Below are 144,179 nucleotides of genomic sequence, written 5' to 3' on the forward strand. Positions count from 1 at the left end.
TGTGACGTCCGCAACGACGAAACACAACAATCAACAACGAACAAAATGCAAAAAAAAGATGGATAGATCGTCTGCCATGTAAGCAGGAGATCCCGGGTTCGAGTCCCGGTCGGGGCACGCATTTTCAACTGTCCCCGTTGACTTATATCAACGCCTGTATGCAGCTAGGGGTATTCATTTCATTGTAAATAATTTGCTGACACCGACCTACATACATCATCACGAAAAAATAAGGGAAATCAGAGCTCGTACGGAAAGATATAGGTGTTCGTTCTTTCCGTGCGCTATACGAGATTGGAATAATAGAGAATTCTGAAGTTTGTTCGCTGAGCCGGTCGATGTGGCCGTGCGGATCTTGGCGCTTCAGTCTGGAACCGCGTGATCGCTACGGTCGCAGGTTCGAATCCTGCCTGGGGGCATGGATGTGTGTGATGTCCTTAGGTTAGTTAGGTTTAAGTAAATCTAAGTTCTTTGGGACTGATGACCATAGATGTTAAGTCCCATAGTGCTCAGAGCCATTTGAACCATTTTTGAAAATGTGCATCGCATCCTGGAGATTAAGAACCACCTGCGTTCGGAGACTTTGAAATGGGATTGTTTTCTGTGTGATCGTACTTCTTTGCCGAAATACCGCCTAAGCCGGGCTTTCTTGAATGAATACAAAATTTTGCGATATCGTATGAAATTTCTGATTTTATGATATAGTACAGTCCCCAAAAAATTAATTTTTATTCGGGAAACGGATAGCTTCCAAGTTAATACGCAAGCTCAATCGTTGTGAAACGCATATATTTCCATGAAACTTGTTATTATAAATCAAGAGTATTTATTTTTTGACACGTTAAAGGACAATTCTCACCACTGACACGGATTAATCATATGAGAGTGGATTACGCTTGGTATCAGTAAAGGACCGGGTTGTGATAACACAGAAGGGTAGTTTATATACTGTTAAAGTAGAAGACTGCAAGAGCATTTCACAAAAGAGGGGTCAGAATGACTATAGCGTACACAAGTCGAATTTACGAATGTGGTAACACTATCAGAACTGAATGGTCTGTTGATACACATAGTAAAGCAACAGCACGGACTTGCGTAAACTGCTACAAGTCTAGATGGCAAGCTCGGAACGAGTGAAGACTGAATAAAGGTAGTGGGAACAGTTCATACATACACCCAGACACAAACAGCCATGGTTACTACGGATGGTAAACCACTACTCATTAAATCACTAGAGTATAGACAGTGACAAACCCGGACATGTTACTGACCAGATGTCATATCGGCAAAAGCACATTTAAGCCTATAAGTAAAAAATGACAAAGAATTATGTATCCACGCCGGCGGCCGTTCCACTCGGACTTTCATGTATTACAAAACGCGTCACCATGTTATTTCATAGGGGGAAAGTGGGGGACACTTGGCATCGACTGACCTCCAATACTATGTTCAACATAAAGAGAAACACTTAATTGGTGTGGGTTCAAAGAGGGGGCTCCGAAGGGTTCGTACTTGCCCCCCTCCCCCTCCCCCAAAAATAACTCAAATGAAATTACACACGATCTAGTTGCCTTGTTGTGAAATTGTTCTTATTCGCAGTTGAACGGTATGTAAGATGTGCCGGCGTTTATAGTCGTTGTGCCGTGCGCTATTGTGATAACCGCTGGTTATCGGTAAGTTTGTAACAAGAAAGAAGCAGAAAAGCGTTTTTGATTCACACATCAGCGTTGCAGTAAGTTAAAAACATGTACGCACTATTATAATAGCTTAAGTATCCATCTATAGCAGTTTAATGCTATCACTGGAGTTTTTATTTGGAGACAGGTATAACATTATGGCTAAATATTTCAGTATTTCAAGAGGCAGCTGAGGACTAAATAACATTAGAAATAAAATTAAATTAAAATCAGTGAATCAAAATAGTCTTGCCTTTGCGCCCAAAAACGCGTTGATCAACAAAACCATTACCAAAACGGCGATGGTTGTATTTCTTTAAAAAAATTACCTAATTTCTATCATTATAGAGCTCGAATTGCAAAACATCGCCCAATGTGGTCAAGTGCTATAAGGTCAAAATATGCAACCACGCATGGAAAGACTGCGGTGATATTTTATTATTAGGCTATGAAAAGAATAATACCATAGTTTGAGAAATGTAAATAACATACACAAAAAACATGGATTTGCATGGAGATCCTGGCTTTAATAATAATTATAACCAAAGTAAGTTTTGTTGCAGGTTACACTGTAATTGTGTTAATTTTTGTATCTTGTCTGCATTCGTCTATCATCCATGAATTTTAAGTACAATTTCTGCAATTCAGATAAGTAAATGAAAAATTCAACAACTGACTGTATAACGAAAAATCCAGGAGGAAAAAAGATTTCCCAAGATATATGAATAATCATCTGTTGTCAAAGTACCTACACAGATAAAGAAACAAGCTGAAAGAGATAACCATCCAAGCGACCTCTGCTGAAGCGTATTATAGAAGAGCAGTACTGTTGCCAGTATTAGGTAGACTCATTTAAAATCTGGAGAAGAAATTTAATTGAAATAAGGATTTGTTACCTCCAGTAGCCTGTTTGAAGCTACAAGCTCCACGATATTTCCACTTCGTGTGATCTGCCGAACTAGTTGCTCATGACAATTTTCGGAAAACGTGTTCAAAACTACTTCACAAGACTGTCTGTCTGTACCCCCTGCAATGAATACTTAAACATCCCAGCCTGTACTCGGTAGGTTAAACTCACCACCAAGTAGTATTGCTTGATCTGGATATTTATGCACAACCGACCATGGATTTTCTTTGAATGGCTCTAGAAGTAATGGCAGAGTCGAGTGGTGAGCTATAAATGAATTTTCTATTCAATGAAGAGTGCAGTAAAGTAAATGAAGTCAGGGACTTCACTAATATGAACTGAAAGGAAAGCTTTTCTTTTATTACTGGTTGAAAATATGTCATTAACTTAAAAACTAGGTGAAAAATATCTTAAATATAAATGTCGTGTGACTAGGGCCTCCCGTCGGGTAGACCGTTCGCCGGCTGCAAGTCTTTCGATGTGACGCCACTTCGCGTCGATGGGGATGAAATGATGATGATAAGGACAACACATTACCCATTCCCTGAGCGGAGAAAAATCTCCGACCCAATCGGGAATCGAACCCGGGCCCTTAGAATTGACATTCTGTCACGCTGACCACTTTTTTTTCCTCTCATTTTGTTCGGTGCATTTGTTCGGCGCGGATGTCCCAGGACACCGGTCCCAGTTCAGTATTGAGCCGTTGACTCAGTTTTTTTTATTATTATTTTTTATTACAGACGGCAGCTAACCCACTGACCGAACACGCTGAGCTACCGTGCCGGCACCACTCAGCTACCGGGGGCGGGCTGAAGAATACCTGAAAGTAGCATTTACAAGATTCCGTGGTGTCGCACTATGTTCCACTTCCAGTTTGGATTCCCTCTGACCCAGTACCAGCCTGCTAGGATATTTACTACACCAGCCCGCCCTGATTTGACGAGTGGGGAATAATAGATTGAAAAATAACTAACACTGCTCGACATGTACCGAACAGAAATCCTAGACACGTAAGGTCTTAGCTTTATTATCCACGGTTACTATCAGAGTACTTTACCCTTAACAGCCTCAATAGTCAAACGATCTCATACATTTATCAGTCAAGATCCATGAAATTCGTCACAGTACACTGATATGACAGAAAGCATGGGATAGCGCTTTGCGTATATACATATGGCGGAAGTATCATGTACAACAGACATAAAAGAGCAGTGCTATTGCGGAGCTGTCATTTGTACTAAGGTGATTCACGTGAAAAGGTTGCCGACGTGATTAGTGTCGCACGACGGGAATTACCAGAGTCTGAACGCGGAATGGAATTGGAGCTAGACGTATGGGACACTCCAATTTACAAATCGTTAGAAATTACAACATTCCGAGGTCAAGAGTGTGCTGAGAATAGCAAATCTGAGGCATTTCCTCTCATCACGGGCAACGCAGTGGCCGACGGCCTTCACTTGACGAGGGAAAGCAGCTGCATTTTCATAGAGTTGTCAGTGCTAACAGATAAGCAACACGGCGTGAAATAACAGCAGAAATCAATGTGAGACTCACGACGAATGTATCCGTTAGGACAGTGCAGGCCCGTGCCGACACTACACACTGATGGGTTGCAGCGTTCAGAAGTGCTGGATCTGTCATGAAAAAGAGACCTACTGGTCTTCCTCGCTCTGTCCAAACCCCAGAAAACGTAGAGAAGAAACGGCAGTTCTTGCTAGTCCGAAATGATCTGTTAGGCGACATGCTGTATCGCGGGGTATGTGACATCGTTCACTTCATATAGTGTCCCTTTTGAAATATTCATGCCGTTATATTTGTAGTAAATAATAAAAGGACTCTGAATAATATTATATGGACATAAACGACAAATTAATTATGAAAATGTATGAGATTAGCTTCAAAGAAAGACTATATCGATTGCAATGTAATTAAAGGACGTTATTTATATTAGATGAGATCGTAGTGCATAACGTTCTCTAAACTAACATTATTACCTATGTCATTATATATAAGAGAAGAAAAATATTTAAAATCACTTCGAGTCAGATCATTTCCTCTGCTGTATGTAAGGTACGCTTACTATTGTAAAGCGGTAGCTTTTCTTCTATTTGTTCTCGTACGTAGAGAATAATTCAAGTGTGTATTCTGTGCTTAGTGAAAATATATTTACAAAAAAGTGAGTGCATTGTGTTACTTAAAGAACTCATGCAAACAATTCTTCCTGTATTAATAATTGCAAGAAGTTATTTAGCATTTTTCAGCTTCTGCGAATCGAGCAGCGGTGATCTTTGACTGGCAACAATTGGCCGCCATTACGCGTCGTACTTTCTTTTGTGTAACATATCACCATAGCCGGAGCAGGAAAAATCATTTCACGTTATTCAATTAACTAAAGTGCAAAGCTTCACTAATTTTATTTCGTCAAAAAATGCATACTTTCAAAGATACGATTTATTCTAGGTCAGTGAACTTAGCCTGCATTACATTTCGCCGTAAGGCTGGTTCAAATGGCTCTGAGCACTATGAGACTTAACTTCTAATGTCATCAGTCCCCCTAGAAGTTAGAACTACTTAAACCTAACTAACCTAAGGACATCACACACATCCATGCCAGAGGCAGGATTCGAACCTGCGGCCGTAGGGGTCGCGCGGTTCCAAACTGTAGCGCCTAGAAACGCTCGGCCACCCCGGCTGGCTTCGCCAAAGCATTTGAAATAATTTGTAGGGAGCCTGGCGCTCATTTGAAAAGTAATTTAATATTTAGCTTTGGCCACCTACAAATCAATACATATATATTTATTATATTATCCCTTTCTTGTGTTTCACTTAATAGTACTAATAATTAATAACCACAGAAAGGACGGAAAAATATATTCATAGCATCTCAGGTGATGATGATTTACAAAATAATAATTCTCCCACAGCAAAGTGAAACGGATTTTGTACAGCTCAGAGAATGTTGTGGAATAATAGACACTATTCTCAGAGAAGATGCAGATGTACAAGTATTCATGAGTCATTAAGCCCATTGTCGTCTGGATGGTTACGTTAATACACAAAACTGTCGGTACTGGGTGTCGGGGTATCTTCATGAATTACAGCAAAAACATCTCCACAATTCAAAAGTAACAGTGTGGTGTGGTATCTCCAAGATAGAAATTATTCGACGTTACTTTTTTGAAGAGGGAGGAACTGCAGTTGCTGTGACGTCAGTGCGCTACATCGAAATGATAAACAACTTTCTTCGTACGGAACTTGAAAGGCATCTAGTGAACATGAGAGAAATGTATTCCGACAGGATTGTGCCACAGCTCACATGGCGAGAACATCTGTGGAAGTTATCAGTTCAATAAACTTTACCAACAGCCGTATACTTTAGGTTAGTTTATTTTATTTTATTTCGAACGCACCCAGTTTCGGCAATTCAATCTGCCATCTTCAGGCCCCATAAGCTTTTCTCCAATCAACGAGCTTATCGTATAGCGCCATAAAACTGGGTACCGTGAATCCCAATCGTTGTGCAACTGATTCATACGAAAGTTGCACTGCGTAGTTATTCACACACATATATATTATGCTGTCCATATATACAGTGTGAGGCACGTAAGATGTTACTCCACTTTCATTTCGTTAACCGTTACGGATATCGAAACGAGTTGTTCGACAAATACTACAGTACAACGAAAAACTTGCCAAAGTTGCAAATTTCACTTTTTTCACTCGATAGCTAGTTTCGCGCCAGGACTCAGTTTTAAATAATAGTAACATAGTCAAAAATGGTATTTCCGAAAGTACTAGAATCGTATCAAAAATGTGCAAACGAACTGTTACAGAGCACACAGATAAAAAAAAGTTAAATTTGCAATTCCGGCTGTTTTTTCGTTGTACTGATTAACAGAAATTGCTCACCCACAGCTATTCCATCATGCTGGAAGTTCGTAAATTTTAAAGCGTCGAGGGACATGTATGTTTTTGTTTGGTTAATGTTTTTAACGCTGGTATCAACTGAAATATTGAAGTAAGTACGTTTTTTAAATGGAGCCGTATACTTTTCATAACCGCACTCGATAGCTCTTGAAAAGGCTATTACAATTTTACAGCGTTTGTTAATGTTGTCGTTGAAAGCTATCGTAAATATTGGAGAAATGTCCTAGAATGTGAGAGCACGGTGGCCGGAAACGGCGTTTGCAGTGCAAACACTGACAAGCCGGCGTCTCGGACCAGGCTGCGTAGCTTTATTCCGTAAGGCAGGCCAGAGCTACGAGAATGAAGCTTTATTTCCCCTTCAACCAACTCATGATCTACACACAGGTTCACATACGTATGTTGTGAGCGGATATACGACATAGGCTAGAATCTAACGTATTACAGAGGCTTAGGAAAACTATTTCACGTGTATGTATCCTCCCAGATTTACGTGAGCTGAGACAGCAAGATCGCCTGTCCATTCTTCAAAAATAGAGAGATCATACACGCTGCAAAAAGCAACGACTGTCTCAAATACCTAAATGTTAGAAACAAGATTTGATCTCTCTTTTACGTGGCTGTGTGCTTCTTAGAGGTAAAATACCTGCTGTCGGAAAGCTGTCTCTGCCTACGCTGCTCTAAATTATATCATATGCGATACATTCATTGAACTAAACATTTTACTAAAAATACATTGGTGTCCACCTGTACACCGCAAAATAAATATTCTACATAACGAAACGTCGTTTCGTGCTGAATATAATCTCGTTATGACAGTGTTACCAGCTACGTGCAGTACATGCACTCGACTTATTTGACATTGCAGTGCAATTTCGTACACATCTAAATGAAGTAAACACTTTACTAACAACAATTTGGCAACCACCCAAATCAAATAACATAAATTTTGTCTTGTTGTTGTTGTTGTGGTCTTCAGTCCTGAGACTGGTTTGATGCAGCTCTCCATGCTACTCTATCCTGTGCAAGCTTCTTCATCTCCCAGTACCTACTGCAACCTACATCCTTCTGAATCTGCTTAGTGTATTCATCTCTTGGTCTCCCTCTACGATTTTTACCCTCCACGCTGCCCTCCAATGCTAAATTTGTGATCCCTTGATGCCCCAAAACATGTCCTACCAACCGATCCCTTCTTCTAGTCAAATTGTGCCACAAACTTCTCTTCTCCCCAATCCTATTCAATACCTCCTCATTAGCTACGTGATCTACCCACCTTATCTTCAGCATTCTTCTGTAGCACCACATTTCGAAAGCTTCTATTCTCTTCTTGTCCAAACTGCTTATCGTCCATGTTTCACTTCCATACATGGCTACACTCCATACAAATACTTTCAGAAATGACTTCCTGACACTTAAATCTATACTCGATGTTAACAAATTTCTCTTCTTCAGAAACGATTTCCTTGCCATTGCCAGTCTACATTTTATATCCCCTCTACTTCCACCATCATCAGTTATTTTACTCCCTAAATAGCAAAACTCCTTTACTACTTTAACTGTCTCATTTCCTAATCTAATCCCCTCAGCATCACCCGATTTGTCTTCCAGTACAATAACTCTATCCTTTATTTAAGCATACGTTCAAGTTGTTGACTATTGACTGAAAGGAACATCTGCAATCACCATTAGAAAGGTTCAAATGGCTCTGAGCACTATGGGACTTAACATCTGTGGTCATTAGTCCCCTAGCACTTAGAACTACTTAAACCTAACTAACCTAAGGACATCACACACATCCATGCCCGAGGCAGGATTCGAACCTGCGACCATTAGAAAGAACGCTGAACAGATGTAATTACTGTGGATAATATGGTAAAGCATACAATGGCGATTCGACAATACATATCCTCTGGCGTAGTTGGGGCTTCATCATAGACTGCATGGTTGAGTGCTCCTCGTAGTAAAATATTGAAAGGAGTCAGATCGGGGGACCTGACAGGCCATTTGAGAACAGAATTTTGTCTTATCTAACAACCAGGAAATTTCCCTTTCAGTATTTGAGCTGCAAAACGGTAGAGTAAGCTGGACAACCGTCGTGTTGCAGCCACGTACACTGTCTAATATCCAGTGGTACCTGTTCTAGAAGAACTGGCAGAATGTTCGTCAGAGCCGGCCGAAGTGGCCGAGCGGTTCTAGGCGCCACAGTCTGGAACCGCGCGACCGCTACGGTCGCAGGTTCGAATCCTGCCTCGGGCATGGATGTGTGTGATGTCCTTAGGTTAGTTAGGTTTAAGTAGTTCTAAGTTCTAGGGGACTGATGACCTCAGAAGTTAAGTCCCATAGTGCTCAGAGCCATATTTTTGTTCGTCAGAAATTATGCGTACTAATGTCCATTTAGAACGCCATATAAGATGCCGCACCCTATGTTTACGCTCCACGGCTGTTCATGTTGCTAGTGTTGATTTTTGGCTGCCCAGTACTGCATGTTATGCAAATTTTCATTAGCGTGGTTAGTGAAAATTGCTTCATCGGTAAAGACGACGCGTTGCCAAAACGTTGGGTCGTCTCTTAGTTTCTGAAGGGCAAAGAAACAAAATTTTGTACGACGCTCGAAATCACTGTCGTCGAGGGCCTGATGTAATAACAAATGATAGGGATGGAAATTCTTTCGATGCAGAATGCGAATGGCACTCGTCTGGCTGATTCCACATTCCTTGCAACATGTCTTACTACTGAACGAGTTCAATACCTTCGTGACCAGAACAACTTCTTCGTGTTCGCTGTCAATTTCAGTCTTCTCTCTTGGACCTCTTTTTGGCTGTCCGCTGTAGCGTCTTAATAATGCGTTCAGTTGCCTGATGCATAGGAGATTGGCGATCCGGTTAGATAACCCTAAATCAATGTGTTGTTTGTTGTGACGTAGCAAGACAGCCACGCCACGGAAGTAGCCGAAAGGCACGCGTTTAGCTCACGCAGGCAAGAGATAGGTCTGTAACAGGATACGTAATGAATGCTATAAGGAAAAGTAAGTACGCACAAACAGTTTGTAAATATTGCTGAAACAATGCAGGGGCGGAGGCACACCCGAATGGCAGTCTTTTGAATCGGTACAAACCATGATGCGTGTTAACCACCAAGACGCGCTGGGATTCTTCGTCCACTGGTATTTGCAAGTACGCATCTGCGAGGTCCAACTTAGAAAAGTATTTACCCGGGCACAGTTTATCAAAAACATCTTCCGGGCGGGGTAATGGAAAAGTTGCAATCACTAGTTGTGGATTCACAGTGGCCTTGAAGTCCACACAAAGTCTCAATTTTCCGGAAGGTTTTCCGGATGTCTTCCACGACGTCATCTGCCACCATCCTTGTGGTACATCGCTCTTGATGAGACAAGTGAGACTCTTTAGATACAAGCTATGTAAGGCTAATGGCGCCTTGCTAGGTCGTAGCCATTGACTTAGCTGAAGGCTATTCTAATTATCTGCTCTGCAAATGAGCGAGGCTTCGTCAGTGTGCATCGCTAGCTACGTCGTCCGTACAACTGGGGCGAGTGCTAGTACGTCTCTCTAGACCTGCCGTGTGGTGGCGCTCGGTCTGCTATCACTGAAAGTGGCGACACGCGGGTCCGACATATACTAATGGACCGCGGCCGATTTAAGGCTACCACCTAGCAAGTGTGGTGTCTGGCGGTGACACCACATTGTTTATACGGCATTTCTCTCACGTTCACCACATAAAAGTAGTATATCCAACATCACCTGTTCATGTCTGCACGCAACGAATGCTGAAGCAAAAATAAGCGGCCTGCAATGCAGACACGTAAATAGGCAAATATGTTGAAATTCTTACACAACGTAGCAAGGGAGCTTTGCTTGGCGGTGTTTGCACCGCTAATTACGATTCCTTCTACCGTACTCTCAAATTTTAGGAAATTTCTCGAATTTTTGAAGACAGGTTTCAACGCCATCGTTAACAAACGCTACATCACTGCAACTGTCTTCTCAAGAGCTATCACCTAAAAATACATACTTGCTTCAATACCTCCGTTCATACCAACGCTGAAAACATTAACCAAACATAAATAAACGTTCCGCTCGAGACTCTAACATTTGCCGAAAGCCGTGTTTCTACATGTGTAACCGTGCTTCCTTCGTTCCATTTTCTGCTTATATTTTACGAGGGATTATACGTAAGTAATCGGTTGTTTTTTTTCAAACATACTACCGGGTAACTTTACTAAAAGATTCGTTAACTTCACCTAATATCACATTTATAAATGGCACATGTATTATTTGAACATTTCACATGCAGTACATTTGGTTTTCCCACATTGCCTATAAACTTTAAACAAATCAGTCTATTCGGATAGAATTTGAAACTGTTCAGTCTATCTGAACCCACTAAGTTGGTAACTCTTCTGCTTGTCCGAAGCCAATAATGCGTGTCCACTTGTTCAACGCAGTTGTTCGATCACGCCCACCTGGTGCGGTGTGTGTAAGGTGCTTGCCTGCAGCCTCGTACATCTTTCATTAATAATGGTAAATTTCCTTAGAGACATGGGAAAATCGTGAGCACGTGTACCGAACACACTACTTTGTAGCAAGAGAGTATATGACAGTTATTTTGACTTGTCTCTCAGGCGGCGGGCTATTTTCAAATGATGACAACACCATTACTGCAAAACAAAACAGATTTTGTTGTAATCTCTTATCGATGTCTATTTTCTTGACTGCAAAACCTGAAAGTTATTGCAAGTAACATTATCTCACTTGTTAATGCAAGTCGCAGTATATGACCAAAAATACATAGTACATTTACAACAGAGAAAGAATGGTTTCTTGTAGAAAAAAAATGCTCAGTTTTAAATGTGTCAAGCACAGTTTTTTTATACTTGTTGAGATTTCTTATGCTAAACCCGGTAATTTTATTGTCAATATTGAAATTGACAACGCTTTTAAAAGTCTTTACTTGAAGCCAACGAAGCAGAACATTTAAAAATGTTAAACGCTGATTTCGAAACACTAGTTTCAGTTTAGTGTTTTCTCTGATCTACGGTACAACATACACGCTTAAGAAATTCCGCGCTCGTACTCTAGTAAAAACTTACCCTTCTGTTGATTTTTCGTTTTGTCATGGTAACTTCCGTTCTGGCAGTCCCTTCCTGGAGATCCAAATAGCGGACTATGCAGACATATATTGCTAAGGCATAGTCCATGATGATAGTTTTGCCGCTAAAGGCCGAATTTCCTGTGACTAAACATTATGTTTCTTTAAGGTAGTGATTTGTACTATCTTTTGTGCATCGGCTTGCCACTGATCACTAGTACCCTTCCACGTTTAGGGGCACTTTCCCATCCCTTAGACAAAATGGTGCCCTGAACCTCTGTCTGCTTCTCCGCCCTTTTTTGACAATGCCTTTGGTAGAACGAGGACGACTTCTTTCATTTGAAATTTAACGAGCGGCTGGGATCGAAACCAGACCAGGACCTTTCTATTCGCAAAGCACCCCCTTAGACCAGATTCTTATTATTTACTTGTGTACCACCATGTTTAGAGATGAAATTGTTTGCGAAATATTTATTGCGGGACTGAACAACACTACACTGCCCTCAAATTACCCTTAACAGCAGCGAGGAGTTGGAAGAGTGAGTTGTGCATGAGCAGTGTCGGAAATCACTTTAGTAGGAGGTCAATGGATTATATAAAAGATATGATACTGAGTTACCAGAATCAGGGTTGAAAGGAGATAATGATGGTGTTAATGGTTATATGTGTTACTACTTACTGGTGTTCTATTATTTCTTTGCTGTAAATGGTAAAATAATGGCCTGTCTACGCTCCTCTCCTTATACTGTCAGTGTTTCTTAAAATATCAACAATAGACCAAAGAAGTTTATTCTTGCACGTATTAAATGGATCTTGATCTTGATTTACTGTATGTGGAGGACTATGGATAGCGCTAATTAACATTTAATGTGGCTTCTACTATGATCACTAACCACATTTTAAATTGAGAAAAACATACTTCCTTCTCTCATCAACAAATCTCGAGGTGTGAATAAAATATCTCAGCTCTAAACTGTCCAGAATATTAATCAGAAATGCATCACACCGCCCATTCGGCGTTCGAAGAATTCTACTTCTATTCCAAACTATAAGTAACTGGAACCTTAATGCTATTTAACTCTTATGGCGATAGGATGTAACGCGGGGCGTAGATTTCAGAATTCAACTATAACATTTATTTTATACAGTGTTCATTAAGAAACACAAGTACAACTCAGTACAAATACACTGAAGGGCCAAAGAAACTGATATAAGCATGCGTATACGTAAACAGACAGAACACGGTGCTGAGGTCGGCAACGCTTATATAAGACGACAAGTGTCTGGGGCAGTTGCTACATCGGTAACTGCTTTTACAATGGCAGATTATCAAGATTTAAGTGAGTTTGAATGTGGTCCTATAGTCGGCGCACGAGCGATGGGACACAGCATCTCCGAGGTAGAGATGAAGTGGGGAATTTCCCGTAAGACCATTTCACGAGTGTACTGTCACTTTCAGGAATCCGGTAAAACATCAAATCTCCGACATCGCTGCGGCCGAAAAAAGATCCTGCAAGAACGGGACCAACGATGACTGAAGAGAATCGTTCAACGTGGCAGAAGAGAAATCCTTCCGCAAGTTGCTGCAGGTTTTAATGCTGGACCACCAACGAGGGTCAGCGTGCGAACCATTCAACGAAACATCACCGATATGGGCTTTCGGAGCTGAAGACCCAGTCGTGTACCCTTGATGACTGCACCACAGAAAGTTTTACGCCTCGCCTGGGCCGTCAACACCGACATTGGACTGTTGATGACTGGAAACATGTTGCCTTGTCGGACGAGTCTCGTTTCAAATTGTATCGAGCGGATGGACTTGTACGCGTTCGGAGACAGCCTCATGAATTCATTGACCTTGCGTGACAACAGGGGACTGTTCAAGCTGGTGGAGGCTCTGTAATGCTGTGGGGCGTGTGCAGTTGGAGTGATATGGGATCCCTGATATGTCTACATATGATTCTGACGGGTGACACGTACGTAAGCATCCTGTCTGATCACCTGAATCCATTCGTGTCCATTGTGCATTCCGATGGACTTGGGCAATTCCAGCAGCACAATGCAACACTCCACAAGTCCAGAATTACTACAGAGTGGCCCCAGAAAGATTCTTCTGAGTTTAAATACTTTCGCTGGCTACCAAACTCTCCAGACATGAACATTACGGAAATTATCTGGGATTCCTTGCGACGTGCTGCTCGGAAGATATCTCCACCTCCTCGTACTCTTACGGATTTATGGACAGCCCTGCAGGATTCATGATGTCATTTCTCTCCTGCACTACTTCAGGCATTAGTCTAGTTTATGCCACGTCGTGTTGCGGCACTTCTGCGTTCTCGTGGGAGCCCCACACTATAATAGGCAGGCGTACCAGTTTCTTTGTCTTTCAGTGCAGTATGGACTTCAACTGCGTGTGTCTGTATACGGAGTTGGTTTACTCGAACTACGTCCATAAAACGGCCGACTGTCGTACAAATAATATCTACCTGCCGTTTGCACTGAGTAACTGAACATATTAGATAAAAGATCGGCACTCTCTTTTACAGCGTAGTGCCAGAGGTGAAACAAGCCACCTGCTCGATACTGTTTGTGACTTCCTACGCTAACAGTTTCGCATGGAGCTGCGTCATTTTACGAGGGTCACTCCAAAAGAAATGCACACTATTTTTTTAATCCATCTTTTATTCTACATGTTTGAAAGTTTTACAGTGTGTAGATACATTCTTTAGGAACAATATTTTCATTTCTCCATATAATTTCTGTCCCTCTCAACTGCCTTATGCCATCTTGGAACCAGCGCCTGCAGACCCGCACGGTAAAATTCTGGACCAACCTGTTGGAGCCACTGTTTGACAGCTTGCAGAAGGGAGTCATCATCTTCAAACCTTTTTCCACGAAGAGAGTCTTTCAGTTTCCCAAAGAGATGATAGTCACATGGAGCCAGGTCAGGACTGTAAGGCGGGTGTTTCAGTGTTGTCTATCCGAGTTTTGTGATCGCTTCAATGGTTTTTTGACTGACATGTGGCCGTGTATTGTCGAGCAACAGCAAAATATCCTGGTTTTGCCTATGTGGTCGAACACGACTCTGTTGAGCCTGAAGATTGTTCAGTGTCGTCACATACGCATCAGAATTTATGGTAGTTCCACTTGGCATGATGTCCACAAGCAAGAATCCTTCGGAATCGAAAAACACCGTAGCCATTACTTCTCCAGCAGAAGGTGTGGTTTTGAATATTTTTTTTCCTTGGGTGAATTTCCATGATACCACTCCTTTGATTGCCTCTTCGTCTCTGATGAAAAATGATGGAGCCATGTTTCATCACCTGTCACAATTCTTCCAAGAAATTCATCTCCACCATTCTCGTACTGTTCCTGCTTTAACGCCAACACTTTCAGCATTCTGCAAACACTTCCTTCCCCTATCCCAACGTAGCGTGACAATTCGTTCACTGTGATGCGTCTGTCAGCAGTCACCAATTCGTTAACTCTCTGCACATTGTCTGGAGTGTGTGCAGTACGAGGCCTGCCGCTGCGAGGACAGTCCTCAATATTGCCGTGCCCGCTTTCATCGCGTAACCTGCTTGCCCACCGACTAACTGTACTGCGATCGACAGCAGCATCTCCATACACCTTTTTCAACCTGTTGTGGATGTTTCCCACTGTCTCGTTTTCACAGCACAGGAATTCTATGACAGCACGTTGCTTCTGACGAACGTCAAGTGTAGCAGCCATCTTGAAGACATGCTGTGACGGCACCACTCAAGGGAACAGGTTGAACTAAGTTTGAAAACAAGAGAGAAGGATTGTATCTACACACTGTAAAACTTTCACACATGTGGAATAAAAACTGTATTTTCACAAAAATAGTGTGTATTTCTTTTGGAGTGACCCTCGTACGTTGACTGCTGCCTGCAATATGCCGCTCCTGGCTCGCTACTCAAACTGCCTTGTCTCTGCCGATGGTATGTCGCCAAAAGTACGTTGCCAAAACGTAAGCACTCGCTCACGGACGGCCCCGGACCCTATAGTCCTAACTTGAGAGTGCACAGAATGGAAAAGCACCACTGGCTTTCGCATTCACTATTAATTACACACATAATGTACAGATTGCAGTGTTCCACAGGAAACGAATCACTTGTATCAAGATAACAGTAATCCACAATAGGCCCACAGCTCTGGCTCTGAGTACTATGGGACTTAACATCTATGGTCATCAGTCCCCTAGAACTTAGAACTACTTAAACCTAACTAACCTAAGGACATCACACAACATCCAGCCATCACGAGGCAGAGAAAATCCCTGACCCCGCCGGGAATCGAACCCGGGAACCCGGGCGTGGGAAGCGAGAACGCTACCGCACGACCACGAGATGCGGGCAGGCCCACAGCATTTCGAGTACTGCAGAGGAGCACTTTTCTCAAACATGTCGCTTCCACTACTCACTAGTGCGTCTCCCCCACACGTAGAATTCTCAGACGCGTCTCCTTACGCCGCCCGCTTGACAACTACAGAGAAAATCTACGTATTCTTCTTTCTACACGATATTTCGGCACCACCTCGGTTCATGTACCAATAGCGGTATTAACGCGTTTTATTCCAGCCAGTGAGGACATTTCCTTCTGACACAACTTCTCAGCAAGTGCACGCGTCTCTCCCCAAATCCAGTCAAACCAAAATATTACTAAGCGAATATGAAAGACGGCTAGCAGAAAGCCTGACGTCTTTCAAAGGGACCGACAGTCGTACATTATAGCAGCCTAAAGAAATGAATGACTCACTTCGACGTCGAATCATAGCACTTGTTGCGTGAGATGTGCGTTGGTACCTAGCCGACTGTAACTCTTCTACAAACTGGGTGGTAAATGGATCTTTTTCTTGTAAATGAAAACCTAACGTTAGTGACGCATATTTTATTCCAGGTGATCCCTTCCCAAACTTCTTCGATTTTTATACTGTTGTTTGTAATGGAAAACTGATCGTATGGAAACAGTTGTTGTTTGCTGAACGCATCAATGGAGTATTACCTTTTGCCACTAAAAAGGCAGCGCGCAGTACAGTCATAGTTTTCCCGGGGGCCGCGGAGTCTCAGGCGCCTTGCCACGGTTCGCGCGGCTCCCCTCGTCGGAGGTTCCAGACCTGCCTCGGGCACGGGTGTGTGTGTTGTACATAGCGTATGTTAGTTTAAGTTAGATTAAGTAGTGTGAAAGCCTAGGCACCGATGACCTCAACAGTTTGGTCTCATAGGAACTTACCACAAATGTCCACAAAAATTTCTTCTCAGGGTATCTGCGAGCCTTAGATTGCAGGAAATTGTCATAGCCTGGTGCTGTCATCTATAACACCCTCTACGATGCTGATCTAAAGATGTTACATGTTGTCACGATAGCTATTGTGTTCGAATTATGTCGCTGTAACGTACACCAGTTCGTCGGGAAACCGGCCGTGCTGATAACTATTCTTGTCGTAAAGTGAGAATGCGCGCATAATCTAAGATTGAAATAGCGCTCCGTCGCATATTAACAAATTTAATAGGCTAGAGGTTCAGTTCTGTGCGACAAAAGCTGTGCAGTTATATCGGCATGTTGGCCGAGCAGCGATTTCTCTGCGGAACTTAATGCATCCTGCGTAATTTTTCTTTTTTCTTTTCTTTTTTTTTCCTGGGAAATTAAAAACTCATGGTAAGAAGAGAAATGATTCAAAAAGAAAGAAAAGATTTCAGTTGTTTGTTATAAGAAGGCTGCAATATAAATGTAACTGGGTAGAGGAAGGTTCCAAGTTTTGACACGGCGGCGCTGTTGGTAGCACATGGCAATACGCTACAACAGAAATTATTTTGCGTGTTGGAAATTGCGCGAAATCAATACATTGCTCACGAGCAACGTGCATTTTGCTGTCGATTTAGCGAGAAACCACCTCTGCACAAGCAGATTTATGACTGGCATACAAAATTCTTGAAAGATGGTTGCATATACAAAGCGAAAAACACTGGTCGGCGACGCTCGTCTAAGTAAAACGTCGATCGTATCCGAGATGCGTTCACACGGACCCCTCGGAAGTCCACGGAACTGATAGGTCAGGAACTTCAGCGGTGTAACGTGTTCTGAAACAACGCCTGCATATGGTGCTTTACGAGTTTCATTTACTGCAGCGATTGCGTCCCGGGGACCATAACGGGAACTACCAATTTTGCATTTCATTTCTCCGTAATATGGCAGATGACAGTTTTTCCGAACGACTCATCTTTTCAGAGGAATTGACGTTTTACTTGTGCCGTTTCTGTTCGCGAACTTTAGGGACCTTTCTTTTTTGCGGCGAAACTGTGAAAGGAGTATCATACCTGAACAGGCTGCAAAACTGTTGCTTCCTCAACTTCACAAGGATTCCTATTATTTCATTTTTATGTATGACCGCGTCCCCGCCTCACTTTACCCCTGAGGTGCGGCTTTATGTTAACAGCACCACCCTGAACATTGTTGCTTTTGGTCTCCCAGGACGCCAGACCTCATACCTTGCATTTTTTTCTGCGGTGGTACCTATGGCAACTACTCTTCAATAGCTGAGAAATCGATTGTGGAAACTGCCGATTCGGTAAACAGGGCCTGTTGATTGGTGTTTGGAATGAAATGGACTACCGTTACGATGCTTCTCGAGAAACGAATGGGGCTAATGTTGAGTGTATGGTATAGTGTCTATGAAAGCATAAAACTCTGAACCTTTCTCTAGCCATTTACATTACCAATGAGTTTCTATCTTTCACAATTTGTCGGTGATAAACAATTGAAATCTGTTCTTGCTCTCTCAGTCACCCTGAATAATGACTCATATTTGATGATTGATTCAGCTTTTGAGATAGCTAAAAAACAAAAGTACTGAAGTCTACGTAGTTTCTTCATTCCATAAATGAATAAATAACAAATGAACTATCTTAAGATGCAATATGACCACTGCTCTTTGCAAGCTATACTACTGGCCATTAAAATGGCTACACCAAGAAGAAATGCAGATGATAAACGGGTATTCATTGGACAAATATATTACATTTTCACGCAATGTGGGTGCATAGAACCTGAGAAATCAGTACCCAGAACAACCACATCTGGCCGTAATAACAGCCTTCATACGCCTGGGAATTGAGTTAAGCAGAGCTTGGATGGCGTGTACAGGTACAGCTGCCCATGCAACATCAACACGATACCACAGTTCATCAAGAGTAGTGACTGGAGTATTGTGACGAACCAGTTGCTCGGCCACCATTGACCAGACGTTTTCAGTTGGTGAGAGATCTGGAGAATGTGCTGGCCAGGGCAACAGTCGAACATTTTCTGTATTCATAAAGGCCCGTACAGGACCTGCAACATGCGGTCGTGCATTATCCTGCTGAAATGTAGGGTTTCGCAGCGATCGAATGAAGGGTAGAGGCACGTGTCGTAACACAGCTGAAATGTAACGTCCACTGTTCAAAGTGCCGTCAATGCGAACAAGATGTGACCGAGACGTCTAACCAATGACACCCCCTACAATCACGCCGGGTGATGCGCCAGTATGGCGATGACGAATACATGCTTCCAATAGGCGTTCACCGTGATGTCGCCAAACACAGATGCGACCATCATGAAGCTGTAAACAGAACCTGGATTCATCCGAAAAAATGACGTTTTGCCATTCGTGCACCCAGGTTCATCGTTGAGTACACCATCGCAGGCGCTCCTGTCTGTGATGCAGCCTCAAGGATAACCGCAGCCATGGTCTCCGAGCTGATAGTCCATGCTGCTGCAAACGTCGTCGAACTGTTCGTGCAGATGGTTGTTGTCTTGCAAACGTCCCCATTGTTGACTCATGGATCGAGACGCGGCTGCACGATACGTTACAGCCATACGGATAAGTTGCCTGTCATCTCGACTGGAAGTGATACGAGGCCGTTAGGATCCAGCACGGCGTTCCCTATTACCCTCCTGAACCCACCGATTCCGTATTCTGCTAACAGTCATTGGATCTCGACCAATGCGAGCAGCAATGTCGCGATACGATAAATCGCTATCGCGGTAGGCTACAATCCGACCTTTATCAAAGTCGGAAACGTGATGGTACGCATTTCTCCTCCTTACACGAGGCATCACAACAACGTTTCACCAGGCAACGCCTGTCAACTGCTGTTTGTGTATGAGAAATCGGTTGGAAACTTTTCTCATGTCAGCACGTTGTAGGTGTCGCCACGGCGCCCACCTTGTGTGAATGCTCTGAAAAGCTAATGGTTTGCATATCACAGCATCTTCTTCCTGTCACTTAAATTTCGCGTCTGTAGCACGTCATCTTCGTGGTGTAGCAGTTTTAATGGCCATTAGTGTATTTTGCTTCCCATGTAAACCGACCTTATCGTCGGCATGTGACAGGGAATTTGAGGCTACGTCATTGTTCAAATAGAATTCAGTTAATAGTTTATTCTTTCACAGACTCTTTAAAATCTCGATGTGGAGGTGGGATAAGCAGGGCTAATAGGCTGCTCGCGTTTCATATAGGCTGTACTTATGAGGAACGCTAACTTCGAGCTTCGTAGTGTTTATGTAAAGACACGTTTCTATTTTACATTAAAACAAACATCGTATTAGGCTATTGTAAAAGCTTGAAGCTTCGCCAGCTGTTCACACAAATATACAAAACGTTCCCTTAGTTTCATAAACACTACGTCAACTGCAAATATTAGAAGAAAATAAATATTTTACTCGCTTAAAATTCATAAAAAGACAGCGTCAGTTCAACATGTTTTCCATGTGCGCATGACTTGTACTAAGGAAGCAAAGTATCTGTGATCACGGAACACAAAAATCTGAATTAATAATATACATTGTATCTTACTGTTCGTAGACCAACATCCATGAATATACATTATTCATTTTCTGAAAAGCGGTGACATATCGAAAAAGCAGGATGATGATAAACAGAGAAGTAACAATTATTTATTGATCTTCAGTTAAATGTTAACATAAAGCAGAGTTATTTTTTAAGGAAGAACATACATAATGTGGTGCATATACGTATAATTCTCCTGATACAGCATTCGTTTACTCAATGCTTGACACTGTATTTTCACTGTTCGGTATTTTTCAAGTTAATCCGTTTACTAGTAGCTCATAAACGACGGTGTAGCAGCTCTCACTGATATTTTATGTATATACTTAATGTGGCGTTTCGGCAGAAATTCGCAATTTCGTTTTTGCAACGTGAACTTGTGGTCAGCCTGAACAAATAACTTCTCATAATGTCTTTCATGTGATGCCCAGTGTCGACGAAAAGCTTTTTTTGCCCTGACCAACGATATTATTTTTAAAGCGGAATTTTACGTGACCATCAATAGAGCGGTCCCAAATTAACGGGGACAGTAAAACACGGTGTACCTCAGCAGCGACTCTGTAGCGGAGGTGCACTTGGCGGCAGCAGTCAGCGCGAGCCATAGTGGTGCCGTTGCGACTGGATTACTGGGTATTCTCCGCGTTTTACTGTTAATACATATCGATCAACAGATATCGCACGAGACTAGTTTTTGGATCGCTCTATTGATGAACACTTAAAATTCAGCTACAAAAGTAATTTTATTTGTAACGGGAAACAAAATGGCGCTTTCCGTCGACGCTGGGATTCGCATGAAGGACGTGATGTCCAGTATTTATTTGGGCTGACTCCAGCTACATATTGCAAAAAAAATACGCAATTTTAAATAGCGTTCTTTTCAAACCTGAGCTTCTCTTGCTGCAGTGAATATTACAGGAATGAAACTAGAAAACTTTGCCGACTGTTGCCCATATTTCTGTAGGTTAAAACCCCATCGTTTCCAAGGCTCATATTAAATGAGACATTGCTGTACATGGCAGTATAATGCCTCGGTGGCGGCGGATACACTAACCAGAAACCAGAGGGCAGCGTATATACAGGGTGGTCCATTGATCGTGACCGGGCCAAATATCTCACGATATAAGCGTCAAACGAAAAACTACAAAGAGTGAAACTTGTCTAGCTTGAAGGGGGAAACCAGATGGCGCTATGGTTGACTCGCTAGATGGCGCTCCCATAGGTCAAACGGATATCAACTGCATCTTTTTAAACTGGGACCCACATTTTTTATTACATATTCGTCTAGTACGTAAAGAAATATGAATGTTTTAGTTGGACCACTTTTTTCGCTTTGTGATAGATGGCGCTGTAAGAATCACAAACATATGGCTCACAATTTTAAATGAACTCTTGGTAATAGGTAGGTTTTTTAAATTAAAATACATTTTATTTCGGTTGTTCCAGTGTGATACATGTACCTTTGTAAACTTATAATTTCTGAGAACGCATGCTGTTACAACGTGATTACTTGTAAATGCAACATTAATGCAATAAATGTCAAAATGATGTCCGTCAACCTCAATGCAATTGGCAGTACGTGTAACGACATTCCTCTCAACAGCGAGTAGTTCGCCTTCCGTAGTGTTCGCACATGCATTGACAATGCGCTGACGCATATTGTCAGGCGTTGTCGGTGGATCACGATATCAAACATCCTTCAACTTACCCCACAGAAAGAAATCAGAGCACGTCAGATCCGGTGAACGTGTGGGCCATGGTATGGTGCTTCGACAACCAATCCACCTGTCATTAAATATGCTATTCAGTACCGCTTCAACCGCACGCGAGCTATCTGCCGGACATCCATCATGTTGGAAGTACATCGTCATTCAGTCATGCAGTGAAATATCTTGTAGTAACATCGGCAGAACATTACGTAGGAAATCAGCATACATTGCACCATTTAGATTGCCATCGATAAAATGGAGACCAATTATCCTTCCTCCCATAATGCCGCACCATACATTAACCCGCCAAGGCCACTGTTGTTCCACTTGTCACAGCCATTGTGGACTTTCCGTTACCTACAATAGCCATACATCAACACGATATCGACCTTTTCTGCAATTGCTAAACGGTCCATTTTAACACGAGTAATGTATCACGAAGCAAATACCGTACGCACTGGCGGAATGTTACGTGACACCACGTACTTATACGTTTGTGACTATTACACCGCCATTTATCACAAAGCGAAAAAAGTGGTCCAACTAAAACATTCATATTTCTTTACGTACTACACGAATGTGTAATAAAAACTGGGGTTTCCTATTTTTATAAAAAGCAGTTAAAATCCGTTTGACTTATGGCAACGCCACAAACGGATCAACCATAGCGCCATCTGGTTTCCCCTTTCAAGCTAGACGAGTTTCGTTCTTTGTAGTTTTTTCGTTTGATGGTTATTTCGTGATATATTTTGCCCGGTTACTATCAATGGACCACACCCACACACACACACACACACACATATAGGGTGCGTCACCTAACATTACCGCTGGATATATTTCGTAAACCACATCAAATACTGACGAATCGATTCCACAGACCGAACTTGAAGAGAGGGGCTAGTGTAATTGGTTAATACAAACCATTAAAAAATGCACGGAAGTATGTTTTTTAACACAAACCTACGTTTTTTTAAATGGAACCCCGTTAGTTTTGTTAGCACATCTGAACATATAAACAAATTCGTAATCAGTGCCGTTTGTTACTTTGTAAAATGTTAATTACATCCGGAGATATTGTAACCTAAAGTTGACGCTTGAGTACCACTCCTCCGCTGTTCGATCGTGTGTATCGGAGAGCACCGAATTACATAGGGATCCAAAGGGAACGGTGATGGACCTTAGGTACAGAAGAAACTGGATCAGCACATTACGTCCACATGCTAACACCTTTTTATTGGTCTTTTTCACTGATGCACATGTACTTTACCATGAGGGGTGAGGTACACGTACACACGTGGTTTCCGTTTTCAATTACGGAGTGGAATAGAGTGAGTCCCGACATGTCAGGCCAATAGATGTTCAATGTGGTGGCCATCATTTGCTGCACACAATTGCAATCTCTGGCGTAATGAATGTCGTACACGCTGCAGTACATCTGGTGTAATATTGCCGCAGGCTGCCACAATACGTTCATATCCTCTGGGGTTGTAGGCACATCACGGTACACATTCTCCTTGAACGTACCCTACAGAAAGAAGTCCAGAGGTGTAAGATCAGGAGAACGGGCTGGCCAATTTATGCGTCCTCCACGTCCTATGAAACGCCCGTCGAACATCCTGTCAAGGGTCAGCCTAGTGTTAATTGCGGAATGTGCAGGTGCACCATCATGCTGATACCACATACGTCGACGCGTTTCCAGTGGGACATTTTCGAGCAACGTTGGCACATCATTCTGTAGAAACGCGATGTATGTTGCAGCTGTTTGGGCCCCTGCAAAGAAGTGAGGACCAATGAGGTGGTCGCCAATGATTCCGCACCATACATTTACAGTCCACGGTCGCTGTCGCTCTGCCTGTCTGAGCCAGCGAGGATTGTCCACGGACCAGTAACGCATGTTCCGTAGATTCACTGCCCCTGGTTTGTGAAACCCGCTTCACCGGTAAACAGGTAGAACTGCAAAGCATTCTCTGTTAATGCCCATTGACAGAATTGCACTCGATGATTAAAGTCATCACCATGTTATTGCTGATGTAGAGACACATGAAACGGGTGAAAGCGGTGACGATGCAGTATGCGCATGACACTACTTTGACTCACAAGGGGAGGCCGCCAATTGTGAAATTCAGATTCGATTCATACTGCGCATAATAAAAGCTCATGGCCACAGGTGTAATGTGGCAAAGCACCAAGATGCACTTCTCAGCCGTTGTCGAGAAAATCGACAGTTAAAAGAAACCGTTGCGGTGAAATACTCTCTACGAATAATAATTTTCTACAGCGTCGTGGCGTCGTGGCGCAGCGGTAGGCGCCCGGGTTCCTAGTCCGAAGGTCGCCGGATCGAATCTCGCACCATGCAACTTTCTTTTATTATTAGTTTTTGTAATTCATATATATATATATATATATATATATATATATATATATATATATATATATATATAAACTATTAATGAATTTCTTATGCATGTTGGTGAAGGCGGATCGCTCTCCAATTGTACCGCCTCCATTTTTCCGTTTAACAGGGTGTACCAAAGCTCTCACGTCCGCACTGGTTTGCGACGATGTTATAAGTTGCGCTAGGGACCGCATCTACCTTCTTTCGAAGTTAGCAGGCAACTACGCTGTTACGCGGCGGCTCGTTTCGGCCCATTCAACATCTGTCCTTCAAGTGTAACGAGCGAGTATCGGAGTTTATATTTCATACCTGCCACAGCAAATTTCTGTTCGTGGGATCTCTATTCTAATTCGAACGTTTGACTTACGCTATGCTTATTCGTTTCGGAATATCGTTTCTACGTCTTCCGTTAACTATACGCGGTTAACACTATGGTTAACATAATGAAGACAATTAATAACATTTGTGAAATACAACTTTGTTTGCGGAAAACATAATGATGTTCGAAGTCGCCAGTTTTTCCATGACAAACGACATTCAACAACTTATTATATGCATAATTGTTGCAACTGATTGCCGGGAATATATATATATATATATATATATATATATATATGTGTGTGTGTGTGTGTGTGTGTGTGTGTGTGTGTGTGTGTATACACACACATTTGAATTACAAAAAACAAATACTAAAAAAAAAGTTGCATGGCGCGAGATTCGATCCGGCGACCTTCGGATTAGGAACCCGAGCGCTTACCGGTGCACCATAATGCTGTAGAAAATGATAGAAAATCATAGAGAGTATTTCACCGCAACGGTTTCTTTTACCTGTCGATTTTCTCGACAACGGCTGAGAAGTACATCTTAGTGCTTTGCCACATTACACCTCTGGCCATGAGCTTTTATTATGCGCAGTACTAATCGAATCTGAATTTCACAATTGGCGGCCTCACCTTGTCAGTACACCGGCTCTCGCAATGTCCCGTGTACTCATGTGTGGGTTCATGGCAACAGCAGTTAACACACCAACTGCACCCGCTTCTCCTGTGACGGGCCTGTTACGGACCCGTTTGCGTGCTACGACCATACCTGTTGCATACAGTTGGCGGTAGATGTTTTGCAATGTGCGGCACGATGGATGCTCTCTGTCCGGATACCGTTCTGCATACACCCTGCAGGCTTCAGCTGCATTTCGTCGACACTCGCCATAGATGAGTATCATCTCCGCCTTGTCAGAGTTCGAATACACCATGGTCACAGTTCCTGCAACACTACACTATCACAGACGCCTGGTAACACGGTGTACTACAGTTGGTCTGCGTGCGGAGACGAATGCAGAATAACAATTAGCAGCGAGCGCTACGTGCGGACACTGCGACAGCTAAACCAAACCACAACAGTGCGCTATAGCCACACTCGTAAACACGGTCGTCATCGTAAATATGTCCCTGAAGATGCTGCTCGCCGACCGTGGCCCGTGTTTGTTACAACACGCAACTGAACGTCGGAGGTTTCAAGTGTCAACTTTAGGTTACAATATCTCCGGATGTAATTAACATTTTAAATGCAACAAACGGCATTGATTACGTATTTGTTTATGTGTTCAAATGTGCTAACAAAACTAACGTGGTTCCATTTAAAAAAACCTAGGTTTGTGTTAAAAAACATACTTCCGTGCATTTTTGTATGGTTTGTATTAAACAATTACACTAGCCCTCTCCTTACGTTCGATCTGTGGAATCGGTTCGTCAGTTTTTGATGTGGTTTACGAAATATATCCAGCAGTAACGTTAGGTGACTTACCCTATATATATATATATATATATATATATATATATATATATATATATATATATATATTTTACAGAATTTGGCCTATTATAGGCCGCTTAGAACCTAAGACAAGGGTACAATCTTTTTCTTTTTGTCTTCCCATAATTTCTTCATGCATCGGCTTTTCATTCGGCATCACCCTTCTTGGTTGTGAATTCTGATGTTGGACAGGAAATTTTGCAGTCTTGATCAGCAGCCTGAAACTTTCCCTGTTGTAAGACGTTTACCCTGTTGTTTTCTGCGACGTTAAGTTTTCTCAGGTCCTTTCTTGTCTCTTACAGCCATACCGTGGTGTTTTTTAATTTGGAAATGAAGCTAAAAATTTTCTTAGCGAGCCTATTGTCATTCATTCTGCACATAGGCTCGCAAAATTTTAATCTCCTCGTTCTTATTGGGTCTGTGGTTGTCCCTATGTTTCTATATAGATCTTCATTTCTCCTTTTCGAGCAGCTGTTAACGTTGCTCTTTCGTGGCCCTAAAATTTTTCTATATTTCTCTTTCTTTCTTTCCCAGTTCTCCTTGTTGACCTCTGTTATTCAGCGTTAGGCATTCGATTCCGTTAAGTGCTTCCGGTTTAATTACTGTGGCATTGTGTTTAATTTTTGCCTGGAATGATACTGATCTTTTATTATACCGGTTTTGGGTGAGTTGGTACGCTAATTCCATTTTCTTCGACCTTTCCATACTTGTGATATTATCTAACCCATTTGACTGTATCCATTTTCCCAAATACTTGAACTTACCAACTCTTGATGTTCCGTGTTGCGTTTGCACAGATTTTTCTCCGTTGTGTTAATGTTCAACGTATGCGGTTTTTTCATATGATATTAGTAATCTGGTTTTAGCTGCAGTTTTGTGAAGTGTTTCAAATGGTTCAAATGGCTCTGAGCACTATGGGACTCAACTTCTGAGGTCATTAGTCCCCTAGAACTTAGAACTAGTTAAACCTAACTAACCTAAGGACATCACACACATCCACGCCCGAGGCAGGATTCGAACCTGCCACCGTAGCGGTCTCGCGGTTCCAGACTGCAGCGCCTAGAACCGCACGGCCACTTCGGCCGGCTGTGAAGTGTTTCCATCATTATTTTTGCATCTGTCTTGTCCTCGAAAATTACTGCAATAGCGTCAGCAAAAACGAGACAATTTATCTCAGATCTTCATCTTCCTTGTCCTAGATGAATTCCATCAATGTTTTTCTCTTGTAGTTCTTTATCCCACTTTCTGATGACCTTGTCTAAGATCAGATTGGAGAGAATCGGTGACAGCCCATCGCCATGCCGAACACCTGTGCTAATTGTGAAGGATTCAAAACTTTCTCCAAGAAATTTAATTTTTGAAGTTGTGTCTGTGAATGTCTGTTTGACTAATTGTCAGCTGGTTTTGTCGATACCTGCTTCTTCCAGAGTTAGGAATACTGTATGTCTGTCAACAGAATCGTATGCTTATTTGAAATCAATGAATGTAACGACTGTGTTAAGATTCCGCATTGTTCTGATCCTGAGAATAGTTTGCAAGTTAAAAATGTGTTCTGAGTACCATCTATTTTTTTCAGAACGCATGCTTGCTATTGGCCAGTTGTGTGTTCTGCTTCATCTTCTATCTTATTCAGTAGAGCCTTGGACACAATTTTGTAGGTAACTGGAAGTAGAGATATCTCTCGGTAGTTGTTGGTGTTTGTCTTGTCACCATTCTCGATGTAGCGAATGGGTTACGGCTTGTTTCCAGTTGTCCGTTTCTCTCTTTTTCTGCCAGCAATCTTCAACAACCTCATAAATGGTTTCAGCTGCCCGTTTCCCTCCCAGTTTCCACATCTCAGCTAATATGTCGTCTTCACCTGGCACTCTGTTGTTTTTCAGCTGGCCAATGTATTGTTCAGTTTGATGCAGTGATGGTGGCTCTGAAGGTGGGTTTTCCTTTTGAGGCTGTTGTGTTGGTTCCTCGCAGTTTAGAGGATTTTTGAAGTATTTTTCTAGTAACTCACAGTTGTCTTTTTCGTTGATAACCAGTTTGCCTGCTGAATCTCTGAAGTGTAGGATTTGCGGCTTGCAACCTACTATTTCTTCTTTCGAAAACCTTGTAAAAGTCCCTAGCGTTTTTCTGTCATATTTCCGTTTCTCTGTTCGAATAATTTTTGATGTCTCTTTCCTGATCTCAGTGAATGTGTTGCAGTTTTGTTTCCTTTTTTGCAGGAGTTCCATTTCTTCTATGCAATTAGTCACTTATCTTATTCCGCTATCTATGTTTCCTTGTCCTTAGTGGTTGTTGTAGTTCTTTCATCGTTTCTATCATTGCTTCTCTGATTTCATCCCAGTTTCTCATCTTCTTTGCGTGAAGCTTTTTAACGAATTTATTCCTGTTCTCTGACGAAAATTTTGTGTCAATTCTACGAACTTTTTAATTTTGGGGTTTGGTCTTGTAAGTTGAAATTTGGCTTTGATTTCTGTTAAAAAGTGGTCCGAATTTATGCCTAGTCCTCTACTGACCTTTACATTCATGATTTTTCTATGGTTTTTGTTGAGCTATTGCTACATGATCCACTTGATATGAGCCTAAATGTGTTTTACAAGAAGACCAAATTTTCTTTCTCCTTGGCAAAATTTCTGAAAACGGTTAACATTATTTTTTAGTCAAATTGTCTGCAGAAGTTGATAACCCTTTCACCATTCTTATTGGTTCGTTTGTGTGCAGGAAAATTTCCTATTATTGTCTTGCATTTATCGTCTCTGCCGATCTTTGCGTTGAAGTCTCCTACAAATATTTTTACGTGGTGTCTTCGTATTTTTGATGTCTCATTTTCTAGTGTCTCCCAAAATTGTTCGAATTTGCTGGATTTTTGTTGTTGTCATTGCTGGTAGGTGCATGTGTATTTGTGATGGCATAGCTCTTATTTGCTGATCTAAACGTGAGAAGTGTTATTCGGTTTGATGGGGACCCAAAATTCTTTTGGAAATCTGTTAGATTCCGTTTAACAATGAAAGCTGTTCCAAGCATAGTGTCTTTCTGTCTGTTCTTTATGGCCGGTTTCACTTTATAGGTCCTGCAGCGCTCTGATTAAAATGTGATCTCAGCACGTATCTGATTTCCTGAAGTGGTTATATGAGTATGTTGCATATGTTTAATACATCCGCCAATTGTTTAAATTTCCCCGCCTTTATTAAGGTGTTGATGTTCAATGTACCTTGCAGACGTTTCTTCTTAGGCCGTATGCGAGTTCAAGGAAGCTTCGACTCTTCCATTCATGATGTTCTAGGCTCTCCAGTATCAGACGGCCTAGTTGCATCACAATTTCCAGCGATGACGGATTGTTTAGCTCCTGGATTAGTTTTCCGTTTGTTAGCGCCTTTGTGGGATGTTACGTCTGTAATCGAATCGCCTGATGGATGATAAGAGCTACCCAAAATGGGAGCAGACGACTTTCGTTGCCGACTACTTTGGTAACAAACGCCACTGATTTTTACAGCCGCCATCAAACTTGTAGAGAGACACTGACCCTGTGGCCACTTGTTGCGTGTCAGACGCGACGTGGACATTTGTTCCGCTAGGTGGGGTGCCTCTTCCACTAGACCCGCCTTACTGAGTCCGTCCTCTCCGCCTTTAGTACCGTTAAGGTGTCACCGTCAAGAGAAAATGACTTGTCCGCCTTCTTTGTCATTGAGATTAATATCTCATTCGCCTCAAAAGCCGTTAATCTTCTTCATCTGAACTCCCTCATTGCTGACTAACTGGTTTCCTCTCTCCTTTATCAGAACCTCCGTCATGCCAAGGCTTAGACCTTGTGACCTTGTGGCGATATATATATATATATATATATATATATATATATATATATATCCAAGGGCGCCACTGTCTTCAGGTCCGGCCGTGGATCGACACTCTGCCTCTTGAATGCAAAATGGAACGAGACGTTATCTGCAGAGTTCGAATTCCTTGCTGATCAGTTGTTAATTAATATTTCCGTGTCGGTGATGTCTCAAGTTGATCGTCTGTGGCTCCGTGGTGGTTCCTATCGTGTAAGGCCCGTCTTGTCTTTACACAGGGTGGTCCATTGATACTGACCAGCCCAAATGTCTCCCGAAATAAGTATCAAACGAAAAAACTACGAAGAACGAAACCCGTCTAACTTGAAGGGGGAAGCCAAACGGCGCTATGGTTGGCCCGCTAGATGGCGCTGCCATAGGTCAAACGGATATCAACTGCGTTTTTTTTAAATAGGAACCCCCATTTTTATTACATATTCGTGTAGTACGAAAAGAAATACGAATGTTTTAATTGGACCACTTTTTTCGCTTTGTGATAGATGGCGCTGTAATAGTCACAGCAGTAAAAGTACGTGGTATCACGTAACATTCCGCCAGTGCGGACGGTATTTGCTTCGTGATACGTTACTCGTGTTAAAATGGACCGTTTACCAATTGCGGAAAAGGTCGATATCGTGTTGATGTATGGCTATTGTGATCAAAATTCCCAAACGGCGTGTGCTATGTATGCTGCTCGGTATCCTGATCGACATCATCCAAGTGTCCAAAGCGATCTCCTGATAGTTACGTTATTTAAGGAAACAGTAAGTGTTCAGCCACATGTGAAACGTCAACCACGACCTGCAACAAATGATGATGCCCAAGTAAGTGTTTTAGCTGCTGTCGCGGCTAATCCGCACGTCAGTAGCAGACAAATTGCGCGAGAATCGGGAATCTCAAAAACATCAGTGTTGAGAATGCTACATCAACATCGATTGCACCCGTATCATATTTCTATGCACCAGGAATTGCATGGCGACGACTTTGAACGTCGTGTGCAGTTCTGCACTGGGCACAAGAGAAATTACCGGACGATGACAGATTTTTTGCACGCGTTCTGTTTAGCGTCGAAGCGTCATTCACCAACAGCGGTAACGTAAACCGGCATAATATGCACTATTGGGCAACGGAAAATCCACTATGGCTGGGAAAAGTGGAACAACAGTGACCTTGGCGGGTTAATGTATGGTGCGGCATTGTTGGAGGAAGGATAATTGGTCCCCATTTTATCGATGGCAGTCTAAATGGTGCAGTGTATGCTACAAGATGTTTCACTGCATGACAGAATGGCGATGTACTTCCAACATGATGGATGTCCGGCATATAGCTCGCGTGCGGTTGAAGTGGTATTGAGTAGCATATTTAATGACAGGTGGATTGGTTGTCGAAGCACCATACCACGACCTGCACGTTCACCGCATCTGACGTGCTTTGATTTCTATCTGTGGGGAAAGTTGAAGGATATTTGCTATCGTGATCCACCGACAACGCCTGACAATATGCGTCAGCGCATTGTCAATGCATGTGCGAACATTACGGAAGGCGAACTACTCGCTGTTGAGAGGAATGTCGTTACACGTACTGCCAAATGCATTGAGGTTGACGGACATCGTTTTGACATTTATTGCATTAATGTGGTATTTACAGGTAATCATGCTGTAACAGCACGCGTTCTCAGAAACGATAAGTTCACAAAGGTACAGTATCACACTGGAACAACCGAAATAAAATGTTCAAACGTGCCTACGTTCTGTATTTTAATTTAAAAAACCTACACGTTACGAAGTGTTCGTCTAAACTTGTGAGCCATATGTTTGTGACTATAACAGCACCATCTATCACAAAGCGAAAAAAGTGGTCCAACTAAAACACTCATATTTCTTTACGTAGTAGACGAATATGTAATAAAAATGGGGGTTCCTATTTAAGAAAACGCAGTTGATATCCGTTTGACCTATGGCAGCGCCATCTAGCAGGCCAACCATACAACCATCTGGTTTCCCCCTTCAAGCTAGACTAGTTTCGTCTTTTTAGTTTTCTCGTTTGCCGCTTATTTGGTCGTGCGGTAGCGTTCTCGCTTCCCACGCGCGGGTTCCCGGGTTCAATTCCCGGCGGGGTCAGGGATTTTCTCTGCCTCGTGATGGCTGGGTGTTGCGTGCAGTCCTTAGGTTAGTTAGGTTTCAGTAGTTCTAAGTTCTAGGGGACTGATGACCGTAGATGTTAAGTCCCATAGTGCTCAGAGCCATTTGAACCAATTTTTGAACGCTTATTTCGTGAAAATATGCTTGTGTCAGAGTTTCATTACCGATAGAAAATTTACATGGCAGAAAATTAAAAGCCTTCTTAATGTATAACTAAGGCCCACTTCCAGTGTTATTACACCGTATACTTGAGCAATACAGCCGGCGGCCAGTGGTAACAGCAAAAGTACTGTTTGCTTTCTTCCTCCACCATCTAAGGCAAAGACATCGGCTCTCCTGTTTAACCACATGGAAAACGACGTCCAGAAATGACAGCAGTGGAAGGAACGTTCATAGATACGAATAGACTCAACTGGTCCTTAATTTGAAACCGACTATTATTACATGATTTTATTTGTTAGATAATAAAATCAACAACATTTCTTTTTGATTTTGATCTCGTACACATTTTCTAATGAATCGCAAAAAAGCTTTACAGTAATAATGTAACCCGTGAGTTGATCAGTACCAATGAAACTGGTCGTAGGGAAGGACACAGTTTAAGATATAAAAAAGAGTGACAAAGTAACTCGCGCGGTTTAGCAATGGGAGCAGTTCCAGCACGATGGTTCTAGACGTTATATTGTGGTTGCCCGTATGTGTTGGCGATTGGCGGATGTAGAAAGATGTGACTTGCTACTTACATACTAAGATCGAACCATTCCTTATGTCTCGGTTAGACTCCAGTTATGTATATGTTCCTACATACGATAATTTCGACTCGTATTACTTTCTGGTAAAAGATACATAGTTCATTAGGCTACACTTTTGGTTCTGTTTTATGAATTTCTTAGGTTTGTACAACTATGGAATTGTCGTAGTGAAAGACATAATTGATCTTTCGTGAGCACTAACTATATTAATCAATCAACGTTATATATTATACATGTGGATTAACAAAACATTTTCTGCTACTTGATATTGCTCTAATGGTAGAATTCTCGCAGCCGTTTGATGTGTAAAATACAAATAAATTTGTGTTGGGTTCTTCAGTATTTTATTCTTGTACGGGCAATCGATTTATGTATTGGATTGGACATACTTAAACTTCACGATATCTGATCGTCTGTTAGATTTCGCGACGTCAATGGCAAGATATGTACAAGTCTAGTAATTTAATCAGTGTTGGAAGCAACATCTGCAACACGCTGTTCAGTACAATCATCTATGCATGGGACAGAAGCAGAGGCAACCATAGGCAGTTATTGAATGCGTCGTCTTGAGAACGGAATATGGGATCATGCACCGGATACGCAAACGCCGAATCCGTAATGACAGTATCATTAACAGTTGGACTTCCTCCATTACATTGAAGGCTGCAGATTTATGCACATATGTCGCTCCTGTATGTTTTATAATGTAATCCACTTACCTTCAAATGGACTGTTCTCTAGGCCTTTTCTTATCTTTTTAAACCAATATAGAACTTCCTCGGTTCACCATCGAATCATTCGCCTGGCTACTTACTCTGGCACTTCCACTTCCTTTTTCTTGAACAGGATGATTGGAAAAACGTTTACAAACTGGCTTGGTGCATCGGGCATGGAACAAGGACGAGGAATCACGTAGGAACTGTGGGTTACAAACGCCACGAATGGGCGTTACGGTCACGAGAGGACGTTGCCATATGAACACGGTTACGGCTGTAGAAAAATGACTAAAGTAAAAATTTTTGTGGCAAATCTGTCAGGATTTCACGTATTTCTCTTTACAGTGAAAGAAATGAACTTATGAGGGAAAGGGTATTTAAGCCACCCAGTCCTTGTGAAACAAGTTGGAATTTTCATTTACGTGCTTTGCAAATCATTATTCTTTACTACACATACCTGAAAGCAGCATTTAATAATATGATAGACAGTGAAGGGTGGTGGGATTGATAATTCTTTGTATCAAGCAATTGGGTTAAATAGCATACTGGATGACCAAACGTTTCTTTTTCTACTGCACCTGTACAATTCGATTTTATAGCGTACTGTATCTTGTTTGACATCTTGCAACGTAAAACTGTGGACATAAGACGCTGTAAGTTCGAAATTGATAACTTTGTTAGGGCTGTTGAAAGGCTAAGATGAGAGGAAATTATTCTGAAATACATAGTGGTAAGAGGCTCATAAATTCAGCAGGAGTATCTGAAATTAATTTTAACGAAACAGAAGTAAGTATTCAGAAATTAAGAGGGCTAGCATTCAAAATAATTGACACATTAGTATGGTAGTAAACATGGAAACAAGATTCCAAAACTTTCGCGAAACAGATTTTACAGAATTTGTAAATGAGAAAAAGCTCTCAGGTTATAGCAGGCCAAACAATATTCCGATTCGTGAAGTTAAAAAACTACTTAAAATGTGTCATTTCTTTGACAGTGAAAAACTGGAAGAAGAACTTACGATTATTTGCATCAGTGAGGATGGACGTCTACAGCCTCGGGACTTCCTCAGATTCATTATAAACAGTGGAACCTCCTTAAATCCACTAAAAACAATGGGTTAAACAGACGTGTTCTGTGGATGTGTGAAATTACTGTAGTTCGTGTCTTGCGAAAGAAGCATGAATACCTTGAAACGCTTCAAAACATATTTTCACAACACAGTGACAGACTGTCAAACTTAGCAATTCTGACTATAGAAAAGGCAACTGTCAAATCTTCAACCAAAATACGTTATCCATGTTTACACGCAGAAAAGGACAGGAGGATAGAACTAATTTATAAAAGGATGTAACAGTTATCTACTATATGTTACTTTTTATTAGTGTGTAACTATTTAATGGTTTTATAGATTTATTTGTAACAATTTCTGTAGTAGTTTCAGTCTTAACAGACGTATGTAACTAAGTTTCCGAGCGGAAAGGTTTGTCGGTCCCTGGCACGAATCCGCCCGACGGATTAGTGTCGAGGTCCGCTGTGGCGGCCATCCTGTGGATGGTTTTTAAAAAGGTTTTCCATCTGCCTCGGCGAATGTGGGCTGGTTCCCCTTATTCCACCTCAGTTACACTATGTCGGCGATTGCTGCGCACACACTGTATCAACGTACGCGTACACCATAATTACTCCACCACGCAAATACTCGTCTGTTATAAGACGACTGAACCGAACAATAACCCTGAGTTTAAGGGGCGGCGGTGGGGTGGGTGGACTGCTGTGGCCTGTTATGGGATTGTGAACCACTGAGGGCTATGTCGGTACAAAGCCTCTCCGTCGTTTCTAGGTTCCCGGTTTAATACACTATACACACAATGTAACTAAGTTACTTTTGCAGTGTTTCACTTTACAAGCTTTTGATTTAACGTTTTTTCTTTTTTCGAACTCTGTAATTCTCAGCCTGCCCTAGGAAAAATTCCACGCTTCTCCACTGCTCTCCAGTGCTCGCTGAGCAACCATCAGTTCTTGATTCGTTCTCGCATTAGAAGACCGTATCTCAGCCGTAAGTCAAAATACAAACTGTAGATTTTTCTGTCCGGAAGATTAGCTATTGAAACACTATATAGTTTACCAGTCGAGCTCCAGAAATTTTTCCTATTTTTTTCTCTTATATCCATCCAGTCAACAGCACCAGATGTAAAATCTTATTAACATTACTTTTGCTGTCACACAAGTCGTTGTCTACAACTGATGTATATAAAAAGCTCATGTACGTACGTTTTATTTCTTAAGTTGAGGTTACGCATTATTTTAGTGTTATTATTATTTATTTTTTCTTTAGAAGAGTCATACTTCATAATCACCAAGAGCTGCATATGAAATAAAGTTTCATAAATTACCGCTGTCGATTAACCTATCATTATAAAGTAGCGTAATATTATTTACATCAGTGTGAGGGCAACATTCTTGTTGTGAGTAATTATTATTCAGACTCCTAATATCAACACTACATTTGCGTCATCTACGTTCTACAACAAACCAAATGAGAACTTCCAGTCATTGTCTCAGTAATACAGGACCCATCAAAAACTAGGTGCCATGGGCCGCTATTCATCACGAGTATAGCTTGCTGTGCCGTCAAAAATACACTGCCTGATAAGAGAAGTGGGGCATATAGAAGACATAGTTGGAAGTCAATGTAACGTTGTTCACGTACGCACCGTGTTAATGATTAGAGTTGCATTTTTGTAAGACCACAGCGCAATCGTATTGTTCGTGTTTAGTGTTGTTACCAGGTCTTGTAAGGGGTGTAACGGTGTGGACAGCGTCAGATGTTGGGTGATCACTGTGAAAGACACGGAGTGTCTGAGACAGCGTTATCAGTATATGGCAGAATTTGGAAGGGCTCTCACTCTAGGTTTCCATTTGGCTCGCTGGTCCAGTCGTGCAACATCTCGATTTTTAGGGCATTCGGATGTGACAGCGGCCCGTGGTCCGATGTTGTGCTGCACGGGGAGGTGAGGGCTGACAAACTGGTGGCCAAGTTTCTGGTCGATCACGTGTGATCCCCACAAGTGACGATCGCCGTACTGTGCACCATGCCTACAGTATGCTCCTCACTTCCACCCCTGTCATCCGAGAATAAGTTAAAAAAAATGTTCAAATTTGTGTGAAACCTTATGGGACTTAACTGCTAAGGCCATCAGTCCCTAAGCTTACGCATTACTTAAGGACAAACACACACACCCATGCCCGAGGGAGAACTCGAACCTCCGCTGGGACCAGTAGCACAGGCCATGACTACAGCGCCGTAGACCGCTCGGCCAGTCCCGCGCGGCTCGAAAATAAGTAATAGATTTCTTACAGTATTATATGTCACCCCGCACCATAAGTCAGCAAGCAGCAGCCGGACTATGGAGTTACTGTCCTTTTTTAACCAGACGGTTGCGTTTGGAGTGGTGCAGTGACCGCGAAAGCATGGACCGCTGATGAATCACACTGCATTGCGTTCAGCGATGAATAGCGCTTCTGTGCTGTCCCGGATGACAATCGTTGGCGAGTATTGCGTCGCCCTGTGAAGAGGTTCAATTATCGTAGTGCTTTGAAGAGACACAGCGGTTTTACTCCTGACGTTATGGTGTGGAGGGCCATTGGGTATGACTTCAGTTAGCGGATAGTAGTGACTGAGGGAACTCTGACAGAACAACCGTAAGCCACGGACATGGTGCGACAGTGTTAACAAGCCAGTTTTCAACATAACAATTTTTGTTCACGAGTATTGCGTCGCCCTGTGAAGAGGTTCAATTATTGTAGTATTTTGAAGAGACACAGCGGTTTTACTCCTGACGTTATGGTGTGGAGGGCTATTGGGTATGACTTCAGTTAGCGGATAGTAGTGACTGAGGGAACTCTGACAGAGCAACCGTAAGCCACGGACGTAGTGCGACAGTGTTAAGATGCTAGTTTTCAACATAACAATTTTTGTTCACTTACAGTACATGTCACTATATCTGTATGTGAGCCGTGGCTGGCTCGCATCATGCCTTGTTTTCTAACATTGGTTGCAGTCCAGTGGTGTCCTATTTCTTCTTCAGTTACCGCCATAACGTTGCTGTCTTCTCTTCGTGAGTGGCACCGGCAGCGTCTATCGATACTAGTACTGCTGTACTATCTTTGGTGTGGCGGATATATTTCTGGATGCGCTGTGTGTAGCAGTCGGTCGGTTATGGAGGAGCAGCAGGAAGTCTCCATGGCGCGCAGTCAGGCTGGAGCCGCTGGCCGCGCGCACGCTATGTTGCAGTTGTGAGGCGCTTCTTGCGAGGGTTACGAAGTTCGTCGCCCACCGATCCTGAACACCAGAGTTGAATGCTCACTTAATCTACTATCAAGCCTCAACTGCTATCACATCTCGTCGTTTGATCCTGGTTGTCGCTTTCTGGGGGATTCCCGCGAGCAACAACGTGTGTGTATTGAAGTCGGTTAGAGTTGCAGCCGTTTTCCTGTGTGGTGTTTAACTTAATTTCATTCATTCCTTCATTAATGAAGTGTACCAGTGGTATCTTCTGCCTTGTGGCGTTGGCGTAATTTTCGGCAGTGTATTTTCCTTGTCATGTTAATGCTGTCCAGCACGACGCGTAGTTCGGCAGCTCAGGTGTGTTTGTAGTTTTGGGCGTTTATTCTGACTTGGCTGGATTGGGCACCAGTATCCAGAGCGTTGCGCTATTGACGCCTTGTTGTCGTTTTGCCAGTCGGGTGTATCAGAACTAATCTTGTTGGTTGGCTCATCGGCTTGTTTCGGTTGGGTTGCCTTCCGATTAAGAGGTTGTCGGTCTGGCTGCCTGTCTCACCTAAACTTGCGTTAGTGTTACTTTCCCAGGCCAACCCTTGGAACCTTCTGACCGCCGCTCCTTTGTTTTGCATAGTGATTTCCTTCTTAGTCTTAAGTACTAAGTGTGGCCTTCAGCCGAGTTTTAGTTTATTAAAATTGCAAGGCTTTTTTTAGGCCTTGAGCCGTAAAAAAAAATTAAAATTAAAAATTCCTTGTGTCTAGGCCTTAAGCCGTAAATTTGTTTCAGGTTGGTATGTGGCCTTCAGACGAGTTTTCAACCTTTTCAAATTAAAAGTTAAAAAAGTTTGTCTAGGCCTAAAGCTGTAAGAAATATTTTCTAGTTTGTATGTGGCCTTCAGCCGAGTTTTTCAGCTTAAATTAAAAATTGGAAATTTCTTTGTCTCGGCTTTAAGCAGTGAGATTGTTTGGGTTTCGTAGGTGGCCTTCAGCCGAATTTTATGTGAAACATTTTAGAATCAAGCCCTTAGGCTATTTTAGTTGAAATTTAGAAGCTCTTCCCTTTAGGCTTTTAGCCGTAAACGTGTTTTCTGTATGGTGTGTGGCCTTCTGCCGAGTTTTGATCTCTCTTAAATTAAAAATTCAAAATCCTTGTCTTGCCCTTAAGTCACAAGAGTGTTATTCTTTAGTGTGAGGCCTTCAGCCAAGTTTAGCCGAAATATTTTAAGATAAGGCCTTCAGCCTTTTAAAATTGAAAGTTCTTCTCCTAGGCCTTAAGCAGTTAAATTGTTTTCTTGATATGCGGCCTTCAGCCGAGTTTTCAGCCTGTTTAAACATTGAAAATCTTTGTCTCGTCCTTAAGCCGTAACACTGTTCTTGACTAATGTGCGGCCTTCAGCCGAGTTCTATGGGAAAAATTTAAGTTAAGGCTTTTAGCCTATTTATATTGAAGATAAAAAATTCCTTTCTTAAGAAGTGAAACCTCCAGAAGAACTTTTGTATCTCAATTCCTAGCTTAGGCCTTGTGCCTTGGATTATCGATTTGGCCTTCAGCCGATCTAAATTAAATCAAAGGAGGTCTTTCGTTAAAACCTTGAGAGTTTTTGACTCTTGCATGTGTGATTGTGTGTTTTAACAAATAAAGTTTATATTTTGATTGCAGTTTAGAGTAACTTATTTTGGCCCCTTCCCACAAATATAACCTCATCCACTCTGCCCTGCTAGCAAATGGTTCAAATGGCTCTGAGCACTATGGGACTCAACTGCTGTGGTCTTAAGTCCCCTAGAACTTAGAACTACTTAAACCTAACTAACCTAAGGACATCACACACATCCATGCCCGAGGCAGGATTCGAACCTGCGACCGTAGCGGTCGTGCGGTTCCAGACTGTAGCGCCTTTAACCGCTCGGCCACTCCGGCCGGCGCCCTGCTAGCCCAGGGATTTCAGTATGATGCTGAAACACGCCCGTGACCAGGAAGATCCCCAGATCTGTTCCTCACAGAACATGCGTGGGACCAGGTTGATGTCAACTGCTTCTCAGTTTGAGTATCCAGCATATGAAGCACCAGTTACAACGGTTGTGGGCCAGCTTTTCTCAGGAGAGGATACAACGGCTTTATGGCGCTTTTCCGAACGAACCAGTGCATACGAGGTGCGGCTAGAAAAAAACCGGACTAATGCTGGAAAAAACATTTATTTACAATTATTTACAATTTCATGATAACTCCTTCAATGTACTCTCCTCCTCGGTCTCTACACCGCTCCATACGAATTTTCCACTGTTCATAGCAATGCTGCAGATAATTTTCGGTAAGTCCATACATTACTTCCGTCGCTTTTTCTTTTACTGCTTCAACAGTCTCAAATCTAGTTCCTTTCAAAGCTGACTTGACTTTAGGGAAAAGAAAAAAGTCACAGGGGGCCAAATCAGGTGAGGAGGGTGGATGATCTAAGATGGGAATGTTGTGTTTTGCCAAAAACGTCTTCACTGACAACGCACTGTGAGCTGGGGCATTGTCTTGGTGAAGGATCCATGACTTTTTTCTCCACAAATCGTTCCGTTTTCTCCGTACTCGCTCACATAGGGTAGCCAGGACGCTAATGTAGTAATGCTGATTCACTGTTTGTCCCTCTGGTACCTAATCAATGTGCACAATCCCTTTGATGTCAAAAAAAACAACCATCATTGCCTTGAATTTCGATTTTGACATTCGTGCTTTTTTTTGTCGTGGAGAACCAGGAGTTTTCCAATGCATCGATTGGCGTTTAGTTTCGGAATCGTAAGAAAAAAACCACGATTCATCGCAAGTAATAACATTTTGTAAGAAGGTGGGATCACTTTCAATGTTTTCCAGGATGTCAGAACAAATCATTCTTCGGCGTTCCTTCTGTTCAATTGTGAGACACTTTGGAACCATTTTTGAACACACTTTGTTCATGTTGAAACTTTCATGAAGAATCTGCCTAACACTTTCCTTGTCAACTCCTGTTAACTCAGACACTGCTCTGATTGTTAAACGGCGATCTTGTCGAACAAGTTTACCGACTTTTTCAATGTTTGCATCAGTTTTTGCTGACAATGGTCTGCCAGTGCGAGTGTCATCACTGGTGTCTTCGCGGCCATCTTTAAATCGTTTAAACCACTCAAACACTTGTGTTCGCGATAAACAATCATCGCCGTACACTTGTTGTAACATTACAAACGTTTCACTTGCAGATTTTCCTAGTTTGAAACAAAATTTGATGTTAACACGCTGTTCTTTCTGTACACTCAACATTTTCCGACGCACAGACAAAACGTCAACTACTTAAAACAGACGCCACGGGCAGACTGAGTGCAGGAGGCAGATGAAACTCGGGCAGTAGGCGGAGCGAGAGTCACGTGACAGGCCACGCGACTTTCAGCCTTATTGCATTCGTTTTATTGTTTCACCAGTACTAGTCCGGTTTTTTTCTAGCCACACCTCGTACATCCAGACCGAGGAAGTGCGACCTCATACCGCTAAGTGGACCCATACTGCCACATTCTTTGCAAATTTGACTCGATTCTGTAATCACTGCAACTGCATGCATACCGTCTCAATCAGTGAAAATTCATTTGGTTTCCTCCTTCCTTTCTGGGCGTTTCATTTTTGTTGTCAGGAAGTGGAAAATAAAAAGCCATCCTGCACCACAGACTGCCGTGTCCAGTAAAAGCAATTAATATAGCAACAATAAAAAGCATTAGAGTTATTAAATAATCTTTGTAATTTGTCATTGTCACCAACACCATTCCTAAGAATTACAATTACTCGCTAAAGAAGTTGGTGAGTGTTTTTCCAAAGCAGGTTTGGCTGACGCATATTTGCGGCTTTTACCTTTCGGCCTACATCGTTACAAACGCGTAACGTTCAGTGTTCCCAGTGCACTGGCGGTGTTTACTTGATATCTAGAACAGTCATCAGCGTCCTGCATAGGTTACCAAGAGACACAAGCACATCACGAATCTAAGAACGCTGTTCACCAAATTAGCACAGACAGGACTAAAGCGCAATTTACGGAAGCGTAAATTCTTCATGGTCACGTGTTTAGACCATATTCTATCTAAAAAGGGGGTAAAGCCAAAGCAACAGTACGTGGCTGCAGTTGTTTACCTGCCTAAACTACGAGATATTGAAGAGCTACAATGTTTTTAGGCAAAATATATTACTATTCCAAATTTTATACCCCAGGTCACAGAAATTACGTACCCATTAAATCGTCTGAAAAGAAGACACCATTCGTATAGATTACAGAACATTCGAATAGACTACAGAAAATGACAGAGCATTCACACTGAATAATGCATTGATCACAGCGCTTGATAAGTTTCACACAGAGGAAACAACGCTTGCTAGCAAACGTCGTGTCGAGTGGACTCGTTTTGGGCGACAGTTAATGTGACATGCCAAAAGAACAAATGGCATTCACTTCCAAACCCTCAACACCAATATCACTTAACTATCCACAAAGTAAAAATGAGACGCCGCCCAGGGACTGTATAGCTGAGACATTCCATATTTTCTTATATGGGGATAAGTGTCGCTTGGCCACTGTTCATAAATTAGTTTTCACTTTATCGGTCCCAAATCAAAACTTCCTGTGAAAACAGCTCAGGGTCTCCACAGATGGGCCGAGTTTATATGTGTGCATCTCTATGAATTACACCACGACGAATTTCAGTTGTTTAGTGAAATAAATTGATTAAAAGAGTGTACACGTCTCACAGCCCAGGAACACCTTCCCCCAAATAACAGTTTCCACTGCAGTAAGATTCGTTAACCTGGGAAGTAGCTTAGTGAATTAAAAAGATAAATAAGTAGGTTAAAGTTAGATATAGTACAGGATTATTAGCATAATAGCCTATCAAATAGGGGTAATGTAGGAGTAGGAACACAATGAAGGAAAAATTGGGGTGACGATAAGCAATTAGGAACTAGATAGTGGACGTATTATTGTAGCTAAGGTAGATACAAAGCCAACATCAGTCACGGAATGCTGAAAGACTGTGGGACGAAAGATAACACCATGTTTATTACGAGAGTCGAAAATTTAATTGTGATTTGTGACTCGAATTAGAAATTATGGAAAGGAACAGAAAAGCAAACAGTAGGAGTACATGAAACGAAGGAAAGGAAGGCATGGAGAAGGCCATTTGACGTCAATACAGTGATTTCTAAACCAAATTACCCATAGATAACACACTGGATAATGAATTTAATTGACCAAACGAGAAAACACAAAAATTCAGCTAGTGCATCTGGCAGAAAGGGAAGAGGAAGTAAATGAAGAATTGCTGGGAGAATTTTACTGAGCCCAGAGAGACATAAGTCGAAATAAGGCATCAGGAAAAGAGGAAAATCGGTCAAGTTTGTTGAGATACCTGTGGGATACAACCATTAAAAAATCATTCCACCTGATATGCCAGATGTGGTTTTTTAATCAGTCTTTTGGCTGATTACAAGCAGCCCTCCACGAATTCCTCTTCTGTGCCTACCTCTTCATCTAAAAAGGACAACTTTTTCACCAAACGTCCTCAGTTATTTACTGGATATATTCAAATCTCTGCATTCCTTCATAGTTTTTACTCTCTACAGCTCCCTTCCGTACCACAGCTGTTATTCTCTGCAGTCGAAACGCATGTCACTTCATACTGTCCCTTCTTCTTATGAGAGTGTTCCATATGTTCATTTATTCGCCGATTCTATTCCTTACCTTATCTATCCACCTAACATCCTCGAGTAACACAATATCACAAATGCTATGATCGTCTTGTCTTCCGGATTCCCCACAGCCTGTAATTCATTACCACACATCCATTCCAAACATACATTCTCAGTAATTTCTCCCTCAATTAAGGCCTGTGTTTGATACTAACAGACTTCTTTTGGGCAGGAACGCCCTCTTTGACTGTGCTAGTCTGCTTATTATGTCCTCATTGCTGTGTCCTGCCTAGGTAGCAGGATTCCTTAACTTCTCCTATTTCTTGTTCACCAGTTCTGATGTTAAGATTCTCGCTATTCTTATTTCTGCTACTTCTCATTACTTTCTTCTTTCTTCCATTTACTCTCGGTCCAAATTCTGTACTCATATGACCGTTCCATGCAACACAACCTGTAACTCTTCCTCATTCTCACTGAGAATAACAATATCATTCATGTCACTGATACGCTTTCATCTTGAATTTTAATCGCGCTCGTATACTTTCCTTTTATTTCCGTCATTGGTTTTCGACGTATAGTTTGAGTAATAGGAGCGAAAGACAGAACCGCGTCCTAACCTTTTTTTTTTTTTTTTTTTTTTTTTTTTTAAACGCACATTCTGAGAAATTTCTTTCTCAAATTAAGGCCTATGTTTCATAGTAGTAGACTTCTCTTGTCCAGGAATGTCCTTCATGCCGTCGTGAGTCCGCTTTTGATGTCCTCCTTGCTCCGTCCGTCATTGGTTATTTTGTTGCTTAGGGAGCAGAATACCTTAACTTCACCATCAATCCTGATGTTAAATTCCTCGCTGTTCACATTTCTGCTACTTCTCATTACGTTGGTCTTTCTTCGATCTACTCTTAACCCATATTCTGTGCTCACTAGACTGCTCATTCCGTTCAACAGATTTTGTAATTCTTCTTCACTTTCACTCAGGATACCAATGTTATCAGCGAATCGTATCACTGACATCCTTTCACCTTGTATTTTAATCCTACTTCTGAATCTTTCTTTGATTTCCATCATTGCTTTTTCTATATACTGATTAAATACTAGAGGTGAAAGGCTACATCTCTGTCTTACACACCTTTTATTCCGAGTTCTTCGTTCTTGGACTCCACTTTTATTATGCCCTAATTGATCTTGTGCATATTCTACACTACCCGTCTCTCCCTATAGCTTACGCCATTTTTTCTTAGAATTTCGAATATCTTGCACCACTTTACATTGTCGAATACTTTTTCCAAGATGTCAGATCCTATGAAAGTGTCTTTATTTTTCTTTAGTCTGGCTTCCATTATCAATCGCAACGTTAGAATTGCCTCTCTGATGCCTTTACCTTTTCCAAAGTCAAATCGTTCGTCATCTGTCACATCCTCAATTTTCTTTTCCATTCTTTTGTATATAATTGTTGTCAGCAACTTGGATGCATGAGCTGTTAAGCTGATTGTGGGATAATCCTCGCACTTGTCAGCTCCTGCAGTCTTCGGAATTGTATGGAAGGTATTTTTTCGATAGTCAGTTGGTATGTCACCAGATTCATACTTTCTACATACCAACGTGTATAGTTGTTTTGTTGCCACTTCCCCCAATGATTGTAGAAATTCTGATGGCGTATTATCTATCCCTTCTGCCTTCTTTGATATTAAGTCCTCCAAAGCTCTTTTAAATTTTGATTCTATCACATCAAACAAATGTTCCTCTTCATAGGGGCCTTCAATGTACTCTTTCCACCTATAATCTTCCTCCTCTGCATTTTACAATAGAATTCCCGTTGCACACATTGTACCTTGTTGGTTTTTCTCTAGAGTTTACATCTTGCACCAGTTTACGTTGTCGAACGCTTTTTCCAGGTATCTTATCTTCAGCCTTGCTTACTCTCTAGCACCTTTACCTTTCCTGAAGTCCTGAAGTCAAATTGATCGTGATCTGACACATTCTCAGTTTTCTTTTCCATTCTTCTGTGTACAATTCTTGTCAGCAGCTGTTAAACTGATTTTGCAGTACTTCTAGCACTTGTCTGCTCTTGCTATCTTAGTAATGATATTTTTCCGAAAGTCCGATGGGCTGTCGCCAGTCTCATAAATTCTACACCCCAACGTGAATACTCGTTCTACATCTACATTGATACTCCGCAAGCCACCCAACGGTGTGTGGCGGAGGGCACTTTACGTGCCACTGTCATTACCTCCCTTTCCTGTTCCAGTCGCGTATGGTTCGCGGGAAGAACGACTGTCTGAAAGCCTCCGTGCGCGCTCTAATCTCTCTAATTTTACATTCGTGATCTCCTCGGGAGGTATAAGTAGGGGGAAGCAATATATTCGATACCTCATCCAGAAACGCACCCTCTCGAAACCTGGACAGCAAGCTACACCGCGATGCAGAGCGCCTCTCTTGCAGAGTCTGCCACTTGAGTTTATTAAACATCTCCGTAACGCTATCACGGTTACCAAATAACCCGGTGACGAAACGCGCCGCTCTTCTTTGGATCTTTTCTATCTCCTCCGTCAACCCGACCTGGTACGGATCCCACACTGATGAGCAATACTCAAGTATAGGTCGAACGAGTGTTTTGTAAGCCACCTCCTTTGTTGATGGACTACATTTTCTAAGCACTCTCCCAATGAATCTCAACCTGGTACCCGCCTTACCAACAATTAATTTTATATGATCATTCCACTTCAAATCGTTCCGTACGCATACTCCCAGATATTTTACAGAAGTAACTGCTACCAGTGTTTGTTCCGCTATCATATAATCATACAATAAAGGATCCTTCTTTCTATGTATTCGCAATACATTACATTTGTCTATGTTAAGGGTCAGTTGCCACTCCCTGCACCAAGTGCCTATCCGCTGCAGATCTTCCTGTATTTCGCTACAATTTTCTAATGCAGCTACTTCTCTGTATACTACAGCATCATCCGCGAAAAGCCGCATGGAACTTCCGACTCTATCTACTAAGTCATTTATATATATTGTGAAAAGCAATGGTCCCATAACACTCCCCTGTGGCACGCCAGAGGTTACTTTAACGTCTGTAGACGTCTCTCCATTGATAACAACATGCTGTGTTCTGTTTGCTAAAAACTCTTCAATCCAGCCACACAACTGGTCTGATATTCCGTAGGCTCTTACTTTGCTTATCAGGCGACAGTGCGGAACTGTATCGAACGCCTTCCGGAAGTCAAGAAAAATAGCATCTACCTGGGAGCCTGAATCTAATATTTTCTGGGTCTCATGAACAAATAAGGCGAGTTGGGTCTCACACGATCGCTGTTTCCGGAATCCATGTTGATTCCTACATAGTAGATTCTGGGTTTCCAGAAATGACATGATACGCGAGCAAAAAACATGTTCTAAAATTCTACAAGAGATCGACGTAAGAGATATAGGTCTATAGTTTTGCGCATCTGCTCGACAACCCTTCTTGAAGACTGGGACTATCTGTGCTCTTTTCCAATCATTTGGAACCCTCCGTTCCTCTAGAGACTTGCGGTACACGACTGTTAGAAGGGGGGCAAGTTGCCACTTCTCTAATGATGCTAGAAATTCCATCGGAATGTTAACCATCCCTTTTGTCTCATTTTATCTTTATTCGTCCGAAGCTCTGATTCTAATTCCGGAGCCCATATCTCATCCCAGTCGACTCCTGTTTCTTTCTCTCTCATTTCATCAGACAATTCCTCCCCTCATAGGGGCCTGCAGTGTACTCTTTCCACCTATCCCCTCTCTCCTCTGCATTTAACTGTGGAATTCGCACTACACTCTAAATGTTAACGCCCTTGCTCTTAGTTACGCCGAAGGTTTTCTTGAATTGTCTATAGGCTGAGTCGGTCTTTCCAACAGTCATTTAAAATTTTTAAGACTTTCGTGGCCCCTTGTTGAAAAAACTGCCCCATGGCTTCTGTCTCGGGTTCTTCGGCCGACGTTTCTCTGACAACTTTCCTGACGTTTTGCCAGCACGAGGCCCGACATACTATGTGGGTTCCTCTTGTCCTTTTCCGAACTGAGACACTTTTTGATCTTCGCCGGCCGGTGTGGCCGAGTGGTTCTAGGCACTACAGTCTGGAACCGCGTAACTGTTACGGGCAGAATCCTGCCTCGGGCATGCATGTGTGTGATGTCCTTAGGTTAGTTAGGTTTAAGTAGTTCAAAGCTCTAGGGGACTTATGACCTCATAAATTAAGTCCCATAGTGCTCAAAGTCATTTGAATCATTTTTTTATCTTCTTTGTTGGTTTGTAAATAGTCTGCACGCTGAGTTTTCACAATATACTGCCGATTCTGTTCGTCAATATAACAGATCAAACACTCGGAGAAGTGACACATCAGAGAAAGGAATGTTGGATACGGCCTTTCTGCCACACATTCCCAGAGTGACGGACAGGATCTACCTATACTGTGCAAACACAGCATGAAGACTGTTTACAAACCGAGAAAGAAGATCAAAGAGTAGGTCTGATCGGCAAAGAAAAAAAGGGATTCACATGCAATGTCGGGAATGTACCGCATACCATACACATGCGGGAAAGTGTATCTCAGAAAATCAGCGACATTGCAGGTTGGGCCAGGTGGAATAAATCAGCAGTGGCAGAGCACGCGCTGTGTGAGACCATGTAACCTCCCAACAAATAAATTCCTAAACCTCCCAACAGTAAAAAATATAATTAGTTATATTGTTCACATTCAGTGTAACCTCCCAACAGATAAATTCCGTAACCTACTAATAATACAATGTGACTAATCTCTCAATAAAAACTTGTGGCTCACTTATAACCTTACAATAACTGACTGTGAATTTACACTGGTTAATTTTGGACGTCAGCAGTGCTGCGTCATGGCCCTGAAAGATCATTCTGAATAAAAAAGAGAAAAATTCTTACCTCAATGAAGTCGTCGGATAACGCATATATATCTGCTCTTACAATAATTTTTTTTTGTCGCACAGCCCAGTGCAATGCTGGCCGATAGATTTGTCATTTTTAAAAGGAGCAACTGGTTTTTCTTTGCAATAAACGGGATGACCAAGGATTGGAGAAATTAGTAAATTCTTTAAATTGAAATGAATGATTGTCAAAAGTTACTTTTTATGAGAAAGATTATTATTAAGAGATTTTTTTAAACATGTACTTGGGAATTGATATAACAATACTACATATGCGCGAGGCTGCTTTTACCATATCCTACAACGCTCAGGCTCCGCCATCGCTCCACCACGACCGGCCCAGCCAACACGATACACCAGACTGCTCGCTAGCAACTACTTACTGCTACTGCTACACAGTTCCTACTGCAGTCAACACTGCTCTTTGGTCTCAGATTCTCTTATGGCTTACATATCGTAGGCAGCGCGTGAGCAATCCATCGAAATTACATCTGCTCGAGTGCGCTAGCAACAAATTCCTTAATCATGGGCCTCTTACAACCACATGGTAAAATTCGCCGACACGGTAGTTCTAGTTGTAGAGAACGGATCCTGGATTCCCGTGCTGCAACGAATGCAGGTAGCATGAGAAAACCCCACCGTAGATGACCGCGGAGAAGCCGTTGAACGTTGTCGGGCGAGGTAGGCATAGTCAGCGGCCGCGAGCTCCGCTCGAGTCCACCACCATCAAAGGTGGAGCTCTGACAATGCCAGTGACTCATGCTGACAAATCGTCAGAAAGTCACCAGTCAAACGTCGACTGAAGAACCCAAAACAGAAGCCAACAGGCAGTTTGTCAACAGTCATTTTTTTCTGATTTCTTCATGCATCCATTACGCCTTAGTTTCCTTGCACTTCTATTTTTATAATTCCTAAGGGACTTCTGTATTCCTCAATCTCACTGAATTGTTTCTTCGGTCAACTGAACTTCGCAGGTACCTTCTTTCCAAATTCTGCGATTACCCTTGTTAGAGATGCCCATTTCTCTTCATTAGCGCAGTGTCTATATCCTCAACCTCATGGATATCTCTTCATTCCTTGGTACTTCCGTATTCCACTTCTCTGAACGTCGATTCTTCCTGACTAGTCTCTTAAACTGTAGCCTGCTCTTCATCAATACTAAATTGTGACCTCAGTCTATATCTGCTCCTGGGTACACATTATAATCCAATATCTGAATTCGGAATCTCTGCCTGACTATGATATAATGTAACTGGAATTTTCAGTGTCTCCCGGCATTTTTTTTTTTCGAGTAAACCGCCTCCTCTTGCGATTCTTGAATATTGCATTCCCTATGACTAACAGAAATTTATTGATGAACTCGTCTCTCATTCCTAGTACAAAGCCCACATTGTCCCGTAATTCTTTCTTCTGCTTCTTCTCCTGCAACCGCATTCCAATCCTCCATGATTATTAGATTTTCATCTCCCTTTGCGGGCTGAATTATCAGTTCATTATCTTCATATGCTTTCTCTATCTCTTCATCTTCTGCTTGCGACGTCGGCGTGTAACGTGCTTCACAGATCGTTATTTACATAGCAGCTCGACAGACGATTGGCTGGGATCACGGCCCTGAAATTCGTGTCTTTATGCTACTGTGTGACCAGAGATCTGGTGCGGAGCGCGGGGTAGCTGCGCGGACTAGGGCGGCTGGTCACGGCTAGCGCGACTCCCCCCGTCGGAGGTTCGAGTCCTCCCTCATGCATAGGTGTGTGTGTTATCCTTAACGTAAGTTAGATTAAGTAGTGTGTAAGATTAGGGACCGATGACCTCATATTAGTTTGGTCCCGTAGGATCTTATCACAAATTTCAAAAAAAAAAAAAAAAAGACAATCCTGCTTTCAACTGAATGCAGTTAGCCACTGCTCATTCTGAGAAAACGCTGACGAAGGCTTGAGAATTTTCTTTTGAATCTTCCCAGTAACATTTTCGCTGGCACTTGACAGCCCACAACCCACTGTGGTGGCCTCTTCTTAAAATGATTTGGAGTTTGTATTACCGTTAGGTTAAGGGAGCTATTACCGCGACATAAACAGTGCAACACTTTCCCATATTTGTGCTATTTTCTTTGGCTAGCTAGCCTTAAGTACAAAGGGACGCGACTAACGTTACCATCGGCCAACGGTGAGTGGCATGTCAGAGAAATAACTGGATGCGACGTCGATACGTAGGAAAGATAATATTCATTCTCTACCAGTTTTTCTGTGTTGCAACGTCTCTCTCACGGATACCTGAAATTCGCTTCAATTCCATTAAGAGGGCGATTACGTCGAGAGTGGTGTAATCGTCAAATGAAGTTGACACTAATATTTTGAAACAGTGTGTGGGAAGAACAATTCATTGTTGTACTTTAACACCAAAATTGGCACATGGATCGTAAGATGCGCTGGTTTTTAAAGCAGCAGCGTAAAAAACCTTGACAGATTTGCATTTCTTCCAGCTGTCGAGGAGTGAACCGTATGTTCGGATTTCTGAGAAGCAGGTAAGTAATGACGGGTACACGGTGAGAGTGAAAAACATGGCGGCCGGTGTGGCCGTGCGGCTCTGGACGCTTCAGTCTGGAACCGCGTGACCGCTACGGTCGCGGGTTCGAATCCTGCCTCGGGCATGGATGTGTGTGATGTCCTTAGGTTTGAGTAGTTCTAAGTTCTAGGGGACTGATGACCACATATGTTAAGTCCCATAGTGCTCAGAGCCATTTGAACCATTTTTTTTTTTTTTAAACATGTTGCATAACAAACATGTTGTGTTTGGCATCTATTTAAATTTTGTTTATCTTCCGTGAACAATACATTTATTTAATCTACAGCGAGCTTATTGATAACGATCTAATTTTGTACTCTGCTTTCATTTTAACTGACACATCGGTGTTTTGTTTATCTAGCTGTGTTAACAGCTTGATGTCAAATGATCTGCAGCTCGCATGGAAACGTAGAGATACGGCCCGCGAAATATACGAAAAAACTGCCGTTGTATCTGTCAGTCACAAAGCTCCAGCCGTCGCTTCTGTAAAACAGCAAAACGACCTATAATCCTATATTATCATTATAGGGCTATAAAATGTATACCGTGTAATTATTTTCACGTGTGATGAACTGCGAATAACACTGAGAAACGCCGTATACTACGACGAAATCCTTGCCAAATATTTGTAATCTGTTAAAAAATTTCTATCAGAGATTAAGTAGTTTGTGGTATGAAATGCAGCTGGATGTATACTGCTGCTACAGAACGAATTTCAGAAACTCAGTATCTGCGTTCAGTTACGCAAAATTAAACGACTTCAGATACCAGTTGTTATGAAATAATAAACAAGTTCAAAATGAAAATAAACAGATTGGATATCGATACGAAAAGCACCATTTATTCTCTCTTAAACCGTAGGGTGGGAAGGCAATGTAGGCTCTACTGAAGGTTCTTATTTAATGAAAGCAGATGACTATAACCGTGCTTGCCGTATATCTGGAGACTAATATTCTGCAACAAGCACATTTTGAGAAGAATTTGTAAAATTCATTCTCGGTCTACCAATCTTATTGTTCCCTCTTCATCATCGAACGGATTGTATGTTATCCGCCTTTCCCTACAGCTTACTCAAATACTCCACTTTACTTAGAATTTCTACCATCTGGCACCATTTAACATTGTCAAACTAGTTCTCCAGATCGACAAATGCTGTGAATGTGTGTTGATTACTTTTAAGTGTTGATTCCCTTATCAAGTGCAAAGTCAGTACTGCCTATCTCGTGCCTTTATCTTTCCTGAAGCCAAACTAAGCGTCATCTAACAGATCGTCAATTTTCGTTTCCATTGTTTTGTATGTTATCCGTGTCAGTAGCTTGAATGCGTGAACTATTAAGCTGATTACGCCATAGTCCTAGCACTTTTCCGCCTTATCTATCTTCAGAATTATGCGGATGATATTTCCCTAAATTTATCATCATACGACACCAGTCTCACAGATTTTACACACCATCATGAATAGTCTTTTGGTTGCCACTTCCTTTGGTGATTTAAAAAAATCGCCGAAGGAATGTTATCTAACCTCCTGCTTTATTAGATCGAATCTCTGCCAGGACTCTATTATACTCTGACTAACACCGGATATCCTATGTCTTCAACGTCAACTTCTACTTGTTCTGGTACCATGTCTTCAGACAAGGCCTCCCCCTCCTAGAGGATTTTAAGTGCTCTCTTGATTTAGCTGCTCTTTCCTCTGCACTTTACAATGGCCCGCACTTCCTCTTGCTTCCAACGAAAGTTCTTTTGACTTTCCTGCATTCTAAATCACCCCCTATGATTATCAGATTTTCATATAATGTGTATACTAAGTTAACCATTCAACATCCTCATAAACTTTCTTCATCTTCTGCTTGTGGCATTTCCATTCATACCCAAAGTACCGTTATCAGCCTTGGTTTGCTGACGAATCTCATGAGGAAAAGCCTATCACTGACCGGTTCACAGTCGCTTACTATTTGTCCTGTTTTCCTATACATGACGTTACCTACTCCAGTTACATCATTTTCTACTGCTGCTGATATTACCTTATATTTGTGTAACCAGAAATCCTAACATTCCCACTTCACTAAACCTCACTACATTTGGTTTGAAATTTTACACTTCCGTTCTCAGCTTTTATGTCTTTTCCAAAATGAATACGTTCAAACTTAACTTCCGACATTCCATGTCGCAACTTGTAGACTGTTATCCCGCCATTGGTAATTCCATCTTTTTCTCATGGTCACCATCCTCTTGACAGTCACCTTCCGGAGATCCGAACAGGAGACAAATCCGGAATGTTTCGCCAATAAAGAGTTAATTATGACAGTTTTCCAGCTACATGCACACTTTTTGTGTCTTTAATGCAGTAGTTTCCATTGTCTTTTGCACCGTCATGCCACTGATCATTGCTGTTTCTTCCGCCTTTTAGGTGCAGTTTCCCAGCCCAAAGGCAAGGGAGTGCCCTAAACGTGTCCCTTCCTCCGCCCTCTTTACTAGGCCGTTTGCAGAACGAAACAAGAGTGACTACTTATGCCGGAAGCCTTCGGCCGCCATTGCGAATGATTGTGATTCAAAGTCTAAACAGTGGCTCTATTCGAAACCAGGCCGTTTTGATTATTAGTCAAAGGCGTCACCTGTAGACAATGGGTTCTTATTACAAATTTAGGCAGGTGTAATAGAGAAAGTAAATGAAAAACGTGGAAAAATAACGTATATTTAAAGCTGGATAAAAATGTAATTTCTACGGGAACCTGGAGTGAAGCTATACCTATCAACGTCCCCATCAACAACGCATTTAGTTCATGCAGCCATGTTTTGTCTCATTTTTACATTATAATCCAGGTTCTGCATCTGGCGTCAGTCTCTTTGTTTCTCCGTACCAGATTCATCCAACAATTCCATAATTTCTTCAGATATTTTCCCACTGTTGCGTTCATTGACATTAATTACACATTATGTTGTGAATGCCTGTCTAACTATAACTTTTCTTTGTAACAGTCTTTTATATGCGTCTTTCTTAGCTGGGTAACATTCTGAAATTATTCTCTCTATCATTAATTTTCAGTTAATTTATGCAAACCGTTTTTAACATTTTTCTATAACCTAACATTTACGATGGCTTTGGTGTCTTTGAGATTTTCGCATGCCCATAGTCCTCTTCTGTACTAATCGTGTAATAAACCATTGTAGCTGCTGTAGCTGTTGTGTATTTCAATATTATTTATGTCACGTAGAATAAATTTTCAGATCACTTTTATAAAGTCGATTGGATGGTGAATAATGGGAAATTTAGATCCTGGATCTACTAACTGAAATCAAGAAAGTTTTATTGTTTAGAGGGATATATCTGTTTAACGCATAAAATCATGATACTTATCAGTTTCTTGTTATTTCACTAACTGATCGCTGGGGATCACGATAAGCTTGCAAGCTGCGGGCCTCTGTGCAGAAACGCTACCTGGGTGAGGATGTTGTTCTGAAGTGGACTTCATGCCAATGTCTGTAAAGGTATTTACGTGGAGCTAGTTTCACTGGCACACTTCTGCTTATTTGCTTGATTCCTGGGTCGACTTTCACATACCACAGTGCCGTTGTTTCCTGATTTAGAATAAAAATTGAAGATTTATCTGGTCCACCGGGTGTCGTCCATCAGAGTTATAGATCATAGAAAAGGGCGCTATATTTGCGAATTACATGTGTGGTCTCCATTCTGCAAAATATGATTTGTTTAAGATATCTTGAGTAGTAACTGTGTTAGTAGTCTGCACCAATTATGTCGCGTAAGAGCTACCTTTTTGTGTTGTAACCCGGTAAGTAAATGTTTTTTCGGATAAGACGCATATCGATGGATATGCTTCATGGCATATTGTGGAATCGCATTGAAGAATACCATTTGTAACATTAATTGAGTTTCTCGTCGGGGCTCGGCAGAACTTGATACCAACATTAAATATGAAACTTTTCGTAATATTTCGCAAATTATATTTAATATTACCAAATGCATTTGCATCTGTTTTTTCTAAGGCTATATCTAATCTAGTTGTTCAGCTACTTCCATCAAGAAGTGAAAGGGCATTTTGCAGTTTTAAAAAATGGCTCTGAGCACTATGGGACTTAACTTCTAAGGTCATCAGTCCCCTAGAACTTAGAACTACTTAAACCTCACCAACCTAATAACATCACACACATCCATGCCCGAGGCAGGATTCGAACCTGCGACCGTAGCGGCCGCGCGGTTCCAGACTGTAGCGCCTTTAACGGCTTGCCCACCACGGCCGGCTTTTTGCAGTTTGAAAATCCTTTGTCATCATAACTGTAACTCCATTACAGTAATTTGAAAAGGGGAGATGTTTTTGGTATCTTACTTCAATCTCATGTAATTTTTGCAATATAAATTGAAAAGCAGTTGTTAACTAAAGGGGAAATTCACGAAAAATTTATTTTATTTTTCTATCATCTTAACTGCTTGTGCGAATCTTTTCATTTCAGCGTGGCTACTGAAATCAACACCCTTTGTAGTATAAATCGCTTATGCATATTCCAGTCTTTATGAGTGTTTATGGTCTTTCTCCTTTTCCAGGCCGGCCGCGGTTGTCGTGCGGTTCTAGGCACTGCAGTGCGGAACCGCGGGACTGCTACGGTCGCAGGATCGAATCCTGCCTCGGACATGGATGTGTGTGATGTCCTTAGGTTAGTTAAGTTTAAGTAGTTTTAAGTTCTAAGGGACTGATGACCTAAGATGTTCAGTCCCATAGTGCTCAGAGCCATTTGAACCATTTTGAAACCTTTTCCGGCACCTAATCACCTATTCATGTATGTGGAGGAAGAAGTTTCACTGAAGTGTCGCTTCTTATGGTAAGGACGTTCCATCTTGCCTACACTACGCTACTTAGAACGAAATTTTCTCTATTCAGCGGAGAGTGCATTGTTACGAAACTTCCTGGCAGATTAGAACTATGTGCCGGACAGAGACTCAAAATCTGGCCCTTTGCCTTTTGTGGGCAGGTGCTCTACCGACTGATCTAGCCAAGCACGACTCACGACGCATTCTCACAGCTGTACGTCCGCCAGGCGGTAGCTAAGCCATGTCTCCGCGATGTCCTTTCTTCGAGAAGTGTTAGTCTTGCAAGTTCCGCAGGAGAGCTTCTGCGAAGTCCTGAAGGAGGAGACGAGGTACAGGGGAAAATAAAGTTGTGAGGATGTGATTTGATACTCAGTTGGTAGAGGAACTGCCCGCGAGAGGCAAAGATACCGAGTTCGAATCTCGGTCCGGTACCCAGTTCTAATCTGCCAGGAAGTCACTACACTATCTGGTCCCAAATATGGGGAAACGTCTATGCAGTGCTGCATCGACATCTAGACGCCATGAATAGCGGCGGACCCGGCAGTATAAAAGGAGACGAGGAGTATTGTGTTGTCAGTAGAGAGGCTGTATCAGCAGAACTGGTCGGTCAGGATAGCTCCGTGACTTCGAACGTCGACTAGTCGATGTCACCTGAGTAACAACTCTTCTGAAGGTGCCCATATCGACTGTTGTTGATATGACTGTGAACTGGAAACGCAAAGGAAGAATCACAGTTAAGACCAGACCAGACAGACCCGTTGTACTGGTGGGCTGGAACCCGCGACCACCATGGAGGGTAGCTGTAAAAATTCACATGAAACCGGCCGAAGGAACCACCCGCGAGTTACAAGGTGCTACTTGAAGTCCAAATTGCGAAACGATTGTGCTTAGGGCGTTAAAGAAGAATGGAATACAATGGACGAGGAGCTCCTCATACGGCACCCATTAGGCACATTTCTGTAGTCATGGCTAAACGAAGGTTGAGGTGATCTGAAGACCGACGCCACTGGACAATGGATGACTGGATGCGAGTGATCTGTGTTGATGAAACACGTTATACACTGTGGCAACCCGATGGAAGGGTTACGGTTTGGGGAATGTCTACAGAACTTTATCTGACATCATTTATAGTGCAAGCAGAGAATTACATAGAACGTGATATTATGGTATAGGAATGTTATTCCTGGTTAGGAAAAACAATCTACAGCATTTTGTATCGAATACACGTATAGTAAAGGAACAATGCGAAGGCGTTGACGATTTATAATAGCATGATAATAAACCCTGCGATAAAGCAGCGTTAGTGAGACAATTGTTTGTGGACAATAACATTCCTGAAATTAATTGAGCTGCTCAGTGGACCGAAGTGAACAGAGCACTTTTGAGATGAGAACATGGACTTCGCTCCAGATCAAGGCTTCAGACCTTCTCTGCTTTCGACACTTTGAGAATGGATGGACTGCCACTCCTCCAGTGACATTCAGACACCTCATCGCAAGCGTCCCAGCAGAGTTCAAGCCGACATAATGGCGAATGGTTGACGAAGCGCACATTAATGTCCACTAGCAGGTGACCTCTTACTTTTGACCACATAATTAATGTGTTCTTTTGAATACTTACCTGGCGCTTAGTTTTTAACATTATTCGATAGCACACGTTTCAAATGCTTCGAACTACTTCTTTTCCGGGTACCGCCCGCATTTCATATCCTTTCACTCTTATAGTTGAGGCCTACACTTTCAGAAGTATCTTCCTTAGTTCCATATCAATACACTACTTACGATCTTCTCTTGATGAAAGCTATCCGCCGCAACTTTTCTTCTGCGACAGGAGAATTCTTTCAGTCCTCCCACTGGTACGACTTCTCCAGTTTTGTGTAAAAAAGAAGTTATTCTCTTACATTGTAGGGTATCTTGATTTGTTTTTTTCAACGTGCCATCCATTACAAAGCACAATTTTGAATACACCACTTACGATCTTCTCTTGATGAAAGCTATCCGCCGCAACTTTTCTTCTGAGACAGGAGAATTCCTTCAGTCCTTCCACTGGTACGACTTCCCCAGTTTTGTGCAAAAAAGAAGTTATTCTCTTACATTGTAGGGTATCTTGATTTGTTTTTTTCAACGTGCCATCCATTACAAAGCACAATTTTGGAATTTCTTCTCTGATACGTTTCCCCTCCCGGAAACGCAACTGATCCTCCTCTAGTATGTCTTCAACTTTTCTTTCTATTATTTTGCGTATTATCCTGACTGGCGGTTTAGAAGCATGTCTTGTGAGATTATTCTCACAATGATTTTCGCATTTATCGCCGTGTGCCATCTTTATAAATGTGAGGGTATTGCATTTCTCTAAATCTGATGGTAAATCACTTGTTTCACAGATTACTCACCCAAACTCAGATTTCTGCATCTTACTTTGCCGCAGATTGGTCACTGCAATTCGCTTTGGGGGTGTGGCGGTGGGGCCTGTGGTCCCGTACCACCCTCTGACGGTGATGGTGCTGCGTGGGTCGGGCAGGGGGGTTTTGCCTAGCGTGGGCGGGTGGAGGTGTGGCGGTGGGGCTTGTGGTCCCATGCGCCAGAGCAGGGGTGATGGGTTGTCCCCTTTCATCGAACTCCAGTACATTACTTATACCTTCACAGTACTGCTCCCACCTGCGAGAACCTTTTAACTGCATTTAGTAGAAAAAAGAGAGAGAGATTAGGATGTAGCATTCACGACTACGTAATTAAATTTGAGCACAAGCTTGGACTGGGGAAGAGTGGGAACCTCTCGGCAGTCACCTTAAACGAAAGCTACAGAAAACTTGGTATGCCGGGGGACCTGAATACAAGTCGCCGTGCTCTCGAATAAGATCGTAGTGTCTTACCGATGCACCACTTCGCTCAACTGTATATAAGAGACGTTTTACATCTGCACCTTTCATGCTTGGAGAAATGTTTGTCATTTATCTTTATACGTCGCGCTTTCAAATTCCTGTGTGTTCTCGGTCAGAAGTTAACTGACCCCTACAAGGCTGCACGGTACTATAGTATGTAGCTAGACTAATTATGTCATAAAGACGTGACGAAGCAACGGAACTTCCATATGTTGCCAAAGGTTACGCCGATGTATGTAATGGAACGTTACTGGTCATGCTCATTGCATTAGATGGTAGATAGTTTATTTTTTTCGAGTGTCCCTTTTCATGAAAACACGCGAAATTATACCCGCTATTCCCCTCAAAACTGTTGTTATACGTTCTCATTCAGCTGCTTTATTGATAGACTCTCAATTGCACGCAGTAGGTAGACGTATGGTGAAAGAGATTTCTTTCACGAAAAATACTCTTTTTTGTAAGGCTGTGTTCGGCAACGACAGGCTTATCGAAAACGCGGTAGTTAATGTGGTGTTTCAATAGTTTTGTGGGGTAAGTTAATATTTGCTTTAAATTTTCAAAAAATTATGTATTACTGTGATGAAGGAGAGATGCTGTATGTTTGATGAGATCTGAGTTGCATAGGGTAACAAACGGTGCGTATCTTCTACTACGATCCTTGGGGACATCATTTTGCTTCTGATGAAGACGTTGAGAGGACTGTGAGACTGTGGTTGCGGAAACAGAGTGTGGACTTCAGAACCACGCCCGGGTTCCCGGGTTCGATTCCCGGCGGGGTCAGGGATTTTCTCTGCCTCGTGATGGCTGGGTGTTGTGTGCTGTCCTTAGGTTAGTTAGGTTTAAGTAGTTCTAAGTTCTAGGGGACTTATGACCACAGCAGTTGAGTCCCATAGTGCTCAGAGCCATTTGAACCATTTCGAACGGCTTCAGAAAACTTGTTCATCCTTGGCAGAAATTTATCCAGTTGGCTGGTGATTATATGGAAAAGAGAATATTGGTAGTTAAAGATCACATTCCAAGGATTATTTCTGCGATTGATTTATTAAAATATTCCTATCCAAACTCAATTAACGATAGTGGAGGCATTACTTTTCATTCAACCCTCTTTCTACTCGATCACAACAACAATAAGCGTGTTTGAAGGTGGCGATATTCAGCCGCCAAGTAATTGTTAAAATTCATGGTGAAACCTTCATATGTCATTTGTTTGGCACAATTCGCTACTAGTTTCGGTCAATGAACGTTATGAAGCTTAGCTGGCATAAACGATATGAAAGTTATGCCAGAAGAATTGTCTCGAATATGTATTCGGTGAAGAAGGCTGGTGAGTGATCCGTGATGAAAACTCACGTAAATTATGGAACTTATATACTTTGTATTTGTGTTCATTTTGTGGAATGAGAGTGTCGAGGGACTGTCTATATTTGTCCATAATATTTACCTTTATTTCATATGCTGATTGACCGAGCGAGGTGGCGCAGTGGTTAGACACTGGACTCGCATTCGGGAGGACGACGGTTCAATCACGCGTCCGGCCATCCTGATTCAGGTTTTCCGTGATTTCCGTAAATCACTCCAGGCAAATGCCGGGATGGTTCCTCTGAAAGGGCACGGCCGACTTCCTTCCCCATCCTTCCCAAATCCGATGAGACCGATGACTTCGCTGTCTGGTCTCCTTCCCCAAAACCAATCCAATCCAATCCATATGCTGATTAATATTGGTCGTCCCTTTGGCGCTCTGTTCTTCTGTACAGCGTAGACTTAAGGTGTGACGCCAGTAAGAAGATGTTTTTAAATGTGCTGCTTGGGAACCGGTCATCTAGAATTTATTGACAACTTCATTTGTTTTTTGTTAGTGTGTCTCTTGACCCACATACATTTTATTTTCTTCCAGAGATTTTTGATTTCCTTGGTGGCTTTCATAATGTCTTGTACCAGTGGATTAGAGACTGTCATCGCACTTCAAGATATTTTGTAGATTCGTGGAATACTCACAAGGCAATATTTTGTTCGGCGAACATCTTTTTAATTTTCTTGTGTAGTTCGGAAATGGATTGAATATCTTTACTGTCCGGAGCAAACAAATCTAACGCGCTAAGAAAACCGAAAAACGTTTATCGAAGAATGTCGCCGCCAGAAACAAGGTTCTCGTCTTTCACACTTTACTTCATCGAAGTTACGTTTATCTCCCCGTAGTCGGTTTATTCTAGAAGCATGTCTTTATAAACTTCTTTTAGTTTTTGGCTCATTAATAAGGGCAACCGAATGGAATAGAGACAAATGGATAAAAGAAAGTAAACTGTTTGTTATTTCAAAAGTAATCCCCTCAACTGTTAATACATTTGGCCGGCCGCTGTGACCGAACGGTTCTAGGCGCCTCAGTTTCGGAACCGCACTGCTGCTACGGTCGCAGGCTCAAATCTTGCCTCGGGCATTGATGTGTGTGATGTCCTTAGGTTAGTTAGGTTTAAGTAGTTCTAAGTCTAGGAGACTGATGACCTCAAATGTTAAGTCCCATAGTGCTTAGAGCCATTTGAACCATTTGAGACGAGATGGTCAGTGTCTTCATGGAAAAATGTCTGCGGCTGCATACGGATCTAAGATTGTACACAGACGTGCGCCTCTTCTTCCGAAGCAAATTGACGGTTGTATCTTCAGGGTTCCAAAATTATGGAAATAGCATGGGAAGGGATCGGGACTGCAGGGAGGATGCGTAGGGCTTCAATGTGAAATTTCTGCAACGTAGTGAAACAACCTCGGCAGCGTGCAAACGGGCATTATATGCGACAGAGTGTTCGTCCATCAACATTCCTTGGCCTTAGGACTTGACGGCGCGCTTCAATTTTTGCAAAGTGTCCGAGTAACGCTGGGCGTTAATTGCGGTGCGCTGTTCCAGAAATGTCAAAGGAAAACGTCATAATGACTTTCCCGTAGCTAGTATGCCTGTTGTTTCGATTAGGCATTCTTCATACAGGACGGATTTCCGTAGTTTTGGAACCTTGAAGAAGGACAGTCATTGCTGTCGACTTGCTTCGGGCGAAGCGGTGCACGCCTGTGTACAATAATGATTCCACAGGCAACAGCAAACATTTTCCAAAGAGTCATTGACTGTCTTGCCTAACAGTGGGATAAGTTACCTTCAGTTAAAACTTCCGGGCTGATAGGCCATGGTCGAAGTATAAAACTCACCCCTGACGTTTCGTCTCCGACTGCGGGAGACATCCTCGGAGGTACAGCGGCGAACTGCGAAGAGTACTCGAGGAAGCGCTGATTATATAGGCAGGGGTAGCGTCTTTGATTCATAATCAAAACGTCTTCGGTCCCGGGTTCGATCCCCACTACTGCCTAAATTTTGATAAATAATCAGCATTGGCAGCCGAAGACTTCCGGCATAAGAAGTCAGCCTCATTCTGCCAACGGCATGTCAAAGAGGGCGGAGGAGCGGATAGAGGTTCAGGGCACTCTCTTGTCCTAGGGGAGGGAAATTGCCCCTAAAGGCGGAAGAATCAGCAATGATCAATGACATGGGGATGCAGAAGGCAATGGAAACCACTGCATTAAAGACACGTAACGTGTATCCACAGGACATGTGGCCTGTAATTGAAGAAGTGTCATGATGATCTCTCCATTGGCAAAAGATTCCGGAATAGTCCCCCATTCGGATCTCCGGGAGGGGACTGCCAAGGGGGAGGTTACCATGAGAAAAAGATTGAATAATCAACGAAAGGATAACGTTCTACGAGTCGGGGCGTGGAATGTCAGAAGCTTGAACTTGGTAGGAAAACTAGAAAATCTGAAAAGGGAAATGCAACGGCTCAATCTAGATACAGTAGGGGTCAGTGAAGTGAAGTGGAAGGAAAACAAGGATTTCTGGTCAGATGAGTATCGGGTAATAGCAATAGCAGCAGAAAATGGTATAACAGGTGTAGGATTCGTTATGAATAGGAAGGTAGGGCAGAGGGTGTGTTACTGTGAACAGTTCAGTGACCGGGTTGTTCTAATCAGAATCGACAGCAGACCAACACCGACAACGATAGTCCAGGTATACATGCCGACGTCGCAAGCTGAAGATGAACAGATAGAGAAAGTGTATGAGGATATTGAAAGGGTAATGCAGTATGTAAAGGGGGACGAAACTCTAATAGTCATGGGCGACTGGAATGCAGTTGTAGGGGAAGGAGTAGAAGAAAAGGTTACCGGAGAATATGAACTTGGGACGAGGAATGAAAGAAGAGAAAGACTAATTGAGTTCTGTAACAAGTTTCAGCCAGTAATAGCGAATACCCTGTTCAAGAATCACAAGAGGAGTAGGTATACTTGGAAAAGGCCGGGAGATACGGGAAGATTTCAGTTAGATTACATCATGGTCAGACAGAGATTCCGAAATCAGATACTGGATTGTAAGGCGTACCCAGGAGAAGATATAGACTCAGATCACAATATAGTAGTGATGAAGAGTAGGCTGAAGTTCAAGACATTAGTCAGGAAGAATCAATACGCAAAGAAGTGGGATACGGAAGTACTAAGGAATGACGAGATACGTTTGAAGTTCTCTAACGCTATAGATACAGCAATAAGGAATAGCGCAGTCGGCAGTAAAGTTGAAGAGGAATGGACATCTCTAAAAAGGGCCATCACAGAAGTTGGGAAGGAAAACATAGGTACAAAGAAGGTAGCTGCGAAGAAACCATGGGTAACAGAAGAAATACTTCAGTTGATTGATGAAAGGAGGAAGTACAAACATGTTCCTGGGAAAGTCAGGAATACAGAAATACAAGTCGCTGAGAAATGAAATAAATAGGAAGTGCATGGAAGCTAAGACGAAATGGCTGCAGGAAAAATGTGAAGACATCGAAAAAGATATGATTGTTGGAAGGACAGACTCAGCATACAGGAAAGTCAAAACAACCTTTGGTGACATTAAAAGCAACGGTGGTAACATTAAGAGTGCAACGGGAATTCCACTGTTAAATGCAGAGGAGAGAGCAGATAGGTGGAAAGAATACATTGAAAGCCTCTATGAGGGTGAAGATTTGTCTGATGTGATAGAAGAAGAAACAGGAGTCGATTTAGAAGAGATAGCGGATCCAGTATTAGAATCGGAATTTAAAAGAGCTTTGGAGGACTTACGGTCAAATAAGGCAGAAGGGATAGATAATATTCCATCAGAATTTCTAAAATCATTGGGGGAAGTGGCAACAAAACGACTATTCACCTTGGTGTGTAGAATATATGAGTCTGGCGACATACCATCTGACTTTCGGAAAAGCATCATCCACACAATTCCGAAGACGGCAAGAGCTGACAAGTGCCAGAATTATCGCACAATCACAATGACGGACGGAGCAAGGAGGGCATCAAAAGCAGACTCGCTATGGCAAAAAAGGCATTTCTGGCCAAGAGAAGTCTACTAATATCAAATACAGGGCTTAATTTGAGGAAGAAATTTCTGAGGATGTACGTCTGGAGTACAGCATTGTATGGTAGTGACACATGGACTGTGGGAAAACCGGAACAGCTCATGCATCGAAGCTGGTTGCAAGAATAATATACAGAAGAATGGAAAAGAAAATTGATAATGCGCTAAGTGACGATCAGTTTGGCTTTAGGAAAAGTAAAAGGACGAGAGAGGTAATTCTGACGTTACTGCTAATAATGGAAGCAAGGCTAAAGAAAAATCAAGACACTTTCACAGGATTTGTCGACCTGGAAAAAGCGTTCGACAATATAAAATGGTGCAAGCTGTTCGAGATTCTGAAAAAAAAGTAGGGGTAAGCTATAGGGAGAGACGGGTCATATATAATATGTGCAACAACCAAGAGGGAATAATAAGAGTGGACGAGCAGAACGATGTGCTCGTATTAAGAAGGGTATTAAGAAGCCTTTCGCCCCTACTCTTCAATCTGTACATCGAGGAAGCAATGATGGAAATAAAAGAATGGTTCAGGAGTGGAATTAAAATACAAGGTGAAAGGATATCAATGATACGATTCGCTGATGACATTGCTATCCTGAGTGAAAGTGAAGAAGAATTAAATGATCTGCTGAACGGAATGAACAGTCTAATGAGTACACTGTATGGTTTGAGAGTAAATCGGAGAAAGACGAAGGTAACGAGATGTAGTAGAAATGAGAACAGCGAGAAACTTAACATAAGGATTGATGGTCACGAAGTCAATGAAGTTAAGGAATTCTGCTACCTAGGCAGTAAAATAACCAATGACGGACGGAGCAAGGAGGGCATTAAAAGCAGCTATGGCAAAAAATGCATTTCTGGCCAAGAGAAGTCTACTAATATCAAATACCGGCCTTAGTTTGAGGAAGAAATTTCTGAGGATGTACATCTGGAGTACAGCATTGTATGGTATGAAACACGGACTGTGGGAAAACCGGAACAGAAGAGAATCGAAGCATTTGGGATGTTGTGCTATAGACGAATGTTGAAAATTTGGTGGACTGATAAGGTAAGGAATGAGGATGTTCTACACAGAATCGGAGAGGAAAGGAATATGTGGAAAACACTGATAAGGAGAAGGGACAGGATGATAGGACATCTGCTAAGACATGAAGGAATGACTTCCATGGTACTAGAGGGAGCTGTAGAGGGCAAAAACTGTAGAGGAAGACAGAGATTGGAATACGTCAAGCAAATAATTGAGGACGTAGGTTGTAAGTGCTACTCTGAGATGAAGGGCCGCATCAACCAGTCAGTAGACTGATGACAAAAAAAAAAAAAAAAAAAAAAAAAAAAGTCGAGCGTCATATCAAAAACCTCGCATTATTATTCACGCATGCATAGAGAGGCTATCGAGATTGATAAACACCGTAATAATTTTAACAGGAAAGACGAAGGTGTTAAACGATCGATTACTTTCAATCGAGAATGTTGCCATTACCAGATACAATCTCTTAGTCGACGCCACATGATCGACAGTAGCGCCCTCTGAAATGCCTATATAATCAGCGCTTCCTCGAGTACTCTTCGCAGTTCGCCGCTGTACCCCCGAGGATGTCTCCCGCAGTCGAAGACGAAACGTCAGGGGAGAGTTTTATACTTCGACCACGGCCTATCAGCCCGGTAGTTTTATCTGAAGACAACACCGGCCGTGAAAGCTTACTTTGCATGATCAGTGGAATAAATTAGTTTTGAAATAATAAACAGATTACTTGTTTTTATCCCTCGGTCTCGTTTTCATTTGTCTGCCCCTTGTAATTTCACTTTCTTGGGCATTATTTAACTATGTCACGTAATGCATAGAAGAAATTGTAGAAGCTGGAGTAGGGTCTAACATGATAGAATAAATTTTCTTTTCAGTCCCTTGCGGACGACGCAGAGTGCAGCTGCCAACAGTCTGTAGAGGCGTGGGGCGAAAGGCTTAAGTGACGGCGTCTGGCCTTCCGTGGCGGCTAGAGGAGCGTGCAGGTGCGGCGGCGGCTTCCGTGAGGCGCCCTGGCGTCCAGCCATTATCACCCACGCTGGCTGTAATTGGATTGTGCGAGGTCCTCCAGATGTGCCGTCTGCCAGAGCAGAGCACTCAGCCTGTGGCTTGCTTCTGGCTGTGGTGGCACCTGGCGGATTTGTCCGTCAGGGCGCACTCATAAAAAGAAAAAAAGAAAAACACTCCATGGAATAGTAATGTGCGATGATCGCAGATGAACAACCTGGTCGATCTTACATTCAGAATTTACCTAGTCCGTGGGCTAGTAACATTATAAGTCTTTTCATAATTGTTTCAATACACATATTGTTATTACAGTATGCTGTTGCATTTATCCTTACAATGATCACCAGATTCGTTCGTATTCTGAACTTCCATAGATTTATTAAAAAAGAAAGAAAGAAAGAAAGAGAACGTGCTAAGTGTGAACCTACAAAACTAATCTGAGACACACACATGATAAATATAGTAGCGTACACAATACCCATTACAGTTTCAAAGCAGCCCGTCTGTTTTAAGTGGTGTGCACAGCTTCCATATGTAATTATTATACATCAATTACAAAGTCATAAATTGTAAAGGAGTGTGGCATGCAACTTAGGAGGTCTCGCTTTCTACATGGAGTACATGGAGTACATCGAGACGATAAATTCACTGTATTAAAACAATTGCAAAGATAAAATAAAATTATGGGCAGTGTATAAAATTAGCTCTAGAATGGAAGAGAATCTCATTGTCAGCATCACGAACATACTTTCCTCTGTCTCTAAAGCTCCAATTACGCTGTCGAGTCACAATAATGTGACCCCCTTTGCACTGCGGACCGTTGCGAGACGTGCAGTAAGAGAGTCAGTGAGGTTGTGGAAGGTACCGTCAGGTATTTGGAGCCATGCTGACTCCAGTGCCGTGAAGAGCTGTGCTATGTTTCTCCCCTGAGGATCAATGGTGCGTACAGATCGATTGAGATGGTCCCACACATACCGATAGGGTTTCAATTCAGGGAATTTGGCGACCGCGGGTGTACAGCAATCTCATCCTGATGCTCTTCGAACCACGTACGTACACCGTGAGCTGTCCTGCAGGTAGACGCCCTCGTGCCGAGGAAAAACAAACTGCATATAGTGGTGGACATGTTCCTCCACGTGTGTTGCATACGAGTGTCGATCCAATGCACCTTCCACAAAGACAAAATCACCCAGCGAATGCCATGAAAACATTTCCCAGACACTATACGTTGAATTGGCAACTACCAAGGTTAACTGCTAAGGCTACAAGATACGCACTTCTGTAAATTTAAAAATTATTATATGTAGCAAAAGTGAAGATATCTGTTGGAGTAGTCATCACAGTACAATGATTACAGTACATATTACACCTGATAGAAAATCTTGTGCTGTTATGATATGGGCCTACAAGCTTCGAATAATTTGCAGTGAAGATGGTCACAGAGTGACCGAAATCTATCTGTAAAATAAAGTATTTCAATATTTCCTCAGATCACGACTCTTCCCTCCCCCCCCCCCCCAAAAAAAAAACAGCAAGTAGGGGTAAACATGTTCCACCGGGTGTGTTCCATATGTGTGTTGAGCCATGGATCACGCCAATGGAGCATAAAAAGTGATGCATCTGAAAAGTCCACCTGTCGCCATTCAGTGGACGTCCAATTGCTGTACCGGGGTGCAAACTCCAGCCTTCGTCGACGACGAACAGGAGTCAGCATGGGTGTATGAACCAGCAACGGTCGCTGACCGGTCGATGAGGGGACGCTGTTGGCATCCCCTTGGTTCGTCTGCATGGTCAGTTGCTCGTTCACGCCCGTCATCTATGGACAGTGGTGCATCATAGTTGCCTCACCACCGGTTTTGGGTAGCTCCATTTTGCCTTGCTCGGTATTCTCTAACCACAATGGCAAGCGAACCGCTTACAAACTTAGCCGTTTCGGAAATGCTTCCACCCTTGGCCCAAAATCCGACTATCATGCACTTTTGGATGCCAGATAAATCACTCCGTTGCCATATGACAACACCTGCTTTGTTCAAAAAGATTTTGGGCTTGCAGCCAGTCTTCGAAAACCTCATTGCACGATATTTCGGTTGGACAACTGCCAGCCATCTTCAGGTAAGCCGAACGAGGCCTGAAAAAGCCTTTTTTTCTTTTTTCTTTATTGTGATTTCATTCCCCTGCTCCATATGGGCAGGGGAGGGCTGTCAGCGGCACAATCCGCCGTCTTCACCCGAGTGGCATGACAACTAGTACGAGAGTAAAATGTTACACACAGTGCGATAAGAAAGGGGGATATAAAACAGAGTAAGGGGAGATAATGGAGGCAAAAATACACTGACATGGAGACGTTCATGGGTGGACAATTAAAGAAGTTGACATAAAGTTAAAAATCACAGTTGGCGATTAAAAGTCGGCCACAGTATTAAAAAAACTCCAAAACAACACACTTTAAACCCACACACAATGAAGAATAAAACTGCCAGGTGAGACCTGCCGTGGGAGAGGCTGGAGAAGATGGAAAAGGAGGGTAGAGCAAGGTGGAGCAGAGAGAGGGCAGGATGAAAAGAGTAGGGACGTCAGCTGGTACATCAAGAGGCAGGAGACTGATGGGGCAGGAGATGAAGAGGGAAGACAAGGCAGGGGGGAGTGCAGATACACTGAAGGGGAGCACAAGAGAGGGAGGGGGAGTAGGAGTGGATAGCCACTAAGGAGAATGGAGGGGGAGGAGGGGGAAGATTAGGTAAGAGTTGATAGGAAGGGTAGATGTCAGGGCGAAGTTCAACATCCGGGAGGGGTAGATGATGGAAGTTTCATCGGGAAATGAGGTGGTGGGTGTGGAGATGGACAGAGGGTGGGACACAACGGTAAAGGCGCGGCAACTGGCTAGGGGTGGAGAGGAAGGGAGACACCAGGGGGTGCGGGGGATCAATACTGCGGACACTATATAATGTGCGGATGTGTTCAAGGAAAAGGAGAAGGTGGGGAAAGGCGATAAGTTTGTAGAGGATGCGCGTAGGGGACAGGAGGCGGATGCAGAAGGCGAGGTGGAGCGCATGGAATTCGAGGATTTGGAGGGATTTATAGTGCCTGGGAGGGTCTGAAATCCAAGCCACGCTGGCATAACAGAGGATGGGGTGGATCAAGGATTTGTAGGTGTGAAGGATGGCGGAAGGATGCAGACCCCACGTCTGGCTGGACATGAGTTTCAGGATGCAGAGTCTGTTGTGAGCTTTGTATTGGATGGTAAGGAGATGGAGAGTCCAAGTGAGGTGGCGGTTGAGGGTTAGGCCAAGTTATCTGAGGGTAGGAGTGAGGTGGACCGGACGGCCATATATGGTGAGGTGGAAATCATGGAAGGAGCGGGTGGTGTTGCCTCTGATGATCGCCTGGGTCTTGGAGAGGTTGATATGGAGGAACCACTGGTTACACCAAGTGGTAAATTGGTCAAGGTGGGTTTGGAGGGTACGTTGGTAACGTTGAAGGGTAGGATAAAGGGCTAGGAAGGCGGTGTCACCAGCAAACTTGAGGAGACGAACAGGCGGGGGCGGTTTGGGCATATCAGAAGTGTACAGGAGATGAGAGGGGAAAGGACAGAGCCTTGGGGCACGCCAACAGAGGTATAGAAAGTACGGGAGTTTGAATTGTGGATAGTCACATAGGACTAACGATGGGACAGGGAGGAAGCAACGAGATAGACGAAGTTGATGGGGAGAGCATAGGTCTGGAGTTTGAAGAGGAGCCCAGGATGCCAGACACGATTATAGGCGCTCTGGAGGCCAAGGGAAACAAAGATAGCGGAGTGTCGGGAGTTAAGTTGGAGGGAAAGAAGATTGGTAAGGTTAAGAAGCTGGTCGTCGACAGAGAAGGAAGGCCGGAAGCCAAACTGGGTAAGGGGAAGGAGGTGGTGCTTGTTAAGGCGGCAGTGAATAAGGTGAGAGAGCATGATCTCGAAGACCTTACTGAACACGGAGGTGAGGCAGATGGGACGATAGGAATAGGTAACTGACGAAAACGTTCTCCGCTTCGTCTTATACAGTGCGCTGATGGTACTGCCGCGCATGCATTGCAGCCGCGGAGACAGAAGGTCCACACTGCCGAGCGAAGCGTCCTCGCTGGTGGAACTGCAGTAATCATCTGCCGCCGGTAATGTCGCTGGCCGCAGCTATCGAAGTCTTCTGGCATCTTCGTCTCGAACAAATTTCGGAGATTGACGAGATTCCACGCGTTGTCTAATTGGTAACCACTATCACGGTTCATTAGATTTCCCGAGATGCGTATTTAAAAGGATTCTTTGATAATGGAGTCCCAAAAAGTTGTTGCTCCGGCCAAAATCGAAGTTCTGTCGTACTCCATTGAATGTCCGTTAGAAATACAATGTTCCGCAACTGCAGACTTAATGGGTTGCAGTAGGCGAGTGCAACGCTGATGTTCCGTAAAATGCTCTTACACTGTACGCGCAGTCTGTCCTATATAGGCAATACCACATTGACACGGTATTTTGTAAATTCCCGCCTTCAGCAGTAACAAATCATCCTTCACCCATCGGAGCAAATCCGAAATCTTAGAAGGTGGACGAGAAACCACTTTCACATGAAAATTATTATGAATCCTCGCTATTTTGAAGGAGATATTTCCAACGAAGGGAAGAAAAGCTAAGGACTTGGCTGGCGCGTTCTCTTCTTTTTCCACTTTCCGGTTCCTGGCTCTAGTGGAGAAGGCCCTGTTAATTTTCCGGGTCGAGTATCCATTGTCTCTGTACACCGTCCTTAAATGTGCAAGTTCCTTAGGCAAATTCTCTGTATCCGACACTGTATGTGCCCTTTTCACAAGGGTTTTAAGTACACTGATGGTTTGGGATAGGTGATGGCAACTTGAAGAATGCAAGTACAAATTAGTGTGAGTGGGCTTACGATAAACAGAATGTCCCACCGAGCCGTCACTCTTCCGTTTAACCAAAACTTCCAGGAATGGAAGGCAACCATCTTTCTCTGCTATGGTGGACCAGTCTTTCTCAACGTCAGCCTAGGTGGGTACAGTTGATAGTTGAATTTATAAACTATCCAGGCTAAGTAACAAAGTCTTAAGCTTAAAATTTGCAACTCCTCGGTGCTGTACGCGGTTTTTAACTTACGAAACAGTGTTTTTGGTGCAACCTATGTCATGTGCTTCTATGTCACTTCGACTGTGTAACAGTGTTCAGCGCTCTGTCCACTGGGTTATAGGAAAACTACATGCTCCATCTAGTAGCTAGAGGGCAGTATGTTGAGTTTTTAAGACTCATGGAACGTACGAACTTAATGCCCATAGCTTCGTCCATGTAGAATGTATGGGCAACAGAGATATTTTTGCTTTTATTTAAACGAATTTTTAAACTGTTCACTAACTGCAACACCTTTTAAACTTTTCATGGTAATTAAGGCCATACATACACTCCTGGAAATGGAAAAAAGAACACATTGACACCGGTGTGTCAGACCCACCATACTTGCTCCGGACGCTGCGAGAGGGCTGTACAAGCAATGATCACACGCACGGCACAGCGGACACACCAGGAACCGCGGTGTTGGCCGTCGAATGGCGCTAGCTGCGCAGCATTTGTGCACCGCCGCCGTCAGTGTCAGCCAGTTTGCCGTGGCATACGGAGCTCAATCGCAGTCTTTAACACTGGTAGCATGCCGCGACAGCGTGGACGTGAACTGTATGTGCAGTTGACGGACTTTGAGCGAGGGCGTATAGTGGGCATGCGGGAGGCCGGGTGGACGTACCGCCGAATTGCTCAACACGTGGGGCGTCAGGTCTCCACAGTACATCGATGTTGTCGCCAGTGGTCGGCGGAAGGTGCACGTGCCCGTCGACCTGGGACCGGACCGCAGCGACGCACGGATGCACGCCAAGACCGTAGGATCCTACGCAGTGCCGTAGGGGACCGCACCGCCACTTCCCAGCAAATTAGGGACACTGTTGCTCCTGGGATATCGGCGAGGACCATTCGCAACCGTCTCCATGAAGATGGGCTACGGTCCCGCACACCGTTAGGCCGTCTTCCGCTCACGCCCCAACATCGTGCAGCCCGCCTCCAGTGGTGTCGCGACAGGCGTGAATGGAGGGACGAATGGAGACGTGTCGTCTTCAGCGATGAGAGTCGCTTCTGCCTTGGTGCCAATGATGGTCGTATGCGTGTTTGGCACCGTGCAGGTGAGCGCCACAATCAGGACTGCATACGACCGAAGCACACAGGGCCAACACCCGGCATCATGGTGTGGGGAGCGATCTCCTACACTGGCCGTACACCACTGGTGATCGTCGAGGGGACACTGAATAGTGCACGGTACATCCAAACCGTCATCGAACCCATCGTTCTACCATTCCTAGACCGGCAAGGGAACTTGCTGTTCCAACAGGACAATGCACGTCCGCATGTATCCCGTGCCACCCAACGTGCTCTAGAAGGTGTAAGTCAACTACCCTGGCCAGCAAGATCTCCGGATCTGTCCCCCATTGAGCATGTTTGGGACTGGATGAAGCGTCGTCTCACGCGGTCTTCACGTCCAGCACGAACGCTGGTCCAACTGAGGCGCCAGGTGGAAATGGCATGGCAAGCCGTTCCACAGGACTACATCCAGCATCTCTACGATCGTCTCCATGGGAGAATAGCAGCCTGTATTGTTGCGAAAGGTGGATATACACTGTACTAGTGCCGACATTGTGCATGCTCTGTTGCCTGTGTCTATGTGCCTGTGGTTCTGTCAGTGTGATCATGTGATGTATCTGACCCCAGGAATGTGTCAATAAAGTTTCCCCTTCCTGGAACAATGAATTCACGGTGTTCTTATTTCAATTTCCAGGAGTGTATGTGTTCTTTTCCGAATGTACGTCTGACCAAAAAGCGATTCTGGTAGCTGGAGTCCTAAGTTTTTATTAATCATGCCTTTTGCGTTCTTGTCAAGATATTTTCATATCAACTTTCATCCCCTAACAAATATTTCTTTATATCTAACGGAGATGTGAAACACCAAATTTCGGAAATTTAACTTCAAATTGTTTTCAATGTTACGAAATATTTTCTTAAGAATTTTCAACCTCTTTCCACTCCCTTAGGGGTTGAATTTCCAGGAACATTGAAACACGTGTTTTTTAAATTTCTAACTGGGAAGTCTAATACCAATTTTCATAGATGCAGCCTTAAAAATTCTTTAACACTTGCTTGGTAATTATTTATTTTTCAAAAAACTCTCACCCAGATCCCGAGCTCGAGTCTCGGTCCGGCACACCGTTTTAATCTGCCAGGAAGTTTCATATCAGCGCACACTCCGCTGCAGAGTGAAAATCTCATTCTGTCTCCCCCACTATTTTACTCCCAAGTGGTTGAATTTCCAAAAATGCTGAAACATGCATTTATTATTTTTTTGACTGAGAAACCAAACACCAATTGTAGTAGTTCTAGCCGGCCGGTGTGGCCGTGCGGTTCTAGGCGCTTCAGTCTGGAACCGCGTGACCGCTACGGTCGCAGGTTCGAATCCTGCCTCGGGCATGGATGTGTGTGATGTCCTTAGGTTAGTTAGGTTTAAGTAGTTCTAAGTTCTAGGGGACTGATGACCACGTATGTTAAGTCCCATAGTGCTCTGAGCCATTTGAACCATTTAGTAGTTCTAGCTTCAAAATTCCCTTAATAGTGACATAGTTTCAGAAAGACTTTCATCTCCCATTTCACCACCTTAGGAATGGAATTAGGAACAACCCCATCTTAAACGATGTGTACAGTATAACATCCACAACCTCTCCAAGTTTCTATCCTTAGCGGTTTTTGGCTGGGCGATAGTGACTCTAACCCACATTTAACCCATTTGGGACTGAATTTCCAAAAACAGTGAAACATGCATTTTTTCATCTCTAACGGAGAAGCCAAGCACCATTTTCAAAGATTTAGCTTCAAAGATTTTGCAATGAAATACTTTCGTAAAACAATTCATTCCCTGAAGGGTTTAATTTACAAAACTAGTGACATGCGTATTTTTTATACCTAACAGAGAAGCCAAATACAGCATTTTCAATGGTTTAGCTTAAAAAATGCTTGCACAATAAAATATTTCCATAAAAATTTTCATCCCAATTTCTCCCCCATAAGGCATGAATTTCCAAAAACAGTGATACATACTTTTTTAAGCCATTTTTAATTTTCATAAATTTAGCTTTCCAAAGATTTAGCTTTAAAAATGCTTTCATAATAAAATATTTTCATAAAAAAATCTCATCCCCTATTGCACCCCTTAGGTGTTCAATATCCAAAAAACAATGAAACTCCTATTTTTTATTTGTAACCGAGAAATCAAATACCAATGTTCACAGATGTGGCTTTAAAAATACTTTAGTAGTTCTTCAATAATGATATAGTTTCAAAAGAAGTTTTGACTCACTATTCACTCCCACAGGGTTAAATTTCCAAAAGTGCTGAAACACGTATTTCTTTATTTCTGACTGAAAAACCAAACACCAATTTTTGTAGGTCTAGCTTCAAGACTGCCTTAATAGTGACATTGTTCAAAAAACCTTTCGTCACCTATTTCACCTCGTTAGGACTAAAATTTCGAAAAATCCCTTCTTAAACGATCTACGCATTCGCCAAATTTTTAAGTTCTATGCGGTTTGGGCTGGGAGGTGATGAGAGTCAGTCATCAGTGAATCAGGACACTGTCTTTAAATTTATGGACTCCAACACTTCATGCTTCTATAGTAATAATTCTGAATTTATAAAGTGCCCTGGTTGGAGAAGGAGGTAATATTAGGCTACTCTTTATAACTACAGTGTTTGCCTCAACAGAAACAAACATGGTAAGTTGTTGTTGTTGTTTTCTTCAGTCCTGAGACTGGTTTGATGCAGCTCTCCATGCTACTCTATCCTGTGCAAGCTTCTTCATCTCCCAGTACTTACTGCAACCTACGTCCTTCTGAATCTCCTTAGTGTATTCATCTCTAGGTCTCCCTCTACGATTTTTACCCTCCACACTGCCCTCCAATGCTAAATTTCTGATCCCTTGATGCCTCAGGACATGTCCTACCAACCGGTTCCATATTCTTGTCAAGTTGTGCCACAAACTTCTCTTCTCCCCAATTCTATTCAATACCTCCTCATTAGTTATGTGATCTACCCATCTAATGTTCAGCATTTTTCTGTAGCACCACATTTCGAAAGCTTCTATTCTCTTCTGGTCCAAACTATTTATCGTTCATGTTTCAATTCCATACATGGCCACACTCCATGCAAATACCTTCAGAAACTACTTCCTAACACTTAAATCTATACTCGATGTTAACAAATTTCTCTTCTTCACAAAGGCTTTCTTTGCCATTGCCAGTCTACATTTTATATCCTCTCTACTTCGAACATCGTTATTTTGCTCCCCAAAGAGCAAAACTCCTTTACTACTTTAAGTGTCTCATTTCCTAATCTAATTCCCTCAGCATCACCCGATTTAATTCGACTAAATTCCATTATCCTCGTTTTGCTTTGTTGATGTTCATCTTATATCCTCCTTTCAAGACACTGTCCATTCCATTCAACTGCTCTTCCAAGTCCTTTGCTGTCTCTGACAGAATTACAATGTCATCGGCGAACCTCAAAGTTTTTATTTCTTCTCTATGGATTTTAATGCCTACTCCGAACTTTTCTTTTGTTTCCTTCACTGCTTGCTCAATATACGGATTGAATAACATTGGGGAGAGGTTACAACCCTGTCTCACTCCCTTCCCACCCACTGCTTCCCTTTCATGCCCCTCGACTCTTATAACTGCCATCTGGTTTCTGTACAAATTGTAAATTGTGGATCCACTGTCAGACACTACCCTGCACTTAATGGGAGTGGATACACTTCCAACAATAAACTGGGTGTAATGCTGGAGGTTCAAACTTCAGGCACTACAACAGACTTGATCTGCCTTTGGATGCTAATGCTAGTGCACAAGGCACTGGCAGACATCGTCTGAAGCGCCAGATACTTTTGCACCATCAAGCGAACGAAACATGCACTGATTTAACATTCCAGTGCCGTGTCTAGCCACACCGTGGCCGTAACAAGATAGGTCTAGGACCCTAACATACCAGTCGCACAGTTATTGTTCAGCATGGATCCAACTTGTGATACTACCCACGACTTGACTTGGGCATATCCACTATAAACAACATCCTGGGTGTAATACTGCTGTCGACCTTTGAACACTACCCCAGATGTAGTCCTGGTGGATCCACCTTCAGATGCTACTCTGGACTTAAGATAGATGGACATATTTCCATATGTTATCCCAATCCTGTACTTACCCTGGACTGTGAAGATTTCCACGGGAAACTGACACGCAAAATAGAATAATTGCCATCTATTGATTGAAAGTAGAATCAGATTTTTAAGTCACGACCAGAAGATAACAAGACTTTTTGTATAAAATTGGGCCTGGTAACTGCAACTAATCTGCTTCTGTAGCGGTGGAAAGTCTCAGCATGTCTTCCTCTAATGTGCTAAGCATTCCCTAGCTATTAGTGAGGAAGATGAGATCAGCCAACGAACATTTTAGTTTGTGGTTATCTTGCTACTGGCATTAGCAGCATAAATTACACTGGAAACATTATGTTCCCTAGCAAGAAGAAATTGAATTGAATTATGCCTATTACAGGACGATTTTCCTATAGCATTAGTATAGTTAAAGCATGTGATCAGATGAACTGCCGAGAACAATTGGAATAGGGACAGTCTGTAAAGATAAAGAAAGGAATGTGTGGTGTATCTTATCAGCCACATACATGATAAATACTCTGTCTCTGTGAGATATGGTGTCATGCAAGACATGGTGTCATAACGGTAATATGGTAGAAAGACGAACACTGGTGAAATTGGCAAATATCTCTGTTAAAATAGACACAGCTACGAGACTGGGCCTGTGCCTAACATGAAATCTGAAATTACCCCCTAGAGAAGAGGTCAACTATGATCATGTGTTGGAGGTAACTCCATCATTTAGACGTTTCGTTGCATGGCTATGTGTATACATATATAACAGCCAGTTTTGCATTTTCTCTAGTAACAATGTACAATAAAATTGCAGTTATAGAAGAACACAAAATTTCAAAAATTTTTAGTAAAATTAGCTGTATGAGTACATTATACTATGAACAAGCATTTCGTTTGGGGTAGCTGGAGTCACTCTTACAGGTGATGTTTTTCTTCCTTCATAATTTCCGCATCCTTTTATCCAACATGGTTTTGCATTAACTAAGTCATCATTCTTCCAAAGATTTCCATTTATGTTCTATAAGAATTTCTCTTACACTTTCGTACAGTTTTGTTTCAACCTGTTATGATCCTAGAAACACAGCTTTGAATTCGATGTCTGTAATTATACCTTCTATGAACTAAGTCATCATTCTTCCAGAGAATTCCATTTTGCTTTAGGAGCATTTGTCTCACACTTCCTTATCGAGCTGTTTCAATCTGTTATGATCCTAGTAACACATCCTTGAATTCGATGTCTATAATTATACCTTCTCGTTATGGGCTCCAAGCACTGGGACATAACTGATGGGACAAGAGTTTTGTATGCGATTTATGTAAAATGTTTTAACCTCCTCCTGTGCATTGCACATAAAAGGACTTTCACGTTTGTGTGTCTCAGACCACGTCTTATGATCTTTTTTCAGCATGATGTAGGGTTTACCCACTCTAGAATCTGTTCTGCTGACATGTATAACAAATGCTCATGTTGTTAATAGTAAACAGCAGTTGAGTGTTGGTTCAAACAGCCATGGTAGTGAAATGTTTGTGCACTATAAACAGCGTTAATTAGAGGCATCTTCCTGATAGCAAGTGTTGCTAAAACAGTTCCCACAACTGTTACATCACATTCCTCCCCCCCCCCCCCCCCCCCCAGCAGAGTAGGCTGTTATCCAGTACTACAACTAGAGCATCGATAAGTGTAAAACTATGTAGTTTTAGAATTGTGGCAGCGCTGTAACTTAGATATAAAATTAGAGTGGTGGGAGGTATTTGCTACTGTGGAATGGCCTCTGCTACAGTGCTGTAATGTTGCATTTCATCCAATGTGCAGTGGCCAGAGAAGACCACTGTGGTGGAGTGGCGTCTCCTAATACCAACATAGGTAGCTATGGTTGACAGATGAATTTACAAGTATCCTGGTTAAGGAACATAGTATTAAACATCTATTCGCAACTCCTCTGGTTCATAGAGTGGCGATTTCTAGCACAGTTCTTGTCTTATGGCGATGTCTGCACTGCTCTGGCTGAGGGCTATTAATAGCACCATATCTGTGCGATCTGTATGTTAGAGCCGTGGGCCTATCATGGTGTTTCCGTGATCTGCCCTACAGTAAGAAATGGTCGTGGCAGTGAGACGTGAACAGATTTGGTAGTTAGCGCCGAAATACCTGATGCATTTAATGACATCTGCTGGAGTCGTTCGCTAGAGGGGATAACGTCTTTGTCACAATTACGGCAGCTTCACATCTGTGTATTGGTGGATGTTATGACCTGCTAATGTCCCGTATGGTTGCTAAAATAAATATAAAAGTTCCTACCCTGCTTGACACATGACGAAACAGCTGTGATGCATGTAGCTCGGCATGCGACGTTCGATTAGATAAATAAATGCTTCTGCCCTATTCTATCCTATAAAAATGACTGATTGTCTTAGGTTTCACCCCTCCTCATACTGCAGTTGGTGTCTAACATTATTGTGCCGTCACACTATGCAGAAAAACATATCAGACCAGCAAGTAATGATACCTTAGCGATGGGGAAACAGTGGAACGTGCTGACTGCCAATTCTCTGGGCCTCAATTGGTGATTCGTTGTTTCACTATGCTGACAACGTCGTCCCCCATGGGACAAATACTTGTGAGCTCTACTCCTCTGCAGTCTCTGGGCCATACTAACACAATACACTGCGGTCTAGTATATGACACTGGTGAGCGTTTCTTCATGTGACAATGCTTTGGATGCGAAGAGAAAGGATCATTATACTCAAAAGATATCATTGTTGTCACATACATTTACTGTCAGTTAGAATCATTTTGGAGGAATAGTGTGAAGGTATCGTAATTTCCTAATTATAATGAGATGTTAATTTTATAAACAGTAGACGTTATACATCTCTGCAAACTGTAACATCATAGGATAAGGGTCGACCTGCGACAGCAATCGCACAAGTTGCGTACGGGCCGCTAGAAGCCACCGCGAGCACTAAGGGTGCATTACCATCGCAGGCGCGCGTGTAGCGTACGGGCCGCGAGGTACCGCCACGAGCGCAACCGTATATAAGTGCCGACGGAGTTCGGCCAGCTCTCATTTTGTTGGCACCTCATTTTTGCCTATTCTCTTATTTGCTTAGTTGCTTCGCTCTTATTCGCTTATGGCTCATGTTATTGTGCTCTCTTTCAGCCATTCTGATTGTTTTGATTTACTCCCAATTGAGAAGTGCTCATTTTGGCATTTCACTTTTGCGTATTTCTCATTTTGCTAATAATATGCTCCTTAGCTTTTCACAGTTGAATTGATTAACATAGTCTCATGTACTGTTTGTTCATTTCGGCCTGTTCATATTTTGATGTGCTTTAAATACTGTAATAATTATCGGAAGCATTTCCTCCCTTAAACTTGTGTAAAGTATTCTCGACGTAGAATTTGTTCTGTGACACAGGTGTAAGGTCTTGAATATAAATTATATACGAAACTGTGCTGTAAAACGAATTTCTTTTTTCAGTTTGTACTACATCAGATAATTTTGTGATATGAGGGAGAAATTTGAGGGGTGAACCCATGGAAACAGTCTTAAGTGATCCCCTTTAAAAATAAAAATTTGTGTGACACTGAAAGACGTGACACTGTAGGCACCGAAAATTTATATGTATAAAATTATACGTCACAAAACCTATATATAAATGGTTTGTGTCAGACAGAATCGATGTTGTATTTGAAAGGTAATAAGGTAGTAGTTTCACCCTCTTATACACTCCTGGAAATTGAAATAAGAACACCGTGAATTCATTGTCCCAGGAAGGAGAAACTTTATTGACACATTCCTGGGGTCAGATACATCACATGATCACACTGACAGAACCACAGGCACATAGACACAGGCAACAGAGCATGCACAATGTCGGCACTAGTACAGTGTATATCCACCTTTCGCAGCAATGCAGGCTGCTATTCTCCCATGGAGACGATCGTAGAGATGCTGGATGTAGTCCTGTGGAACGGCTTGCCATGCCATTTCCACCTGGCGCCTCAGTTGGACCAGCGTTCGTGCTGGACGTGCAGACCGCGTGAGACGACGCTTCATCCAGTCCCAAACATGCTCAATGGGGGACAGATCCGGAGATCTTGCTGGCCAGGGTAGTTGACTTACACCTTTTAGAGCACGTTGGGTGGCACGGGATACATGCGGACGTGCATTGTCCTGTTGGAACAGCAAGTTCCCTTGCCGGTCTAGGAATGGTAGAACGATGGGTTCGATGACGGTTTGGATGTACCGTGCACTATTCAGTGTCCCCTCGACGATCACCAGTGGTGTACGGCCAGTGTAGGAGATCGCTCCCCACACCATGATGCCGGGTGTTGGCCCTGTGTGCCTCGGTCGTATGCAGTCCTGATTGTGGCGCTCACCTGCACGGCGCCAAACACGCATACGACCATCATTGGCACCAAGGCAGAAGCGACTCTCATCGCTGAAGACGACACGTCTCCATTCGTCCCTCCATTCACGCCTGTCGGGACACCACTGGAGGCGGGCTGCTCGACGTTGGGGCGTGAGCGGAAGACGGCCTAACGGTGTGCGGGACCGTAGCCCAGCTTCATGGAGACGGTTGCGAATGGTCCTCGCCGATACCCCAGGAGCAACAGTGTCCCTAATTTGCTGGGAAGTGGCGGTGCGGTCCCCTACGGCACTGCGTAGGATCCTACGGTCTTGGCGTGCATCCGTGCGTCGCTGCGGTCCGGTCCCAGGTCGACGGGCACGTGCACCTTCCGCCGACCACTGGCGACAACATCGATGTACTGTGGAGACCTCACGCCCCACGTGTTGAGCAATTCGGCGGTACGTCCACCCGGCCTCCCGCATGCCCACTATACGCCCTCGCTCAAAATCCGTCAACTGCACATACGGTTCACGTCCACGCTGTCGCGGCATGCTACCAGTGTTAAAGACTGCGATGGAGCTCCGTATGCCACGGCAAACTGGCTGAGACTGACGACGGCGGTGCACAAATGCTGCGCAGCTAGCGCCATTCGACGGCCAACACCGCGGTTCCTGGTGTGTCCGCTGTGCCGTGCGTGTGATCATTGCTTGTACAGCCCTCTCGCAGTGTCCGGAGCAAGTATGGTGGGTCTGACACACCGGCGTCAATGTGTTCTTTTTTCCATTTCCAGGAGTGTATTTCCTACAATTAGGTCTTAACAGCGTCCCATTATAGATGACTTAGAGGAAAGAAACCATGCAGTTCTAAAATTACAGCACGTTTAATTGCAAAACGGTGTGATCTTGGGAATGTGTATTAAAGCTGTGTCGCCTTACACAGCATGCTGATAGTGGTAGGGCCTCAGACGATATCAGACCAATGGGGATGGATGTCCACCTGCATTCCTAACCGTATGATGGCGCGATAGCTGTTCTACACTCATCAGTGAAAACAGTCTATGTAGTGGTGCATTCGGGCAACATGTGATGGAGTGCAGTGGATGTTCTCAGTGAATGTGGTAAGTTGGCCCCTACCCTAGCTGAATGTTACACAGTGGTGTCTATGGTTGATGGATGTATGCAGCTGCTGCGCCCCTGGCGCAGCCTGGAGAGTAATACATGGGCGATATTAGATAAAGACACAACTTGACAATGACCACTATATAGTTTAAGGTAAGCTCAAGACAACTTGTTGAAACAGTGATATCAGAAGGGCAGTTGAGTAAACTTGGGGGAAAAGTGGGGTTACGATTTTTGAACTGAAATAACTTTACTGTATGGCATGTGTTGGTCATTTTGAATTTCCCGCCAGAGTTAAACTTACTGTGACGATTGTCTGAATGGTGATAGCAGAAAACCCTGCCATTCTATATGTGATCTACTGCAACAATTAGCGATACAGATATGAATGGATAACAGCTTGGGAAAAACAATGCAGCAGACTGGATACTTCCCTTTGTCCTTGCAGCTTGGATTTTGATGTCATAGAGACTGTGCCAGTATGCAAAGGGATTCACTTCACACAAGCGGCATACTCTCACAGAGATGTCAGCGTAAAAACCAGAGGCCATCTTAAATTCTATATTTGGCAGGAGCGACCTACTTCCACCTACATCACAATGCCCAATCTTGGATTTTTGAATTTCCCACCTATTTGTACGTCCCTACTTCCACATGGGCGTCATAGGAGTGGGGAAAAATCCTGGCTATTTTTCATTTCCGGCCACTTTTGAATTTTCTGCCATTTTGTACTTAGAGCAATTGGCCTGTTTTAGATGGGTACAGGGTATATTGGTGGGGAAATTCTATGATTCATTGGTTACGTCATCTGTGACGTAATCGACGACCTGCCTCGTCTACCCAATCTTGTCGCCTTCTAAATCCCATTAGCAAGGCCACAATACTACTATGGTGACGTTATGTGTGTCACAAGCCTGGCACTGAGTTACCTCTTGCCGCATTGCCTGGGCCACTTGACGCGAGCAGAACTTATACCTTGCCAAAACAGAACTACTGCAACACAGTGTAAATAACACTGGCTTTGCATGATGATATGTGTTTTCACATTATTTCTTAGGGTCGTTTGTAAATATTGTATTACATTTCTTCGAGCACCCACTGTTTTATATAATTACCCAATTTTGCTTCTTTTAAGTTTGCGCCTAACAATGTACAGCGGTCGGTATAATACACGAGGTGTGGCTAGAAAAAAACCGGACTAGTACTGGTGAAACAATAAAACGAATGCAATAAGGCTGAAAGTCGCGTGGCCTGTCACGTGACTCTCGCTCCGCCTACTGCTCGAGTTTCATCTGCCTCCTGCACTCAGTCTGCCCGTGGCGTCTGTTTTAAGTAGTTGACGTTTTGTCTGTGCGTCGGAAAATGAGTGTACAGAAAGAACAGCGTGTTAACATCAAATTTTGTTTCAAACTAGGAAAATCTGCAAGTGAAACGTTTGTAATGTTACAACAAGTGTACGGCGATGATTGTTTATCGCGAACACAAGTGTGAGTGGTTTAAACGATTTCAAGATGGCCACGAAGACACCAGTGATGACACTCGCACTGGCAGACCATTGTCAGCAAAAACTGGGATTGTGCACATTGATTGGGTACCAGAGGGACAAACAGTGAATCAGCATTACTACATTAGCGTCCTGGCTACCCTACGTGAGCGAGTACGGAGAAAACGGAACGATTTGTGGAGAAAAAAGTCATGGATCCTTCACCAAGACAATGCCCCAGCTCACAGTGCGTTGTCAGTGAAGACGTTTTTGGCAAAACACAACATTCCCATCTTAGATCATCCACCCTACTCACCTGATTTGGCCCCCTATGACTTTTTTCTTTTCCCTAAAGTCAAGTCAGCTTTCAAAGGAACTGGATTTGAGACTGTTGAAGCAGTAAAAGAAAAAGCGACGGAAGTAATGTATTGACTTACCGAAAATGATCTGCAGCATTGCTATGAACAGTGGAAAATTCGTATGGAACGGTGTAGAGACCGAGGAGGAGAGTACATTGAAGGAGATAACATGAAATTGTAAATAATTGTAAATAAATGTTTTTTTCCAGCATCAGTCCGGTTTTTTTCTAGCCGCACCTCGTATATTAAAGCAGGCCTCAAGAACTCGTTGATGTTGAGCGCAAGTACCGGCGCCTGCTTGGGCACTTTCTCGCGAGCAGATGCAATGTCGTGGTAGTAATGATGGTTGGGGGGACTGCGGAAATGATCGCTCTAGGGTCGCTGCGTCAACATTGGACTCACGCCGAGTGTTTTACTGTTAACGTAATACAATCAGGTGTAACAATGATCTCGCGTGGTTAACAGTCATGTCAAGTCGTGATTGTGTAACTACTATCACGCCTTCACAGCTCAAGCCTGTGGGAGGATCTGTATCTGTGATGGACTTGATCGCCCACATGAAATTATTAAAATTAAAAGTAAGCTATTTGAAGAAGATCTAGAAGATGAGAAGAAAAAACCTGAGTCTGCTGTTCGTGTGAGTTACAAAACTGCCTCGCTTTTAGCAAATCGCTGCGCCACTTCACGGATAGCAATTTAATACAATAATGTATGGTAGCTGCAACGGAACCTTTGTGCCCGTCTCAAGCAGAACAGTTTCGGATGGCGCCATTATCTAATATGACCGTTACGCGTAGCATAGAGGACTTGGTAGAAGACACCCAGAAACAACTTGCAAATATTTATAACGATTTTGCGGCATAAACTCTAGCCCTGGATGGACTAAACAGCTCAACTTGTCATTTTTATTGGAGGTGATACTCGGGAGCTTCAAGTGAAAGAGAAGCTCCTCGATGTGGTACCCACGAAGAACACCACAACCGGAAGTGATATTTTAGGCTGTGTTGGAGAAAGCTTTGGAAACATATAATCGTCGTAGTATGCTTTAGTTTCTGTGTTAACTGATGGCGCGCTAGTATTGACAAGGAAGAAAGCAGGGTTCCTTGCGTTATTGAAGGGAAAGACATTCTGTGGAGCATGGGCGAGCTTTAGCCTGTTGGAAAATACTCTCTGGAATGCTGTTAGCATAACAGGTGAAATCACCAGACAGACGAACAGTTTTGCAGACAGGATGTGTGGGATAACCAACGCGAGAACTGAAGCCGTCACGTGAAATCGTACCGCAGACTGTTACTGGATGCGTAGGTTCCGTGTGTCTAGCCTACCGATAGGTTGGTTGCAGGCACTCTTATAGCCCTTTTCTAAGCCACACACGGCCATCACTGGCACAGAGACAGAACCAGCTTTTATCACAAAGCATAACAACTCTCTAACGTGCCCTCGCTAGATACCACTGAAGTCACAAACGGCGGTGGTTTCGGGTCAATGGAATGCACGCTACAGGGCGTCTGCTCGGAGTTTTCCTTGAAGTAACCGATTTGTAACAGTTCGTTGTTCACCGCGGTGCCAACTGCTCGAACTGCTGCTGCAGATGCAGCACGATGCGCCACAGCCATACACAGGACACGACGGTCATCCCTCTCGGTAATATACCACGTGGCCGCCTGGAATCCAGTCTTCTAGCGACCTTACCGTTCCTTGGCCACCACTGCCAGCAATCATTTACAGGTACATTCCTGCCAAGTCTTTATGCAGTATCGTAGATGGAACACCCAGCTTCTCCTAGCCTCGTTCAAATTCAGTGAGCGGTTGATAACGGTGTCTTTGTCACATTAAAGACAATCTTGACTAACATCAACTCTCCGCGTCCAAACTTAAAGATAACTAACGCTCACGACTGTTACAGCTTGTATTTGAAGCAAAACTGATTTATAGTGGCTCTACTAGCACCAAACGCGATTGGAGCGAAATTTGAATAGGCGACATGTTTCAGATGTAGAAACACATCTAACAACATCCGTTTAATTCACACGACTCCATGTTGGTGTTGCGACTTTTTCCCGTCACTTTATGAGGATGCATGGACTACAACATGGACGACACGAAAACTTTCTTGATGATACGGAGAGTCGGTTTCGCAGCCTGCCTTATTACAATGAAGTCCGCTGGCTTAGTCGTGGTGAATTAATTAATCGATTTTTTTGTCTATTATATGAAATAAATATGTTCATGGAAATATAACATGTACGTTACTGAACCGAAAGAGCCCTCATGGACTGCTATCCAAGCGAGATCATCCTTACACTGCATTGCATTATATTAAGACGGAAATCCAGCTCACTATCCAACATTATCGTCCATGCAAAAGTTTGTTGCTAACAAAGACAGTCATAAATTTTAGTTTCCCTAAGGAAGAATTTCAGCAGCTTTTTCAAGATCTGACGGCGTTAAAAACTGATTCTGATCTGTTCTCCTCTCCACATTCCGTGAATATGCAAGAGATCCGTCCTGAACTTAAACCAGAATTAGACGCAACTGATCTGTCGTGTGAAAGAGAATACAACGACAAATTTCAGTATAAGAAAAACATTTCGGAAATCTATAGATCTTTCCCTCAGATAATTTCCTCGTTTCCACAAACTGACAGCTGCAACAATACTAATGTTCGGTTCCAAATGTCTTTGCGAGCAATTTTTCTCTCCAACGAAAAATAATAAAACACACCTGACAAATTCGCTGTCTAATAGTAGTCTAAACTACACGCCTCGTCTACAATGCACAAAAATTAAAGGGAAATAGTGCAAGTGAACAGCGACTCCCACACATAAATGACTTCACTTTCAGGGTTCTGTACCCCAGTGGCTGAAAACGGAAACCTTACAGGATCATTTTGTTGTCCGTCTATCTGTCCGACTGTTAACAAAAACCTCTTTTTCTCACTAACTATTAGACATATCAAACTGATGTTTATGTCACAAACTAAGATCTAAGCTGTCTTAGGAGTGTAATAGACATAAGCTTCCAAGCCAGTACACTCAAAAGAAACGTCTATCTATGTCACATATTTTAACATTCGCAAACTGACACAAACCTGTATAGTACTTGCACCTGACAGATAATCATGAAATTTGGCAAGAGGCAACATTTCACAGTACAAGTAAAGGAAAAAATCCGAAAACTTTTTAATTTTTGATTACATCACACACAAAAAGTATTTCCTTTTTCGTTTGTGATGCGACTTCAAACTTAAAATTAAAACTTTCTCAAAAGTCTTGGAATTCCCGGGACCAGTATCTTGCCGGTACTAATGTCGATTACAGGCAAATGTCTACATTGTCAGTTTCTCGGATCGATGAGGTCTATATACACAATTAAGTAAGGACACGAGTACTAATCACACCTGGCCAGTTTTTCTATAACAGCTCACAAAGCAAATCAAGAAAAATATAGAAGTACACATAAATTAAATTATATGGCACATGGGTACTTTTGCTATTTGTTCCATTTTTTACAATATCTATGTGAGTCTACAAATAGTGAGCCCTCAAGACGACAGTTTGAAAGCAATACCAACTCATTTTGTTTCACATGTAGCTCATTTGCTTTGAAATCAAGAAACGAGAACATAACATCATTCGTGAATAAAGCTTACCTATATTATTTTGGTATCAGGTTAGGAGACCAAGATAAAACGTTAGTGCCACACAGCGGGTATCTTACGAGTGTTACGGGATTAACAAAATGGACCCAGGGGAAGCAGAAGTCATTAGTTTTTATAATTCCGATGATGTCGCGAGAGCAAACAAAATACATTGACGATCATTATTTTTGAATGGTAAAAGCGGAAAGCCATAACAAAAAGAGTATTAAGAGCATTGTGTATCCAGACCTGAAATCATGCCTATCATCATAATCCTCTGATTCGCGATACGGCGATGAAAATTCAGTGCCCACAGAACAGCTCAAACTGAAGTTATTTATGTAAGATGAACGAAATGACTTAGCAAGAGATCTGGGTCTCTCAGAGGAGTTTCCACTAGTTTTGGGCTCACGTTTAAAGGAGAAAATACTGCTAGGCCCTGGTGCAACACTCTGCTGGTACCGAAGAACAGAAGTGGAGTAACTTGAGTACTTTACTGAAGATGGTCCTCTTGTGTACTGTAATAACAGTGAAGAAGCAGTATCAACACAGAATCACATACAACAGGAGAGAATACAGGCTGTTTACCGATAAAATCCAAAAAAGTATCAAGGCTCTACTCCTACACATTACCAGTAAGTGTTGAACCGTGATTTATTTTCAAAGAATATTCTTAATAATTTATTTTATTTACTAGTGATTCATCCGGAACATTAACACATTTAATCACACTATGTAAGCATGGAAGTAGTTGCCAGTGAGTAACTGATGAAATCATAACCAAATTCCTTTTAACAAATGGGAATTTTATTCACTTTAATAGTGCCTAAAAATATTTTTTGAAAGAAACAGATTTAAAATTATAGTCAGAAAGCACCCTCTAAATACCAAAGTTACAATTTATTTGAAGGCAGAAAGAAACAAGTTTTGACTGTATGAGCTTTCGGGCAGAGAACTTTGCCGCTCCCTTTTGACACAGCCGTAGTTACGACCGCTCAAAACAGCCTCTGAAAGACTACACTGGTGCAAATCTGCAACACACCAGATAACTTTAAACCAAGAGTTTTAACAATTTACACAAGCACAGAAACTATGCACCCCCTGTAGGAGGGATGGAAATGGTACAAACACTAACAATTAGAATATCAAGCTTGCCACCGAAGGTGCAACTTGATTTTAACTTCTAAGAAATGTCTTATGGTGAAAGGGTGGCAACTTTATATACTAAAATGATTATTTAAATAAAAGCCCATGAAATGCAATCTTATATAAAACTCTACAAGGTTGGCCAAACAATAGTTAAGATGCTGTACAGTACACAGATACGGCCTCTCAAGTTCATAGGCAATAACATCAAAGTTTCCAAAGATCAAAACATATTTCAGGTATTAGGCCGTTACACTCCAAGCAATAAATTCGTTAACACACCAAATCCGACAGACATGACAGAGGCAGCTACTAACGTACGATAAATTGATAGGGAGATTACCGAACAGCCCGAACCGCAGGTTGCTCTAACCCGCCCCCACTCCGCAACGGATAAACGGACCACCCAATTTATAAACAACCACCTTCCCGCGGGTGGGCAAACGCAGAAGAATGGTGGGACGATCCCAAAGCAAAACGGCTGGTGACCTCACCAAGAAAACAAATAGAACTTAACATGAGTAAATCAAACAACGTATCACCAATCACTTAACTTCTAATAAACTGCAATTTCTCGATAAGACCTGGCGCAGCACCCCAAATCGCTCTCCCGAACCGTCCGCTGCCAGCCGCTTCAACGGACGCAGGAAGGCGCGCCGATCTCCCGTCGCACGGCGTCGCAGCTCGCACCGGCCAGACTGATGTCGTGGGTTGACTCCTGTTGCTCTCGCGTCGACCGCCAAGTCACTACCCCTCGCTATACGCCGCGGCCACTGGACTCACGTGGCGACCTCACACGCGCCGACGCTCAACACGGACAAGTGATCTCGTGTCACAGTGCGCGACCGACCAACCGATCGATCCAACCGCCAATGCCCTTTGCCTGAGCAAACTCGAGCAGACTGGCGACCTAATGCGCAGTCTCAGATGCATGAATTAAGCCCCGACCGTGCGACCACTCGCTGAGTTCTCTTACTGCCGGGGTGGAAAGTTTCTCATTTTGCCTGCTTTAGAAACGGAGGGCGACTGCTTCACACTACGCGCTGTGGCGCGCTCTTCAAAACAGCAATTTTTTTTTACGACAGCTCAAGCGTGTTTAGGTATCAGTAGGGCACTCTGGAAGGGAAAAAATATCTCTCATCCTCCTCCGCCTGTGGGATAGTCGAGGACATGAATTATACTGGACTAGAAAGAAATGGAAGTTAGAAGAAATGTGGATTCAGGAAACAAGAGTGTTAAGTAAGCAAGTTTGGTGAAACGCGAGAAAATCATTGTGCCCGATCTCCAAATAAAACTCGGGATCATGAAAAGAATCGTGAAGTGTTTGAATAAATATGTTAAGTGTTTCAACTATACCTGTCGGAAACTCTGCTTCCTGTCTGTTGATGAACAGAAACAGTGAATCTTTTTGGGACGACAGATAAGGACTCTAATGACAGATCCACGATTTGAGCATTTGGAGACGTATGAGGAGAGGATGGCTTGTGCAGTATTCAAGAATATGACAAGTGATTTCTTGTGGAACAGAAATCACCCATTTGATGGCTGTGAAAAACTTAGATTGTAACATAGGTATCAATCTACATTTCCACCATATCTATCTCGATTTTTTCCCTGAAAACGTGGGGGGCTTTAGTGAACAAGGGGAGCGTTGCCACCAGGAGATGAAAGAGATAGAAAGGCGTTATCAGGTGAAGTGTAATTATCTGATGTTACCTGGCTGTTGCTGGTGTATGAAGAGGGACAATATGAAGTGTCAAGACATAAGGCAACTTCGAAGATCACACTTCTGCAGCGTAAGGAAACGAGTTCACGTCATCGAAGGTCTATCCTGGATTTGTCATGTGCCAAAACTAATGTTACATGTTGACAGTCAGTGTAATAAGTATTTAATGATTTCATTTTAAGACAGTCGTAGCTACCTTTCTGCGCTTAATTTTCCTTGCTGATATAAGTACATGTTTAAATTGAAATTCTATAAAATTCTTATGTGGGACGTTAAGTCTAACTTCAGATAGACAAACAGGAGGAAAAATACATAAAAATCGCTGATTATAAATAAATGCATTGACAAAAAATAAAATTTTGTAGCTGTGCGTAATAGACGCCCCGAGCATACAGTGTTAGTTCTCAATCGCTGCGTACACGCCAGCCGTCGACCCAGTGTGGGTCAGCCAGTCTCATTTATAGCTGGTCACCGCTTCCGCTAGCCGCTGATCCGTGGGCCACGCCTACAGCTGATGCTGCCGGGGACTGCGGCTGAGGCCTCCTAGTGTTATGTCACGGTTTCCTTGGCTCTTTGGTTCGCATTCCGCTCCTGGGTGGTATCGACAACTACGCCGGACACCGTGGCCGGCCTGTTTTGAGTCTGCTGTCACTGTGTGCCTGTCTTCTAAGAATACAGCTGTGCCTTCGCCAAGACGCTTGGCCGCCTCTGCAGCCTGGTGTCCTTGCGCCAGCTGCCGCTGGATCTAGTTGTGTCGCCCGGGTTCGCCACACGTCATCGGAACGCTATGTACAGCGGTTGTATACATTACGCTGACAAAGCGAATATGGAAAGTGCGATAACCCGATTTCCCAAAAACCTCACCCTGTGGAACACTAGTCCAACTAAGAGAACAAGTGTCTCGGTTTATCAGTAGATGCTCCACCGTTTGTGAAAAAACGACGGTCAGAGTTTTAGAGGTAAATAGATTAATGGAAACACAGTTTTGCACCCCGTATTCGAAACCGGGTGATAACTTTTACTTTTGTTGTGATTCTTGAGTTTCTCCCGGCGTATTTGATAATCAAAATATCCACGGGTATGCTGCCAGTCTATAGTGTCCAACGGGCACAATATTTCGGCGGTCATACATGTCGCCATCATCAGGTGAACTGACGGACTGAGCTCCTGTGAACGTCCCGGCACGGAGATCCGTACGCTATGACTGCTCAGAGGGAACTGGGTTCGGTCGCGGCGGCGGCCGATTTAAATACCCTCCGCCCGCGGCGCGCTCCCTCCGCCGTCCGCGCCCCGCGCCACGGTCGCGCGGTAGAACAGGTTGCGACGGCGTCTGAGATGACGTCGGTGTGATGGCTCTGTCCGCCGTGGTCGTCACAACTATACGTTTGCTCGATTTACTTTTGATCAACCCGATCGCTGGTTTCCAAGCCTTGCTAAGATTATAGCCACAGTCAGGGTTTATGAGGTCGTCATTGGTGCGAATTTCGATGGCCTCTCTAACAACGCTGTCCCAGTATCTCGACGTCTGTACCAGAATCCTCGTGCGGTCATACTCCATGGCGTGATTTTCCGACAAGTCGGCGGTCGCTGAACATTGTTTGTTGAGATCAACTGTGTACTGTGTAGATAGCCCTGGACACTTGTTTAGCCTGGAACTTGATCACACTATTAAAGACGGTTGAGTCTTCCAGGGGGACTATGTGAACTAAAATACCAGAGAGCTGGTCAGCCACTTGCAAAATGTTTAAATCGCTGATATGGCCACAGTGCGTTCATTTGATGTTGGATACCAATACCTGAGTGAACAGAAATGGTTAGAATAAATTGCACTAAATCCGGCCTATGTGTCCGTGCGGTTCTAGGCGCTTCAGTCCGGAACCGCGCTGCTGCTATGGTCGCGGATTCGAATCCTGCCTCAGGCATGGATGTGTGTGATGTCCTTAGGTTGGTTAGGTTTAAGTAGTTCTAAGTCTAGGGGACTGATGATCTCAGATGTTAAGTCCCGTAGTGCTGAGAGCCATTTGAACCATTTGAAAATTGTACTAAACACAAAAAACTGAGTACTCCCAAACTTATGGAACTAACTAAACTCCTGACCATGCTGTTTTGATGTTGGGTACCTGTATCTGAGTCAACAGAGATAGTTAGAATAAATTGCATACGTGCAGAAAAATGCGTACTCCCAAAATTAAGGAGCTAACTAAACTCCTGACCATGATCTGTTCTCATAAATACTTCGTGTTTAATAGTGAATATTACAAACAGCAAGATCTTTAGCCATGGGTTGCTATCTGGCAGGCACGTTAGCTAACATTTTCCTGGATAACTTGGAATGTAAAATTTTAAATAGTGAATGTGACATCATTAAAAATGTAATTTATGACATGAGATATGTGGACGATACCATTACCCTTGTTCATGGAAATATCGATGATACACTGCATCAGTTGTATAATAGTTTACATTGGTCAACCAAATTTATAGTCAAGGTTGAAGAGAATATGAGGATCAATTTTCTTGATTTCAAGGTTGATAGAAATGTATGTAGACACCAATTTAATATTTGTAGAGAACCCACCATGACAGATCGAATTATACACCAGGAGCCCTGCCAACCTGACGTGCATAAGCACATTCTTTAACTCAATGCTAGACAGAGTTATTAGGCTAACACTATCATCTGAGGATATTTCAGCTGAACTAAATACACTGAGATATATTTCAAGGAAAATGGATATGGCCTACAGTCAAATGACAAACTATATAATAAAAAATGAAAATTATGCAAAATAAGAGAAGAGAAAAAATTGATAAAACAAAATCCATATGCACTACTTGACTACCTTAGGTCATGTGGCTCACCAAAAACTTGTGTATAGGGCCCTTACACTGCTTTGTTGTTTCGTCCTTTTGTTCTTCTAGGTCTAGTATGGCCTTTTACATAGGAAGTATATGTCTGTAGCATATATGAAGCTGATTAGAAGAGAGCCCTGGCTTATGTGTAGAAATTAAATACATTTCCTTTTACTTTTATCCTTACGTAGTACCTTACTGTCTTCAGAAATTATAATTGCATCTTGTACCTGCAATTGTACTATTTCAACAATAAGGATCCCCTTGAAATTGGCGTAAGTACACAGGCTCTCTTGCACCATTCCTCCTTTTTGTTAATTGAAATGTAATTGCACTTGATAATTTCAGCCTGATTGTTGTTACTTCAAGTTCTTTATAAATAAGGCTCTTGATATTTTATTATATTGTTTGTAAATCAAATGTGTACTGCTTCCTTGTATACTTTAATCTGTTAGAAATGCTGGTTGATTACTTGGATACATCGTACGCTGATGTTCACAGTGCCCTCAGACTGTTTACTTCTCTTCACACTGGGCTTTCTTAATTCATTTATGCTTCTACATTGTTGTTTCTTATATTATGGTTGCATGCCTTAACTTATTCACAGAAGATCAGAAAAGACCCATGGACCAAGTGCACTTCAGTGATTTGTAGTTGGAGATGAGAACACTCCTTATGCTAGCAACAGTAGTGTTTCTTACCACTAGTAAAGCCAGTCTTTTGAACATCCTGGACATAACTGAAAATATTACCAATGTGAAAAATTTTAAAACTGGTAAACTTGTAATAGAGTCTGGTGTGAAATGTAAAACTGTTTCTGTGATGTGACATAGTTGTTATTCCTGATTAATGTAGATACTTAGGTCATGTCCACATTTTATTTTGATTGTTTTGATACTGATGTTTCACAAGAGTTTATGCATTTGTGACTACAAATACCATAACACATAGGGTTCTAAATCTAGTTTCCACTAATCATTCTAATTTTCATAATTGTCAAGCTCTGGTTAATATTGACCAATTACCATACTGGTTCATTACATACTGACATCTTTACTGACTCTACACTGGTGGGTGTTCCTGATGCTTTCTGAGCTGCATACCTTTGATACATGTTTGTTTCATATCTGTTAGTCTATGTATGATGACAGTTAAAGAGCCATGTAGCTCATGCTATGTAATTAAAGACACAACTCAATTATCGGTGTTCATACACTAACACTTCACTTCTGGGGTATTTGAGAATATGAGAGTATACTTTTACCATGGAATTGTTACAATTTTTCCATTAAAATTTACTGTGGTATACCCAAAAAATATCTCTAGGTACTTGACATTATTGTAATGTACTGTTCGGATATTCAGACTGTGCTACCTACTCCCTTATGAGAACATGGAGTTTAATTGTAGTTGCAAACGTAGTTATAAAGTCGATGGTATATTTATCTACGAATGTTTTTCGTTTTTCCAAAAATGTTTGAGAAGATTTTTGTATTGGTAATTTACCAAGGCATTCCATGTTTTTCTCTAATGTAGTGAACGACTCTTTTTGTTTCCATGTTACTTCAGTTATAATGCAACACTCCTCCAACATATACATGTATAGATTTTATATGATATGTGATTTCTTGCACTTTTTATTTGTTAATGTGCATATGTCAATTCGTGCATATACTGATCTATTGCAAATCAAGTTAGTTTCTTGGATTGTAATACCTTTGTCAGGTACGCACTTTGGTGCGATTCTACAAGTATCCTTTTTGCTCTGTCCATGTATCTTAATTGAATGAATCACAGTGTTTCGCTGATAGCATTTGATATGTTTCATAATATGCGCCGTAGCTTGGCATTTATCTGTAGCATTATATGTGAAATTTGCTTTGTAAAACTTCTTTTCGATTATCTTCATGTATGGTGTTCAGTAGTTAACGACTATGGATTGTCTATTTTTCGTCAGTATCGTGTATTGTTTATTTCTGTCTATTTTGTATAGTCCCTGGACGACGGCTGCCTCAGAACGCAAGTACCGTTCCGAGGGGACAGGAGTACCTTTGGCAGGGAGAATTTACTTGCTCACTTCATTAACAGTTTAGGATATTACGTTCAGTTTATTTGTTTGTTCCGTCTATTCCAGCTTATCCCCTTCTAAAAAAGTTTTTGTCCTCTATATCTTCCCCTAATATCACAGATGTTGTTCACGTGTCGTGTCACCTCATTCCTTCTTACAGTTGTTGTTTAACACATATTCCCTAACTTCCCAATTCAGTGTAGAGCCCGTTCAGTTTTTTATCTCTTCAGTCCTCATAATTTTCACGTTACTCCCTATCGCCACTTCTCAAACGCTTTGACAAGAGTGTACATTCAAAGGACCGTATAAAGTGTTCAAGTTGTAGAAACTAATGCTTACCTCTATATTCGGCCACCAGCAACAAAACATTGTTTGTAGAGTAATGCCAGCGTCGCCGCTAAGCAATGTTGCTGTGACAGGCGGGGCTCGTACGGCATCATCAAATGACCTGAATGTTGTTAGGCCCTTTGCTGAAAATTCCGAGTTTGCTGTCCGTTAGCGTAGAAAATCACGTTTCTGAATGCATAGCTTAGTCGTCTGAATGACTTTCATGCCCTGTAGCGTCGCTGGATTACGTTTTCGAGTATGTGTTCCTGTCACTTTGACGTATACATCCTCTCCAACCGCTCATTATGTGTTATTATCGTTTCGTCGTAATTTCAAGTACACAGCCTGACAAAAAAGTGAAAGAACCGGAAGCGGACTAGAAACCAAAACGCAGCTTCATAGCCTGAGAAGGTATGTGACATTATTTCAGTAATTAAAACGTCGAGTCAAATTTCCAAACCTGAAAGTATCGGACCACTTGTCAGTGTGATGTTGCAACTCCTCTAGTCTTGATGCACACGCTAAATCGGATGCGATGGGTATTACAACTTCACTGTATTTGTTCTGGCGTAACCACAAGCGCCGTAACGAAGAGAAAGAACGCAAGACGAGAGAAGTCGGTGAGGTGATGTCAACCAATAGCCCGCGGACAGGGACCGCACCGCGACAGGAGCGACCTGTGCAAGAAGTGAATATAAGCGCCGCTTCTGCCAGCCTCTGCCGGACATTAGTGGACAGTATTCACAGAGTATTAGCACGGCCTAGCAGAGAGTGCTACGAGAACAGTTCATAGTGATCCACATCCATTGCTTGTTTGGACATTATCCATAGGGAGGATCATTATTGGTTGCATGTCGCCCATCGCTTGCGACACTTATTGTAAATACAAGTATTGCCATTCTTCTTACTCGTAGTATAAACCACTAATGTTACTTGCTTGAATTGTTGTATAGCATTCCGAGAAAGCAGCATCCCTTAGGCACCATATACGAGACGAGTGGGACATTTGGTGACGATGACTCAACAGTATCTTCTAATGAGGCGAGTTGGCCCACTGCTGTTGTAACTGGCACTTGGTTGGATGTAACGTCCGAGCAGTTACCACACATGTTCTGTCATGGAAATACCGGGGATGTTGCTGGCCGCAGGAGCACCTCAGCATCAAGCACACAGTTCATAGAGACAAATTTCAAATGTGGACGAGCATTGTCCTTCCGATAATGGACCAACACTGCTGTCCTACTAAAGGCAACACATGAGGACGCAGGATATCCGGTACGTAGTGTTGTGCTGACAGATTTCCTTCCATCACTATCTCGCCTCTAATGACCTCAATATCGACGGGACGTTAAACCCTAATCTTCCTTCTTTCCTTCCTTCAGTCACAACCAACCGTCACCTAAAGTCATACACGAGGGTTCCTTTCGCCATGACACCAGGTATAACATCTGCCGTATTCACAACCTTCTCCTGCTGCAGCGGCTACCTGCATTACAGACCCGTTTGACAAGTTGCCTGCGTTCCAGCTCTGCAGGCGACACTCCATTGATGGGTAGTACCGTAAACGAGGCGTATCAACCGAACAAACTAGATTGTGTCCAAGAAACGTTAGTCCGTTTTCAAGTAGAACTCCAGCCGGCACCACGGAGATATGCGGCGCTAGCTTACCACGAGGGTGCCAGCTTCAAGAACAGCTGTGCTCGCATTTCGGACATCAGCGCTACTATATTGCCCCCGCCAATCACGTGCTCTCCGAGCATCGAGTATAACACTCCGGCAGACGAGTACAGGCTCTCTGTAATTAAAGCGCCGGCTTCAAAAAAGAGAAAAACTGCCAGAAATATGCCAAATTTGAACAGCATAATAGGGCCGCAGCGGGAAACGTTATGCAACAAAAAAATTCAGAGTAAATGTGATGAGTAGATAGAGGTGTAAGCATCAGAATACGCTGCACGAGGCTTTTCCTCAGTTTACGTCTGAGACGCCTATCTCCCTCTATGAAGGATCGCGCGCTGCTGGTAAAGTTTTATTACAACAACGGCTACTGTGCGCCAGTAGTCCTACAGAAGTTCTGGGCTCTCAGTGCTATGAAAAAAGGCACTGGTCCGATAAAGGCTAAGGGTCTAGAGAAAGTGATTACAAAATTCTAGAAGAGAGATTCTTTTGAAGAGCAATGTAGCAGAGGGAGGAAAGCAGTCTGAGCAGGTGACCGAGCGGTTCTAGGCGCTTCAGTCTGGAACCGCGCGACTGGTACGGTCGCAAGTTCGAATCCTGCCTCGGGCATGGATGTGTGTTATGGTCTTCGGTTAGTTAGGTTTAAGTAGTTCTATGTTCTATGGGACTGATGACCTCGGAAATTAAGTCCCATAGTCCTCAGAGCCATTTGAGCCAAAGCAGTCTGTCGAAGATATGACCAGAGTGCTGCAGGAGGATTCGAGCGATGGTGTGCAACCACGTAGTACAATTGGAATTGACCAAACGCTGCACATGCCTGCGAGCACGATGCACGTAATCCTACGAAACATTCTGCATTACTATTCGTGCAAGCTCACCCAAATTCAGGAGCTGCTTCCTGCTGACCTGCCAGCAAGACGGGAGGAATAAGACTTCTGGTCTGGTGAATACACGTTAATAAGTACAAAATCAAATAGGGGTAATGCAGGAGTAGGTTTAATAATGAATGAAAAATAGGAGTGAGGGTAAGCTACTACAAACAGCATAGTGAACGCCTTATTGTGGCCAAGCTAGACTCAAAGCCCACGTCTAGCGCAGTAGTACAAGTTGATATACCAACTAGCTCCGCAGATGATGAAGAAATTGATGAAATGTATGATCAGAAAAAGAAACTATTCAGATGGTGAAGGGAGTCGGAAATTTAATAGTCATGGGTGACTGGAATTCGATTGTAGGAAAAGGAAGAGAAGGAAACGTAGTAGGCGAATTTGGAATGGGGGTAAGAAATGAAAGAGGAAGCCGCCTGGTACAATTTTGGACAGAATATAGCTTAATCAAAGCTAACACATGGTTCAAGATCACGAAAGAAGGTCGTATACATTAAAGAGGCCTGGAGATGCTGACAGGTTTGGGATAGATTATATAATGGTAAGACAGAGATTTAGGAACCAGCTTTTAAATTGTAAGACAATTCCAGGGGCCGATGGGGACTGTGACCACAATCTATTGGTTGCGAACTGTAGATTAAAACTGAAGAAACTGCAAAAAGATGGGAATTTAAGGAGATGGGACCTGGATAAACTGACAGAACCGGAGACTAGAGAGTTTCAGGGAGAGCATTAGGGGACGATTGACAGAAATGGTGGAAAGAAATACAGTAGAAGACGAATGGGTAGCTTTGAGAGATGAAATAGTGAAAGCAGCAGAGGATCAAGTAGGTAAAAAGACGAGGGCTAATAGAAATCCTTGAGTAACAGAAGAGATATTGAATTTAATTGATGAAAGGAGAAAATACAAAAAATGCGGTAAATGAAACAGGCAAAAAGGAATACAAACGTCTCAAAAATGAGGTCAACAGGAAGTGCAAAATGGCTAAGCAGGGATAAGTAGAGGACAAATGTAAGGACGTAGAGGCATATCTCACTAGGGGTCAGAAAGACACTGCCTACAGGAAAATTAAAGAGACCTTTGGAGAAAAGAGAACCACTTGTATGAATATCAAGAGCTCAGATGTAAACCAAGTTCTAAGCAAAGAAGGGAAAGCAGCAAGGTGCAAGGAGTATATAGAGGGTCTATACAAGGGCGATGTACTTGAGGACAATATTATGGAAATGGAAGAGTATGTAGATGAACATGGAATAGGAGGTATGATACTACGTGAAGAGTTTGACAGAGAACTGAAAGACCTTAGTCGAAACAAGGCCCAGGGAGTAGGCAACAGTCCATTAGAACTACTGACAGCCTTGGGAGAGCCAGCCCTGACAAAACTCTACCATCTGGTGAGCAAGACGAATATAATAATTCCAATCCCAAAGAAATCAGGTGTTGACAGATGTGAAAATTACCGAACTATCAGTTTAATAAGTCACGGCTGCAAAATACTAACGCGAATTCTTTACAGACGAATGGAAAAACTGGTAGAAGCCGACCTCGGGGAAGATCAGTTTGGATTCCGTAGAAATATGGGAACACGTGAGGCAAAACTGACCTTACGACTTATTTTAGAAGCTAGGTTAAGAAAACGTAAACCTACATTTCTAGCACTTCTAGACTTAGGGAAAGCTTTTGACAATGTTGACTGGAATACTCTCTTTCAAATTCTGAAGGTGGCAGGTGTAAAATACAGGGAGCGAAAGGCTATTTACAATTTGTACAGAAACCAGATGGCAGTTATAAGAGTCGAGGGACATGAAAGGGAAGCAGTGGTTGGGAAGGGAGTGAGACTCATTTGTAGCTTATCCCCAACGTTATTCAATTCGTATATTGAGGAAGCAGTAAAGGAAACAAAAGAAAAATTCGCAGTAGGAATTAAAATCCATGGAGGAGAAAAAAAATTAGTTTTGCTGACGACATTGTAATTCTGTAAGAGACGGTAAAGGACCTTCAGGAGCAGTTGAACGGAATGGACAGTGTCTTGAAAGGAGGATATAAGACGAACATCAACAAAAGCAAAACGAGGATAATGGAATGTAGTCGAATTAAGTAGGGTGATTCTGAGGGAATTAGATTAGGAAATGAGACAATTAAAGTAGTAGGTGAGTTTTGCCTTTTTGGGGAGCAAAATAACTAATGATGGTCGAAGTAGAGAGGATATAAAATGTAGACTAGCAATGGAAAGGAAAGCGTTTCTGAAGAAGAGAAATTTGTTAACATCGAGTATAGATTTAAGGGTCAGGAAGTCGTTTCTGAAAGTATTTGTATGGAGTGTAGCCATGAATGGAAGTGAAACATGGACGATAAATGCTTTGGACAAGAAGAGAACACAAGCTTTCGAAACGTGGTTCTCCAGAAGAAGTCTGAAGATTAAGATGGGTAAATTATAGACCTAAGGAGGAGGTATTGAACAGAATTGGGGAGAAGAGAAATTTGTTGCACAACTTGACTAGAAGAAGGGATCGGTTGGTAGGACAGGTTCTGAGGCATCAAGGGATGACCAATTTAGTACTGGAGGGCATCGTAGAGGGAGACCAAGAGATGAACGCACAAGCAGATTCAGAAGGATGTGGGTTGCAGTAGGTACTGGGAGATGAAGAAGCTTGCACAGGATAGAGTAGCATGTAGAGCTGCATCAAACCAGTCTCTGGACTGAAGACCACAACAACAATAACATTATTATTAGAACTGCTGTAATATTATTATTATGGTGCATGACGTTTCATCTTGCGTCAGTAAATTTGATGCCATTCTGAGCAGTAGTTCTCTTTCTAAACCGTTTTGAAACTGGAACTTTAATTTCGGGTGGCGCAGGGCCTCTCTCAGCAAGTTCAGTTTGCTGAGCCACTGCAAACAGATCCGACGCAGTGAGACCGCTAGGATCTACACCATGCCATTCCACCAGCAGCCTGACCTCGGGGTACCGCATCATAGCCACTGCGAGCAGCCAGACGCCGGCCAAGGAACTTCGAATCTTCCGCCTTGGCCTTCCGTGTGAAATTTACAGGGGACCTCAATCTTCAGCAAGGCTCATTTGAGAGTGTTTTGTTAACAATAATATGACAGGAAAAATATTAACTGGTAATGCCTAATCATGTGCATCAGAGGCGATGGGAAATGAGTGTCCAACAGGTGCACACACCGCCCTTCAATGGGGTCTATGTATTACGCTTGACAAAATGGACATCGTCAACATTCAAAAAATGATCAGAACAAACCATTATCTTGCACCATGAACGCCGAATGAAAAATAGCGTCCCACAGTGATCACAAAGGTTGGTTCTATGAAGATCGTAGGCAAATTTTCAGTTAGGTATCCACTCTTAAAGATTGCATGTAGACTCATATTGGTGTGGATGGTGGTGAGAACGTATAGAATATGATGGTACGCAACCGAATGCTGAAAAGTCTGTTGTGGAGCTTATCTCAAAACGGAGTAGGAATTAAAATCCTTGGAGAAGAAATAAAAACTTTGAGGTTCGCCGATGACATTGTAATTCTGTCACAGACAGCAAAGGACCTAGAAGAGCAGCGAACGGAATGGACAGTGTCTTGAAAGGAGGATATAAGATGATCATCATCTAAAGCAAAATGAAGATAATGGAATGTCGTCGAATTAAGTCGGGTGATGCTGAGGGAATTAGATAAGGAAATGACACACTTAAAGTAGTAAATGAGTTTTGCTATTTGGGGAACAAAATAACTGATGATCGTCGAAGTAGAGAGGATATAAAATGTAGACTGGCAATGGCAAGGAAAGCATTTCTGAAGAAGAGAAATTTGTTAATATCGAGTATAAATTTAAGTGTCAGGAAGTCGTTTCTGAAAGTATTAGTTTGGAGTGTAGCCATGTATGAAAGTGAAACGTGGACGATAAATAGTTTAGACAAGAAGAGAGTAGAAGCTTTCGAAACGTGGTGCTACAGAAGAATGCAGAAGATTAGATGGGTGGATCACATAACTAATGAGGAGGTATTGAATAGAATTGGGAAGAAGAGGAGTTTGTGGCACAACTTGACTAGAAGAAGGGATCGGTTCGTAGGACATATTCTGAGTCATCAAGGGATCACCAATTGATATTTGAGGGCAGCGTGGAGGGTCAAAATCGTAGACCAAGGGATGAATACACTAAACAGATTCAGAAGGATGTAGGTTTCAGTAGGAACTGGGAGAAGAAGAAGCTTGCAAAGGATACAGTAGCATGGGGAGCTGCTTCAAACCAGTCTCTGGACTGAAGACCACAAAAACAACTTCTTAAAACTGGCTATCCTTTAATATGTAGCTGTAGACGTGCGATACCACGTTTCACAGGTACGGAAAAAGCAAACATCCAGAGGCCGAATGTGTCCAGCGGTTCCAAGTGGTATCAACAGCAATGTCACACACATTTCAGGAAGGATAGTTCAGTCTAAGGTTACACGATTTTTATGCGCATATCAGGAATCAAGTAAATGCAAGTTATTTTGACCAGCTATTGGCAAACAGCAGCGCTCGTACCGTAATTGCAGTTCTGCAACGCCAATTTTCCCATTTTGTCTTGTTGGGACGTAAATATTCCCTACTGCTCTGGCAATATCACGCACACGAGAAATAACCGTAGGGGGCAGAGCAACTCCAATTTCTCGCAGGACATCCCGGCGGAGGTTCGAGTCCTCCCTCGGGCATGGATGTGTGTGTGTGTCTTTAGGATAATTTAGGTTAAGTAGTGTGTAAGCTTAGGGACTGATGACCTTAGCAGTTAAGTCCCATAAGATTTCACACACATTTTTTTCTCGCAGCACAATAAATATCTTTCCAGAGAATTTCTCATTCAGATTGACAGTCGGCATAATTGTGTACGACTGCGTTAAGGCATTGATGCCAATCCTGATACAACTCCCTTGGTAGCTCTGATTTCTGGGGTCCCCTTCATACGCATTACCTCTTCCCAGTTGGTCGGAGTTTAAGAGACCAATTCCCTACTGAAAGATGGAATGTGTTTGTATATCTTATCTGCAAATTTTCGGAACGGTTTCGCAGTTTGCAGTGAATCGTCAAGTTGACACTTTGTTTCAAATTTCGTTATCTTAGGTCTTTCAGCTCTGTATCACTGTTTGAAGTTGTGTAACAGTCCACTATTTCCCTTCAAATCACTGTAATCTCTGTCGTGACCAATTTCATATTCGTAACGTAATAGGTCACCATCATGCACAGCCTGCAAATTGTATCGAGCATCCTAGAATTCCGCAGACCCCAGTTTTTGTAACAAGTGTTTCTTGTCCTCCCTTGAATATCCACAGTTTTTCTTATGCATTACACGGTCGTATTGCTGCGTACTTAGCGGAAATATGTTCATAACTGGTTTTTTTTTCCTTTTATTATGCTGCGGATGATCTTCCATGTATGCAATTATTTTTCGTACCTGCTCTTTCAACAACGATTGTGATTTACTGCGTTCCACTGGAGACGGCATTTGTGTTTCCCTATACGAGAAATATGATGCACTACATGGCTCAACAACTGTGATGCACTACATGGCTCAACAACTGTTTGAATATCACTTTCACTTGTTACACACGTATCGACATCTTTGTACTCCTCATGTACAATGTCCGCATAGTCGGACGTATACAACACCACACCTTCCACTGATTTACCCTGCAGAAACGCTAATATTTTATCTGCCACTACTTTCTCACTCTGACAAATTCCTTGGGTTCCGATCTGACGAAATGTCATGTTCGGCCACTGTTACTATAGTTATAACGCAATGTTTGCTCTGTTAACTGTTGCCTTTTCTCTGCTTTGTAGCTACACCACTAGCGCTGTAGCGCTATTGTGAGGCCGGCCGGTGTGGCCAAGCGGTTAAAGGCGCTACAGTCTGGAACCGCGTGACCGCTACGGTCGCAGGTTCGAATCCTGCCTCGGGCATGGATGTGTGTGATGTCCTTAGGTTAGTTAGGTTTAAGTGTAGTTCTAAGTTCTAGGGGACTGATGACCTTAGAAGTTAAGTCCCATAGTGCTCAGAGCCATTTGAACCATTTTTTGAGCTATTGTGAGTGACGCATCGACTAAGCAGCTCAACTGCGCTCTGTAGCCTCTTGCTGTGCTCACCGTTAAATACCTCCAATCCCGCCCCCCTGTTGCCATTAACAGCCAATATTGTGATGTCATGGCACACAATATGCGGGACGTCGAATGCGATAAACATCATAGGCCTTTTGCGATCTCGCACTCATGAGGTTCCTTGTTAGACTGTTAGCTGTGCTCTGTGATCATCGTCATTCTACGACTAAACTGACTTTGAATTTTCATCATTAAGCGCCTGCACTATTTGGAACTAGGAATTATTATCCCGATCGTAACTAGTTCAGTGATCCTGATCGTCGTGATTTCCTCTGTGGGACGTATCAGCTTTCTTGTGTGCATAGACAGAAAGTAGCTAATCTCTTGATTTGTCAATCATTTGATCGTGATATACTGCATTTGTACTGAGTTTTCACGAACAGACAGGAAGGACAATTTAGTTCTGTTCAGCATATTAGCGTTGAACCGACACGTAAATGTTAATTGCTTACACTCTGGGCCATCCGTTATTGATCTGCGCTACCAAGTAGACACAGCAACACCACTGTGCACCTCCAAAGCAGTGGAAGTCTGGAGTATTGCATACTCCAAATGCAGTAGTTTTCGTTGCGGTATTAACGACTGCCTTCGCTTGAGAGGTTACTTCCCTAGTCTCCAACCAGTGGTGTGGGATCACACAGAATGTTGCGGGGAGTCCATTGCTTGTCGTTAGATGACCGGGACAGATACGACGTGGTTAAATATCACAAATTAAGTCAGATACATATACTTCTACTCAAACAAATCAGAGTTAATTGGAGTTCCTTTCTTTCATCTAAAATTACAGATAATATTCCCACTCTCAGTCATTTAACCTTAAATTGATTTGTGCATAGAGTCCAACAGTTATTCTAGTACGATGACACCCATTAACGTGGACAATTTATAAGTAATTACGTCCTGGAACATCGGGGAGCGATGTCGTTATTGTAAAGTTCAACCAGTACAATGCAGAAAATGGCGATATAGTCGCAGAGGTCACACAGCCTCTTGCAGGTTTACGATGTGCTTCGTGCACAGTATAGAGATACTCCCTTGTGGCGGTCAGGTGTGGTCGACTGGAACATCGATGAGTTTTATGCCTCCTCTCACGTTTGCATGCAGTCCAACATCAAGCCATTGTCACATCCGGATATTACACGATTCAACCATGGTGATAGCGCTGTCTCACACGAGTATGCAGCATCTCTCTGTGACAGTTATCGCTCAGCATCTGAAGCCTTTCGTGTTCCTTACGTATCCTAACATGACTAGTAACAATATTAAACACGAGTTACACTAATTAATTCTGGTGTTCATTCTATGCAGTCCAACATTGGGTCACGTTACAAAATGGTTCAAATGGTGCTGGGAACTATGGGACTCAACATCTTAGGTCATAAGTCCCCTAGAACTTAGAACTACTTAAACCTAACTAACCTAAGGACATCACACACACCCATGCCCGAGGCAGGGTTCGAACCTGCGACCGTAGCGGTCTCGCGGTTCCGGACTGCAGCGCCAGAACCACACGGCCACCGCGGCCGGCGGTCACGTTACATTCGAGTGGCCCACACATATGGATATTACATGATTTGACACTGTTGATAACGCTGCCTCATCCGAGTATGGAACATCTCCATGTCACAATGATCACTCAATATCTAAGGCAGTTCATGTCCCTTACAGAACCTATAGTGACTGATTACAACACTAAGCACGATCAACACAAAATCATTCTGGTGGCCATTTCAAATGCCACAGACAATTGTAACTCTGATCACTTACATACCTGTCGGTGGTATGTACATGTACCAACTTACACTGACATCCGACTATGTCTCCTGGGTGGTTCAAATGTTTTGTCAGGCTGTGTTTATTTACTGTACACATTTACACTGAAGAGCCAAACAAACTGGTACACGTGGCTAATATCGTGTAGGGCCCCCACGAGCACGCAGCAGTTCTGCAACACGACGTGGCGTGGATTCGACTAATGTCGGAAGTAGGGCCAGAGGGAACTGACACCATGGATCCTTCAGGGCTGTCCATAAATCCGACAGAGTATGAACGGGTGGAGATGTGTTTTGAACAGCACGTTGTAAGGCATCCCAGATATGGTCACTAATATTCATGTCTCTGGAGTTTGGTTCCAGCATAAGTTTTCCTGGAGTCATGCTGTAGCAATTTTGGACGTGTGGAGTGTCGCACTGTCGTGCTATAATTGCCCAAGTCCGTCGGAATGCGCAACGGATATGAGTAGATGCAGGTGATTAGACACGATAATTGCGTACTTGTCGCCTGTCAGAGTCGTATCTAAACCTATCAGGGGACCGATATCACTCCAACTGCACAAGGCCCATGCCATTACAGAGCCTCCACCAGCTTGAAAAATCTCCTGCTGACATGCAGGGTCCATCGATTCATGATGTTGTCTCCATACCCGCCCATCCGCTCGACACAATTTGAAACGAGACTCGTCCGACCAGGCAACGTGTTTCCAATCATCAACAGTCCAGTGTCGGTGTTGACGGGTCCAGGCGAGGCGTAAAGCTTTGTGTCGTTAAGTCATCAAGGGTACACGGGTGGGTCTTTGGCTCCGGAAGCCCATTTCGATGATATAATAAATGTAATATAATGCGCATACATAGGGGCAGAAATCCATTCCAGTACGATTATGCCATAGGTGGTAAATCATTGGAAGCGGTAACGACCGTAAAATACTTAGGAGTTACTATCCGGAGCGATCTGAAGTGGAATGATCACATAAAACAAATAGTGGGAAAAGCAGGCGCCAGGTTGAGATTCATAGGAAGAATTCTAAGAAAATGTGACTCATCGACGAAAGAAGTAGCTTACAAAACGCTTGTTCGTCCGATTCTTGAGTATTGCTCATCAGTATGGGACCCTTACCAGGTTGGATTAATAGAAGAGATAGACATGATCCAGCGAAAAGCAGCGCGATTCGTCATGGGGACATTTAGACAGCGCGAGAGCGTTACGGAGATGCTGAATAAGCTCCAGTGGCGGACACTTCAAGAAAGGCGTTACGCAATACGGAGAGGTTTATTATCGAAATTACGAGAGAGCACATTCCGGGAAGAGATGGGCAACATATTACTACCGCCCACATATATCTCGCGTAATGATCACAACGAAAAGATCCGAGAAATTAGAGCAAATACGGAGACTTACAAGCAGTCGTTCTTCCCACGCACAATTCGTGAATGGAACAGGGAAGGGGGGATCAGATAGTGGTACAATAAGTACCCTCCGCCACACACCGTAAGGTGGCTCGCGGAGTATAGATGTAGATGTAGATATTTCGTAGAATGGTTCGCACACTGACACTTGTTGATGGCCCAGCATTGAAATAGCAGCAGTTTGCGGAAGGGCTAGACTTCTGTCACGCTGAACCACTCTCTTCAGTCGTCGTTGGTCCCGTTCTTACAGGATCTTTTTCCGGCCGCAGCGATGTCGGAGATCTCATGTTTTACCAGATGCCTGATATTCACGGTACACTCGTGAAGTGGTCGACTAACCTCGGAGATGCTGTGTCCCTTCGCTCATGCGGCGACTACAACACCACGTTCGACTCACTTAAATCTTGATAACCTGTCATTCTACCACCTGTAACCAATCTAACAACTGCGCCAGACATTTGTTGTCTTATATAAGCGTTCCCGACCGCAGCACCACATTCTGCCTGTTTACATGTCTCTGTATATGAATATGTATGGCTATACCTGTGTATAAAGGATGTACTAATTTTTGGGATTCAGGAATTTATTACGATATTGAACATAAAATGTCATTAATTATTGTCCTTTAAAGTTCTTAGCTTTCCCTTTGCTTGTAGAAATACTCCATTTGTGTGAAATTCAGTGTTCATTTTGTACAACGAAGAAACCGCATTACCGTTGCTTGAACCAAGGCCGTTTTTTGGGAAAACTTGAAGTTCTATCATCTGGTGTTAAAAATAAAATCATTTAACCATCTGTGATCATCCTCACTCCAATGTTGTCATGTAAAGGTTTCTTTTGACACGGAACCTTTGATTCCTTGACAACAGTGGGTGAGGACAACTTCGGACGATTAAGTGATTTTATTTTCTACACCAGATGATGGCTCTTTAAAGCTGCGGCTGCCCTTTAAGAAGAATTCTTTGAAATTCAAAGGACACAATGGAAATAAAAGTCAATCTTTTGTCTGAATCTTCATTTATTACTTTAACTTAGGAATACTAACTACGAGAATAGCACAGCTTCAGTGAGAATTTTGACGCAAAGGATCTTAGAGGAGGGAAAGTTGAGAACGAGGCTGATAAACACGGGAAGTGTCTGTCTGTGACATCAGATGCCCAGTGTGGAACAGATGGGAGATACATTGGCACACTGTGAAGCAACAGGGACGGACAGTGGTTGGTGTAAGACGTCCTGTTCCACTATGACATCGAGAGGACACTATAAGACGAATATCGTATACTCAGAATGATGTCGCATGGAATCCAAGGAACACGTCGGTAATGTCTGGTCTCAGTGTGACAGCAGACTGTGAGCAGCTGAGCTAGTAAATAACGTGGTCGCCTCTACCAGCGTAGCCATCATAGCTGCCCCCTTGACCACCCCCATAGCTGCCGTCATAACCACCCCCATAGCTGCCATCATAACCACCCCCATAGCTGCCATCATAACCACCGCCATAGCTGCCATCATAACCACCCCCATAGCTGCCATCGTAACCACCCTGGTAGCCGCCGTACTGGTCGTAGGGTTGAGGATCAGCTATCGCTGATGCCAGGAACACCACCAGGAACACCTGAAAGTAACAAACATCTTACACTGGGTCTTCGTTCAGCATCAGTAGGAATATTTTATAAGGCAAAAGAACCATGTCGCACACTGGTTTCTACACAAGCATGGACAGGTACAACTAATAATAGCATGACGCCACATAGTATAAACGCATATCCATCAACAGCAACAGGTGCATGTGTAACTAACAAGCAGGGTCGTTTTGTAAATTGCTGCCCCAGTGTAATAGGATCACACAGAATCCACCGTCGACGCGGTGAAGACTTACAAACTGTAAGAAAAATAAGTTGACCCTTCCTGCCAGAGTAAAACTACGTCCTGGACGTGGATTCGAATTGGAACATTTGCAGAGACCTCTGGTTCGAGTCCAGTTCTGGCACGCAATTCAGTTCTAGCAGTATGTTTCCACACTCCATTGCATAGCGAAAATCCTTTCTGGAAAAGGAAGTTGCTTCATTGAATTTGCATACAGTGATGAATACGTATCATACACTTGTTGTGATGCTTTTTATCAACAACACAAGGAAAGAAAACAGTTTTTAAGTTCAGCACAATTATGACGGCATATTTGATTAATAGGGACCTATTTGAGACTTACGTCAGGAGAACAAGTCAAGGCATTTAGTTTTTAATCATGATATGAAAAGATGCATGTTAACTGCGTATGTCATTGCTGTCCACCTTTACAAGAATGTATTACTAGATACTGATGCTAATTCCAAGTTCCTAGATAATTTTTGACTCTATGTGAAACCGGTTCCGCAGCCTTGGTTGCACTTCAAGTAAGAATTAACTATTCTTGTCTGTTATGGCAGTAACCAGATTCTTCATTGGATAACTGTTTCGAACAGATTTCACTCACCTCCTACAGTTATTTCCTGTACGATGTTTCTCTGCCATAGAACACCGCGCCCAGGCGAATACTATTATTATTTTCTCCAAGAAAAGACACTAGCTTAGCCTACGTCGTTCTGAGCCTCATGTCTCCATTCTCCTGTCTTACAGCCATCTTAAGCTTCCGAGATATCGCACAATCCTCCTACTGCGTGTACGTCTCCAGTTTAACGATCATCAAATCATCCTTATCATTTATACGGTTATTCGTCACTTTCAATCATGTTTTGTTTATCATTACTTTCAGTCTTAATTTTTGCTTATTCTTTGGTTATATAATCTGACATATAATACACTTATACTTTTAGTACTTCACTAATATTTCCTGTCTATTCGTTTTTCGTCGTAACTGCGAAACAAAAAGTGATGAGCTGAAACTCTGCCTATCTCTTTCGTAACATGATCTGGTCTTTAGCGATTTGCCACTTATATTCCTCACACTTACATTTATAGATACTGTGAAGTGCTTATATGTTTACTTTATCTGTATGCTTCTCTGATCGTATGCTAACAATTTATTTGATCTTACAATGTTGAAGTAAGGCTCCCTAGGCTCGCTAATGTTTTGAAATCTCTTTTTTCTTTCTTATTCAACAGGTTACTGGTCAGAAACGCTTGTATAATATATTAATTTCATGTGCCGTTGTTGTAGTCTTCAGGCCGAAGACTGGTTAGACGCAGCTTTCCGCGCGAGTCTATCCTATGCCGGCTCTTCATTTCTGCGTAACTAATATGCATTTGACACTGTTTACTGCAGTTACAGTGCATACATGATTTCGTGTCTTTCAGTTTATGTTATCTCTCTGCCACAGATGTCCAGCCCTCTGGAGATAGTGATAATTTACAAGTAGGTACAACACTTAAGGCTGTATATTGCTGGAATGCGATATTAAATTAACAAACAACTTGAGTATGCTATAATTACCTACTCTATACCCTAATGACCATTCGGACAGACACAAGCTATAAATATGTTATAATATATATGTATAATAATACGTGTGTAATATATATGTATAATATAAATGTAAAATAATATATTTAATATAGAATGGTGTAACCTTGTTATCAATAATCTCGAAAAATTCTTAGCCAATATACCTCAAATTTTTACAACATAACGAACATATGGACGGACATAGACTATACATTTTTAATATATAAATATAAATATATGTATGAAGGAAAATTTCTGAGAGAGGAGGAGATGGAGACAGAGAGAGAGGGAGGGGGCGGGGAAGGAGTTTAGGATATGTGTCCAGTTCGCATACATATTACGCAATTGCGAAGCATTGTGAGGTTTGCTAGTAATATACGAATATACTTAAGAACAGGCTGTAGATGTATGTCTAATTATATATGCACTATATAAAAGGTGTTCGGAAATCCCCCTACCCAACTTCTAGGCCTTGTAGAAGGGAGTGCGTAAATTATACTCTGAATAGAAACCTATGTCCTGAAACGTACCGTTTCCGTTCTACGATGGTTTCAATTCAAATGTTAGAGGAACTAAATTAGGCCTGAAGCAGTACAATCATTAGGTAACAATTCGAAAGGAAACATGACGGAACATCCATTTATCACTTAAGCACATTTGTCTCTATTAATACTTAAACATTAAGTGTCCACATTGTGCTGTTGTGTCGTGGTCTTCAGTCCAGAAACTTGTTTTATACAACTCTCCACGCTTCTCTATCCTGTGGAAGTCTCTTCATCTCCGAGCAACTACTTCAGCCTACATCCTTCTGAATATGCGTAGTGTAATCATCTCTTGGTCTCCCTCTATGATTTCTACCCTTCACGTTTCCCTCCCATACTACATTGGTGAGCCCTTGATGCCTCGGAATGTGTCCTACCAAACGAACCGTTCTTATAGTCAAGTTGTGCCACAAATTCTTCTTCCCACCAATTCTATTCAGTATCTCCTCATTAGTTATGTGATCTACCCATCTAATCTTTAGCATTCTTCTGTAAGACCACTTTTCGAAAGCTTCTATTCTCTTCTTGTCTAAACTATTTACCGTCCATGTTTCACGTCCATACATGGCTACACTCTATAGAAATACTTTCAGAAACTACATCCTGACACTTAAATCAGTACTTCATTTTATATTCTCTCTACTTCAACGATTATTTCTTATTTTGCTCCCCAAATAGCAAAACTCGTCTACTACTTTAAGTGTCTCATTTCCTAATATAATTCCCTCAGTATCACCAGACTTTATTCGACTACATTCCATTATCCTCGTTTTGCTTTTGTTGATGTTCATCTTATTCCGTCCTTTCAAGACACTGTCCATTCCGTTCTATTGCTCCTGCAGGTCCTTTGACGTCTCTGACAGAATTACATTGTCGTTGGCAAACCTAAAGGTTTTTATTTCTTCTCCATGGATTTCAATTCCTACTCCAAATTTTTCTTTTGTTTCCTTTACTGCATGCTCAACATACAGATTTAATATCATCGGGGATAAGCTACAACCCTGTCTCACTCCCTTCTCAAATACTGCTTCCTTTCGTGGCCCTCGACTCTTACAACTGCCATCTGGTTTCTGTACAAATTGTAAATAGCCTTTCGCTCCCCATATTTTACCCCTGCCAGCTTCAGAATTTGAAAGAGTATTCCAGTCAACATTGGCAAAAGCTTTCTCTAAGACTACAAATGCTAGAAACGTAGGTTTGCCTTTCCTTGATCTGTTTTCTAAGATAAGTCGCAGGGTCAGTATAGCCTCACAGGTTCCAACATATCTATGGAATCCAAACTGTCTTCCCCGAGCCGGCTTCTACCAATTTTTCCCTTCGTCTCTAACGAATTCGTGTTAGTATTTTGCAACCGTGATTTATTAAATTGATGATTCGGTAATTTTCACATCTGTCAACACGTGCTTTGTCTGTAAGATGAATTATCATATTATTCTTGAAGTCTGAGTGTTTCTCGTCTGTCTCATACATCTTGCTCGCCAGATGAAGAGTTTTGTCATGGCTTGGTCCCCCAAGGCTGTTAGTAGTTCTAACGAAATACACTCCTGGAAATTGAAATAAGAACACCGTGAATTCATTGTCCCAGGAAGGGGAAACTTTATTGATACATTCCTGGGGTCAGATACATCACATGATCACACTGACAGAACCACAGGCACATAGACACAGGCAACAGAGCATGCACAATGTCGGCACTAGTACAGTGTATATCCACATTTCGCAGCAATGCAGGCTGCTATTCTCCCATGGAGACGATCGTAGAGATGCTGGATGTAGTCCTGCGGAACGGCTTGCCATGCCATTTCCACCTGGCGCCTCAGTTGGACCAGCGTTCGTGCTGGACGTGCAGACCGCGTGAGACGACGCTTCATCCAGTCCCAAACATGCTCAATGGGGGACAGATCCGGAGATCTTGCTGGCCAGGGTAGTTGACTTACACCTTCTAGAGCACGTTGGGTGGCACGGGATACATGCGGACGTGCATTGTCCTGTTGGAACAGCAAGTTCCCTTGCCGGTCTAGGAATGGTAGAACGATGGGTTCGATGACGGTTTGGATGTACCGTGCACTATTCAGTGTCCCCTCGACGATCACCAGTGGTGTACGGCCAGTGTAGGAGATCGCTCCCCACACCATGATGCCGGGTGTTGGCCCTGTGTGCCTCGGTCGTATGCAGTCCTGATTGTGGCGCTCACCTGCACGGCGCCAAACACGCATACGACCGTCATTGGCACCAAGGCAGAAGCGACTCTCATCGCCGAAGACGACACGTCTCCATTCGTCCCTCCATTCACGCCTGTCGCGACACCACTGGAGGCGGGCTGCACGATGTTGGGGCGTGAGCGGAAGACGGCCTAACGGCGTGCGGGACCGTAGCCCAGCTTCATGGAGACGGTTGCGAATGGTCCTCGCCGATACCCCAGGAGCAACAGTGTCCCTAATTTGCTGGGAAGTGGCGGTTCGGTCCCCTACGGCACTGCGTAGGATCCTACGGTCTTGGCGTGCATCTGTGCGTCGCTGCGGTCCGGTCCCAGGTCGACGGGCACGTGCACCTTCCGCCGACCACTGGCGACAACATCGATGTACTGTGGAGACCTCACGCCCCACGTGTTGAGCAATTCGGCGGTACGTCCACCCGGCCTCCCGCATGCCCACTATACGCCCTCGCTCAAAGTCAGTCAACTGCACATACGGTTCACGTCCACGCTGTCGCGGCATGCTGCCAGTGTTAAAGACTGCGATGGAGCTCCGTATGCCACGGCAAACTGGCTGACACTGACGGCGGCGGTGCACAAATGCTGCGCAGCTAGCGCCATTCGACGGCCAACACCGCGGTTCCTCGTGTGTCCGCTGTGCCGTGCGTGTGATCATTGCTTGTACAGCCCTCTCGCAGTGTCCGGAGCAAGTATGGTGGGTCTGACACACCGGTGTCAATGTGTCCTTTTTTCCATTTCCAGGAGTGTATATGAACATTGCCGGTAATTTTTTCGGAGATAATTTTGTTACTTTTAAAACTATCAGACGTCACTATCGTACGTACGGCCGGTTGCACTGGTCTCAGAGGTAGCCGGCTCGAAGGCTGGTAGGTGAGAAATCTTCAGTAACAGAATTTCTCCTTCAAAGAAAGAAGAGGCGGTGGCTCGAAATTTCTTATCACTAGACCTTCGTCACTATTCCAGACCTCTTCCCTCTCATGGAGTGAGGGGATGTGACATTGTTGATGGTGATTCATTGTCAGACGGGAATAGTAAGCTCAACGGGCACTTGGTGATGTTCGAGCTGACTAGGTTGTGCGCTGGCACAGGATTTCACCTTCTCTTTTCTCTCATCATCACCATAGAACACGAACATGAGTCTACGCTATACGCACGTCCATTACATTAAACTACATCTACATCTACATCTACATCCATACTCCACAAGCCACCTGACGGTGTGTGGCGGAGGTTACCTTGAATACCTCTATCGATTCTCCCTTCTATTCCAGTCTCGTATTGTTCGCGGAAAGAAGAACTGTCGGTATGCCTCTGTGTGGGCTCTAATCTCTCTGATTTTATCCTCATGGTCTCTTCGCGAGATATACGTAGGAGGGAGCAATATACTGCTTGACTCCTCGGTGAAGGTATGTTCTCGAAACTTCAACAAAAGCCCGTACCGAACTACTGAGCGTCTCTCCTTCAGAATCTTCAACTGGAGTTTGTCTCTCAACCCCGTAACGCTTTCGCGATTGCTAAATGATCCTGTAACAAAGCGCGCTGCTCTCCGTTGGATCTTCTCTATCTCTTCTATCAACCCTATCTGATATGGATCCCACACTGCTGAGCAGTATTCAAGCAGTGGGCGAACAAGTGTATTGTAACCTACTTCCTTTGTTTTTGGATTGCATTTCCTTAGGATTCTTCCATTGAATCTCAGTCTGGCATCTGCTTTACCGACGGTCAACTTTATATGATCATTCCATTTTAAATCACTCCTAATGCGTACTCCCAGATAATTTATGGAATTAACTGCTTCCAGTTGCTGACCTGCTATATTGTAGCTAAATGACAAGGGATCTTTCTTTCTACGTATTCGCAGCACATTGCACTTGTCTACATTGAGATTCAATTGCCATTCCCTGCACCATGCGTTAATTCGCTGCAGATCTTCCTACATTTCAGTACAATTTTCCATTGTTACAACCTCTCGATACACCACAGCATCATCCGCAAAAAGCCTCGGTGAACTTTCATGTTACCCACAAGCTCATTTATATATATTGTGAATAGCAACGGTTCTACGACACTCCCCTATGGCACACCTGAAATCACTCTTACTTCGGAAGACTTCTCTCCATTGAGAATGACATGCTGCGTCCTGTTATCTAGGAACTCTTCAATCCAATCACACAATTGGTCTGATAGTCCGTATGATCTTACTTTGTTCATTAAACGACTGTGGGGAAGTGTATCCAACGCCTTGCAGAAGTCAAGAAAAACGGCATCTACCTGGGAACCCGTGTCTATAGCCCTCTGAATCTCTTGGACGAATAGCGCGAGCTGGGTTTCACACGATCGTCTTTTTCGAAACCCATGCTGATTCCTACAGAGTAGATTTCTAGTCTCCAGAAAAGTCATTAACTCGAACATAATACGTGTTCCAAAATTCTACAACTGATAGACGTTAGAGATGTAGGTTTGTAGTTCTGCACATCCGTTCGACGTCCCTTCTTAAAAACGGGGATGACCTGTGCCCTTTTCCAATCCTTTGGAACGCTACGATCTTCTAGAGACCTACGGCACACCGCTGCAAGAAGGGGGGCAAGTTCCTTTGCGTACTCTGTGTAAAATCGAACTGGTATCCCATCAGGTCCAGCGGTCTTTCCTCTTTTGAGCGATTTTAATTGTTTCTCTATCCCTCTGTCGTCTATTTCGACAGGTTTAAAAGAGAACTTCCACACGTCGTGAGGGAAATGGTCAATGTTGGGCGAGAGGGGAGGGGGCGGGGAGGGGAAGAAACTCCTCACCGATTCCGAGGCTGAAGTATCACTCCCGGTTTCCCCTCAGATATCGGTGCTCCAAATCTCTTTCTTTTACTATGTGCTGTAGCTTAAATTAGAGCCATCTATTACGTGGTACTTCTTCTGTTACTTTATTGTAAAATGGACGTCATTATTTCACTACCTAGATACGAACTCCTTTTGTGTTTTAGGCTTTGTCCACATACGAAACAACGATTACTGTATTGTATATTCTTTGTCTTCGAGTCATCGGTCTTCTGACTGGTTTGATGCGGCAAGTCACGAATTCCTCTCCTGTACCAACCTCTTCATCGCCGAGTAGCACTTCAAAACTACGTCTTCATTTACTTGCTGGATATATTTCAATTTCTTTCTCTACAGTTTTTGTCCTCTACAGCTCCCTCTGTCTTAACAGATGTCCTATCATTCTGTCCCTTCTCGTTGTTAGTGTTTTCCACTTGTTCCTTTCCAGATTCTGCGCAGAACCTCCTCATTCCTTACCTTATCAGATGCTTCGATTCTCTTCTCTTCGTCTTTTCTCACAGTCCATGGTACACTACCATACAATGCTATGCTCCAAACGTACTTTCTCAGAAATTGTTTCCTCACATTAAGGCCTATGTTTGATATTAGTAGACTTTTCTTGGCCAGGAATGACCATTTTGACAGTGCTAGGCTGCTTTTTATGTCCTTAACCCGAGCGCTTCGTTCTTGGACGTCTACTCTTATTACTCCCTCTTGGCTCTTGTACACATTGCACATAACCTGCCTCTACCTGTAGCTTACACCTACTTTTTCTTAGAATTTCGAACAACTTGCACCATTGTACATTATCGAACGCTTGTTTAAGGTCGACAAATCCTATGAATCAGTCTTTATTTTTCCACTATCAACCGCTAGGTCAGAGTTGCCTCTTCGGTGCCTTTACCTTTTCTAAAGCCAAACTCATTGTCATCTAGCATATTCTCAATTTTCTTTTCAAATCTTCTGTATGTTATTCTTGTCAGCAACTAGGATACATCAGCTGTTAATCTGATTGTGCGGTGATTCTCGCACGTGTCAGCTCTTGCGGTCTCCGGAAATGTGTGGATGATATTTTTCCGAAAGTCAGATGGTATGTCGCCACACTCATCCGTTCTGCACATCAATTTGAATAGTCGTTTTGTTGCCACTCCCCCACCCCCAACCCCCCCATGATCTTAGAAATTCTGATGGAATCTTATCCATCCCTTCTCCCTTAATTGCTCTTAAGTCCTCTAAACCTCTCTTATGATTCTAATGCTGGATCACATATCTCTTCTAGATCGAATCCTGTTCCTTCTCCTATCTTGATCAGACAAGCCTTCCTCCTCATAGAGGCCTTTAGTGTACTTTTTCCTCCTATCCGTTCTCTCCTCTGCATTTAACAGTGGAATTCCCATTGCACTCTTAATGTTATCATCCTTGATTTTTATGTCACCGAAGGTTGTTTTAACTTTCCTGTTATGCTGAGTCAGTCCCTCCGACAGTCATTTATTTTTCGACCTCTTCATTTTTTCATGCAGCCATTTCGTCTAAGCTTCCCTGGATTTCCTTTTTATTTCATTCGTCAGCAACTTCTATTTCTCTGTTCCTGAATTTTCCTGAACATTTTCGTACTTTGTTCTTTAATCGATCAACTAAAGCATTTCTTCTGTTGCCCACGGTTTCTTCGCAGTTACCTTCTTTGTACCTATATTTTTCTTTCCGTCTTCTGTGATTGCCCCTTTTAGGGTCGTCGTTGTATCTATAGCTTAAGAGAGCTTCAAGCGTACCTCGTCATCCCTTAGCACTTCCGTATGCCACTTCTTTGTGGATTGATTCTTCCTGACTAATCTCTTGAACTTCAGTCTATACTTCATCACTACTAGAGTGTGATTTGATTCTATAACTGTTCCTTGTTACGCCTTAAAATCCAATGTCTGATTTTGGAATCTCTGTCTGACTATGATGTAACCTAACTGAAATCTTCCCATATCATCAGGCCTTTTCCAAGTGTACCTCATCCTCTTGCGATTCTTGAACAGAGGATTCGCTATTACTAGATGAAATTCATTACAGAACAAAATTAGTTTTTCTCCTCTCTCATTCTTGGTCCCAAGCCCATACTCTCCTGTAACCGTTTCTTCTACTCCTTCGCCTACAACAGCATTTCAGTCCCCCATGACAATAAGATTTTCATCTCCCTTATCATACTGTATTAACCTTACAATATCTTCATATACTTCCTCTAACTTCTCATCTCAGCTTGCGATGTCGGCATGTATACCTGAACTGGCGTTGTCGGTGTTGCTTTGCTATCGTTTCTGATAGGAACAACCCAATAACTGAACTGTTCACAGTAACACGCTCACTGCCCTACGTTCCTGTTCGTAACAAATCCCACTCCCGTTATAGCATTTTTTGCTGATGTTTATATTACCAGAGACCCTTGTCTTCTTTCCGTTTCACTTTACCAACAACTACTGTATTTGGCTTGAGCCTTTGCATTTCCCTTTTCAGATTTTCTAGCTTCCATACCACATTCAAGCTTCTCACATTGCACGCCCCGTTTCGTAGTATGTTATCCTTTCTACTTGTCATGGCTACCTCCCGCTTTGCAGTCCCCTTCCGGAGATCCGAATGGGGGACTATACTGGAATCTTTTGCCAATGGAAAGACCATCATGACACTTTTTCAATAACTAGCCACATGTCCTGTGGATGCTTGTTATTTGTCTTTGATGCAGTTGTACCATTGCCTTCTTCATTCTCGTGCCGCTGATCACTGCTGCTTCTTCCGCCCTTATGGGAAATTACTAACCCCATGGACAAGAGACTGCTCTGAACCACTGTCCGCTCTTCCGCCCTCTTTGACAAGCCCGTTGGCAGATTAAGGGTAACTTCTTATGCTCGAAGTCTTCGGCCGCCAAGGCTGATATTCTAATTACCGATTTGTTAACTGTTTCGGAGTTCTTGTCTTTTGTTGGTGTTAGCACTCAGAATGAATTTTCGCTCTACAACGGAGTGTTCACTGATTTGAAACTTCGTGGCAGATTAAAACTGCGTGCCGGACCGGTATTTCAACCTATGTGTACCTATTTCGATAGGTGGGCAGTAACAAGTGTTCTTCAGGAATAGTGTGTCTAAGACACACTTCATCTTTCTGTGAAACAATGTTCTTGCTAGCATACGTTTTTGCTGTCATGATTTAGTTAATTCACACAGTTACTGCTTCTACAGTCTTCACCTATCTTCGCACTTCAGTATAATTGTGATGAATGATAGGCAACACGACATACTTCAGAAAATCTCTATCTCAATTTACTATTCAGTATACTTAATTTCGTTCATTTGACTCACAGTTTTTCACACCCTACATATCTGTGGCATCGTTTCGGTTTGGATGATAGTCACGCAAAGAAGTCTCAGTCTGTAAGAGCGTTGACTGTGTTTCTGCACGTAGGTTAAACGGGTGCACGTGATTGGCAGGTGACGCTTAATCACGTGTCTGATTGGTTTCAAGGGCAAACAGTGGGTGCACCTGTTGTTGAAGCTGGCATTAATCAGCTGTTGGTCGGGTTCACGTACCTCATGTACGGTGTTTACACAGTATTGTGGCGGCATGTCTGGTGAAACAGGAGCGTTCAGTGAGCCTGTGTTGACCTTGTGGTACTAATGTGATTGCGAAGATAACTATATGAAATATCGAATTTCGGATTGTATCCTAGAAAGTCAGTCACAGAGCACTCTTTTTGGCAAACAGTAACTCATGTTATTAGCTAGACGCTCGTCTATCACAATAAGCAATGTATGGCAACACAGTTTTTTCTGATATAGACAGACGTGTAGGAGTAGCGTCTTTGATTAATAATCAAAACGTCTCTGGTCCCGGGTTCAAAACCCGGCACCGCTTACATTTCGATTAATAATCGTGATTGGCTGCCGAAAACTTCCGCCATAAGAAATCACCCTCACTCTGCCAACAGCCGTGTCAAAGAGGGTGGAAGAGCGGACACAGTTTCAGGGCACTCTCTCTTTCCTGGGATGGGAAACTGCCCCTAAAGGCGGAAGAATAGGCAACTATGAACGGCATGAGGATGCAGAAGGCAATGGAAACAACGGCATTAAAAACGCATAATGTGTGTCCACAGGACATGTGGTCTTGTCCTGTAATTGAAGAACTGTCATGATGATCTGTTCATTGGAAGAGATTCCGGAACAGTCCCCCATTCGGACCTCCGGAAGGGGACTGCCAAGGGAGATGTGACCATGAGAAAAAGATTGAACAATCAACGTAAGGATAACGTTCTATGAGTCGGGGCATGGAATGTCAGAAGCTTGAACGTGGTAGGGAAAGTAGAAAATCTGAAAAGCGAAATGCAAAGCCTCATTCGAGATTTAGTAGGAGTCAGTGAAGTGAAATGGGAAGAAGACAAGGATTTATTGTCAGATTAATGTAGGGTAGAATCAACAGCAGCAGAAAATGGTATAATGGGAGTAGGATTCGTTGTGAATAGGAAGGTAGCACGCAGAGTGTGTTACTGTGAACAGTTCAGTGATAGCGTTGTTCTTATCAGAATCGATAGCAAACCAACAACGACAACGATAGCTCAGGTATACATGCCGGCATCACAAGCTGAAGGTGAAGAGACAGAGAAAGAATATGGCGATATTGAAAGAGGAATACAGTATGTAAGGGGAGATGAAAATCCGCTAGTCATGAGTGACCAGAAAGCAGTTATAGGGTAAGGAATAGAAGAAAAGGTTGCAGGATAATATGGCCTTGGCGCCAGGAATGAGAGAGGAGAAAGACTACTTGAGTTCTGTTATAAATTTCAGCTAGTAATAGCCAATACTCTATTCAAGAATCACAAGTGGATAAGGTATACTTGGAAAATGTCGGCTGATACAGGAAGAGCAGAGATTCCAAAATCAGATACGGGAATCAAAGGTGTAGCCAGATATAGAAAGCGATTACAAAGTAGTGGTGATGAAAAATAGTAGTATGAAGTTTAAGTCAGGACGAATCAATTGCCCGCATCTCGTGGTCGTGCGGTAGCGTTCTCGCTTCCCACGCCCGGGTTCCCGGGTTCGATTCCCGGCGGGGTCAGGGATTTTCTCTGCCTCGTGATGGCTGGGTGTTGTGTGCTGTCCTTAGGTTAGTTGGTTTAAGTAGTTCTAAGTTCCAGGGGACTTATGACCACAGCAGTTGAGTCCCATAGTGCTCAGAGCCATTTGAACCATTTGAACGAATCAATTGGCAAAAAAGTAGGATACGGAAGTACTAAGGAATGACGAAATACCCTTGAAGCTCCCGAAAGCTATATGTAGCTCAGTAGGCAGCACAGTTGAAGATGTATGGACATATCTAAAAACGGCAATCACAGAAGTTGGAAAGAAAAACATAGGCACAAAGAAGGTAACTGCGAAGAAATCGTGGGTAACAGGAGAAATGCTTGCTTTAATCGATGAAAGAAAGAGTTAAAATGTTAATGGATATTCAGGAATGAAGGAATGCGAGTCGCCGAGAAATGAAATAAATAGGAAGTCTAGGGATGCTAAGATAAAATGGCAGCACGAGATATGTGAAGAAATCGAAAAAGAAATGATTGTCGTAAGGACTGACTCAGCACACAGGAAAGTCAAAAGACTCTTGGAAGAAGTTGAAAGCAAGGGTGGTAAAATTAAAAATACAGCGGAAATTCTACTGTTAAATACAGAGGCGAGAGAGGATAGGTGGAAAGAGTACGTTGAAGGGCCCTATAAGGTGGAAAATTTGATGTGATAGAAGAAACTGTAGTCGACTGACAAGAGATAGGGGATCCAGTATTAGAATCAGAGATTAGCTTTTGAAGGATCAAATAAGGCAGAAGGAACACATGAAATTCCATCAGAATTCCTAAATTAATTGTGGGAAGTGGCAACAAACGGTTACTATCGTTGGTGAATATATGAGTCTGGCGACATACCATCTGCCTTTCGGAAAAATACCGTCCACACAATTCCGAAGTCTGCGACAGCTGATAAGTGTGAGAATTATCGCACAATCAGCTTAATAGTTCATGCATCCAAGTTGCTGACATGAGTGATATATAGAAGAATGGAAAAGGAAATAGAGAATGTATTAGATGACGATCAGTTTGGCTTTATTAAAGGTAAGAGCACCGGAGAGGCAATTTTGACTGTGGTTGATAATGGAAGCAAGACAAAAGGTAAATCAGGAACCGTTGATAGGATTGGTCGACCTGGAAATATGTAAAATCGTTCAAGATGTTTGAAACTCTGAGAAAATTTGGATGAACTATAAGGAGAGACGTGTAACACAGAATACGTACAAGAGCAGAGAGGTAACAATAAGAGTGGACGACCAAGACCGAAGTGCTCGGAGTAAAAAGGGTGTAAGACGGGGATGTAGTCCTTCCGCCCTAAGTTGAATCTGTACATGGAAGAACCAGCGATAGAAATAAAAGAATGTTTCAGCAGTGGAATTAAAATCCAAGGTGAAAGGATATCAATGATACGATTCGTTGATGACGTTGCTACCCTAAGTGAAAGAGAAGAAGTACTACATGATATGTTGAATGGAATGAACAATCCTATGAGTACTGAAAAGGGATTGAGAGTAAATCGAAGAAAGACAGATGTACTGAGAAGCAGCAGCAAGGAGAACAGCAAGAAACCAAACATAAATGTTGATGGTTACGAAATAGATGAAGTTAAGGAGTTCTGCTACTAAGGAAGCAAAGTAACCAATGATGGATGGAGCTAAAAAAAAAAAAAAAAAAAAAAAAAATTTAAATGGAATTTCACCAAACTCTTTCGAAAGTAATGAGACAGGTAACTTGCAGAGGCTGCCGTTGCATACACAGGGTATTGTATTGTATTAAATCGTGACCTGGAAACGACGGAGAGGCTTCGTGCCGCCGTAGCCCTCAGTGGTTCACAACCCCTCAACGTGCTACAGCAGTCCACCCACCCCACCGCCGCCCCACACCGAACCCATGGTTATTGTGCGGTTCGGCCCCCAGTGGACCGTCCCCCCCCCCCCCCCCCCCCCCCTGGAACGTCTCATACCAGACGTGTGTAACTTCAAATGTTTGCGTGGTAAAGTGCTTATGGTGCACGCACACGTGGATACAGTGTTTGCGCAGCAGTCGCCGACATAGTGTAACTGAGGCGGAATAAAGGTAACCAGACCGCGTTCGCCGAGGCAGATGGAAAACCGCTGGCCAGCACACCGGACCTCGACACCAGTCCGCCGGGAGTATTCGTGCCCGAGACTGGAAGGCCTTTCCGCTCGGGAAGCTGCGCGTTAGACTGTGCGGCTAGCCGGGCATTCTCACATATACAGGGTGGTCGGAAACAGCCTGAAGAATCTTGTAACATTAGTATAGAGGATGGTAAGCTGAAAAATAATTGTTAAGAAAACAAATTGATTTTTGTGCTGTTTTCGAAATATTTAGCATTGAAGTCAGCCAATCAGGAGGTTGCACTCGCAAATTCAAGCAGCCCGCCAGAGGCGGTGTCGCCTGAACGTGTTCTTCGTTTGATTTTCTTAAACCAGACAAACGTATGTTTTGCACACCTAGCTTACATTTGTGACTTCCTATAAAGGCACATTTTACTTGAAACGAGCATTTCCACAAGTGGTAACTCACAGACCCACATATGTATGAGCACTACAGCGTTATAACCCGTGCAGGTGCTTGAACTTGCTGGCGCAACGACCTGATTGGATAACTTCGATGCTAAATACACTACTGGCCATTAAAATTGCTACACCAAGAAGAAATGCAGATGATAAAGGGGTATTCATTGAACAAATATATTATACTAGAACTGTCATGTGATTACATTTTCAGGCAATTTTAGTGCATAGATCCTGAGAAATCAGTACCCACAACAGCCACCTCTGGTCGTAATAACGGCGTTGATACACCTGGGCCTTGAGTCAAACAGAGATTGGATGGCGTGTACAGGTACAGCTGTCCATGCAGCTTCAACACGATACCAGTTCATCAAGAGTAGTGACTGGCGTATTGTGATGAGCCAGTTGCTCGGCCGCCACTGACCAGACGTTTTCAATTGGTGAGAGATCTGGAGAATGTGTTAACTAGGGCAGCAGTCAAACACTTTCTGGAGTGGCCGAGCGGTTCTAGCGCTTCAGTCTGGAACCGCGCTACCGCTGCGGTCGCAGGTTCGAATCCAGCCACGGGCATGGATGTGTGTGACGTCCTTAGGTTAGTTAGGTTTAAGTAGTTCTAAGTCTGATGACCTTAGAAGTTAAGTCCCATAGTACTCAGAGCCATTTTGAACATTTTCTGCATCCAGAAAGGCCCGTACATGCCCTGCAACATGCGGTCTTGCATTATCCTGCTGAATTGTAGGGTTTCGCAGGGATCGAATGAAGGGTAGAGCCACGGGTCGTAACACATCTTAAATATAACGCCTACTGTTCAAAGTGCCGTCAGTGCGAACCAGAGGTGACCGAGACGTGTAACCAATGGCACCCTATACCATCACACCGGGTGATACGCCAGTATGGCGATGGCGAATACACGCTTCCAATGTGCGTTCACCGCGATGTCGCCAAACACGGATGCGGCCATCATGATGCTGTAAACAGAACCTGGATTCATCCGAAAAAATGACGTTTTTCCATTCGTGCACCCAGATTCGTCGTTGAGTACACCATCGCAGGCGCTCCTGTCTGTGATGTAGCGTCAAGGGTAACCGGTCTCCGAGCTGATAGTTCATGCTGCTGCAAACGTCGTCGAACTGTTCGTGCAGATGGTTGTTTTCTTGCAAACGTCCCCATCTGTTGACTCAGGGATCGAGATGTGTCTGCACGAACCGTTACAGCCATGCGGATAAGATGCCTGTCATCTCGACTGCTAGTGATACGAGGCTGTTGGGATCCAGCACGGCGTTCCGTATGTCCCTTCTGAACCCACCGATTCCATATTCTGCTAACAGTCATTGGATCTTGACCGACGCGAGGAGCAATGTGGCGATACGATAAACCGCAATCGCGATAGGCTACAATCCGACCTTTATCAATGTCGGAAACGTGATGGTACGCATTCCTCTTTCTTCCACGAGACATCACAACAACGTTTCACCAGGCAAGACCGGTAAACTGCTGTTTGTGTATAAGAAATCGGTTGGAAACTTTCCTCATGTCAGCACGTTGTAGGTGTCGCCACCGGAGCCAACCTTGTGTGAATGCTCTGAAAAGCTAACCATTTGCGTATCACAGCATCTTCTTTCGCATCTGTAGCACGTCATCTTAGTGGTGTAACAATTTTAATGGCCAGTACTGTAACTCTGAAACGGAGCAGCTTATCGAATTTTTTTTTCGAGTCTAATTACTTCTCAGCTTAACCTACCCTGCAACACCCAAGCTTTTCAGACGTTTTCTGGCCACCCTGTATGTAATCCAGGTCATTGAAATGGATATGTGATATTTCTCTGCTAATCTGACTGAATCAATTCGATGAAGTGGAAATATCAGTAAAGCACTAAATGGAATATGATAGACAGGACAAAGCGTTTATAGATTCGATTAGACAGGTAATTTCTTTTTATAAGACGGTTCGGGGCTCTCTTTCAGATAGAGCTCAACACGTCCCTTTTATCGTAACAAAATCGACATATTAATTGATAATTTCAGAGGTAACCCAAGGAAGTGTGGAATGACAGTTATTGTTTATGTATTGTGAAATGACAGTTATCGTGTGTGTCATCTGTGGTGTATACCAAATGCATGGTTTAATGGCGGAACGTACTGATAAAATTCCCTCGAGCTTCGTCAACAGGTTTATAATCCACGAGCTTTCGCCAGAGTACTCCTCGGCCATTGTAAAGTGGTTACTTCTACAGTCTTTATACAGTACAGCCGCGCTGCCTTTTGTGACGTCACTGGTGCTCTTATCAGCGCCATGTAAGATATGTTTTCGTTGGGCGCCCACCGCACCCGCTTCACTCTTCCATTCGCCGGATCCCAAGCCATGCTTAGTTGCAGGCTGCCGTCTTTATTGTGGTTGTTGTCACAAATTTTTATCTCGATCGCTTCCTTTACTACCAGAAATTCTTCGAACTTAAAATGAAGTCCGTTTTCTAGAGCATGCTCCGATATCGCTGATTTCTTAGGGTACCTAAGGCAAAAGCATCTCTAGTGTTCTACGCAGCGCTGTCCAGTAACACGCACAGTCTGTCCGACATGAAACTGTCCACGCCCACCCAGTATGTCATACAGTCCTGGCGTTCAGAGGCCTACAACGTCTTTCAAAGGCCTCATTAGCTGCCGAAGTTTTGCTGAAGCCCTGAAGACTGAATCGATTTTGTGCCTCTTTAGAAGCCGGCTAACCTTTCCTGTGAATGGCTCAAAGTCTTCTTAAGTAATAGATTCCAGTGTGTTGTCCTCGAAGGCAAGTGTTCATCAGAGACAAGGGTACCGTCAACAGTGCCCCAGGGAACTATGACTGGACCGCTGTTGCTCTTTCTCTATATATATAGATGATTTGGCGGTCATGGTGGGCAGCAATCTGTGGTTCTTTGGTGATGATGCTATGGTGTACGATAAGACGTCGAATTTGAGTGACTGCATGAAGATACGAAAGGATTTAGACAGAATTTGTATTTGATTTGATGAATGGCAGCTAGCTCTGTATGTCAATAAATGTAGATTCATGCGGATGACTAAGAAGAATAAACCAGTAATGTTCGGGTGCAATATTACTCGTGTGCTATTTGACACAGTCAAGTCATTTAAGTATTTGGGCCTAACGCTGTAAAGCAATATGAAATGGAACGAACGTGTGAGAACGGTCATAGGGTAGGAGAATAGTCGACTTCGGTTTACTGAATTAATTTTAGAAAAGAGTAGTTCACACGTCAGACTTAAGGAAGACATCGAAGCAGTTCAGAGACGGGCTGCTAGATTTATTACCGGTAGGTTCGAACAACACGTACGTGTTACGGAGATGCTTCGGGAACTCAAATTAGAATCCCTCGAGGGAAGGCGACGTTCTATACGAGAAACACTATTGAGAAAATTTAGAGAACCGGCATTTGAAGCTGACTGCCAAACGGTTCTACTGCGGCCAACACACATTGCGCGTAAGAACGACGAAGATAAGGTACGGTAAATTAGGGCTACTACGGAGGCGTACAGATAGTAATTTTTTCCTTGCTCTGTTTGCGAGTGGAACAAGAAAGGATATGACTAATAGTGGCACAGGGTACGCACCGTGCGTTGGCTTGCGGAGTATCTATGTGGATGTAGATGTAGGTGTACCAAGCCACACAACGGCAAAAACAGAACCTGGGGATCCTCACGGTTACGCGTTTTCGGAAATATGGCTTGCGAAATCTGGCAATTGTTGCAGCCGTCTTCCTGGAATACTTTCCGTAAGTGGCTCAGTTCCTTCGGCAAGTTTTCAGCATCTGAGTCTATCTCCACTCGATGCACCAAGGTTCCCAAATCAGAGGGTTTCGCCGACGGATGGTGATAGTTGGCGTGCAGATATCGCTCCGTGTGGGTGGGTCCCCGGTAAACACTGTGGCTGAGACACTCATTTTCTTTACGGCAGACGAGAGCGCCAAGGAACGGTAAGGCACCATCTGTCTCTACCTCCATCGCAAACTTGATGTTGTCATGGATACTGTTGATGCTGTCGAACAATTATCTCAGCTTTTCACGTCCCTGAAACCGGACAACTAACGTGTTGCCGACGTAAAGGTAAAATCGACTAGGCTTTGTAGTTGCCGTGTCCAAGGCCACGTCCTCAAAGTACTGTATTGTAAGGCGGCAAGATTCTGTCACGTTACATATACACTACTGGCCATTAAAATTGCTACACCACGAAAATGACGTGCTACAGACGCGAAATCTAACCGACAGGAAGAAGATGCTGTGATATGCAAATAATTAGCTTTTCAGAGCATTCACGCAAGGTTGGAGCCGGTGGAGACACCTACAACGTGCTGACATGAGAAAAGTTTCCATCCGATTTCTCACGCACAAGCAGCAGTTGACCGGCGTTGCCTGGTGATATGTTGTTATGATGCCTCGTGTAAGGAGGAGAAATGCGTACCATCACGTTTCCGACTTCGATAAAGGTCGCATTGCAGCCTATCGCGATTGCGGTTTATCGTATCGTGACATTGCTGCTCGCATTGGTCGATATCCAATGACTGTTAGCAGAATATGGAATCGGTGGGTTCAGAAAGGTAATACGGAACGCCGTGCTGGATCCCAACGGCCTCGTATCACTAGCAGTCGAAATGACAGACATCCTATCCGCATGGCTGTAACGGATCGTGCAGCCACGTGTCGATCCCTGAGTCAACAGATGGGGACGTTTGCAAGACAACAACCATCTGCACGAACAGTTCGACGACGTTTGCAGCAGTATGGCCTATCAGCTCGGAGACTATGGCTGCGGTTACCCTTGACGCTGCATCACAGACAGGAGCCCCTGCGATCGTGTACTCAACGACGAATCTCTGTGCACGAATGGCAAAACGTCACTTTTTCGGATGAATCCAGGTTCTGTTAACAGCATCATTATGGTCGCATCCGTGTTTGGCGACATCGTGGTGAACGCACGTTGGAAGCGTGTATTCGTCATCGCCATACTGGCGTATCACCCGGCGTGACTGTATGGGGTGCCAATGGTTCGCATTGACGGCACTTTGAACAGTGAACGTTACGTTTCAGATGTGTTACGACTCGTGGCTCTACCCTTCATTCGATCCCTGCGAAACATTACATTTCAGCAATATAATGCACGACCGCATGTTGCAGGTCCTGCAGGGCCTTTCTGGATACATAAAATGTTCAACTGCTGTCCTGGCCAGCACATTCTCCAGATCTTTCACCAAAAAACGTCTGGTCAGTGGTGGGCGAGCAACTGGCTCAGCACAATACGCCAGTCACTACTCTTGATGAACTGTGGTATCCTGTTGAAGCTGCATGGGCAGCTGTACCTGTACATGCCATCCAAGCTCTGAGTTAATGCTCAGGCGTATCAAGGCCGCTGTTACGGCCAGAGATGGTTGTTCTGGGTACTGATTTCTCAGGATCTATGCACCCACATTGCGTGAAAGTGTAATCACATGTCAGTTCTAGTATAATATATTTGTCCAATGAATACCCGTTTATCATCTGCATTTCTTCTTGGTGTAGCAATTGTAATGGCCCTTAGTGTAATATTCTTGTAGATTTATAGCGATATTAGGTCACTGTTTACGAAGCGCAGTCGGATTATTAAGCATTTCATTGACTGAAGCTAGCTGCATGAGACTGCTCACAGATGATGTGGTTGCCTGTACAATGTTACAACGCCAGAAGGTTGTGGCGAATTGCAAGAAGAGCTACAGTGTGTCGACGACTGGTGCAGGAGCCGTCTCTCGACATTAACGCATATAAATGTAGCGCACAGCGCATAAATACACGGAGGAATCCAATACTGTACGATTGCGCTATTAGTGACATATGTCGGTAAACAGTAACTACCGTAAATCTCTAGGAGTAACAACCTGGAGTGCCCTAAGTGCAATGACCACGTAAAACAAATTATAGGAAACACAGATGCCACGGTGACATTCATCGGAAGAATCTCAAGGAAACGTAATCCATCTGCGAAAGACGTGGCTTACAATACACTTGTTCGTCTAATTCTTCGTATTCCTCGTTGTGGTGTCACCGCCAAACACCACACTTGCTAGGTGGTAGCCTTTAAATCGGCCGCGGTCCGTTAGTATACGTCGGACCCGCGTGTCGCCAATATCAGTGATTGCAGACCGAGCGCCGCCACACGGCAGGTCTAGTCTAGAGAGACTGCCTAGCACTCGCTCCAGTTGTACAGCCGACTTTGCTAGCGATGGTTCACTGTGTACATACGCTCTCATTTGCAGAGACGACAGTTTAGCGTAGTCTTCAGCAACGTCATTTGCTACGACCTAGCAAGGTGCCATATTCAATTATTATAAGTACCATCTTCCATAATGTATTCTGAACAGACTATAATGTCAATCATGTACCGTCAAGAGCGACGTTCATCATTAATGGATTAAAGATAAGTATGAAACTAATTACGTCCGCTTTCTGAATTCTCATTCCTTGTTATGATCCAGACCTCACGTCAGTATAGTTCTTCCCTCCTCACGCCAGCCTGCGTGAGCTACAACGCGTGCATTTCGGCCTCCACTCGTAACACGGTGTTGGCTCTTCTGCTAACACAAAACTCATCAGTCTGGGGCCCTTACGAATGGGATCGTAACGAAAATGCTCAACAAGCACCAGTGGCAGACACGACAATAGAAGTATCGTGCATCACAGAGAAGTTTGCTATCCCAATTCCAAGAGAGAACATTTCAGAAACAGTCACGCGAAACGGCCACAACTAAATAATCTGAGAAATCAGAGATAATACTGAGGTTTGTGGACAACTGTTATTGTGGCGTGGCATTCGCGAATGGAACAGGGAAGGGGTTATCAGATAGTGCTACTGGAACTACCCTCGATCTCCATCTCCCTGATTAGTACAGATTCAGTTACACAAGTAGATTATTTATAATTTCAGTAGTATATATTAGAATAAGAATAAAATTCCTTTTGAGTATGCGGTCGCACTCGGGCAAGAGAAATTGTACCTAATTTTCAAATCTGGCGACGTAATGTGTAGCTGGATATCGCCACCTCCCTTGTTGCCCTCAGCCCGCGCCCCCACATCACCCCCCCCCCCCCTCCTTCCCACCGGTTGGGAATTTGTGTGCTCCCAGTGGTGTCACACATATGAAAGTGTGCGAACGGTTTTCTAAATGTATGCGAATCGTGGAATTGAGGCGTGACAAGGGTACGAACCAGGTATTCCCCTATTTAGATGCAGGAAGCATCCAGGCTGGCCGCACACCGACCTTCCTCGTTGATCCTCCGGACGGATTTCATCCGGGGCTTCCCCGCATCCCAGAAGTGGCGTGCTAACTCATGGTTACCCAGGCTAGCGAGGCCTTGCACTACGAAAAGGGTTGTACTTGAGACTAGTCAAACAGAGAACAATTTAAAATTCTTGGGAAATCATTAAGTGTCACAGTTCTGTTGTAAGACGAACTCTCCAATTTTACTTGTGTTGTATGTTTTATCTTTTGGTGGTATATATGTTCCCAGGTACTAAATTACAGCAGACAGCACGTAAGCACGCGTGAAAAATCTAAAAAGTAACGAGGTACTTTCCTACCTCTTTAGGAGACAGACGCATATAAAAAAGAATGAAATATTGTAAATGTCTTTACTCTTACTTAGAATCACAATTATTTAAGAGATATGCAGCCACCTGACTGTTAATTATATCTATGAACGGAACTCATATCCTATTACATACACTGTGATATACGATGTTCAACATGCACGAAACGCAAGAGTCGTGAATGATACTCGTGGTCAGATTCCAATAAGAAGAAGAAACAAACAATCCTGTTGGAAGAACATCCGTAACTGATCATTATACCAGAGGTTGAAAATTAAAAATAGCAGCGCCTAGTACACGTCCGCCGCGGCCCTCGAGGGCGACAGCACAGTTACGACACCTGAAGATGGGCTTATAATAGCCCGAAACCGGTCGTGATAATAAAAGAAATTTACAACTGAAGCGGTATTTTCAACTTCTGGAAGAAGAAGAAAGGGAATAATATTTCAGTGTTACTTACGAAACAATTATTTTTATTTATATGTACGACACATATCTGCCTTCTCAATTGGAAACCGTGATTACTTTACACTGTTGGCTTTCTGGACGATCTGTTACATTAAACGTAATCCTTCCCTCAGCTAGAATTAAATAATCGTAAAGTACATAATCATATACCAAGAAGCTGTGTAACTGTAACTACACTTGCTCTCGATTTGTTCTATGAAATCCGTTTCAAAACTGTGTTGCCAGTGAATTTTAAGAATTTCAGTTTTTGCAAATATTTTCCTATATATATGCCTACCGCTATCAGTATATTAAACGGGAAAGGTTAACTAAGTCTTACGAGGTTAGTGCATAAATTGCGCAGAGCTTGTGTACCCTATGATTTCGTTACATTTTGGCAGTCGGGAAGTATAATATATGTAATTAATTAATCCAGTGAGTTCTGCACCTGTTTGACATTTCTGCCTATCGAAAGTTCAAAGCAGAGCTAGGCTATTTGTAAGTAGAGTTCATCATGAACAAACATTTTTCTGGCAAATCGAATTTGAATTTTATGATGAATCTTTTAGTTGATTGTGTTATTTTACACCAGCACTGCAGTTCATGATAGAAGAGATACTACAATCAATTAAATTTGATTGAATCCTACAGGTTGGGTTGCGAATTTCTGTAAAACGACGAAAGCGTTGTTGTCATTTAATTAACATTTCGGCTGTCTTGATCTGTAATGCCCCCAGGATCTTGTTCAGAATAAAAACGTGGTGTGGGCTACTTCTTAATTTATATAATGATTGTGAATGTGTTACCTAATCCATTGTAATATTAATTTATATACTGGAACAAATGGATTGCTTTGAACGGTGCAATTAATTACGTAAGTGGTATCAGCTTAAATTACAACATAAGTTCTATTCATTAAAACAATGCGACTGAGGAAACCTAAAATACGAGATGAACTATTAATCACTTTAGCTCTGTTACAAGCAGCAGTCTTCATTACTGTTTATAATGTAACTCAATCATTTGTGTAAAGTACGCTCATATATACTGAAAAATTACGATTGTACGCCTCTCTGATTTTAGATTTACCACATTTCATCTTGCAAATCTTGCTGGATATTTACTGATACCAATATCTAGAAAACTGTGTTATGGCAAGCCATACGCTATGGTTTTTAAAAACGTGAGACTCGGTGACATCGTGAAGCATTTTTGATGAATGTTTCTCTTGTCTGTACACAGTAATTATTTCAATACATGCGTGAAAATTTGTGAGTAACGCATTAGTAAAATGTCATGAAACTCAACCGTGGAGCACCGAGGAACGGTATTGGTAAGCAACTTTGATACGTAAGTATGATCAAATTATTCACCAAAACCGTTGCACGCTATAGAAAATTAAGTGCCACTGGGGTTGTAGGAATTACGGGAATACGAATAGTGGCCGCAGTAAAACCTGACTAGGGAATTTCACATCCTCAAGATCGCAACAGCTACTTCGGAAACGGTTTGATTGTAACAGTAACTCTCTTTGAGATTATCAGCTAAAATCAGGTGCAGTATGATGTTACTTACTGCAGCCAGCATGGTCGTAGATAAAGTGCGCCCAATTCTTCCAGAGGCAGTCGTTTTGTCATTTATATGAAACGCCGTAGTCTGAGTAGATGGTTTCTTAATGGAGCGTTCCCTCGTTAGAGAATTTCCCTCGACGAAACAGCAGGCGCCGGACTGGACCAAGGCACAACATCATTAATAAATACAGCCGCTTTCCGCTGGCGGATATTAAGGCTAACGGGGTGGGGGCACCCCCTGAATTCATCGCTACCCATCCAGGTGGACGGAATTAGCTTTTTTATCGTTCTTCACGTTGGTCCCAGGCGTAAAAGTAATGGGCGTTTATCGGTTGTGCGTAAGCTTCTGTTACGTGTATTTCTTACAATTATCTACTCAAAATGAACACAATGAAAGTGGCAAGCTGGTACAGAAACGTAGCAGAACTATTAGCTGTAACCGATGTGAATGGCAGACTATAACTGTTATAGTGTGTGAGGATCGAAATCTAAAGCTGTCTAAAATTGGTATTATATGTAGTCTGATCCATGTAATGAGAACATAACTGATATATAATAAATGGATCTAGATATCAATACTTTTTTATTCGCCAAGCGAGCCACTTCACGAAGCACAAACTTAATGGAATATATCGGTAGACATTACACAATCACCGTCGCATGGAAAAATATCTCTGTGCAGTACATCAAGAAGTCTTAATGCACTTATCAATGTCACGAGTGGTTCGTTAATTATGAGTAGCACTAGTTGTTTCTGTAGTGTATGCGGTTCAGCTCTCGACAACAGTAGATGCAGACAGTATGAAGTTCATCTATTGTTATCGAGAGCTGAACCGCATACACTACAGAAACAACTAGTGCCCCTCATAATTAATGAACCACTCGTGACATTGATAAGTTCATTAAGACTAACGAGTCTTATATACAGGGTTATTACAAATGATTGAAGCGATTTCACAGCTCTACAATAACTTTATTATTTGAGATATTTTCACAATGCTTTGCACACACATACAAAAACTCAAAAAGTCTTTTTAGGCTTTCACAAATGTTCGATATGTGCCCCTTTAGTGATTCGGCAGACATCAAGCCGATAATCAAGTTCCACCCACACTCGCCGCAGCATGTCCCCATCAATGAGTTCGAAAGCATCGTTGATGCGAGCTCGCAGTTCTGGCACGTTTCTTGGTAGAGGAGGTTTAAACACCGGATCTTTCACATAACCCCACAGAAAGAAATCGCATGGGGTTAAGTCGGAAGAACGTGGAGGCCATGACATGAATTGCTGATCATGATCTCCACCACGACCGATCCATCGGTTTTCGAATCTCCTGTTTAAGAAATGCCGAACATCATCATGGAAGTGTGGTGGAGCACCATCCTGTTGAAAGATGAAGTCGGCGCTGTCGGTCTCCAGTTGTGGCATGAGCCAATTTTCCAGCATGTCCAGATACACGTGTCCTGTAACGTTTTTTTCGCAGAAGAAAAAGGGGCCGTAAACTTTAAACCGTGAGATTGCACAAAACACGTTAACTTTTGGTGAATTGCGAATTTGCTGCACGAATGCGTGAGAATTCTCTACCACCCAGATTCGCACATTGTGTCTGCTCACTTCACCATTAAGAAAAAATGTTGCTTAATCACTGAAAACAAGTTTCGCACTGAACGTATCTTCTTCCATGAGCTGTTGCAACCGCGCCGACAATTCAAAGCGTTTGACTTTGTCATCGGGTGTCAGGGCTTGTAGCAATTGTAAACGGTAAGGCTTCTGCTTTAGCCTTTTCCGTAAGATTTTCCAAACCGTCGGCTGTGGTACGTTTAGCTCCCTGCTTGCTTTATTCGTCGACTTCCGCGGGCTACGCGTGAAACTTGCCCGCACACGTTCAACCGTTCCTTCGCTCAGTGCAGGCCGACCCGTTGATTTCCCCTTACAGAGGCATCCAGAAGCTTTAAACTGCGCATACCATCGCCGAATGGAGTTAGCAGTTGGTGGATCTTTGTTGAACTTCGTCCTGAAGTGTCGTTGCACTGTTATGACTGACTGATGTGAGTGCATTTCAAGCACGACATCCGCTTTCTCAGCTCCTGTCGCCATTTTGTCTCACTGCGCTCTCGAGCGCTCTGGCGGCAGAAACCTGAAGTGCGGCTTCAGCCGAACAAACCTTTATTAGTTTTTCTATGTATCTGTAGTGTGTCGTGACCATATGTCAATGAATGGAGCTACAGTGAATTTATGAAATCGCTTCAATCATTTGTAATAGCCCTGTATATATATATATATATATATATATATATATATATATATATATATATTGGATAAATGGCAGCATCGGCTGCAGAAATTGAGATCCTTTATTGTATGAACACACAGTGCACCGAACACCGCTAACAATGGGCCTCCACAGCCGACGACCCATGCATGTCCCAATGTTAACACCACGACATCGGCAACTGCTACTGAAATAAGCACTTGATTATCTGAACTGGACGTTGGCGCAGTGGCAGTGCATAGTCTGATGAAGCCCGATGTCTTCTTCATCAAGCCGATGAGAGAGTGCGAAACCGTCGTCTTCCTGGGGAGCAGCTCCTTGACACATCGATGGAGACGAGCTGTCGGTGGCACCATAATGCACTGGGACACATTCACGTGGGCAACCATTAGTCCAGTGGAGCTCGTGCAAGGCACCATGACGGCCAAGGAGTATCGTGCACTGGTTGCAGACCATGTACACCCCCTCATGACGATTATGTTTCCATATGGCAGCTGCTTTCTTTTGATAAGATAACGCGCTATACCACAAGGTCAGGAGTGTGATGGAATGGTTCGAGGAACACAGTGGCGAGTTCCAATTAATATGCTGGCCCCCTAACTTGACAGATCTGAATCTGATCGAACACATCCGGGATGCAGTTGAACGTATAGTCAGTGATCTCCGCCTCCCTCCACAGAATTTACGGAAATTAGGTAACTAGTGATGCCAACTCCCTCCAGCTACCTACCCATGTCTAACCGCTTTCCACTCCACGACCCGTCGCCACTGTTATCCGTACCAACGTGGACATACCGGTTGTTAGGTAGGTGACCATAATGTTGTGGCTGATCAGGTGCGAAATGCCCAGAAGACCATCTCTTCATTGGACTTGGAACGCAAAACCAGAGAGACAAATGAAGATGAAATTTCTTAACAAAGAATGTCTACACTACATGAACACATTTTACGAGGAATATCCGAAAAAAATGGACCTAAAGAAGCCCTGACGGAACGGTTAAAAACGAAAAAGATTACGTCCTCACGTCGGACAACCGAATATGCTGAGACGTGTCAGTCATAAATCGCTTCAATACATATAGTGACCATGGGCTACTTAGAACCAAGATAACAGGGTGGTTCAAATAGAGTTCTAGTTTTGATACATCAAACTAAGGAGTTTATTTTTTACGAAAGACACAAACAAAATATATTAACATCATCATCTAAATTTTCCGTTTCTAGTATGAAAAATGTGAGGCATATGACCTCCTCTTCTACTCTGACGTGAAAGAACTCTGTCCTTGAAATTCACTATGACCGCGCGATAAGTTCCTTCATCCATTTCCCTGACAACTCGTCGAATTACCTCGTTCAAGTTATGGATGTTTCACGGTTTATCGGCATACACCACCATCTTAAAGTTTCCCAAAGGAAATAAGTGCCTCTGGCTCTGAGCACTATGGGACTTAACGGCTATGGTCATCAGTACCCTAGAACTTAGAACGACTTAAACCTAACCTAAGGACATCACACAACACCCAGTCATCACGAGGCAGAGAAAATCCATGACCCCGCCGGGGATCGAACCCGGGAACCCGGCGTGGGAAGCGAGAACGCTACCGCACGACCGCGAGCTGCGGACAGGAAATAAGTCACAAAGAGTTACGTCACATGACGTTGGTGGCCATTAATGATCAGCATTGCGCTATCAGGGAACCGTTCAAAGAGCAACTGAATTGTTTCGTGGGAAGTAAGGCAGGTGGCACCACCCTGCTGAAACCACAATTCTTCAATGCCCACTCCATCCAAATGCGGCCACAAAAAACCGTTATCATCGAACGGTACTAGTCTCCATTGACTGTCTCAGCTTGCCCTGATTCATCTTCATAAAAATAAGGGCCGATGACGCAACCCGTCCAAAATCCGCGCCAAACTGTCAATAGTTGTGGATGCGTTTCCTTTTCTTGGATCATGCAAGGGTTTTCTGACTCACAGATGCGGCAGTTCTGTTTAATCAAAGAAAGATTTACGTAGAAATGTGCTTCATCACTGAAGGTGAAGACATATTAACTATATGAATGCGTGGGGTCTGTTCTTTCGGATATGTCCGAAAAAACAGACACTACTCATTCATGTAAGTCCTTATTCTATGAGGGTTAGGGATTCCAGCAGGATCATGTTGACTTCTTGTCGCAACATTTCAGTTGGAAAATGTTCAGCCATCTTCAGGTGAGTTACCACCATTGCTGTAACATTGCTGACAGGCGGGCGAACTGCGAAAATTGTATTGAAATAGGCTCCATGTGGACCCAGTGCGACTTCGCCTAAGCTAGCCCGTGGACCCATGCCCAGAAAACTGATGATAGATTGGATGCAATCTCCATATGCAGATGAAATAGCTGTTTCGATATGGCGTCCAGTTTACGGCGAGTAAAACGGATCCTCTCGTTCACTAGTGATAGGCTCATTGTTCGTGTAATGAACTTTGCAGCGGCTGGATAAAGTGTCTCACTCTCGCAAACTTCGGAATAAGGTCATTGACTCGACAGTTGAGTGAAGAACACAGACAACTTAACAATCTCGCTAACTTATTCCTTAGCTTGTCCAGCCTCTGGATTTGTAGGCCATCGCCTCCCCGGAGAAGTATCTGACGTGACTCTTGAAGTTTTCCGGGCGTACTGAATACCCTCTGAGGTTTCCGGTTTGCAGCTGGATCATGTTGACTTTTTGCACAATATTTCAGCAGGCAACCGTTCACCCATATTTAGATGAGTGGCGGGCACTCACCTGAAGATAGCTGAACGGTTGCCAGCTGCAGTCCCGGAACCTCATAGAACTCAGAAATAACTCATGAAGAGTAAGACGCCAGGGCAAGATCAGATGAGGAGTGAGGTGCTCAAAACGATTCTATGGACTAATTGCCTGGAGGAAGGGAAAATTCCAGACCCATGAAAAAATGAAAAATTCATTCTCCTCTTCAAAAACGGTGACAACAGAATATCGAGATTTACAGGTCTATTATTTCATCTATCTCTTACAAGCTGCAAAAAAAGTCATTACGAACAGCCTGTGTCAGAAATTTTACTGCTACCAACCAGTCGAAGAGCGGGATTCAGAAAGTGTTTGAGTACAACTGCCGATATTTAGACAGTGTGTACACAAACTGGAGATTACTTCGAGGTATATTAACGAATATTCACACGCCTTGGGAGAAGGTATATCTGCCTTCAGATATATTATCTGGCTAGAAAGGCTTCTGGGACGAATTTCATGTTTCCTTCGACAGAGAAAAGTGTGTTCACAATCCCCTCTGCAGAGCATGCTGGGGGATGAGAACACCAGGGTCGCTAGCTGCCGACTGTCCACTGCTCAAAGTGCCACAGTTTTATAGCGGGAAGTTCATCTTGTGAGCTTTTCACTCTTCAGAGCCGCCACCAACTACGTAAGAAAGGCAGAGGTGAAACGAAAAACAGCCACTGACAATTCTGAAATAGATCTGAAAGTACAGAGCAGTATAGTGAACGATTACTTGATCAAGGCAATTTGCATATCAACCTCTGAAATAATGCTAATGGAGAGATTCAGCAAAACATGGCCATGTTACAACACTTAACGTGCATCCAAATGATATTTGACCAGTAACTGAAAAGGTGTCGTGATGTTCCCTCCAATGGCAAAATATTTTCGACCAGTTCCAAATTCTGATCTCTGGGGGAGGACTGCTAAGGAGGAGATGATTATGAGAAAAAGATCGAATAACCAAAGAATTGATAACATTTTATGGGTCGGAGCTTCGAATGTCAGTATCTTTAACGTAGTAGGAAAACTAGGAAATTTGAAAAGTGAATTTCTAAGGCTCAATCTAGACATAGTTGGGATCAGTGAAGTGAAACAAAAAGAAGATAAGGATTTTTCATCGGAAGAATGTAGAATAATATGAACAGCAGCTGAAAATCGTATAATGGGAGTAATATCAGTTGCGAATAGAAAATTAGGGCACAGTGAGCTGCTGTGAACAGTTTAGTGGTAGGGTTATTCTCACCAGATTCGGCAGCAAACCCAAGCCGACAACGATAGTTCGGACATACATGCCGACGTCGTAAGCAAAAGATGAAGAGAAAGGATGTAAGCACACTGAACGCCTAATTCAATATGTAAAAGGATGTGAAGATCTAACGGTAATGGGGGATTGGACCTTGGTTGTAGGGGAAGGAAAGGAAAAAGGAGTTTCGGAAGAATGTGGATTTGGTAGTGGGAACGAGAGATGGTATTAGCAAATACTCTGTTCAAGAATCACATGAGGAGGAGGAGACAAGGGAAGATTCCTGCTGGATTACATCATGGTCAGACAGAGATTCCGAAATGAGATACTACATTGTATAGCGTATCCTGGTGCAGATATAGACTCAGACCAGAATTTAATAATGGTGAAGAGTAGACTGAAGTCTAAGAAAATCGTCCGTAACAACCAGTGTGAAATGAAGTGGGATACTAAAGTGCTGAAGAATGAGACGCTTTTCAATTTCGATTACAATGAGGATAGAGCGATAACTAATACCAGTGTAGATATTTCAGTGGAAGAGAAGTGAAAATCACTGTAAAGGGCAATCACATTGTTGGACTACCAAACATAGGTACAAGGACGGAAGGAAGTAATCAACCGTTCAGCGAAAGACAGATATACAGAAACATAAATCACTTAGGAAGTAAGCAAGTAGGGAATGCAGGACAGCCAAAGCGAAATGCCTGCAGATAAGAGGTGAAGAAATCGAAAAAGAAATAATCGCCCAGAGGACTGACTCAGCAAATATGAAAGTCAAAACAACCATCAGTGAAATGAAAACAAAGGCTGATAAAATTTTGAGTGCGATTGGCATTCCACTGTTATGCGAGGGGAGGGGGGGGGGGGGGGGGAAGGGGGGGCTACTTGTCTAGTGACGTTGTAGAAAAAGAAATCGGAATCGATATGGAAGAAATAGGGGATTCAGTATTAAAAGCACAATTTAAAAGAGATCTCGAAGACTTGAGATCAAATAAGGCGGTAGGAAGAGATAACCTTTGGAAAAATTATGAATTACTGTGCTGGTAAACTTCTATGCACTAAATTGACACTTTTTTTTTGAGCGCAACGCAATATGACTTTCAATAATCCCTACAAAAGAATGGCCCTGACTAACTATAACCTGTAACTGCCACCTAAATAAAAGATTCTAACTACTGAAGGCACAAACTACTGGTAGGCATAGTTAGTTCAAATGGTTCAAATGGCTCTGAGCACTATGGGACTCAACTGCTGAGGTCATTAGTCCCCTAGAACTTAGAACTAGTTAAACCTAACTAACCTAAGGATATCACAAACACCCATGCCCGAGGCAGGATTCGAACCTGCGACTGTAGCGGTCTCGCGGTTTCAGACTGCAGCGCCTTTAACCACACGGCCACTTCGGCCGGCGTATAGTTAGAAAATGAAAAATTTTCATAGAGAACAAACAATGTATTTACCTTAATAATGTTCAAAAGCCTTTTTCTGGCGGACACACGTCCAAATCGTCTGCTTATAGTAACCTCTCAAAACTCTGGCATCTCTCTCTCCACATCCACCACTGCTGGCGGCTCACGTTCAACTGCGCAACGCTACGCGCTGTTCCCATCCAACTGCCCAACACTACACAAGCGAATATTCCAACAATGAGTCCAACCAGCCACAGACTGCACACAGCACAGTCAGTGATTTTCATACAGAGAGCTACGTGGCGTTACCAACATAAAAACCTAAACAGCCTACTTACACCTTTATAAAATAAAAATAAAGGGTAACTTTATAAAATTATTTGGGTTAGTGGTAACCAAACCAATATTCTATTTCGCACGTAAATTTATGAGACTGACGTTGTACCATAAGACTTTCAGAAACGTATCATCCACGCTGTTCCCAGGTAGCAAGGGCAGATGATTGCGAGAACTACCGCAGGTTCAGCTATACAGCGGATGCATCCCAGTTTCTGACAAGAATAATATACAGGGGAATGGAAAATACAATCGTGAGACTGTCAGATAACGATTAGTTTGGCTTTAGGCATCAGAGAGGCAGTTCCGACGTTGCGGTTGATAATGCGCGTATGACTGAAGAAAAATTAAGAGACCTAGTAGGATTTGTCGACCTAGAAAAAGCATTCGACAGTGTGGAATGGAAGATGTTCAGGATTCTGAGAAAAGTAGGAGTAAGCTGTAGGGCAAGACGGGTGATATACTACATGTACAAGAATCAAAGGGAACAATAAGAGCGGAAGCTCAAGGACGATGTGCTCGGAATAGAAGGGGTATAAGACAGGGTGCAGTCTTTCGCCCATACTGGCCAATCTATACATCAAAGAAGCAATGACGGAAATAAAAGAGAAATTCAAGAGTAGGATTAAAATTCATGGTGAAAGGATATCAGTGATAAGATTCGCTGATGACATTGCTGTTCTTAGCAGGAGGGGAAATGATTGCAGAATTACAGAATCTGTTGATGGCATGAACAACCTAATGAGAACAGAATATAGATTAAGAGTAAACCGGAAAAATACAAAAGTAATGAGAAGTAGCAGAGGTGATAATAGCTACAAACTAAACATCAAAATTGGTGATCATGAAATAAGTAAGATTAAGCAAAATAACCCTTGACGGACGAAGCAAGGACGACACAAAAAGCAGACCAACACAGGTAAAAAGGACGTTCCTGTACAAGAGCTGTCTACTGCTATCAAAAAGGCATTAACTCGAGGATGAATTTTCTGAGAGTGCACGTTCGAAGCAGAACATGTTATAATAGTGAATCTGTAAGTAGGCTGTTTAGGTTTTTATATTGGTAACGCCACGTAGTGCCCTGAAAATCACTGGATGTGCTGTGTGCAGTCTGTGGCTGGTTTGCATTGTTGTTGGCCATTGTAGTGTTGGGCAGTTGGCTGTTAACAGCGCGTAGCGTTGCGCAATTGGAGGTGAGCCGCCAGCAGTGGTGGATGTGGGGAGAGAGATGGTGGAGTGTCCATCAGAGTCAGTAAATTTGTAAGACTGGATGTCATGAACTGCTATATATATTATGACTTTTGAACACTATTAAGGTAAATACATTGTTTGTTCTTTATCACAATCTTTCATTTGCTAACTATGCCTATCAGTAGTTAGTGCCTTCAGTAGTTTGAATCTTTTATTTAGCTGGCAGTAGTGGCGCTCGCTGTATTGCAGTAGCTTAAGTAACGAAGATTTTTGTGAGGTAAGTGATTTGTGAAAGGTATAGGTTAATGTTAGTCAGGGCCATTCTTTTGTAGGGATTTTTGAAAGTCATATTGCGTTGCGCTAAAAAATATTGTGTGTCAGTTTAGTGTTGATCAGAATAGGTAAAGAGCGAAATGTCCGAGTACGTCCAGTTCTGCTCAGCTGTTTGAAAATCAAATAGTGTAAGAGGTTTATCAGCACAGTAATTCACTAATTTTTCTAAGGGGACGTTTCAAATCATGGGCAGTGCGAAAAGCGGACTATAAAAAAATCGAAGCGTTTTAGATATGGTGCTACAGAAGAATGTTGAAAATTAGGTGGACTGACAAGATAAGGAGCGAGGAGATTCTCCGCACAATCGGTGAAAAAAGGAGTATATGGACAACACTGACAAGAAAAAGGGACAAGGGATAGGGCATGTGCTGATATATCAGAGACTAACCTTCACGGTTCTACAGGGATCTGTAGAGGCCAGAAATTGTAGGGGAAGGCACAAACTGGAATACATCCAGCAAATAAATGAGAACATATGGTGCAAGTGCCACTCTGAGACGAAGAGTTTGGCGTAGGAGAAGAATTCATGGCGAGTCGCATCAAAACAGTCAGAAGACTAATGAGTCAAAAGAACAACAGTCGTATATTTCTTCCACCTCTTCGCTTTCTCTGTTTGCTTATAGTAGGCCTGCCACTGAGCTCTGAATATTTTTACAGATGCTTCTTTTTTCTGCAACGATCTCTTTTACTTTTCTGTAGACGGCATTTATGTTTCTCAT

The sequence above is a fragment of the Schistocerca serialis genome, chromosome 5, assembly GCF_023864345.2.
Source record: "Schistocerca serialis cubense isolate TAMUIC-IGC-003099 chromosome 5, iqSchSeri2.2, whole genome shotgun sequence".
NCBI lineage: Eukaryota > Metazoa > Arthropoda > Insecta > Orthoptera > Acrididae > Schistocerca > Schistocerca serialis.